The 136792-nt window shown below is 42.8% G+C and overlaps 7 protein-coding genes, 1 long non-coding RNA gene and 2 pseudogenes across 19 annotated transcripts in view; 6 read left to right on the top strand and 4 right to left on the bottom strand.

Annotated features, from left to right (window-relative positions):
* The window catches only part of LOC110529031 (plexin-B1), a 185574-nt gene extending 182767 nt beyond the window's left edge, over window positions 1-2807 (bottom strand). For 3 of the 4 annotated variants that reach the window (XM_036984099.1, XM_036984100.1, XM_036984101.1), the window contains exon 1: window positions 2383-2805. The gene's annotated coding sequence lies outside the window, so the exon portion shown is untranslated. Of the gene's footprint in view, window positions 1-2382 lie in introns of all 4 variants that reach the window. The other variant, XM_036984102.1, reaches the window with a different exon arrangement.
* A 27158-nt stretch (window positions 2808-29965) lies between these two features.
* On the bottom strand, window positions 29966-30795 carry LOC110528518. The gene is made up of 2 exons (XR_002474270.2): window positions 30735-30795; window positions 29966-30248 (listed from the first exon to the last, which is right to left on the bottom strand). It is a non-coding gene; the product is annotated as an uncharacterized LOC110528518 (long non-coding RNA).
* A 1306-nt stretch (window positions 30796-32101) lies between these two features.
* Window positions 32102-40270, top strand: LOC110528519 (ubiquitin-conjugating enzyme E2 variant 1). Of its 5 annotated transcripts, none has more exons than XR_005052673.1 (5): window positions 32761-32917; window positions 34507-34655; window positions 37165-37290; window positions 38762-38968; window positions 38999-40270. XR_005052673.1 is itself a non-coding variant. In XM_036984104.1 (4 exons), the coding sequence occupies exons 2-4, from the start codon at window positions 34614-34616 to the stop codon at window positions 38906-38908; spliced, it is 315 nt and encodes a 104-aa protein (XP_036839999.1). In that variant the 5' UTR covers window positions 32102-32244; window positions 34507-34613; the 3' UTR covers window positions 38909-40270. The 5 variants fall into 5 exon arrangements, 3 of the variants coding, with proteins under 3 accessions (XP_036839999.1, XP_021466304.1, XP_036839998.1); XR_005052672.1 differs by having other exon boundaries at window positions 38762-38963; window positions 38994-40270; XM_036984104.1 differs by lacking the exon at window positions 32761-32917 and adding an exon at window positions 32102-32244 and having other exon boundaries at window positions 38762-40270.
* A 23919-nt stretch (window positions 40271-64189) lies between these two features.
* LOC110528520 (transcriptional repressor scratch 2-like) lies at window positions 64190-68664 on the top strand. Its single transcript, XM_021610630.2, has 2 exons — window positions 64190-64693; window positions 66864-68664. Exons 1-2 carry the CDS (start codon window positions 64543-64545, stop codon window positions 67697-67699), a joined length of 987 nt encoding a protein of 328 aa, XP_021466305.2. The 5' UTR covers window positions 64190-64542; the 3' UTR covers window positions 67700-68664.
* Window positions 68665-74719: 6055 nt separating this feature from the next.
* LOC110528521 (transcription factor 15) lies at window positions 74720-76368 on the top strand. The gene is made up of 2 exons (XM_021610631.1): window positions 74720-75382; window positions 76028-76368. The coding sequence occupies exons 1-2, from the start codon at window positions 74885-74887 to the stop codon at window positions 76091-76093; spliced, it is 564 nt and encodes a 187-aa protein (XP_021466306.1). The 5' UTR covers window positions 74720-74884; the 3' UTR covers window positions 76094-76368.
* A 20100-nt stretch (window positions 76369-96468) lies between these two features.
* On the top strand, window positions 96469-110563 carry LOC110528522 (casein kinase II subunit alpha). 4 transcript variants are annotated; one of them, XM_021610636.2, is made up of 13 exons: window positions 96469-96626; window positions 99006-99142; window positions 99319-99430; window positions 99570-99671; window positions 99769-99819; window positions 101911-101970; window positions 102258-102341; window positions 102662-102772; window positions 103057-103158; window positions 104025-104125; window positions 104246-104394; window positions 107126-107215; window positions 109093-110563. In XM_021610636.2, the coding sequence occupies exons 2-13, from the start codon at window positions 99042-99044 to the stop codon at window positions 109209-109211; spliced, it is 1182 nt and encodes a 393-aa protein (XP_021466311.1). In that variant the 5' UTR covers window positions 96469-96626; window positions 99006-99041; the 3' UTR covers window positions 109212-110563. The 4 variants fall into 4 exon arrangements, with proteins under 4 accessions (XP_021466311.1, XP_021466307.1, XP_021466308.1 ...); XM_021610632.2 differs by having other exon boundaries at window positions 96499-96651; window positions 98866-99142; XM_021610633.2 differs by having other exon boundaries at window positions 96500-96651.
* Window positions 110564-112459: 1896 nt separating this feature from the next.
* LOC118965366 lies at window positions 112460-114025 on the bottom strand (annotated as a pseudogene).
* A 1665-nt stretch (window positions 114026-115690) lies between these two features.
* On the top strand, window positions 115691-120488 carry LOC110528525 (EKC/KEOPS complex subunit TP53RK). 2 transcript variants are annotated; one of them, XM_036984105.1, is made up of 2 exons: window positions 115691-115897; window positions 119675-120488. In XM_036984105.1, the coding sequence occupies exons 1-2, from the start codon at window positions 115879-115881 to the stop codon at window positions 120166-120168; spliced, it is 513 nt and encodes a 170-aa protein (XP_036840000.1). In that variant the 5' UTR covers window positions 115691-115878; the 3' UTR covers window positions 120169-120488. The 2 variants fall into 2 exon arrangements, with proteins under 2 accessions (XP_036840000.1, XP_021466313.2); XM_021610638.2 differs by lacking the exon at window positions 115691-115897 and adding an exon at window positions 116414-116690 and having other exon boundaries at window positions 119675-120482.
* Window positions 120489-120526: 38 nt separating this feature from the next.
* On the top strand, window positions 120527-128384 carry LOC110528524 (Ig mu chain C region). The gene is made up of 7 exons (XM_021610637.2): window positions 120527-121230; window positions 122010-122351; window positions 122790-123134; window positions 123444-123554; window positions 125305-125646; window positions 125897-126214; window positions 126726-128384. Exons 1-7 carry the CDS (start codon window positions 121167-121169, stop codon window positions 127043-127045), a joined length of 1842 nt encoding a protein of 613 aa, XP_021466312.2. The 5' UTR covers window positions 120527-121166; the 3' UTR covers window positions 127046-128384.
* A 1408-nt stretch (window positions 128385-129792) lies between these two features.
* Window positions 129793-135579, bottom strand: LOC110528526 (annotated as a pseudogene).
* Window positions 135580-136792: the final 1213 nt, after the last annotated feature.

The raw sequence follows: 136792 nt of genomic DNA on the forward strand, positions 1-136792 counted from the left end.
TACCACTGTTGGGTCGTCTGTAAACTTAATGATGGTGTTGGAGTCGTGCCTGGCCATGCAGTTGTGAGGATCAGCGTGGCAGATGTGTTGCTACCTACCCTCACTACCTGGGGGCAGCCCGTCAGGAAGTCCAGGATCCAGTTGCAGAGGGAGGTGTTTAGTCCCAGGATCATTAGCTTAGTGATGAGCAGACTAAACTAAAATCAAGAAAATAACTAGTTCCTTTAAGTTGTGATAGAGTTGCATTTTTAAAAGAATGATCTAGTTATTACAGTGCATTTGGAAAGTATTCAGACCCCTTGATTTTTTCCACATTTAGTTACATTACAGCCTTATTCTAAAATGTATTCAATTGTCCCCCTCATCTACACACAATAGCTCATAATTAAAGAAAAACTGGTTTAGATATTTTAGCAAATCTATAAAAAATAAAACATAAATACTTTATTTACAAAAGTATTCAGAACCTTTGCCATGAGACTCAGAATTGAGCTCAGGTGCATCCTGTTTCCATTGATCATCCCACACAGCACACCTGTCTATATAAAAGGTCCCACAGTTGACAGTGCATATCAGAGCACAAACCAGGCCCTGGGGTCAAAGGAATTGTCAGTAGTGCTCCGAGACAGGGTTGTGTCAAGTCACAGATCTGGGGAACAAACCACTTTAGAATAAGTCGAACGTAACAAATGTGAAAAAAGTCAAGGGGTCTGAATACTTTCCGAATGCACTGTACATGCCGGGTCGACCAAGAAGTTCAATGGGCAATCAATATCAAGATAGGACATTCCATGTGGTTTCTGGGTTTATGGCGCTGTCATAACTTAATCTGTCACTTCAGTTATGAGGGCAGCTATGAGCTTAAAAGAACAGATGGCCATCATTTGAGGAATGATAGGTTACTGAGGCAGAGTCTGTTAACCCTGAGGGATGCAAGAGATCAGGCATTCACTCTCACGGACTGCTCTTCTGTCTACATTTGCCATGGATGTTGTTGGATAAATGAATATCAAAACACACACACATTTAGAAAGAAAAATGAAGTGGTAGAAAACATCATGGCCTGGACTTGAACCTTCTAACAAACTGTCCCAGACTAATTCTATACACAACACTTAAAATAATCACTGCTTACCTTTAGACTAAATACCAAGGTCGAGCCTTTCACATGCCTTTCTCCTTGTCATTTTGTGACACGTATTACTTAACAAGGATCGTTATCCCATCTAAAGTACCGTCTAACAATCGGTCAAATACTTATCTTTAACAAAACAGCCAATCTAAATCTACTGAATTCCATCAAAGCATGTTATTTATCCCGCATTTGTTTGAGTGGATTGCCTGTGTGTGGAGGGAGGGTGTGCATGACTGACATCTTCCATAGAATTGCTTCTGTCAAGCCACATACTGGGACACAAACGGTGTAACAGATCAAACACCGGTGAACATGTTACTTAGGGATCAGTGTGTCAACCAGCTGACCAGATTTGAGTTTGGTTGACGATTCTTGACATCTCTTGAAGAGGAATTCTTTATCACCATTACGCCCTCCCTCCATTTTTGTTTAATCTGCCTCCAAAATCAAAGTTTGATACACTGGTTACATTGCCAGTAAGTTCTTCAACATAGTAAATTACAACTTTCATGGCTATCTGAAAAAAAACCAGACATCAGATAATATTAAGTATGTTCTATACAGAAATGCCACCGGATAAGTATTGTGAAGACTGCAGCGTAGAGCAACGACGCCTGCCGGACACTGAAACGGGCTGTAGAAACAGAACAAGCAGTCCTTCTTCGATGATCCACCGCCTGCTGGGGTTCAATGAACTAAACAGCAGTGAAGTTTCTTTACAACCTTCCATTGGCTTTGACTCTACCTCAAATACTCGTGTGATACTTATACACAGGATACTATGTTGTAATTCTCGAAAATAAATCCAATGTATCACAAGGCAATAAGTAGTTGTTGTTACAACATTTGTTACCCAACAAATAATATTTTGCTAGTGACATTGTAGCCGCCACCTAAAAGTAGTGTGGTCACAATTTGACGCCAGATAGCCTAATGCAAAAGACAACTGGGTTGTAATAGCCTAGTGATAGTACATAGCGTTACCACATAGGTTTATTTACGCACTCAACTTTTACACGAAGACTCATTTTACATAGCAACGTTGTATTCCATATACCGATACACCAAGTATTGGTATCTGCTTTCAACGTTAGCAGGGTGAATGTGACCAACCGCACTAGGTAACCCCTATGTGCAGTAACTATGGAACGTTTCTGAGAAACAGGGTTTTGCCAGGCTCAAAAGTGGGTTTTCACACTTGGCCTGGGGCCATGGAAGTAACACAAGCTCAGAAATCCTTCACTCACCTTCAATTCTTATAAAAGAGGTTTCATTCCACGACCTGCAATTTCGTGCAAGTATTCAATGCCCTTCCCTGGGGTGTTTTATCCAATTTGTCCGCAACTTGTGCTTTTAAATCCAGGCAAATCACAACGGTTGCAGGTTTAAGGAGAACACAAATTCCACTCTCGTTCAGATGAGTTTGGTTGGTATTAGATTGTTTCACGAGACGCGCTTCAAACAACTCAGTTTTAGTAAAAGACCTGCAATGTTCATGTACATTTCCCGGTATAAACCCAACTCATGCGCGCTCGTATTGATTTGATGTTATTCTCAAATTGCACTGTGCGCTTTCTACGATTTCCACATGTACCCGGTGAATAGTGTCGAGAATGGATAGATATCCTCACGACAGCATAGATACGCCAGCCCCCGATATGCGTCATGTTTTAAAGGGGCTTGGCCACACTGAAATATCCCGGTGACTGTCTGACCCCTCCTGATCAACCAACTTGGTTCTCTTAAAGGGGCAAAATATTAGATTTCCAATAAAATGGCACTGTTGTGTGAGTAGTAATGATGTGAGTGCCTGTGCTGCTTTATGAAGAGGGTTCAACAAGCTATATCAGGGCGGCAGGGAGCCTAGTGGTTAGAGCGTTGGGCCAGTAACCGAAAGTGTTGCTATATCGAATCCCGAAGCTGCCAAGGTAAAAGTCTGTTCTGCCCCTGAACAAGCAGTTAACCCACTGTTCCTAAGCCGTGATTGAAAATAAGAATTTGTTTTTAACTGACTTGCCTAGTTAAATAAAATAAAATATCAGAGGTTAGGCCTACATATTTCAATACAGATTTATCCAAAAGAATCTGGAGTTTATGAAATGTAGTTTAGTTATTAACTTAACTTTACAAAAATGTAAATGCAACATGTAACAATTTAAAATATTTGACTGAGCTCATATAAGGAAATCAGTCAATTTAAATATATCCGTTAGGCCCTAATGTATGGATTTCACATTACTGGGCAGGGCCGCAGCCATGGGTGGGCCTGGGAGTGCATAGTTCTCTAAAGCAATGTTGGAGGTGGCTTATGGTAGAGAAATTAACATTATATTCTCTGGCAATATTCTGGTGGACATTCCTGCAGTAAGCATGCTAATTGCATGCTCCCTCAAAACTTGAGACACCTGTGGTATTGTGTTGTGTGACAAAACTGCACATTTTAGAGTGGCCTTTTATTGTCCCCAGCACAAGGTGCACCTCAGTATTGATATTTCTGTTTAATCAGCTTGCCTGGTGGATGGATTATCTTGGCAAAGGAGAAATACTCACTAACAGAGATATAAACACATTTAAGCACAAAATTGTTTAGAAATAAGCTTTTTGTATGGAACGTTTCTGGGATATTTTATTTCAGCTCATGAAACATGGGACAAACACTTTACATGTTACATTTATAATTTTGTTCAGTATAGATAAAATACACTCTTATCCAGATGGCGAATTGCCACTAAGGATTTACTCAACTGTTTTACCAAAAAGGCTCTGATGGGGGCCAAGGCCAGGTCACTGACACCTTTCAGCTGGCATTTGGGCTACATAACAATTCCACCTTCCACTGTTAACACCTCACAAAGCAACTGTGTTGAGGATGCAGAGGTTGTTGATTATGCTCTTTACAATTGTCAGCCCTAGCTGACACAGTTCCCAAAATATAACACCAGAGCTTACATTAACATAATCACTGGAGAATCATTGGTGCTGTATTGGGAAAAACCCTAAAGTGTGAGTGCATTAATATAAGGATGCTGAAAAAACACATTAAACTGACCTTTTTTGTGAAACACTTGCACAGCGCTACTGTAAAAGGACATGTAAGAATACAGTAAACTCAAGTTGTCACATTCTCAAAAATGTACATTTATCTGCTAAATGTTTTATTACCATGTCAGTGTGACGCTATGTTACAATACTGTGTTATTTGGTCAGTATGAAGTGATGTCATTTGCTCCATCGTGTTTGAATACAGAAAGGTCTAAACTTACAGACCCACACCATACATATCAATGGAGACCACACAGAGAACATAAAAACACCAACACACACTCATCATCCTGAAGCAGGGTTTTTTCTCTGTCTCTCTATCGCCCTCTCCTGGAGAAAATTACTTTTTGTGTCCCCTCACACTTCCCCTTTAATGAAGGTTAAATATACAAACACTGTAGTGTGATCTCAGCTAGGATTCAAAGGCCCTCTTCTCCGCCTCAATTCCCACACCCCACGCCACTCCCCAAAAGCCACTATTTAACTACACGCAAACAAGAGGATAGAAATAGGCTAATGAGGAAATGAGGCAAAAAAGAGGGAGGTATTGAGAAATTAAACAACAACTTGATGAAAATAGATTAAAAAGAACAAATAAACACAGAAGGGGAGAGAGAGAAAGTGTGAGTGGGTGAGAGAGAGAAAGTGTGAGTGAGAGAGAGAAAGTGGAACTGAGTAGTATTTTCTTAATCCCCACTAGTCAGTCAGTCAATCAGTCAGTCAGTCAGTCAGTCAGTCAGTCAGTCTGTCAGTCTGTCAGTCTTATCTGTCTGTCTGTCTGTCTGTCTGTCTGTCTGTCTGTCTGTCTGTCTGTCTGTCTGTCTGTCTGTCTGTCTGTCTGTCTGTCTGCCTGTCTGTCTGTCTGTAAGCACAGGCTAGTATTCATGGCAGGGGGACAGAGTGAGGTGTGGTGAAAGGGGAAAACTGGGTATGTGAATGAATATGCCTGTCTGTCAGGGGCTACACTCTGCATTCATGCCCCCTGAAACACTGAGCCATTCATCCAGCTCTCAGACTACCCCTCTGAATACCAACTCTGCCTTTCTGCAGAGTGGGAGGAGCTGAGTAAACTCAGACCGGGGTGAGAGGAGGGGACAGACTTGGTGGGGGGATTCACACATTTGTTCAGGAGAAAGTCTTCAGTCACTGGGTTGTTTCACACTTGTGTGACCCGCAGGAATACATACTTATGAAAGCCCAACACCATTCTGGCTCAGGGCGTTATCACCCCTTGTGATGTAACGGATTCATGCCATCAAATTGTGAGGATTTTAAAAATCATTAATATGACGTTCATACAGAGGTGTGTGTATCTGTCTATGCTCCAAAGTCAAAACTCGATTGTCAGCTACTTTCTTTCTACATTAAAAGCTGCTTTTTTTTAATTAAAAGCTGCTATTTGTCTACATTAAAAGCTGCTATATTTCTACATTCAAAACTGCTGTTTTTCTACATTAAAAGCTGTTGTATTTATACATTAAAAGCTGCTGTATTTCTACATTAAAAGCTGCTGTATTTCTGCATTAAAAGCTCCTGTTTTTCTGCATTAAAAGCTGCTGTATTTCTACGTTAAAAGCTGCTGTTTTTCTGCATTAAAAGCTGCTATATTTCTACGTTAAAAGCTCCTGTTTTTCTAGGTTAAAATCTGCTGTATTTCTACGTTAAAAGCTGCAGTATTTCTGCATTAAATGCTGCTGTATTTCTACATTAAAAGCTGCTGTATTTCTACATTAAAAGCTGCTGTATTTCTACGTTAAAAGCTCCTGTTTTTCTAGGTTAAAATCTGCTGTATTTCTACGTTAAAAGCTGCAGTATTTCTGCATTAAATGCTGCTGTATTTCTACATTAAAAGCTGCTGTATTTCTGCATTAAATGCTGCTGTATTTCTACATTAAAAGCTGCTGTTTTTCTACATTAAAAGCTGCAGTATTTCTACATTAAATGCTGCTGTATTTCTACATTAAATGCTGCTGTTTTTCTACATTAAAAGCTGCTGTATTTCTACATTAAAAGCTGCTGTATTTCTACATTAAATGCTGCTGTATTTCTACATTAAAAGCTGCTGTATTTCTGCATTAAAATCTGCTGTTTTTCTACATTAAAAGCTGCTGTATTTCTACATTAAATGCTGCTGTATTTCTACATTAAATGCTGCTGTTTTTCTACATTAAAAGCTGCTGTATTTCTACATTAAAAGCTGCTGTATTTCTACATTAAATGCTGCTGTATTTCTACATTAAAAGCTGCTGTATTTCTGCATTAAAAGCTGCTGTATTTCTACATTAAAAGCTGCTGTATTTCTACATTAAAAGCTGCTGTATTTCTGCATTAAAATCTGCTGTTTTTCTACATTAAAAGCTGCAGTATTTCTACATTAAATGCTGCTGTATTTCTACATTAAATGCTGCTGTTTTTCTACATTAAAAGCTGCTGTATTTCTACATTAAAAGCTGCTGTATTTCTACATTAAATGCTGCTGTATTTCTACATTAAAAGCTGCTGTATTTCTGCATTAAAATCTGCTGTTTTTCTATATTAAAAGCTTATGGTTTTCTACATTAAAAGCTGCTGTATTTCTACATTAAAAGCTGCTGTTTTTCTACATTAAAAGCTTATGGTTTTCTACATTAAAAGCTGCTGTATTTCTACATTAAAAGCTTCTGTTTTTCGACATTAAAAGCTGCTGTTTTTCTACGTTAAAAGCTGCTGTATTTGTACGTTAAAAGCTGCTGTTTTTCTGAATTATTAGCTGCTATATTTCTACGTTAAAAGTTCCTATATTTCTAAAGTACATTAAAAGCTGCTGTTTTTCTGCATTAAAAGCTGCTATATTTCTACGTTAAAAGTTCCTATATTTCTAAAGTACATTAAAAGCTGCTGTTTTTCTGAATTATTAGCTGCTATATTTCTACGTTAAAAGTTCCTATATTTCTAAAGTACGTTAAAAGCTGCTGTTTTTCTGCATTAAAAGCTGCTATATTTCTACGTTAAAAGTTCCTATATTTCTAAAGTACATTAAAAGCTGCTGTTTTTCTGAATTATTAGCTGCTATATTTCTACGTTAAAAGTTCCTATATTTCTAAAGTACATTAAAAGCTGCTGTTTTTCTGCAATAAAAGCTGCTATATTTCTACGTTAAAAGTTCCTGTTTTTCTAAAGTACATTAAAAGCTGCTGTTTTTATACATTAAAAGCTGCTGTTTTTCTGCAATAAAAGCTGCTATATTTCTACGTTAAAAGCTCCTGTTTTTCTAGGTTAAAATCTGCTGTATTTCAACGTTAAAAGCTGCAGTATTTCTGCATTAAATGCTGCTGTATTTCTACATTAAAAGCTGCTGTATTTCTACATTAAAAGCTGCTGTTTTTCTACGTTAAAAGCTGCTGTATTTCTACATTAAAAGCTGCTATATTTCTACATTAAAAGCTTATGGTTTTCTACATTAAAAGCTGCTGTATTTCTACGTTAAAAGCTCCTGTTTTTCTAGGTTAAAATCTGCTGTATTTCTACGTTAAAAGCTGCAGTATTTCTGCATTAAATGCTGCTGTATTTCTACATTAAAAGCTGCTGTATTTCTACATTAAAAGCTTATGTTTTTCTACATTAAAAGCTGCTGTATTTCTACATTAAAAGCTGCAGTATTTCTGCATTAAAAGCTGCTGTTTTTCTACATTAAAAGCTGCTGTATTTCTACGTTAAAAGCTTCTGTTTTTCTACATTAAAAGCTGCTGTATTTCTACATTAAAAGCTGCTGTATTTCTACATTAAAAGCTTCTGTTTTTCTACATTAAAAGCTGCTGTATTTCTACATTAAAAGCTTATGTTTTTCTACATTGAAAGCTTCTGTTTTTCTACATTAAAAGCTTCTGTTTTTCTACGTTAAAAGCTGCTGTTTTTCTACATTAAAAGCTGCTGTATTTCTACATTAAAAGCTGCAGTATTTCTGCATTAAAAGCTGCTGTATTTCTACATTAAAAGCTGCTGTATTTCTACGTTAAAAGCTTCTGTTTTTCTAAGTTAAAAGCTGCTGTATTTCTACATTAAAAGCTGCTGTATTTCTACATTAAAAGCTTCTGTTTTTCTACATTAAAAGCTGCTGTATTTCTACATTAAAAGCTTATGTTTTTCTACATTGAAAGCTTCTGTTTTTCTACATTAAAAGCTTCTGTTTTTCTACGTTAAAAGCTGCTGTTTTTCTACGTTAAAAGCTGCTGTATTTCTACATTAAAAGCTGCTGTTTTTCTGCATTAAAAGCTGCTGTATTTCTACATTAAAAGCTGCTGTATTTCTACATTAAAAGCGTCTGTTTTTCTGCATTAAAAGCTGCTGTATTTCTACATTAAAAGCTTCTGTTTTTCTATATTAAAAGCTTCTGTTTTTCTACATTAAAAGCTTCTGTTTTTCTACGTTAAAAGCTGCTGTTTTTCTACGTTAAAAGCTGCTGTATTTCTACGTTAAAAGCTGCTGTTTTTCTGCATTAAAAGCTGCTATATTTCTACATTAAAAGCTCCTGTTTTTCTAGGTTAAAATCTGCCTTATTTCTACGTTAAAAGCTGCAGTATTTCTGCATTAAATGCTGCTGTATTTCTACATTAAAAGCTACTGTATTTCTACGTTAAAAGTTCCTATATTTCTACAGTACATTAAATGCTGCTGTTTTTCTACATTAAAAGCTGCTGTATTTCTACATTGAAAGCTGCTGTATATCTACATAAAAAGCTCATGTTTTTCTACATTAAAATCAATGAATCAATCAAATGTGTTTATATAGCCCTTCGTACATCAGCTGATGTCGCAAAGTGCTATACAGGAACCCAGCCTAAAACCCCAAACAGCAAATAATGCAGATGTAGATGGCTAGGAAAAACTCCCTAGAAAGGCGTCTAGGAAGAAACCTAGAGAGGAACCAGGCTGTAAGGGGTGGCCAGTCCTCTTCTGGATGTGCCAGGTGGAGATTATGACAGAACAGGACCAAGATGTTCAAACGTTCATAAATTACCAGCAGGGTCAGATAAGAATAATCACAGTGGTTGTAGAGGGTGCAACAGATCAGCACCTCAGGAGTAAATGTCAGTTGGCTTTTCATAGCCGATCATTCAAAGTTTAGAGACAGCAGGCGCGGTAGAGTGAGAGTCCAAAACAGCAGGCATTAGAAGCTCCTGTTCTGTTTTTCTACATTAAAAGCTGCTGTATTTATACATTAAAAGCTGCTGTTTTTCTGTACATTGAGATTGGACTTGTTAATGTAAAGCATCTGAACTGGACAGACAGTCGTGTGTATGCATGCGTGTGTAAATAAAACTACAGCTTATTTTGTATCCACGGTACATGAAACACTGAGTGTGTCCTGGCATGGCTTGTGTCTTTGTACATCTGGCAACCCAGAGGTTGTTTTGGACGGTTAATACCATCCAGACGAATGTGTCATAAACTAATCCCCCTCATCCTAATCTCCATAAATTTAGGCTAGAAAGCCAGAATATTTGATGAACAATCCATGATCCTTTCATTAAGGGGGAATTAACCTCGTGCCCCTAGATAAAACAAGTTTTCATTATATTTTATCAAACAATGCAAAGAAAGGATTGAAATGTATAGGTAAATGGGCTAAATCTCCCATAGAAGTTACACAAAGAAGCGAACCAACATAGTAGGACACATTACATGATATGGTACAATTTCCTCTTCCTGCAAATTCAAGTGGAGAGGAGATTCAACAACACCTGGAGGACAATGGAATTCAAAAAATATATTATTTATTGCAAAAAGTAGAAAGGTAAAAGCAATAAATATGTTTTTTACTTAATTCTGTAGTCCTCCAAGTGTTGCTGAATCTCCTCTCCACTTCAGTTTACTCCTCTATTCATGCACCTTGTTTGGGTCATGGCAATGATCCCTTCCTTTTGGGCCATGCAAATTGAAAAATAATCCATTTGTTTTTACACTGCAAAAAATGTTCTGAGACCGTCATATTAAAAGTGATATCTGTTGAGAACACATGTTTGAGAAAGAAACATAATATTTTAAAGCTATAGCCATAACACAATGTGGGTTGTTCATGGAGCAAGGAATCAAATCAAATCAAATTTTATTTGTCACGTGCGCCGAATACAACAGGTGTAGACCTTACAGTGAAATGCTTACTTACAGGTTCTGCAAAAAAGGTATTAGGTGAACAATAGGTAAGTAAAGAAATAAAACAACAGTAAAAAGACAGGCTATATACAGAGCGAGGCTATAAAAGTAGCGAGGCTCATACAGACACCGGTTGGTCGGCCCAATTGAGGTAGTATGTACATGAATGTATAGTCAAAGTGACTATGCATATATGATAAACAGAGAGTAGCAGCAGCGTAAAAGAGGGGTTGGATACAAATAGTCCGGGGAACCATTTGGTTACCTGTTCAGGAGTCTTATGGCTTGGGGGTAAAAACTGTTGAGAAGCCTTTTTGTCTTAGACTTGGCACTCCAGTACCACTTGCCATGAGATAGTAGAGAGAACAGTCTATGACCGGGGTGGCTGGGGTCTTTGACAATTTTTAGGGCCTTCCTCTGACACCGCCTGGTGTAGAGGTCCTGGATAGCAGGCAGCTTAGCCCCAGTGATGTACTGGGCCATACACACTACGCTCTGTAGTGCCTTGCGGTCAGAGGCCGAGCAATTGCCGTACCAGGCAGTGATGCAACTAGTCAGGATGCTATCGATGTTGCAGCTGTCGAACCTTTTGAGGATCTCAGGACCCATGCCAAATCTTTTTCGTTTCCTGAGGGGAAATAGGCTTTGTCGTGCCCTCTTCACGACTGTCTTGGTGTGCTTGGACCATTCTAGTTTGTTGTTGATGTGGACACCAAGGAACTTGAAGCTCTCAACTTGCTCCACTACAGCACCGTCGATGAGAATGTGGGCGTGCTCAGTCCTCCTTTTCCTGTAGTCCACAATCATCTCCTTAGTCTTGGTTACGTTGAGGGATAGGCTGTTATTCTGGCACCACCCGGCCAGGTCTCTGACCTCCTCCCTATAGGATGTCTCGTCGTTGTCGGTGATCAGGCCTACCACTGTTGTGTCGTCTGCAAACTTAATGATAGTGTTGGAGTCGTGCCTGGCCATGCAGTCGTGGGTGAACAGGGAGTACAGGAGGGGACTAAGCACGCACTCCTGGGGAGCTCTAGTGTTGAGGATCAGCGAGGCAGATGTGTTGCTACCTACCCTTACCACCTGGGGATGGCCTGTCAGGAAGTCCAGGATCCAGTTGCAGAGGGAGGTGTTTAGTCCCAGGGTCCTTAGCTTAGTGATGAGTTTTGAGGGCACTATGGTGTTGAACGCTGAGCTGTAGTCAATGAATAGCATTCTCACATGTGTTCCTTTTGTCCTGGTGGGAAAGGGCAGTGTGGAGTGCAATAGAGATTGCATCATCTGTGGGTCTGTTTGGGCGGTATGCAAATTTGTGTGGGTCTAGGGTTTCTAGGATAATGGTGTTGATGTGAGCCATACCCCTGTTGGATTGAGTTGGAAGATGTAGCATTCTCCTAGCCATTTGTGAGGACATCATACCCCTTACAAGATGTCAGGTGGATGGTTGACCACATCTGTGATCTGGTTGACCTCATCTGGAGGTGGACAAGGACACACTGTTTCTGTGTTGTTGTCTGGTGAAGACGCATTAAATGTATTTGGAAATCAAATCCATTCATGATGTGGACACATTTGAGAGATGATCTCTGGAAAAAAGCACAGGCACAGGACACATTTTGATACCAGGTGTGGACGCAAAGCTTGTGATCGGATTACTGTATGGATCATTTATTGATGTCATCCAGGTTTGGCCGGGTTAGGTTATTATTGTAAATAAGAACTTGGTCTTAACTGACTTCCCTAGTTAAATAAACGTTAAATAAAAAATATAATAATAAAAAATAAAACAATTGGAATTTGAAAAGTGATTTCTAATCTAATACCATCTACAGCCCTGAATCTGAGGACTATCCATCTCCACTAGTTGTAGTTCCCTTTTCCTGTGGTTAATTAGTCCTCGGAGCAGGCTATTGGCCCAGCTTAGGCCCAACTATTACATCTGGCCAGTGCCATTCATTCTCAAGGTCATTGAGGAGAGAAAAACAATCGACTCGGTCACGTGGCACAGCAGACTGATTATTGGATTGTGCTCTGTTTGCTATCCGATCATACATCGCTTGTCATATTGGGTGTTCGCTGTGTTTCATAAATGGATCATATTTGAGAGGAAATGGTGGTAAAGTTTATCCTGTTGTAATGTAAGGAGGCTCAGATTGGCTTGTCCTTCAATGCTGTGCAAAGAGCTGACCTGAATGGCTATTTTGGTGGAATTTGGACTCTCATTTCTTGGGTTAGGCTAGGATAGTATCGTCACAGTGTTTGTTCTACTAATTAACTAATTAACCCTGTGGTGCCTGCAGTGCCAGTCGACAAGGTCGAGTAGGAAGTGTGTGTGTGGGAGGGAGACTAACAGATTCATGTTGAAATTAATATTTCTGATGTACTGTAGTGTCCGATGTGATGGTAGTCAATGATACTGTATGTTAAGCTGTGCACTGTGCAGGGACTAATTGATCAACAGTCAGACAGATAGATAGATAGATAGATAGATAGATAGATAGATAGATATATAGATAGATAGATAGATAGATAGATAGATAGATAGATAGATAGATAGATAGATAGATAGATAGATAGATAGATAGATAGATAGATAGATAGATAGATAGATAGATAGATAGATAGATAGATAGATATGCCCACTGACTGACTTCCTGAACAATATGTTTTTATTCATATTCAAAATGTAGCATTTCAACTGATGATGCAGTACAACTGAGAACAGGGCTATGAGTCTGTCTGATATGTTGTATGTTGCATGTATTTTATTCAGGTGGAATCAAATATTACATGAAGACCAAAATATAACTGTTCATTTGGAATAAGAAGCAAAGATAAACAGTCTTTAGCTGCTTAGTTTTCTGTATTGTATTACCCTTTAAAAATAGCAGCACAATTGGCATTAGTAAAATATGTCTTTCCCAGCATTGTAATCTATGCAAAACCAAAATACACTGATGGAGGTCATTATTCAGCCTGTTCTCATAGACTAGACGTAACACAGTAAATGTGAATCCAGGACACTCAAATTAGTACGATATGTTACGTTTGGTATGGTAACATAAGACAGATGGTTATTTAAGGCAAAAATGAAAATAGTGTGGTTGGTCGGGTGTATAACTCAAACATCTTGCAACCAAAGGTCACAAGTTCAAATCTTATCAGGTACAACTTCGGAATTTTAGAAACTTTTCAGAAAACCCTTCCCCTAACTCCTAAACTGAACTGTGGTAATATATGGCATTCAGCAGATGTTTTTATCAAAGAGAAGTAAAGTCATTTGTGCATACATTTCACATACGGGTTGTAGCAGGAACCAAACACACTAACCTGGCATTACACACGCCATGCTCTACCCACTGAGCTACAAAGCACCTGTAACCTTCAACCTAACTCCTAGTCTAGCTAACGTTAGCCAGTTACTTAACGTTAGCCAGTTAGCTCAAATTCGTAATATATCATACATTTAGAAAATGTGTAACATATAATACCTTAACAAATTCATAACATATTGTACGTTTTGTAAATTCATAACATACAATACAAATTACATTTCGTAACATATCATACATCGACAAATGAATACATACCATACTAAACGTAACATATCATACTAAATTAAATGTCTCAGATTTACGTACAGAATAATATGACATGCTCCGACACCAGGATGCACTATTTGAACACTTTTACTACCTCCGGCCTATTATTACCAGTACAGTAGGGTGAGGGGTGAAAACAGGTTTCGGTCTCAGCTTATGACAAGACCTTAGGTAAGGTGATCACTGATACACTTGACAAAGTTCATACATTGGTTTAACAAATATATTGTTTATCATCTGACAGTGCGTCATGTCACAATCTGAATGGTACCGCCAGTGGTAGGACGGCAGAGCCAGGAGCGCTGCTTGTTTGAGAAGAGGTAGAAGAAAATGTGCTTTTTAGAGGGGTCCTTACGGAAATTGAATTCAATACCTTAATTGTAATTTGCCATATCCTCAAGGATGTTGCACACTTACACATTTCATCTATGCCTTTACGAGTAGATGCATACAAAAAGCAAATATCAACCACCAAAGTTTTGTTTTGAACAGTAACACAGCCAAACCACCCAAGATCATTGGCAGCTTCATCATTGACACTCTGATAATCAGGTGGGGGCTTAAAGGAGGAGGTGACATGACATACGGTGAACCAATAACTTAGCCTCTCTTTGTATCTGTCCATATAAGGTAATAACGAAAGACCCTTGGTTATAAAACTCAAGTGTCTCTTTCACCACAGTTAACATCTGTAAATATGGAGAACATTCGTATTGTCCTGATTGTCCTACATTGTAAGTACCTGCCTATCTACTAAGTTCTAAATAAATTATATTTATTTACGTCAACTCATATGTCTATCAAGACCAATCTAGGTAACTTTAAGTAAAGTGCTTTGTTACTTGTAACCAGCATGCATGAGCCCTTACGACTTCTAAGGCTTATCTTATGTGTAATGCATTTCTATGTTGCAATTATCCAATGCTGTTATTTAGTCAGGATCATGACAAGATAATATTACATTACAGATACTTATAATAAATCGTACAAGGTTATGTGACCATAGTAGGCCTGTCTGCATTAATAAGTCAATTGTTACGAAATGTGTTACTGTGTGTGACTAACCTAAAACAATGATAGGAAAGTCAGTAGGCTCTATGGTCATGTCTGTTTCTCCACTGGTCTCTCCAGTGTTCTCCAGTCCACTGGCTCTCTCTGACCAAACTGTGACCAGAGTCGTCAGACCTGGGGACAAGGTCACTCTGTTCTGCAGTGTAGAACACAAACAGCAAACAGTGTGGTATGGACAAACAGAGCAACAAGCTTCCCTTCGTCATCATCTCAGCCAAACAGTCTATTGTTAGCCCGAAGGAAGTTCTAAATCAATTCTACAAAGGCTTTAACAACCGCTCCCCCACAACGGTGGAATACAACCGCTCCCCCACATTGGTGGAATACAACCGCTCCCCCACAACGGTGGAATACAACCGCTCCCCCACAACGGTGGAATACAACCGCTCCCCCACAACGGTGGAATACAACCGCTCCATCAGTCTGACCATCGACAACATGACTGAGTCTTTTCTAGCGCTTTATTATTGTACCTCAGGAGTTGGTGGCAAAACTGTTGTTGGATCAGGTCACATTATTGCATTTGATGGTACAGTATGTTCTCTTCAGCATCCCATTATGGTTTCATATTTGCTTCTCTCAACTATTGACAATTTTGTGTTGCAATTTTGTGTTGAGTCTTCAATATGTCTTCCTGAGTCTTCTGGGCAGTCCTGGGTGCTGACGGCCATTTTGTGTTCTCTCAGTGCTGCTGTCGCTGCTCTGCTCGCCTTTTTTGGACCTGGATGTTTGAGAGAAAAGGCTAAAGTTCATTCTCAAAACTTCAAACACCCTTTATGTATTATGAACATATTTTTTTATCAAATATGTTACAATGTTATTTTTTTTAAACTGGTCAATCAATAACACAATAAGTTTACTGCTATAACCCTAACACCCTAATTAATAATATATGCATAACACTTTTTGAATCACATGATGACAACAGTTTCTTTGTACCCACAGGAAAAAAATGAACTTGAGCGCCCGAAAATAGATCAGAGACCCAACGACGGTGTGCAGGTATGTAGGTATTTACTTTTACTTTATAAAATGTTGTTTTACAGGGACAGTGCACATTAATCAAAATTACTGTAAAAGTGCTCGTTTTACTGTAATCCCTGGGAAGGTTATTAAAAACATACAAACAGACAATGAGCACCAGCAGAGCAGCACAGAATACAACTGATAAAATAATGTATATGTTGAAAGATAATGATAAAATAATTGCACTCTGATACCTCTGAATTGTATGAAATTGATTATAACCATGAAATTATAATCTGATGATGTGTGTAGTTTTAGTCAGAATTAGGTTAAACAATGTATCTGTATAGTGGAAAAACACAGACTGTCTGAGCAAGGCGTAGCTCAGGATTTGAACTTGTATGTAGGGGCCTAGGAAAATACTGAAGAACTGTAAGGGTTTTCCTCTTGTGGTGAAGGAGAAGCGGACCAAAACGCAGCATGGTGATGATTCATGTTTGTTTAATAAAGAAAAAAACTATACATGAATAAACTACAAAATAAGAAAAGTGAAAACCTAAACAGTCCTATCTGGTGCAAACACAGAGACAGGAACAATCACCCACAAAACGCAACACCAAACAGGCTACCTAAATATGGTTCCCAATCAGAGACAATGACTAACACCTGCCTCCGATTGAGAACCATATCAGGCCAAACATAGAAATAGACAAACCAGACACACAACATAGAATGCCCACCCAGCTCACATCCTGACCAACACTAAAACAAGGAAAACACACACGAACGATGGTTAGAACGTGACAAGGACAATTAAAACTGTGTTTGGACCGACCTGGCTAGGCCTCTGAGGAACCTATGAGAGCATAGGGAGTACTTCTCAAGGTCTCCCTAATCTCGGGGGAATGGAACTGTCGGCTGGGCAGTGATACACAGTGGTGAGAACTATGGAGAAGGATAAAACTCATCTACTGTTTGTGTGGAAGTATGTGCGTAGGATACCTACTGTTTGTGTGGAAGTATGTGCGTTGGATACCTACTGTTTGTGTGGAAGTATGTGCGTAGGATACCTACTGTTTGTGTGGAAGTATGTGCGTAGGATACCCACTGTTTGTGTGGAAGTATGTGCGTAGGATACCCACTGTTTGTGTGGAAGTATGTGCGTAGGATATCTACTGTTTGTGTGGAAGTATGTGTGTAGGATACCCACTGTTTGTGTGGAAGTATGTGCGTAGGATACCCACTGTTTGTGTGGAAGTATGTGCGTAGGATACCTACTGTTTGTGTGGAAGTATGTGCGTAGGATACCCACTGTTTGTGTGGAAGTATGTGCGTAGGATACCCACTGTTTGTGTGGAAGTATGTGCGTAGGATACCCACTGTTTGTGTGGATGTATGTGCGTAGGATACCCACTGTTTGTGTGGAAGTATGTGCGTAGGATACCCACTGTTTGTGTGGAAGTATGTGCGTAGGATACCTACTGTTTGTGTGGATGTATGTGCGTAGGATACCCACTGTTTGTGTGGAAGTATGTGCGTAGGATACCCACTGTTTGTGTGGATGTATGTGCGTAGGATACCCACTGTTTGTGTGGAAGTATGTGCGTAGGATACCCACTGTTTGTGTGGAAGTATGTGCGTAGGATACCTACTGTTTGTGTGGATGTATGTGCGTAGGATACCCACTGTTTGTGTGGAAGTATGTGAGTAGGATACCTACTGTTTGTGTGGAAGTATGTGAGTAGGATACCTACTGTTTGTGTGGAAGTATGTGCGTAGGATACCTACTGTTTGTGTGGAAGTATGTGAGTAGGATACCCACTGTTTGTGTGGAAGTATGTGAGTAGGATACCTACTGTTTGTGTGGAAGTATGTGCGTAGGATACCTACTGTTTGTGTGGAAGTATGTGCGTAGGATACCCACTGTTTGTGTGGAAGTATGTGCGTAGGATACCCACTGTTTGTGTGGAAGTATGTGAGTAGGATACCTACTGTTTGTGTGGAAGTATGTGCGTAGGATACCCACTGTTTGTGTGGAAGTATGTGCGTAGGATATCTAATGTTTGTGTGGAAGTATGTGTTTAGGATACCTACTGTTTGTGTGGAAGTATGTGCGTAGGATACCTACTGTTTGTGTGGAAGTATGTGATTAGGATACCCACTGTTTGTGTGGAAGTATGTGCGTAGGATACCCACTGTTTGTGTGGAAGTATGTGCGTAGGATACCCACTGTTTGTGTGGAAGTATGTGCGTAGGATACCTACTGTTTGTGTGGAAGTATGTGAGTAGGATACCTACTGTTTGTGTGGAAGTATGTGATTAGGATACCTACTGTTTGTGTGGAAGTATGTGCGTAGGATACCCACTGTTTGTGTGGAAGTATGTGAGTAGGATACCTACTGTTTGTGTGGAAGTATGTGTTTAGGATACCTACTGTTTGTGTGGAAGTATGTGAGTAGGATACCTACTGTTTGTGTGGAAGTATGTGATTAGGATACCTACTGTTTGTGTGGAAGTATGTGATTAGGATACCTACTGTTTGTGTGGAAGTATGTGATTAGGATACCTACTGTTTGTGTGGAAGTATGTGCGTAGGATACCCACTGTTTGTGTGGAAGTATGTGATTAGGATACCTACTGTTTGTGTGGAAGTATGTGATTAGGATACCTACTGTTTGTGTGGAAGTATGTGATTAGGATACCTACTGTTTGTGTGGAAGTATGTGATTAGGATACCTACTGTTTGTGTGGAAGTATGTGATTAGGATACCTACTGTTTGTGTGGAAGTATGTGAGTAGGATACCTACTGTTTGTGTGGAAGTATGTGATTAGGATACCTACTGTTTGTGTGGAAGTATGTGAGTAGGATACCTACTGTTTGTGTGGAAGTATGTGAGTAGGATACCTACTGTTTGTGTGGAAGTATGTGAGTAGGATACCTACTGTTTGTGTGGAAGTATGTGATTAGGATACCTACTGTTTGTGTGGAAGTATGTGATTAGGATACCTACTGTTTGTGTGGAAGTATGTGATTAGGATACCTACTGTTTGTGTGGAAGTATGTGCGTAGGATACCCACTGTTTGTGTGGAAGTATGTGATTAGGATACCTACTGTTTGTGTGGAAGTATGTGATTAGGATACCTACTGTTTGTGTGGAAGTATGTGATTAGGATACCTACTGTTTGTGTGGAAGTATGTGATTAGGATACCTACTGTTTGTGTGGAAGTATGTGATTAGGATACCTACTGTTTGTGTGGAAGTATGTGATTAGGATACCTACTGTTTGTGTGGAAGTATGTGATTAGGATACCTACTGTTTGTGTGGAAGTATGTGATTAGGATACCCACTGTTTGTGTGGAAGTATGTGAGTAGGATACCTACTGTTTGTGTGGAAGTATGTGAGTAGGATACCTACTGTTTGTGTGGAAGTATGTGATTAGGATACCTACTGTTTGTGTGGAAGTATGTGATTAGGATACCTACTGTTTGTGTGGAAGTATGTGATTAGGATACCCACTGTTTGTGTGGAAGTATGTGAGTAGGATACCTACTGTTTGTGTGGAAGTATGTGAGTAGGATACCTACTGTTTGTGTGGAAGTATGTGAGTAGGATACCTACTGTTTGTGTGGAAGTATGTGAGTAGGATACCCACTGTTTGTGTGGAAGTATGTGAGTAGGATACCCACTGTTTGTGCACAGCAATTGGTCAAATTGGTCAAAGCTATTGATTGATTGATAGTTATTATCATTGGGATTGAAAATTCTCGTGACAACAACAGGACACAATAAGATAATAGCTTCATCATCCCCATATGGAAATGTTCATTGTCGTACTATGCATATATATATACTGTATATAAAAACTATTTAGACAAGAACATACACTGACAATTAAGGAAGAAGATGTATAATTCATGAGGGCACTCTTAGTCAACTACAATGTCACACTTGTAGGCCACCCCATGGTAATTGACTCATATACATGCTTCTACACCTGCATTGCTTGCTGTTTGGGGTTTTAGGCTGGGTTTCTGAGATATCAGCTGATGTAAGAAGGGCTATATAAATAAATTTGATTTGATCTTCGGCTGACCCCATAGGAAACCCCTTTGAATAACCCTTTTTGGTTTCAGGTAGAATCCTTTCCACAATGTTTCAAAATGGAACTGAAAAGGAGTCTACTTTGAACCAAAAGGATTCTCCTATGGGGACAGTCCGATTAACCGTTTTTTCTAAGAGTAGTTTTTTTTTTAAACATTCAGAAGCTTTATTGTCTCTGGGACAAAGGATTGCCTGGCTCTATTCCTTTTGTACCCTGGTGCAAGGTCTCCCCGAGGGGAGTAGCTCAAACTCCTGGTAAAGAGGATGTCTGGGGTGCATCAGTACCTTGTGGGTCGTAGTGAGGGCTCTTTTGTCATAAATTACCTCCAGACCTGTCTGCTTGAACCCCAGCACCTTACTTGTTACAGAGATAACAATTTTCCTTAGCATATTTCTCTGAGAAATGTCCATACCAGCAGATGAAACAAAAAAAAGGAAACAAACTTGTGGTTAATTAAGAACACGCATAACTAGTGCGATCCTATGTATTTGTTTATTAGCTGCAGTTGTAGATGGAACATGCTGATATGATATTTCTTAATGTTAGTACAGCTACTGGTATAGATATTGTTTATCTGGTACTGTATTGTTGTAGTTAAAATTCCTCCTGTAAAATGTATATCGTTCTTTTGCTATGAAGCCCTTATATGTCTCACAATGTACTGGTTGTCTACGGTATTCAGCAAGGCCCTGTGTTTGTACCACTATACTTCTGCATATCATTAGTCATAGCATATTTAGATTTTACTATAATGTCACCACACTGTTGTATTGATTTGATGATGCATTTGATCATTTATTTTATATCTCTCTATATATATATATATATATATACACTACAGGTCAAAACTACAGGTTAAAACACCAAGAGAATGCCAGGAGTGTGCAAAGTTGTCATCAAGGCAAATGGTGGCTATTTGAAGAATGTTGTTGTTTAACACTTTTTTGGTTACGACATGATTCCACATCTGTTATTTCATAGTTTTGATGTCTTCACTATTATTCTACATTGTAGAAAATAGAACAAATAAAGAAAAAACATTGAATGACTTGTTGTTATAAAACATTTGACCGGAAGTATATATATATATATATACACTACTATACACTACTTGGAACATATTTGTTACAGATTGGTAATAGCAAAAATAGATAAATAATGATACTAAATGGATGACAAACCCAAGTCTATTTTACTGGTCATCGGTTGTTGAATGTGTTCCTGTAGAAAAGGTGTGAACCCACAAACTGAAACATACTTTGCAACCAGCCAGGAGAGTATCACCAGTAACAGGAAGTCTGCTCACATACTAAACTACTATCAAATGTTTCTCAAAGATTTTACACTTTGTCTGAATTTTGTCTTAATGTAAAACTTTATTATTAAAGATTGCATTTACTTGCCATTATTGTCATTATTACAGGTCTAGAACATGGTCCCAGCAATGATAAAGTAAAGCCCCGCCTTATCTCAGCTCACGGGTCACCATAGCAGCACCCACCCGTAGCACGCACTCCAGCAGGTATATCTCACTGGTCATCCCCAAAGCCAATTTTTCATTTGGCTGCCTTTCCTTCCAGTTCTCTGCTGCCAATGACTGGAACGAAATGCAAAAATCACTGAAGCTGAAGACTCATATCTCCCTCACTAGCTTTAAGCACCAGCTGTCAGAGCAGCTCACAGATCACTGCACCTGTACATAGCCCATCTGTAAATAGCCCATCCAACTACCTCATCCCCATACTGTATTTATTTATTTATCTTGCTCCTTTGCACCCCAGTATCTCTACTTGCACATTTATCTTCTGCACATCTACCATTCCAGTGTTTAATTGCTATATTGTAATTACTTTGCCACCATGGCCTATTTATTGCCTTACCTCCCTTATCTTACCTCATTTGCACATGCTGTATATTGATTTTTCTACCATATTATTGACTGTATTTTTGTTTTACTCCATGTGTAACTCTGTGTCGTTGTATGTGTCGAACTGCTTTGCTTTATCTTGGCCAGGTTGCAGTTGCAAATGCGAACCTGTTCTCAACTAGTCTACCTAGTTAAATAAAAGGGGAAATAAAATAAAAATTATGTCAGTTTAATCAAAGGTTTCAGTGAAGATTTTAAGACATGGCTTTCCAAAACTAGTGTCTCTCAATTTTCTCTCTTTCTTTTTCCATTATAACATCTTAAGGAATAATGTTCTGATGTTGTCTCAGTGCTGCCCTCAAAATGGTATGCAGCTTGCTGTTGGTCAGAGGGACACGGGAGGGCGCCAGAACCTTACTTGTGCTACAACAGTGAGCTTCAGACCAGGGGAGGTATGTACTATGTCAAGTATCTCAGAGTAATGCTGTATTCATAACCAAGTGGAAAGGTAGTAATTACTAGTTGGGAAGTCATAAATACCAGTTGGATGCATTCACGTGGTTCAAATTAATTGACAATGCAGATTGGTCAATGACCAAAGAGCTGCGTCAACCAAAAATGTTGTGCTTTGTTGTTGTATTTAACTGCCCAAAAATGCTGTTTTAGAGGTCATTTCGTTAGTAGGTGATGTCAAAGCTCAGGGATGATAGATGAGTTTCCCACTAGTAATTACCAATCAGAGGGGTGTTCAAGTGGATTCTTCCAAGTCGTATGTGGTAAATACCCACTTGGTTATGAACGCAGCTTAAGAGTGTGTAACGGCTGTTGGAAGGAGTGGAGGACCAAGGTGCAGCGTGGTATATGTTCATCTTTATTATTTGAACTGAACACTGATTAACAAAAAAAACGAACGAAACAGTTCTGTCTGGTGCAGAAAGACACAAAACAGAAAACAACTACCCACACCACACAGGTGGGAAAATGCTACCTAAGTATGGTTCTCAATCAGAGACAACGATAGACAGCTGCCTCTGATTGAGAACCACACCCGGCCAAACACACAGAAATAGAAAACATAGAACCCACAACATAGAATGCCCACCCCTACCGGGTTTGGCCGGTAGGGAAATCCTTGTCTCATCGTGCACCAGCGACTCCTGTGGCGGGCAGTGCGCGCTAACCAAGGTTGCCAGGTGCACAGTGTTTCCTCCCACACATTGGTGCCACTGGCTTCCGGGTTGGATGGCACTGTGTTAAGAAGCAGTGCGACTTGCTTGGGTTGTGTATTGGAGGACCTTTGTCTCTCCCGAGCCTGTACGGGAGTTGTAGCGATGAGACAAGATAGTAGCTACTAAACAATTGGATACCATGAAATTGGGGAGAAAAAGGGGTAAAACTTTTAAAAATGAAAAATTAAATAAAAGGATCTCTAATCTAATTAATATGATTACATGGACAAGGGGAACTGATCAGTACACCTACTCTACTCCTGCGACTATGAAAAAGTAAACCATTTGATATTCTATGGTATACATTCCTCAAATTCAAATCTGGACCTCAAAGCCAGTTTCACTGCTTCTTTTTCTACTTCCTCTAATCAGGGACTAAATCAAGTAGAATAGAAAACCAGCAGTAGTCTCTGGACCTTGTAGGCCAAGGTAAGATGTGAATACCCCTGGTTTACATGATACTGCACTGCACTTTAGAGAAAGGTGATTTAAATCAAACTTATCACCAGTCACTACCAAAGCAGTCCGATGTTTTATTAGTCACAATTTCATTTTAGACCATTAGTTAAATTCAATTTTTTAAGTTGTATGACCCCAAATATAACAGGTATTAGGTGCATAATGGTATAAATGTGCACTTTTTATGCAGTGTATAAGAGCCACTTAATTGAAAGTAAATCACTTTTATCATACATGGATAAATATCAGCATCGTGTTTGCACACATTTCTTGTGAAATGAAACAACGAGTCCCTCTGAATGGTTGTTAGCTGTCACATGGTTGCTTTATACGGAAGCGTTAGCATTAGTCGCTAACTTTAGCTAACGTTAGCTAACGTCGCTAACGTTAGCTAGCAGTTTACTTTTGTTTCTGTCTAAAGTATTTGTATTTGTATTTATTAAGGATCCGCATTAGTTGCTGCCAAGGCAGCAGCTACTCCCACAATATATGATCTGCAGATTGCGTAGTAGTTTTGTTGCCTGTAATATGGACAGTGGTGGAAAAATTACCCAATTTTCTGGTTACCCAAGTAATTGGTTTTAAATATACTTAAGTTTCAAAAGTAAACGTAATTGCTAAAATATACTTAAGTATTTAAAGTAAAAGTATAAATAATTTTTAAAAATCCTTATATTAACCAAAACAAGCGGCGACTGTTTTCTTGTTTTTTAAATTTACGGAGAGTCAGGGCCACACTCCAACACTCAGACATCCTTTACAAACAAAGCATTTGTGTTTAGTGAGTCCGCCAGATCAGATGCTACAGGGATGTCCAGGAATTGTCTCTTTAAGAGCGTAAATTAGACCATTTTCCTGTCCTGTTAAGCATTCAAAATGTACTTTTGGGTGTCAGGGAAATTGTATTATTGCATTATTTTCTTTAGGAATATAGTGGAGTAAAAGTAAAAGCAATCAAAAATATGAATAGTAAAGTAAAGTACAGATATATATTTTTACTTAATAAGTACTTTACACCACTGACTATGGAGGGGTAGAAACTGATAGTGTTGGCCCATACCTTGGGACTGTTTTATGCATCCGTTTTTGCACCCTGTGATAACCTATTGTACAGAGGTCATTGTGGTGCTAATGACTCAAACTAAAAATAAACGGAATAGGTTGTGAGTCTGTTTAGCTCTTTTTTTCTGTTTCATTAAGCGTTTGGTGTGAGTCGAAGTGTGCTGCTGACATATCTTTGACGTGGTTGAAACTGACTGTGGAACCACATACTCAAACCAAAGAAGGCACCACTGCTATACTGCAGAAAGGCTAGCTTCCCCTGCTAGCCAACCCTTCACTCTGACCACACTGCAATTCTCAGTAATTCTATTTTTGGTTGATGATGCTTAAGACATTTGATTTTGATAAATCAGACTTATAACATCTGGTCACTTCTATTGCACCCCAAACGGACAAATCTCCACCCTACAAGTGTGAGACCTGTATGAAATGTAATGCTGTTCGGAACTCAGGAAATGTGAAAGTCAGAGATATTCATTGGTAAACTCGGGGTTCATTGATGCTACGATTTCCCACTGGCAAGCTCATTATGAACGGTTTTGGACGTGGAATGCTTAGAGTTATGATGTTTCCGGATGCTTTACACTGGTTTATTAGTCCAGAGTTTGAGAACTTTACAATCGCAGATGAATAAAGCACCAGTGTTACAATGGTCAAAAATCATGGCTGTATGTCACACAGTATAGTCCGGACTTTATTTCTCTGCAAAATCAAATTTTGCTATTCAATTCAAATGTATTTATATAGCCCTTCGTACATCAGCTGATATCTCAAAGTGCTGTACAGAAACCCAGCCTAAAACCCCAAACAGCAAGCAATGCAGGTGTAGAAGCACGGTGGCTAGGAAAAACTCCCTAGAAAGGCCAAAACCTAGGAAGAAACCTAGAGAGGAACCAGGCTATGTGGGGTGGCCAGTCCTCTTCTAGCTGTGCCGGGTGGAGATTATAACAGAACATGGCCAAGATGTTCAAAGGTTCATAAATGACCAGCATGGTCCAATAATAATAAGGCAGAACAGTTGAAACTGGAGCAGCAGCACAGCCAGGTGGACTGGGGACAGCAAGGAGTCATCATGTCAGGTAGTCCTGAGGCATGGTCCTAGGGCTCAGGTTCTCCGAGAGAGAGAAAGAAAGAGAGAATTAGAGAGAGCACACTTAAATTCACACAGGACACCGAATAGGACAGGAGAAGTACTCCAGATATAACAAACTGACCCTAGCCCCCCGACATATAAACTACTGCAGCATAAATATTGGAGGCTGAGACAGGAGGGGTCAGGAGACACTGTGGCCCCATCCGAGGACACCCCCGGACAGGGCCAAACAGGAAGGATATAACCCCACCCACTTTGCCAAAGCACAGCCCCCACACCACTAGAGGGATATCTTCAACCACCAACTTACCATCCTGAGACAAGGCCGAGTATAGCCCACAAAGAACTCCGCCACGGCACAACCCAAGGGGGGGCGCCAACCCAGACAGGAAGATCACATCAGTGACTCAACCCACTCAAGTGACACACCCCTCCTAGGGACGGTATGAAAGAGCCCCAGTAAGCCAGTGACTCAGCCCCTGTAATAGGGTTAGAGGCAGAGAATCCCAGTGGAAAGAGGGGAACCGGCCAGGCAGAGACAGCAAGGGCGTGGTTGAGACCGAGTTTGCGTCTCTTACATGGGTAGGCAGACCATTCCATAAATATGGAGCTCTATAGGAAAAAGCCCTGCCTCCAGCTGTTTTCTTAGAAATTCTAGGGACAATTAGGAGGCCTGCGTCTAGTGACCATAGCGTACGTGTAGATATGTACGTAGATATGTAATGCTTTGTAGGTTAGCAGTAAAACCTTGAAATCAGCCCTTGCCTTGACAGAAAGCCAGTGTAGGGAGACTAGCACTGGAGTAATATGATCAAATGTTTTGGTTCTAGTCAGGATTCTAGCAGCCGTATTTAGCACTAACTGAAGTTTATTTAGAGCTTTATCCGGGTAGCCGGAAAGTAGAGCATTGCAGTAGTCTAACCTAGAAGTGACAATAGCATGGATTAATTTTTCTGCATCATTTTTGGACAGAAAGTTTCTGATTTTTGCAATGTTATGTAGATGGAAAAAAGCTGTCCTTGAAATGGTCTTGATATGTTCTTCAAAAGAGAAATCAGGGTCCAGAGTAACGCCGAGGTCCTTCACAGTTTTATTTGAGACGACTGTACAACCATTAAGATTAATTGTCAGATTCAACAGAAGATCTCTTTGTTTCTTGGGACCTAGAACAAGCATCTCTGTTTTGTCCGAGTATAAAAGTAGAAAGTTTGCAGCCATCAACTTCCTTATGTCTGAAACACATGCTTCTAGCGAGGGCAATTTTGGGGCTTCACCATGTTTCTTTGAAATGTACAGCTGTGCTAGAAGTTTCAGACCTCTAAAGTGGAGTAATGTTGAGATTAGTCCAGATCCCACACCGCCTGTAGTGTACACTGGATAAAATTTGGAAATTAGACAGTGCCTGTCTCTCCCATTCATTTGGGATTGAGGCATATAGCTGGATTTACACAACAGATGACGTGAGACATCTCCACATTTCGTAGTGAAATATCCTTGTAAGTATATCGACTAAAGTCTAGTTCTCTAACCCTCCTATGACATCTTCTTTAATTGCAGTGTGGACACTACATCTCACATTGATCCTGTGGGATGTCTGGGTCCCAGAGTTTAACAGATGTAAATTGTACTCTCCTCGCGTTGTGTTTTCTCTAAATAAATCACATCAGCCAGTGGTCCCAGTTGAGCATAATTTATTTCTGTTGCTTTTGTTAAATGGGAAACAGCAACAGCAATGTAACAGTATAGCTTCCGTCCCTCTCCTCACCCCTACCTGGGCTCGAACCAGGGACCCTCTGCACACATCAACAACTGACACCCATGAAGCATCGTTACCCATCACGCCACAAAAGCCGCAGCCCTTGCAGTGCAAGGGGAACAACTACTTCAGGTCTCAGAGCGAGTAATGTCACCCATTTGAAACACTACCGCTAACTAGCTAGCGCACCACCGCTAACTAGCTTGCCATTTCACATTGGTTACACATGTTGTTCACTCTCAAGTTCAAGGTTTAAAGTCGTCCCTAACTATATATTTAGGATCAGATGACCTAACCCTGACTCGTAACCTTAACCTTTAGGATGGTTAAAAAGGTCTGAATTTGGCCCAAATGTGAAGGTAAGTAAGGTAAGGTAAGTTTGGGGTCACTTAGAAATGTCCAAGTTTTTTAAAGAAAATACAATTTTTTGTCCATTAAAATAACATCAAATTGATCAGAAATACAACGTAGACATTGTTAATGTTGTAAATGGCAATTGTAGCTGGAAACGGCTGATTTTAATGAAATATCTATATCGGCGTACAGAGGCCCATTATCAGCAACCATCACTCCTGTGTTCCTATGGCACGTTGTGTTAGCTAATCCAAGTTTATCATTTTAAAAGGATAATTTATCATTAGAAAACCCTTTTGCAATGATGTTAGCACAGCTGAAAAATGTTGTTCTGATTAAAGAAGCAATAAATCTGAACCTTCTTTAGACTAGTTGAGTATCTGGAGCATCAGCATTTGTGGGTTTGATTAGCTCAAATTAGGCTCAAAATGTCCAGAAACAAATAACTTTCTTCTGAAACTCGTCAGTCTATTCTTGTTCTGAGAAATGAAGGGTATTCCATGCGAGAAATTGCCAAGAAACTGAAGATCTCATACAACGCTGTGTACTGCTCCCTTCACAGAACAGCACCAACTGGCTCTATCCAGAATAGAAAGAGGAGTGGGAGGCCCCGTTGCACAACTGAGCAAGAGGACAAGCACATTAGAGTGTCTAGTTTGAGAAACAGACACCTCACAAGTCCTCAACTGGCAGCTTCATTAAATAGTACCCGCAAAACAAGAGTCTCAACGTTATCAGTGAAGAGGCGACTCCGGGATGTTAGCCTTCTAGGCAGAGTTGCAAAGAAAAAGCCATATCTCAGACTGGCCAATAAAAAGTAAAGATTAAGATGAGCAAAAGAACACAGACACTGGACAGGGGAACTCTGTACGCCTATGTAGATATTCCCTAAAAAATCATAAAAAATCATCAGTTTCCAGCTACAATAGTCATTTACAACATTATCAATGTCTAGGACATTTCTATCATCCTGTTGTCACAAAAATAAGTATGTTAAACAGAATAAAAATCACATCAGACATTTACAATACCATTGCATCTGATGAAGTTTCCCCCCTGACAGTAATATAATAGAGGCAGTGAGGGTAGGGGCATGTCAACATGAACCAATTATTTTGTTCCTGACCATTTAAGGTCAATGAGGTAAGATCCTTTCTCTAGAAAACATTTACAAGCTTTCCCCATCATTGATATGTCAACATCATGGGGAGAATCCTCGTTGCTGTCCTAATCTTATGTTGTAAGTCATTTTTCATTCTTTGTCAGACATTCACTATTTTGTTACAGATTATTTTTTGTGATGCCTATGTTACTTGTGTGTCAGTTGTATACTAACTAGATCTAATTCAATATTATTTTCTCATTAGGTTTAATGTGGATTTCTGCTTCTCTGGAGACCTCAAAACAAAACTTGTCACCAGAGTTGTCAGAGCTGGTGTCAACGTGACTCTGTGCTGCAGCGTAGAACACTCTGAAGAAACCCTTTGGTATTAACATTATTAATGTTATCTACTTCGAATGATGGAGAAATGACTCCTCAAATCAAAGTCCTTACAGGCTTTGGAATGAATGTTTCTACTGAACGTCTCAAAAGCAACAACTCCCTCAATCTCACCATTAACAGCATCACTAAATATATTCTTAGGCTCTACTATTGTACCTCTAAAGGAAACTTGAAAGGTGGGTCTTGCTACATCCTTAGGTAAAATGGTGACGGTACACACCTAATAACAGGGGCGCAACTTTCACTGGGGACGGGGAGGACAGGTCCACGCCACATTCTTAAATTCCATTTTTGTCCCCCCCAAGTTTTATCATTGGAATGTGATACAAACGAGGCAACGGTGTGCTTTAGGACCCTGCAGACGCCTCCGAGCGGTCAGGTAGGCTGTTTGGAGTGTTTATCTGACCAATTTTGGTGGGTTAAATAAAAATAATTATGTCCCCCCCACTTCTAAAACCAAAGATGTGCCCCTGCCTAATAGCATCCTTGACAACTCCATGAGTCTAATCATCAACGTCACTAAATATATTATTGGGCTCTACTGTTGTACCTCTAAAAAAAACATGATTGTTGGGTCTGGCTACATCCTTACATTTGACCGTGATGGTATGTATTTAATAGCATCCTTCAACTTTCACACTATTTCCATGTTTAGTTCCATGAGGCAAAACTATCAATGGAAATGTGTATTTCCTTGAAACAGATCAGACCAGTGGGTCAAAGACACCATCTCCTTCTCAATCTACTGATGCTCTCTGTCTTCAGCAACTCCATCCTCTGATCAGTGCTGGATGCTGGTGGCCATCTTGTCTCCTTTCTGTGTCATCTTTGCTATGGCTGCTCTGCTCTCCTCTGTCGGTGCCTGGTGGATCTACAAAGAAAGGGTCTGGATTTATTAATAATATAGATTGTGGTACTCATTAATGTGTTGTATTGGATTTGCCCCAAATATATTACTTTGTATTCAGGACAAAAAGTTAATTGCGTTGCCACATTTTTGGCAGTATTACTTTAGTGCCTTGTTGCAAACAGGATGCATGTTTTTGAATATTTTTTATTCTTTACAGGCTTCGTTCTTTTCACTCTGTCATTTAAGTTAGTATTGTGGAGTAATTACAAAGTTGTTGATCCATTCTCAGTTTTCTCATAACACAGCCATTACTATGTGACTTGTTAAGGACATTTTTACTCCTGAACTTATTTAGGCTTGTCATAACAAACGGGTTGAATACTTATTGACTAAAGAAATTTCAGTTTTCATTTTTATTTAATTTGTAGAATGTAGGAAAAACACCATTGACATTATGGGTATTGTGTGTAGGTCAGTAACCAAAAATCTAAATGTAAGATTACCAACCATTTCGAATCTCACCACACCGTCTCTGCTATGCAGTCTGGTTTCAGAGCTGGTCATGGGTGCACCTCAGCCACGCTCAAGGTCCTAAACGATATCTTAACCGCCATCGATAAGAAACATTACTGTGCAGCCGTATTCAATGATCTGGCCAAGGCTTTCGACTCTGTCAATCACCACATCCTCATCGGCAGACTCGACAGCCTTGGTTTCTCAAATGATTGCCTCGCCTGGTTCACCAACTACTTGTTGTGTCAAATCGGAGGGTCTGCTGTCCAGACCTCTGGCAGTCTCTATGGGGGTGCCACGGGGTTCAATTCTTGGACCGACTCTCTTCTCTGTATATATCAATGATGTCGCTCTTGCTGCTGGTGAGTCTCTGATCCACCTCTACGCAGACGACACCATTCTGTATACTTCTGGCCCTTCTTTGGACACTGTGTTAACAACCCTCCAGGCAAGCTTCAATGCCATACAACTCTCCTTCCGTGGCCTCCAATTGCTCTTAAATACAAGTAAAATTAAATGCATGCTCTTCAACCGATCGCTGCCTGCATCTGCCCGCCTGTCCAACATTACTACTCTGACATGCATCGTCACAACTGTGGGACCTTATATAGAGGTGTATGCCTTTCCAAATCATGTCCAATCAATTGAATTTACCACAGGTGGACTCCAATTAAGTTGTAGAAATAGGAGGCACTGAGCTCAATTTCGAGTTGTATAGCAAAGGGTCTGAATACTTAAGTAAATAAGGTATTTAAAAAAATAAATAATACATTTTCAAACATTTCTAAAAGCCTGTGTTCGCTTTGTCATTATGGGCTATTGTGTGTAGATGGCTGTGGATTTGTCCATTTTAGAATAAGGCTGTAACATAACAAATTGTGGAAAAAGTCAAAGTGTCTGAATACTTTCCAAAGACACTGTATCTGTGACCAACAGATGCTTATCTGTATTACCAGTAATGTGAAATCCATAGATTAAGGCCTAATACATATATTTAAATTGAATTATTTCCTTATATGAACTGTGACTTAGTAAAATTGTTGCATGTTGCGTTTATATTGAGGACAAGTGAAGTTTTCCATAAACTTTTAATTAATAACTTAGGATTTTATCACTTGACATATCAATCCTATAGTGGGAAGGATCCTATAAATCGAGACTGAATGCCTGCAACACTCCGAATAAATTAATAATGTGCATTTGAAGATTTGTCTCTGGTCATGCAACTACAATACAGGCTGGATGTCTAAACAAAGTCAATTCTGAATGTCAATAGATTTTTAGATTAATTCTCATCAATGACAACGGTCTAGAACTGATTTACCACTCAAATGACTAGTATCCGGGTTAATGATTATATAATTGACTAAGTGTCTCTTTCCTTGTAGAATGTTGACAGCTGAAAAGAAAACATTGTATTGCTATGATGCTCAAACTTAACTTAGAAGCTACATTCACCGACACAGGATAAACTTTAACCCTCATGCTGGCCCTGACCAAACAGGTAAGGTGCCTCTCACTTTAGCTGCATTTCTCCACATGGCCAGACAAACAAAACTTCGGGAAAACAATACCCAACAGGCCGGGGCGAAGGACACTGTCTACCAGCCGCCCCCCGCGGACTAGCTAGGTTGCTAGTTGGCTAGCACACGGTGTCACCCCATCCTGCTCTGTACCGGAGAAAACCGTGGCTGACAGATGGGGGCGAGGACACTGTGTACTAGCTAGTTTGAGTTAACGACATCGTGTGCTAGCTAGCTTAATAGCTAACCTACGGTTGCGCCCCCGTCTGCTGTGAGTCCTCCTTGCTAGCTAGCTGGAGCGACAGTGCTCAACAAGCGGGGCAAAGGAACCCCGTCTACCGTGTATGTCTAGCATGCTACCATTATCGCCCCATACCGTTCGTCTGTGGTTTATCTAACGCCACCTACTGTACTGGAGGCCCCCCCATGCCTGTACTAAATTTATATTTGACCAAATGAAGTATAAAGAGGGGTTCCTACAGATGCAGGAATGCCCCGAATGCGGGCCGCAATTGCACCCTTCTCGAAAATGTTGTTTATCTTGACCTTCGGGTCCAATAACTGCTCAAACAGACCAGTCGATTTGCACTGACGTGCTCGAACGTGCGCGTCCTCGCTATTCAGTGACAAAGATGGCGGCCGCCGCCGGATCAGGTAATCTAATTTCCCGTTCACACATATGTGATATTAATTTGAGGAGCATGTATTTTACGTTTAATTTAATAGCTATATTACATTCCGTTATGAAACATTAATCTCAAAGACATTCCACAATTTCCCGAGACATGTTTACTAGATGAATGTGGGTGAGTTAGCTCATCCAGTATTGCTAGTTACTAACCAGCTAACGTTAGCGCAGTTTGCTCTTCCCCGACTATTTGTAACTCTCGACCAACTCACTTGGTGTATTTAAAAGATTAATTGATTCTGCCATAATTTGTATATAAAATATTGCATTTGTGCTTCTAGTGTGGTTTAGCCATCGTCTGTGTATTCGTCTAACTAACTAGCTAGCCTATTCAACTGCAGCGTCATGTTTCTGCGCAGCTAACGACGCTAACATTACTAGTAACGTTAGCTGGTACCAGTGGCAGCTGAACCGGAGACAACTTACAAATCGAGCTTGGCGGAACTAGTATACATGTTTCGAATAACTGAAATAGCTAACTATAGCTGGCATCTGTCAAAATGCATTTCTCCAACTGTTTATTAGCGGTTAGTTAAGTCAAAAGGGGTGGGTATAATTTGTGGAACGTTCCAACAGGAATCTGTTCCAAAAACGTAATAAAGTACAAAGTTGCCAACAAACAACACATACAAACTAACTTAGCACGATTAATTCACCTAGCTAACTAGCTGCCGCATAGGCATCAACTCTAAACTTAATGAAATAGCCCAGGCCCTACCCGGTATCTTATTCGGCCGCTATACAACTTTGGATGCGTTGTTGGCAACCTTGTTATTTACTTAGTTTTTGGAACAGATTCATGTTGGAACGTTCCACAAATTATACCCACCCAGTAAAATGAAAAGTAATGAGAACTAGCTAGTTATCTATTATAGATAACAATGTAAAACTACTCTTAACTAGGTAACCCCGCACCTCTGATTCAGAGGGGTTGGGTGAAATGCGGAAGATGCATTCAGTTGCACAACTGACTAGGTATCCCCCTTTCCTTTTCGATACCTAACTAGCAAGTGCACTTTGGCCATCGGCTACACACCCACAACTTGAGAAAGTGATGGCAATGGCAATTGCATGTGTCAGATTCAGAGGTGCGTGAATAATATAGGACAGCTTGTTACTTGGTTCCTACTAATAGTATTTGATTAGCTAACATACAATTAGCTGAGGAGGGTTGTGTTAAACGAATCGCTATCAAAATTCAGAGAATTAGGCCTAGCTACATGTTTGCCTAACATTTTGATGAAAGGAATGGAACGATCTAACAGAGTACTGCAGTTTTGCTCCACACATTATAGATCCTAAGTGACTTAAAACCTCTCAAGCATCATCCGGTTTTTACCTTTCATGTCTTCCTGTATAAACTGTATTACAATGAACAGTATTTTAAACCTTGCTCCACACTTTGCATTTTTTATGAATAATTCAACAGAACCCATTGAGTCAACTTGGCACCCTGGTCTGTGTGCAGAGCAGTGAATTTTCAGTTTACGTTGTAGTAACTACTAGATATGAGTGGTTGAAAAATGTCTGCTTTGAACCTTGTATGTTTTAAAAGTCATCAAAGTTCCCCGTAACTTCCGGCTACTGGAGGAGCTGGAAGAGGGCCAGAAGGGTGTTGGAGACGGGACAGTGAGCTGGGGACTGGAGGACGACGAGGACATAATGCTGACTCGCTGGACAGGCATGATCATAGGGCCTCCCAGGGTAATGGAAAACCAACGATGCACACACACAAATGCCGTAAGGCCTCTCAGGGTGACAGACCAAACACTGTCACGCCACAGAAATCCTTGCTTTCTCAGTCCTGGTTTCCTCAATTCTTCTGAAGTGCATTGTATTTCCTTCTCTAAATTATAAGCATTGAGGAAGTGAGAAAACAAGGACGTCGCAAATGAATTTGGCAGCTAATGCCATTTTCTGACACAGCAACTGTCGCTTTTCACATCTATATCCACAGTTGACGATCAATATGGAGTCACCTCTATTTTAACCCCAATTGAGGAATGGAAACATGGAACATTTTGATTTTAGAGGATGAGCTGCTGCTCAATCATAGCCAAGAACACTGCTTCAGCTAAACCATGCACACCGCAGGTCAGCTCTAAACCATGCTCAAGTAGCAGGTGAAAGGTAGCAGGTGAAATCGCTAGCTAGTTAGTTGGCTGTTTGCACTAATAGCAGCCATCACGGTGTGATGTCACCCTCCCTGAGACCTAAAGTAGTGTTGCCCTCGCCCAACCTGAACCATGATTTTGTCAGTTTATGAAGTACATATGTTTTTGTTGTTGATGCTTGTGAGCATGAACAAAGAGGATAAACATAGCATAAATCACCTTTCTCCCAGTGGAGGAACCAATAATTTACAGTGCCATCGGAAAGTATTCAGACCCCTTGACTTTTTCCACATTTTGTTACATTTACGTCCGTATTCTAAAATGGATAAAAAAATAATAATCCTAAATCTGCCCACAATTACCCCATAATGACAAAGCGAAAATAAGTATTCAGACCCTGAGCTATGTGACTCGATATTGAGCACAGGTGAATCCTGTTTCTGTTGATCATCCTTGAGATGTTTCTACAACTTGATTGTAGTCCACCTGTGGTGAATTGATTGGACATTTGGAATCATGCCAGTCTATATAAGGTCCCACAGTTGACAGTGCATGTCTGAGCAAAAACCAAGCCATGAGGTCGAAATAATTGTTCGTAGAATTCCAAGATAGGATTGTGTCGATGCACAGATCTGGGGAAGGGTATCAAAACATTTCTGCAGCATTGAAGGTCCCCCAAGAACACAGTGGCCTCATTCATTCTTAATTGGAAGAAGTTTGGAACCACCAAGACTCTTCTTAGAGCTGTCCGCCCGGCCAAACTGAGCAATTTGGGGAGAAGGGCCTTGGTCAGGACAGAGTTCCTCTGTGGGGATGGGAGAACCTTCCAGAAGGACAACCATCTCTGCAGCACTCCACGAATCAGGCCTTTATGGTAGAGTGGCCAGACAGAAGCCACTCCTCAGTAAAAGGAACCTGTTAGCCAGCTTGGAGTTTGCAAAAAGGCACCTAAAGGACTCCGACCATGAGAAACCAGATTCTCTGGTATGATGAAACCAAGATTGAACTCTTTGGCCTGAATGCCAAGTGTCACGTCTGGAGGAAACCTGGCACCACCCCTACGGTGAAGCATGGTGGTGGCAGCATCATGCTGTGGGGCTGTTTTTCAGGGACTGAGAGACTAGTCGGGATCGAGGGAAAGATGAATGGAGCAAAGTACAGAGAGATCCTTGATGAAAATTTGCTCCAGAGCGCTCAGGACCTCATACTGGGGAGAAGGTTCACCTTCCAACAAGACAATGACCCTAAGCACACAGCCAAGACAATGCCGGGTTGGCTTCGGGACAAGTCTCTGAATGTCCTTGAGTGGCCCAGCCAGAGCGCAGACTTGAACTCGATCTAACATCTCTGGAGAGACCTGAAAATAGCTGTGCAGAGATGAATTTTTAGAAACAACCCAAATACAGGTGTGCCAGGCTTGTAGTGTCATACCCACGAATACTTGATGCTATAATCGCTGCCAAAGGCGCTTCAACAGAGTACTGAGTAAAGGGTCTGAATACTTATGTAAATGTGATATTTCAGTTTTTATTTTTATAAATTAACTGAAAATTCTAAACCTGTTTTTACTTTGTCATCGGGTGTTGATTGATGATGGAAAAAAGCTATTTAATACATTTTAGAATAAAGCTGTAACATAACAATGTGAAAAGTCAAGTGGTCTGAATGCTTTCCGAAGGCGCTGTGTGTATCTCACTCACACACAACATTGGGAGGAACATACCATGAGCGCGACAGCAATATAATTGAAATAGAAAAATTCTAAATCTATTGGGACAGCCACAGGCGTTCTGCAAACAAAGGAAGAAACATCCATGAGTCAAAGAACCACACGCTTTCTGTCCCAGATGCACCTCTGTTTTGCAGGCTCCTTTTAATTAACAACATAGGCCAATACTAAACTGGAGCCAGCAGGCCAATCATAGGCCTGCAACAAGCTTACTTACTGTCATGGCTCACCGCTCATGATGATAACCAAGACAGCTACCCACTACCACGTGACAAATAAACTTTGACAAAACTACCATGCAGGCTTTATCTTGAACCAAAACTTGTTTCAGGAATGAAATCTTTCCTTCTTTCTGATGTCTTTCTTCCAGACAATCTACGAGAACAGGATGTACAGTCTAAAGGTAGAATGTGGACCCAGATATCCTGAGTCTCCCCCTTTTGTCCGATTTGTGACCAAGATCAATCTGAATGGCGTGCACAACTCAAACGGTGTGGTAAGTCTCAGGTCATACATGTCCTGTTGTTCGGGTTGGATTCAGCACCTTTTTTGTATTTTGGAGTATGTGGCCTGAAGGCCTACAGCTTGCAAAGCACAGCGGATTCATTACCTACAGACGCAGGACTGGTTTTCCAGACCCAGATGAAGTCCTAGACTAAAAAGCACTTGAAACTCAACTGAACATGGGTTTTAGTCCAGGAATCTGTGTTTGTTTGTTTGAGGGTACTTTTGTCCTTGTCTGAGCTGAAGGCACCAATGAGCATTAAAAAATATAATAAATTAGCCAAGGTTTGAAACCCAATTTTCTTCTACAGAGGCCATAGCGGTCTTAGAATACTCATACTAACCATACTATTTGCGATGTAAATTGTGTAAAGTAAGCTTATTGGTCATAATATGGGTATAGTTAGTATACCAATAACTACATTCGCCAAAGTATACAAGGAGTGGACACTATTTCTGTGCTCTTAGGGCCCATAATGCAATGCTTCACAACGGTCTCAAATTTCAAGAAATGCTGGAAAATATTCAGCCGAAGTCCGAGAGCGGATACAAATTCATTGCTTTAACTAATTATGACAAGTGTTAAGAAAATGTTGAGCAATGTAATACAGTACTTTTTAAATAAGTTTCCTTACACGTTATGTTGACTGAGAATTTGTTAGCTACTCCATCCTTGCAACCCACATATCATTACAGCAGTATGTGCCAGTAAGTTAGCTAGCTACCTAACGTTAGTTGGCTACTAATACATAGAACTTGCCAGCATATTAACTATATGCTATCTAACTACCCAATATTTATTGACTTGATTATTCCCATTTTTAGTTTTGCTAAGGGTTAGAGTTAGAGTCAATAGGGCTATAGTCATGCGTTCTCAATGGACATTCGGGTGCGTTCGTACATTCGCTCTGGCTTTCTACTCTGATTTCAGAGCACTCACGTCCGAGTGTGCCAGAGCACAGAATGACTGATGGATTTACGAACACTCAACACCAGTTGAATATGGCCGGTGTCAGTAAACGTTGGCAAAAAGGCGTAATTAAATTGTTGCCAGCAACAGTTTGTCACCAAAGCTCTAGATAACATGAAAACAGTCTAACCAGCTCTGCTAGATTGAGTAAAATGGTCAGAGTGAGGTATTCTCTCACTTGAGTCTGGAAGTAGCTAGCAAGTTAGCTTGGGTGCTTGACTGACGTTGAGGTCAGAACGCTCGGATCAACCTTACTCCTCGGCCCTAGCAAGAGGTTGCATAGCAACAGCATCAACTTCTAGTAGACAGGCGAAGCGCTAGTACGCTTAACTGAAAGTATACCGTTCGTTTACACTATACCAAAATTAGCTGTGTGTGTGTATATATCTCGCACTCATTAAGTTTGTAGTATGTTAGAATGAGTATTCGAGCACAGCTTATGTCTTTTCCAAGTTGTGTACGAGTCTCTTACATGGCTGTAACCTCCCCTCAGGTGGACACGCGGGCGGTGGCGGCACTGGCTAAGTGGCAGAACTCGTACAGCATCCGTGTGGTGCTGCAGGAGCTCCGGAGGCTCATGATGTGTAAAGAGAACATGAAGCTCCCCCAGCCGCCCGAAGGCCAGGTCTTCAGCAACTGAGCCCCCTGGCCCTGACAAGCCCTGCTATCCCTACTCTCCCTCACTATCTCCATCGACACACACACACACACACACACACACACACACACACACACACACACACACACACACGTAAACCTACACATACAGTACATGCACTCGCACTGATTTAATGCTTCCTCACATCTGCACACTCGCACGAACCCCCCCCCCCACACACACATACAGCGTTACGTACCCCTTATTTTTCTGAGACTCTTGAATACTCTGTTCACGTAAGCTCTCTTTTGCCAGGCCCCTCTCACCTTCTGTCCTAAATGCCATGCCCACTTTCTCTCGCTCTCTCTCTCATTAGACAGAGATGGTTGCACAGGTGAACTCCACCCCCCATCATCTACCCAACTGTGCAGACCAGACATTACAATACAAATTACTGTACATCTTACTAATCTTTTTTTTTCTTATTATTTGTGTTCTACATCCAGATTGTAAAATAACATAAATTATCTTATTGAGTGTACCTATCTTATGTGTGTGCTGGATTCTTCAACCCAAGGGTGGTGGCATTTGCTCTGTAGTTTGTAGCAGGGGTGGAAATCAAGATGACTTGCTGCACCGCAAAAGAAAAGTAGATCCTGTGGCCCCACTGAAATGTGGACAGTAAAGTTGTAACTGTTCTGCTCTTAATGTCGCTGCAAGACTCTAGTTTTTATCTGATTCTGCTTACCCTGCTAAACTATGCAGTGGCTTAGGATACACTGCATAGTCTTGCCAGGGTCTGTTTCTGAAATCAAAAATTGAAAACCCCCCCCACCCTTATGTTTTATTTTTTGAACCACTCTTGGTGAAACGGCAAGGGAGGGAATTAAAACATTTATTGGTGTTTTTCAGGCTAGCATTGGTCTCAAACTGAGTAACCAGCTTCTCAATCCCGATTATGTGAATTTCTGGGCCTTGGCACATGTACGGTACATGGGATTAGGCATTCAACACTGTGTGTATCAACTGGGCACTCTCGGTTCATCGCCCACTCCTATTTTAAACCTCTGGCCTCTCTGCCATGTGGATTGTTACGCTTTGTGATTGAATGGGGAGGAAGTACATTTTGAGGGGAGGGGTTAAATTACATTGGGTTTCAAATACTTATCTTATGTGCTTGGCACCTTTTTCAGGTTCACATTACTAGGTGGAGAATGAGTTAGTTTTTTGTCTCATCTTTAGGGCTGACTTGTGTATGTTCGTTGAGGTTATCTCATACAGTGGGCCCACTGAATGCAATGTATGGCTTTAGATGTTTATTTTTTAACCGGTGTGATTCTGTAGTCTGGGTGATGGTGACCTGTGCATGGTTTTATTTGAATTAAACATAATTACTTTTGCATGTGTTTGTCTCCTTGTGATTCTCAATCTATTTCGGCATGGGCGGCATTCCGTCGCACAGTGGAATGATGACATTGTATTTGAAATATCTAAAACGTGTATGTGTTATCACATGTCTTAGAATGTGTATTTTTATTGTACAGGAACAATGTTGAGACGCTAAAGAAGTATCATTATGATTTTTTTTTAAAGTATAGTTAATTTAATATATTTACCCTAATCTTAAATTTGCATCAGCATATTCTAAATATTTTTCATAGAGATAATTAAGGTGTAAACTTCCAAACTTGAGGGTTCTGTTTTTCACTATCAAATTATATACAATGCATTCGGGAAAGTATTCAGACCCCTTCTATTTTTTCACATTTTATGTTATAGCCTTATTCCACAATGGATTAAATAAAATAAAAAATCCTCATCAATCTACACACTACCCCATAATGACAACGCAAAAACAGGTTTTAGTAAATTTTCACAAATTTACAAAACTTATTTACGTAAGGTATTTTTATTTTCCATGAGAGGTGCATCAGGTGCATCCTGTTTCAATTGTTGATCCTTGATGTTTCTAAACTCAGCAAAAAAAGAAATGTCCCTTTTTGAGGACCCTGTCTTTCAAAGATAGATCGTAAAAATCCAAATAACTTCACAGATCTTCATTGTAAAGTGTTTAAATACTGTTTCCTGTGCTTGTTCAATGAACCATAAACTAATGCACCTGTGGAATGGTTAAGACACTAACAGCTTACAGACGGTAGGCAATTAAGGTCACGGTTATGAAAGCAGGACACTAAAGAGGCCTCTCTACTGACTGAAAAACACCAAAAGAAAGATGCCCAGGGTCCCTGCTCATCTGTGTGAACGTGCCTTAGGCATGCTGCAAGGAGGCATGAGGACTGCAGATGTGGACAGGGTGATAAATTGTTATGTCCGTACTGTGAGACGCCTAAGACAGCGAGACAGGACAGACAGCTGATCGTCCTCGCAGTGGCAGACCACGTGAACAACACCTGCACAGGATCTGTACATCTGAACATCACACCTGCGGGACAGGTACAGGATGGCAACAACAACTGCCCGAGTTACACCAGGAACGCCTATGGGCACAAACCCACCGTCGCTGGTCCAGACAGGACTGTCAAAAAGTGCCAGTTGCGGTTTTGTCTTACCAGGGGTGATGGTCGTATTCACGTTTATCGTCGAAGGAATGAGCTTTACACCGAGGCCTGTACTCTGGAGTAGAGGTCGACCAATTATGATTTTTCAATACCGATACAGATTATTGGAGGACCAAAAAAAGCAGATACCGATTAAACGGCCAATTATTATTATTATTTTTTAAAAGCTAACGTTTAAGTTCCTTGCTCAGAACATGAGAACATATGAAAGCTGGTGGTTCCTTTTAACATGTCTTCAATATTCCCAGGTAAGAAGGTTTAGGTTGTAGTTATTATAGGAATTATAGGACTATTTCTCTCTTTACCATTTGTATTTCATTAACTTTTGACTATTGGATGTTCTTATAGGCCCTTTAGTATTGCCAGTGTAACAGTATAGCTTCCGTACCTCTCCTCGCTCCTACCTGGGCTCGAACCAGGAACACAACGACAACAGCCACGAAGCAGCGTTACCCATGCAGAGCAAGGGGAACAACCACTTCAAGTCTCAGAGCGAGTGACGTTTGAAACGCTATTAGCGTGCACCCCGCTAACTAGCTAGCCATTTCACATCGGTTACACCAGCCTAATCTCTGGAGTTGATAGGCTTGAAGTCATAAACAGCGCAATGCTTGAAGCACAGCAAAGAGCTGCTGGCAAAATGCACAAAAGTGCTGTTTGAATGAATGCTTATGAGCCTGCTGGTGCCTACCACTGCTCAGTCAGACTGCTCTATCAAATCACAGACTTAGTTATAACACACAGAAATACGAGCCTTAGGTTATTAATATGGTTGGATCCGGAAACTATCATCTCAAAAACACAACGTTTATTCTTTCAGAGAAATACGGAACCGTTCCGTATTTTATCTTAACGGGTGGCATCCATAAGTCTAAATATTCCTGTTACATTGCACAACCTTCAATGTTATGTCATAATTAAGTAAAATTCTGGCAAATTAGGCGGCTCAAACTGTTGCATATACACTGGCTCTGCGTGCAATGAACGCAAGAGAAGTGACACAATTTCACCTGGTTAATATTGCCTGCTAACCTGGATTTATTTTAGCTGAATATGCAGGTTTAAAAATATATACTTCTGTGTATTGATTTAGGTACACATTGGAGCAACGACAGTCCTTTTTCACGAATACGCACTGCATCGATTATATGCAACGCAGGACATGCTAGATAAACTAGTAATATCATCAACCATGTGTAGTTAACTAGTGATTATGATTGATTGATTGTTTTTTGTAAGATACGTTTAATGCTAGCTAGCAACTTACCTTGGCTTACTGCATTCGCGTAACAGGCAGTCTCCTCGTGGAGTGCAATGTAATCAGGTGGTTAGAGCGTTGGACTAGTTAACTGTAAGGTTGCAAGATTGAATCCCCGAGTTGACAGGGTAAAAATCTGTCGTTCTGCCCCTGAACAAGGCAGTTAACCCACTGTTCCTAGGCCGTCATTGAAAATAAGAACGTGTTCTTAACTGACTTGCCTAGTTAAATAAAGATGAAATAAAGGTGTAAAAATATATATTTTTAAATAAATACAATTTAAAAATTTGGCCAAATTGCTGTCCAAAAATACAGATTTCCGATTGTTATGAAAACGTGAAATCGGCCCTAATTAATCGGCCATTCGATTAATCGGTCGACCTCTACTCTGGAGCGGGATCGATTTCGAGGTGGAGGGTCCGTCATGGCTGAGGTGGTGTGTCACAGCAAAATCGGACTGAGCTTGTTGTCATTGCAGGCAATCTCAACGCATGTGGTACCCTTCCTGCAGGCTCATCCTGACATGACTCTCCAGCATGACAACGCCACCAGCCATACTGCTCGTTCTGTGCGTGATTTCCTGCAAGACAGGAATGTCAGTGTTCTGCCATGGCCAGCAAAGAGCCCGGATCGCAATCCCATCACCCTCCGACTGTTGGATCGGAGGGTGAGGGCTAAGGCCATTCCCCCCCCAGAAATGTCCGGGAACTTGCAGGTGCCTTGGTGGAAGAGTGGGGTAACATCTCACAGCAAGAACTGACAAATCTGGTGTAGTCCATGAGTAGGAGATGCACTGCAGTACTCAATGCAGCTGGTGGCCACACCAGATACTGACTGTTACTTTTGATTTTGATCCCCCCCTTTTCTTCAGGGACACATTATTCAATTTCTGTTAGTCACATGTCTGTGGAACTTGTTCAGTTTGTTCAGTCTCAGTTGTTGAATCTTATGTTCATGCAAATATTTACACGTTAAGTTTGCTGAAAATAAACGCAGTTGACAGTGAGAGTTTCTTTTTTTTGTTGCTGAGTTTACAACTTGGAATCCACCTGTGGTAAATTCAATTGATTGGACATGATTTGGAAAGGCACACACCTGTCTATATAAGGTCCCACAGTTGAGAGTGCATGTCAGAGCGAAAAACCAAGTCATGAGGTCAAAGGAATTGTTCTTCGACCTCATGAGACAGGATTGTGTCGAGGCACAGCTCTGGAGAAGGGTACCAAAATATTTTCTGCAGCATGGAAGGTCCTCAAGAACATGGTGTCCTCCATCATTCTTAAATGGACGAAGTTTGTAACCACCAACATTCTTCCTAGAGCTGGCCACCCTCACAAACTGAGCAATTGGGGTAGAAGTGCCTTGGTCAGGGAGGTGACCAAGAACCCGATGGTCACTTTGACAGAGCTACATAGTTCCTCTGTGGAGATGGGAGAACCTTCCAGAAGGACATCCATCTCTGCTGCACTCCACCAATCAGGCCTTTATGGTAGAGAGGCCAGACGGAAGCCAGTCCTCAGTAAAAGGCACATGACAGCCTGCTTAGAGTTCGCAAAAAGGTACCTAAAGACTCTCAGACCATGAGAAACAAGATTCTCTGGTCTGATGAAACCAAGATTGAACTCTTTGGCCTGAATGCCAAGCATCATGTCTGGAGGAAACCTGGCACCATTCCCACGGTGGATCATGTTGGTGGCAGCATCATGCTGTGGGGCTGTTTTTAAGAGGCAGGGACCGGGAGACTAGTCAGGATCGAGGGAAAGATGAATGGAGCAAAGTACAGAGAGATCCTAGATTGAAACCTGCTCCAGAGCACTCAGGACCTCAGACTGTTGTGAAAGTTCCCCTTCCAACAGGACAACGACCCGAAGCACACAGCCAAGACAACGCAGGAGTGGCTTCGGAACAAGTCTCTGAACGTTCTTGAGTGGCCCAGCCACAGCCCGGACTTGAAACCGATCGAAAATCTCTGAAGAGACCTGAAAATAGCTGTGCAGCGACGCTCCCCATCCAACCTGACAGAGCTTGAGAGGATCTGCAGAGAAGAATGGTAGAAACTTCCCAAACACAGGTGTGCCAAGCTTGTATCGTCATACCCAAGAAGACTTGAGGCTGTAATCGCTGTCAAAGGAGCTTCAACAAAGTACTGAGCAAAGGGTCTACATACTTATGTAAATGTTTAATTTCAGTTTTTTTTATAAACTTGTTTTTGCTTTGCCATCATGTGGTATTGTGTGTAGATTAATTAGGGAGAAACCCAACTTAATACATTTTTGAATAAGGCTGTAATGTAATAAAATGTGAAAAAGTACAGTGGTCTGAATACTTTTCCGAATGCACTGTAAAATACATTTAACAACAATATAACAAATGCTATAGGGACACATATTAGCTTACATCTTCATTGGGTTTTTGTAACCATTTATAATTGAACCATAAGGCCAGAGGAGGTGTGGTATATGGCCAATACACCACTACAAAGGGTTGTTCCTTTTTTTTCTCTCTCTCCTTTATTAAACAGGTTTTTCTCATTGAGATAACATCTCTTTTCCAAGAGAGACCTGGTCCAATAGCAGCAGGGGAAACATTGTTTCAGACAAAACAACTTACATACACTAACACAACATTAAACAAAACTATAAACACACATACAGTACAACAAAAACATTTTACGTTAAAAACACGAAAGTCTTGATTAAAACAGCTGTCCTAAAGACAATTGCACTCTTCTATGATATAACACATCAAGTGTTTAAACTCCACCGACGATACTAGATCATCAAATTTTCAAATGTTCAGGAGAGAATTCCAGGACCACAGAGCTAAGTAACAAAAACTATTTCTACCATGACCTGTTCTAATTTTTGGTGCTGTTAGAAGCAAATGAGAATGGGACCTTAATTGATATTTATTTATTGACCTGGCTAAAAAAGAACAGAGATAAAATTGCATTTTTACCCAATATGGCCTTATAAATCAGTGTATACCAGTGTTTAAGCCTACGCAAGGTCAATGACGATCAGCCAACAGCGCTGTAAAGATCACAATAATGTGTTAGACGTTTTTGATTGGTAATGAACCTGAGAGCTGCATGATACACTGAATCAAGTGCTCTCAGGGTAGTGGCTGAGACCTGCATATACAGTGCCTTGCGAAAGTATACGGCCCCATTGAACTTTGCGACCTTTTGCCACATTTCAGGCTTCAAACATAAATATATAAAACTGTATTTTTTTGTGAAGAATCAACAACAAGTGGGACACAATCATGAAGTGGAAAGACATTTATTGGATATTTCAAACTTTTTTAACAAATCAAAAACTTAAAAATTGGGCGTGCAAAATTATTCAGCCCCCTTAAGTTAATACTTTGTAGCGCCACCTTTTGCTGCGATTACAGCTGTAAGTCGCTTGGGGTATGTCTCTATCAGTTTTGCACATCGAGAGACTGAAATTTTTTCCCATTCCTCCTTGCAAAACAGCTCGAGCTCAGTGAGGTTGGATGGAGAGCATTTGTGAACAGCAGTTTTCAGTTCTTTCCACAGATTCTCAATTGGATTCAGGTCTGGACTTTGACTTGGCCATTCTAACACCTGGATATGTTTATTTTTGAACCATTCCATTGTAGATTTTGCTTTATGTTTTGGATCATTGTCTTGTTGGAAGACAAATCTCCGTCCCAGTCTCAGGTCTTTTGCAGACTCCATCAGGTTTTCTTCCAGAATGGTCCTGTATTTGGCTCCATCCATCTTCCCATCAATTTTAACCATCTTCCCTGTCCCTGCTGAAGAAAAGCAGGCCCAAACCATGATGCTGCCACCACCATGTTTGACAGTGGGGATGGTGTGTTCAGCTGTGTTGCTTTTACGCCAAACATAACGTTTTGCATTGTTGCCAAAAAGTTCCATTTTGGTTTCATCTGACCAGAGCACCTTCTTCCACATTTGGTGTGTCTCCCAGGTGGCTTGTGGCAAACTTTAAACAACACTTTTTATGGATATCTTTAAGAAATGGCTTTCTTCTTGCCACTCTTCCATAAAGGCCAGATTTGTGCAATATACGACTGATTGTTGTCCTATGGACAGAGTCTCCCACCTCAGCTGTAGATCTCTGCAGTTCATCCAGAGTGATCATGGGCCTCTTGGCTGCATCTCTGATCAGTCTTCTCCTTGTATGAGCTGAAAGTTTAGAGGGACGGCCAGGTCTTGGTAGATTTGCAGTGGTCTGATACTCCTTCCATTTCAATATTATCGCTTGCACAGTGCTCCTTGGGATGTTTAAAGCTTGGGAAATCTTTTTGTATCCAAATCCGGCTTTAAACTTCTTCACAACAGTATCTCGGACCTGCCTGGTGTGTTCCTTGTTCTTCATGATGCTCTCTGCGCTTTTAACGGACCTCTGAGACTATCACAGTGCAGGTGCATTTATACGGAGACTTGATTACACACAGGTGGATTGTATTTATCATCATTAGTCATTTAGGTCAACATTGGATCATTCAGAGATCCTCACTGAACTTCTAGAGAGAGTTTGCTGCACTGAAAGTAAAGGGGCTGAATAATTTTGCACGCCCAATTTTTCAGTTTTTGATTTGTTAAAAAAGTTTGAATTATCCAATAAATGTCTTTCCACTTCATGATTGTGTCCCACTTGTTGTTGATTCTTCACAAAAAAATACAGTTTTATATCTTTATGTTTGAAGCCTGAAATGTGGCAAAAGGTCGCAAAGTTCAAGGGGGCCGAATACTTTCGCAAGGCACTGTATATAACATCACTAAAATCTAAAACCGCCAGTAATGTACATCGTACCAGCTCCTTCCTGGCCTCAAAAGAAAAACAAGCCTTATGCCGGTAAAAAAACCTATTCTCAGCTTGAGCTTCCTTATCAAGTTCTCTACATGCACAGTGAAGCTCAGCTTGTCATCAACCCACACACCCAAATATTTGTACACTTTAACTTGCTCTATAGTATGTCCAGCCAATGTAGCAATGACATTATTAGTAACATGCCTGGCATTTGAAGATACCATGCATTTTGTTTTACCCGAATTTAGAACCAGCTTTAAATCATACAGATTCTGTTGTATGATGTTACATGCTCTTTGGGCATTTTCAAAAGCTAAAGATAAAATACTACGACTTGAATAAAGAACAGTATCATCTGCATAAAAATGAACATCTGCTGTTTCAATAAGATCCCCAATGAATGAACAACAGTGGGCCCAAATTAGAACCTTGCGGAACACCTAAGCACACCTCTACGGTGTCATGTATTGTCATGTTGTGTCTTTCTGTCCTTTCCTTTCACCCTGTCTCCCTCTGCTGGTCGTACTAGGTTACCGTTTCTGTCCCTCTTTCCCCCAGCTGTTCCTTGTCTTCTCTGACTACCTCATTCACCCCTTTTCCCACCTGTTCCCTTTTTCCCTCTGATTAGGTCCCTATATCTCTCTCTGTTTCTGCTCCTGTCTTTGTCGGATTCTTGTTTGTGTGTCTCATGCCTGAACCAGACTATCATCGTGTTTGCTGCAACCTTGTCCTGTCCTGTCGGAATCTACCTGTCCATCTGAGCCCACGTGTGTTCATCATTAAAGAAACTCTGTTTGTTAATTCGCTTTTGGGTCCTCATTCACGCACCTGACAGAAGAATCCGACCAAGAATGGACCCAGCGACTTCGGATCCTCTCCACTCAGCCGTCGAGATCCAGGGAGCGATGCTAGGCAGACACGAGCAGGAATTGTCTGCTGCTCGACATGCCGTTGAGACCCTGGCCACCCAAGTCTCCAACCTCACAGAACAGGTTCACCATCTCCGCCTCGATCCACCGGCCACTTCCAGGGCTTTCGAATCTCCGGAGCCCAGAATCAATAACCCGCCGTGTTACTCTGGGGAGCCCACTGAATGCCGCTCGTTCCTCACCCAGTGTGATATTGTGTTTTCTCTCCAGCCCAACACTTACGCCAGGAGCACTGCTCGTGTCGCCTACGTCATATCTCTCCTTACTGGACGGGCTCGTGAGTGGGGCACGGCAATCTGGGAGGCAAGGGCTGAGTGTACTAACCAGTATCAGGACTTTAAGGAGGAGATGATACGGGTTTTTGATCGATCTGTTTTTGGGGAGGAGGCTTCCAGGGCCCTGTCTTCCCTATGTCAAGGCAATCGATCCATAACAGACTACTCTATTGAGTTTCGCACTCTTGCTGCCTCCAGTGGCTGGAACGAGCCGGCTTTGCTCGCTCGTCTTCTGGAGGGTCTCCGCGCAGAGGTAAAGGATGAGATTCTCTCCCGGGAGGTTCCTTCCAGCGTGGATTCCTTGATTGAACTCGCTATTCGCATTGAGCGACGGGTTGATCTTCGTCACCGAGCTCGTGGAAAGGAGCTCGCGTTCTCCGTTGCCCCCCTCTCCGCATCACTACCATCTTCCTCTGCCGGCTCGGGAGCTGAGCCTATGCAGCTGGGAGGTATCCGCATCTCGACTAAGGAGAGGGAACGGAGAATCACCAACCGCCTCTGTCTCTATTGCGGTTCTGCTGGTCATTTTGTCACTTCATGTCCAGTAAAAGCCAGAGCTCATCAGTAAGCGGAGGGCTACTGGTGAGCGCTACTACTCCTGTCTCTCCTTCAAGATCCTGCACTACCTTGTCGGTCCATCTACGCTGGACCGGTTCGTCAGCTTCCTGCAGTGCCTTAATAGACTCTGGGGCGGAGGGCTGTTTTATGGACGAGACCTGGGCTCGGGAACATGACATTCCTCTCAGACAGTTAAGGGAGTCCACGGCCTTATTCGCCCTGGATGGTAGTCCTCTCCCCAGGATTCAGCGTGAGACGCTACCTTTAACCCTCACTGTTTCTGGTAATCATAGCGAAACCATTTCTTTTTTAATTTTTCGTTCACCTTTTACACCTGTTGTTTTGGGCCATCCCTGGCTAGTTTGTCATAATCCTTCCATTAATTGGTCTAGTAATTCTATCCTCTCCTGGAACGTCTCTTGTCATGTGAAATGTTTAATGTCTGCTATCCCTCCTGTTTCCTCTGTCTCTTCTTCACAGGAGGAGCCTGGTGATTTGACAGGGGTGCCGGAGGAATATCACGATCTGCGCACGGTGTTCAGTCGGTCCAGGGCCACCTCTCTTCCTCCACACCGGTCGTATGATTGTAGTATTGATCTCCTTCCGGGAACCACTCCCCCCCGGGGTAGACTATACTCTCTGTCGGCTCCCGAACGTAAGGCTCTCGAGGATTATTTGTCTGTAGCTCTTGACGCCGGTACCATAGTCCCCTCCTCCTCTCCCGCCGGAGCGGGGGTTTTTTTTGTCAAGAAGAAGGACGGGTCTCTGCGCCCCTGCATAGATTATCGAGGGCTGAATGACATAACAGTGAAGAATCGTTATCCGCTTCCTCTTATGTCTTCAGCCTTCGAGATCCTGCAGGGAGCCAGGTTTTTCACTAAGTTGGACCTTCGTAACGCTTACCATCTCGTGCGCATCAGGGAGGGGGACGAGTGGAAGACGGCGTTTAACACTCCGTTAGGGCACTTTGAATACCGGGTTCTTCCTTTCGGCCTCGCTAACGCTCCAGCTGTCTTTCAGGCATTAGTCAATGATGTCCTGAGAGACATGCTGAACATCTTTGTTTTCGTTTACCTTGACGATATCCTGATTTTTTCACCGTCACTCCAGATTCATGTTCAGCACGTTCGACGTGTCCTCCAGCGCCTTTTAGAGAATTGTCTTTTTGTGAAGGCTGAGAAGTGCACTTTTCATGCCTCCTCCGTCACATTTCTCGGTTCTGTTATTTCCGCTGAAGGCATTAAGATGGATCCCGCTAAGGTCCAAGCTGTCATTGATTGGCCCGCCCCTAAGTCACGCGTCGAGCTGCAGCGCTTTCTCGGCTTCGCAAACTTCTATCGTCGTTTCATCCGTAATTTCGGTCAGGTGGCAGCTCCTCTCACAGCCCTTACTTCTGTCAAGACGTGCTTTAAGTGGTCCGTTTCCGCCCAGGGAGCTTTTGATCTCCTCAAGAATCGTTTTACATCCGCTCCTATCCTTGTTACACCTGACGTCTCTAGACAGTTCGTTGTCGAGGTTGACGCATCAGAGGTGGGCGTGGGAGCCATTCTTTCTCAGCGCTCCCTCTCTGACGACAAGGTCCACCCATGAGCGTATTTTTCTCATCGCCTGTCGCCGTCGGAACGTAACTATGATGTGGGAAACCGCGAACTGCTCGCCATCCGGTTAGCCCTAGGCGAATGGCGACAGTGGTTGGAGGGGGCGACCGTTCCTTTTGTCGTTTGGACTGACCATAGGAACCTTGAGTACATCCGTTCTGCCAAACGACTTAATGCGCGTCAGGCGCGTTGGGCGCTGTTTTTCGCTCGTTTCGAGTTCGTGATTTCTTATCGTCCGGGCTCTAAGAACACCAAGCCTGATGCTTTATCTCGTCTCTTCAGTTCTTCAGTAGCCTCCACTGACCCCGAGGGGATTCTCCCTGAGGGGCGTGTTGTCGGGTTGACTGTCTGGGGAATTGAGAGGCAGGTAAAGCAAGCGCTCACTCACACTCCGTCGCCGCGCGCTTGTCCTAGGAACCTTCTTTTCGTTCCCGTTCCTACTCGTCTGGCCGTTCTTCAGTGGGCTCACTCTGCCAAGTTAGCCGGCCACCCTGGCGTTCGGGGTACGCTTGCTTCCATTCGCCAGCGTTTTTGGTGGCCCACCCGGGAGCATGACACGCGTCGTTTCGTGGCTGCTTGTTCGGTCTGCGCGCAGACTAAGTCCGGTAACTCCCCTCCTGCCGGCCGTCTCAGGCCGCTTCCCATTCCCTCTCGACCGTGGTCTCACATCGCCTTAGATTTTGTCACCGGACTGCCTTCGTCAGCGGGGAAGACTGTTATTCTTACGGTTGTCGATAGGTTCTCTAAGGCGGCTCATTTCATTCCCCTTGCTAAGCTTCCTTCTGCTAAAGAGACGGCACAAATCATCATCGAGAATGTTTTCAGAATTCATGGCCTTCCGTCAGACGTCGTTTCGGACAGAGGTCCGCAATTCACGTCTCAATTTTGGAGGGAGTTTTGCCGTTTGATTGGGGCTTCCGTCAGTCTCTCTTCCGGCTTTCACCCCCAGTCTAACGGTCAAGCAGAACGGGCCAATCAGACTATTGGTCGCATCTTACGCAGTCTTTCTTTTCGCAACCCTGCGTCTTGGTCAGAACAGCTCCCCTGGGCAGAATACGCCCACAACTCGCTTCCTTCGTCTGCGACCGGGCTATCTCCTTTTCAGAGTAGCCTCGGGTACCAGCCTCCGCTGTTCTCATCTCAGTTCGCCGAGTCCAGCGTCCCCTCCGCTCAGGCTTTTGTCCAACGTTGCGAGCGCACCTGGAAGAGGGTCAGGTCTGCACTTTGCCGTTATAGGACGCAGACTGTGAGGGCTGCTAATAAGCGTAGAACTAAGAGTCCTAGATATTGTCGCGGTCAGAGAGTTTGGCTCTCCACTCAGAACCTTCCCCTTAAGACGGCTTCTCGCAAGTTGACCCCGCGGTTCATTGGTCCGTTCCGTATTTCTCGGGTCATTAATCCTGTCGCAGTTCGACTTCTTCTTCCGCGATACCTTCGTCGCGTCCACCCGGTCTTCCATGTCTCCTGTATCAAGCCCGTTCTTCGCGCCCCCGCTCGTCTTCCCCCCCCCCCCCCATCCTTGTCGAGGGCGCACCCATCTACAGGGTCCGTAGGATTTTGGACATGCGTCCTCGGGGCCGTGGTCACCAGTACCTCGTAGATTGGGAGGGGTACGGTCCTGAGGAGAGGAGTTGGGTTCCCTCTCGGGACGTGCTGGACCGTGCGCTGATCGAGGATTTCCTCCGTTGCCGCCAGGTTTCCTCCTCGAGTGCGCCAGGAGGCGCTCGGTGAGTGGGGGGGTACTGTCATGTATTGTCATGTTGTGTCTTTCTGTCCTTTCCTTTCACCCTGTCTCCCTCTGCTGGTCGTACTAGGTTACCGTTTCTGTCCCTCTTTCCCCCAGCTGTTCCTTGTCTTCTCTGACTACCTCATTCACCCCTTTTCCCACCTGTTCCCTTTTTCCCTCTGATTAGGTCCCTATATCTCTCTCTGTTTCTGCTCCTGTCTTTGTCGGATTCTTGTTTGTGTGTCTCATGCCTGAACCAGACTATCATCGTGTTTGCTGCAACCTTGTCCTGTCCTGTCGGAATCTACCTGTCCATCTGAGCCCACGTGTGTTCATCATTAAAGAAACTCTGTTTGTTAATTCGCTTTTGGGTCCTCATTCACGCACCTGACATACGGACTCAGATTTACAACCATCCGCCATTACACATTATGTGTGATTTGATAGGTAATTTATAAACCAATCTAGACCATGACCAGTAATTGCACAACATTTTAACCTTTGCACTAACACAGCATGGTCCACAGTGTCAAAAGCCTTCGACAAATCAATAAAGACAGACACACAATGTAGCTTCTTATCAACAGCACAGTGGATGTCATTTAAAACCTTCAATGTTGTTGAAACAGTTCTGTGGCCAGACCTAAAACCTTATGCACAACGTGGAGTTCCTGGGCAGCCCTTAGCCATGGTATATTGGCCATATCACAAACCCCAGAGGTGCCTTACTGGTATTATAAACTGGTTACCCAATGTAATTAGAGCAGTAAAAATAAATGTTTTGTTATACCCATGGTAAACACAGCAAATGTGGCCCAATATGTAATCCCTATGCTAATTTTACGAAAAAGATTGCAGACATCTGCAAACTGAAATCTCAGGATGTCCAACAAGTTCCCCTGGGTCTTTCTGTGGCAAATGTCAAATGTGACACTAGGCTTTGACAGAAAGACTTCTGTAGTGTCATGCAGATTTTCATGATACTGGAAGGATGGACCTCCTGATTTGACACTGGTCTTTCTCATTTGTCAAAGCCGGAGAGGGTGAAGTAGCCACCCACCAAGAGAGAAGATTTGGGGAAGACCAATTGGGGGAGAAAAGTCCTTTGTGAAGTAAGCGGTCATCCGCTGAGTAGGAAACATGTCTGCTCAGAAAATGGGGATTGTTCTCGTCCATCTTGGTACAGTGACTTGCAAGGTGCAGCATCTCTATGGGAAGCAGACCACTGGTCCTCATTCAACAGCTGTTCCCCTTTGGCTGCCGGGCTCAGCCACCGCTCCTCTCCTGCGAGGCCAACGTAGAGATGGAACAAAGAGTTACGTGACCTGGGTGGTTTTTAGGGGAAAGCAGCACAAATTAATCACAATGAGAGACACAGCTGGGGGTGCCCCAGTCTCCTATAGGCTACGTCACACAATATGGAGAACTCTGTGAACTCAAAGGAGTGCCAAAATTAGAGTACACCTCATTATATCAGGGCCTGTATTTATAAAGTTCTTCATAGTAGAAGTGCTGAATAGGATCAGGTCCCTCTTGTCCATGAAGTCTCATTCTTTATGATCTAAAAGGCTAAACTGATTCTAGATCAGCAGTCCTATTCTGCAATGGTTTATGAATATGGCCCCAGCAATATATAGGTTTTTAGGCAATAATTCACATCAACAGCAAATACCTAGAATCACACAATTTGATATCAGCTAGGCTTATGTGATTTTCCATCAGAACATCTCATAGTAAAAATTCTAAGGAAAGTGGACTGTTCTTTTTCAGTGAACCATTGGGTAACACTTTACTTAAAGCCTGAATGAATAATGCATTATGATGCAGGTATTATGCATTGTAAGACCTGTTATGAGCATGTATGACCCCTGTATAATGTCTTATAATGTATTATCTTATAATGATCCTCTTGGTTAACCCAGAACTAAAATGTCACGTCAGCTGCATGATTAAGTTCGAGAGCCACTTGGGTGGGGCTCCCGAGTGGCGCAGCAGTCTAAGGCACTGCATGTCAGTGGTTGAGGGCTAATTGCTCAATTGCTCAATATTAGGATAGGAATTCTCAATAATCGGAACCCATCTCTTGCTGCTGGATCAAATGGGTCCAACTGGCAAGCAGGACACAGGTGTTTGTAGGATGCCGTTAGGAACTACTGGCAACCTCATGGGTACACTCACAAATACAAAGGAAAGCACAGCCGAGAGCTGCCCAGTGACACGAGCCTACCAGACGAGTTAAACTACTTATATGCTCGCTTTGAGGCAAATAACACTGAAACATGCATGAAAGCACCAGCTGTCTGTAAGACTGTGTGATCACGCTCTCCACAACCGATGTGAGTAAGGCCACTGGGCCAGAAGGATTACCAGGATGTGTACTGTGAGCATGCACTGACCAACTGGTAAGTGTCTTCACTGACATTTCAACCTCTCCCTGTCCGAGTCTGTAATTCCAACATGTTTTAAGCAGACCACCATAGTGCCTGTGCGCAAGACCATTAAGGTAACCTGCCTAAAGACTACCGACTCGTAGCACTCACGTCTGTTGCTATGAAGTGCTTTGAAAGGCTGGTCATGGCTCACATCAACACCATTATCCCAGAAACCATAGACCCACTCCAATTTGCATACCGCACTTACAGATCCACAGATGATGCATACTCTATTGCACTCCACACTGCCCTTTTCCACCTGGACAGAAGGAACACCTATGTGAGAACTACAGCTCAGCGTTCAACACCATAGTGCCCTCAAAGCTCATCAATAAGCTAAGGACCCTGGGACAAAACACCTTCCTCTGCAACTGGATCCCGGACTTTCTGACGGGCCACCCCAATCTGGTGGGGCGGCAGCGTAGCCTAGTGGTTAGAGCGTTGGACTAGTAACCGGAAGGTTGCAAGTTCAAATCCCTGAGCTAACAAGGTACAAATCTGTCATTCTGCCACTGAACAAGGTAGTTAACCCACTGTTCCTAGGCTGTCATTGAAAATAATAATTTGTTTTTAACTGACTTGCCTGGTTAAATAAAGGTAAAAAAAACAAAAAACAAGCTGTGCATTGGGTCATTGTCCTGTTGTAGGAGGAAATTGGCTCCAATTAAGCATTGTCCACAGGGTATGGCACGGCGTTGCAAAACGGAGTGATAGCCTCCTTCTTCAAGATCCCCTTTACCCTGTACAAATCTCAAATTTTACCACCACCAAAGAACCCCCAGACCATCACATTGCCTCCACCATGCTTGACAGATGGCGTCAAGTACTCTTCCAGGATCTTTTCATTTTTTCTGTATCTCACGAATGTTCATTGTGATCCGAACATCTCAAACTTAGATTCGTCTGTCCATAACACTTTTTTCCAATCTTCCTCTGTCTGTGTTCTTTTGACCGTCTTAATCTTTTCTTTTTATTGGCCAGTCTGAGATATGGCTTTTTCTTTGCAACTCTGCCTAGAAGGTCAGCATCCTGGAGTCGCCTCTTCACAGTTGACGTTGGTGTTTTGCAGGTACTATTTAATGAAGCTGCCAGTTGAGGACTTGTGAGGAATCTGTCCTCTTGCTCAGTTGTGCACCGGGGCCTCCCACTCCTCGTTCATTTCTGGTTAGGGCCAGTTTGCGCTGTTCTGTGAAGGGAGAAGTACACAGCGTTGTACGAGACATTCCGTTTCTTGGCAATTTCTCACATGGAATAGATTTCATTTCCCAGAACAAGAATAGACTGATGAGTTTCAGAAGATAGTTCTTTGTTTCTGGCCATTTTGAGCCTGTAATCGAACCCACAAATGCTGATGCTCCAGATACTCAACTAGTCTAAAGAAGGCTAGTTGTATTGCTTCTTTAATCAGAACAACAGATTTCAGCTGTGCTAACATAATTGCAAAACGGTTTTCTAATGATCCTTTTAAAATTAAAAACTTGGATTAGCTAAAACAACATGCCATTGGAACACAGGAGTGATGGTTGCTGATAATGGGCCTCTGTACACCTATGTAGATATTCCATTTAAAAAGTCAGCCGTTTCCAGCTGCAATAGTCATTTACAACATTAACAATGTCTACACTAATATCTAATCAATTTGATGTTATTTTAATGGACAATTATTTTTAAGTGACCTCAAACTTTTGAACGGTAGTGTATATCTGATGTTTATTCATTTAATGTCGTAAACTTGTGTTCATTAGACCAACTGCCTGATCATCAAATGACGTATCTGTAGTCACACACATCTTCATGATTGACTCCATTCTCTGATTGCACTCCATTTGTTGCGTTCAGATGTCAAACACAGACAGAGAGAAGACCAGTTGTGGGAGGAGTCACATGATCCACTGACACACATAGTCCCACACCATTCTCCAGCATGACCCGATGTGTATGGGGCTGCACCGAGCAGTTTTGAGAGGCCCATCTGCTCGTGTGGTCAATACCACACACACACACACACACACACACACACACACACACACACACACACACACACACACACACACACACACACACACACACACACACACACACACACACACACACACACACACACACTCTCTCTCGCTCAAAGAGAGTGAGACCCACAACTAGAGTGCCAATTAGCTAAATGAGACAGGTTGTTTGCTTTGTGTTGAGTTTCATTTCGAAGGACGGCGCACATACAGTACATGTATCATTTTGGGTTTGCTTTGAGATTTGTCCCGTTGATTGAAACAGCTATTGATTAAGTTGATCATACTCTGTCATATGTCCTTTTGGACTTTCTCATTAAATAAACAAACGTGTTGATTTTGTTTAGATTCTTGGACATTGGAGAAAAGTGAAAGGTGAGTTTTCCCTCCCTTGATAATAATGACAAATAAACAGATGGAAACTGAGGGCTAGTTCAGCTTACTTGGGGGCTGCAGAGGAGCTGTTGACAAGGTTGTCAGTCTTCTATCTAGCATATCTCATTTATTATAAAAAAAATACTTACCAAAGGCACCCATTCTAAGAAAATAAAGTAATATGTTATATGTTAGTAATCCTGACTTCCCGTCAGGTTTGACTGGAGCCAACTGCTTTGTCAGTGCCGTCATGACACAGGTGTCGAACCCAGATACTTCCCCCCTTTATTCTGCAAAAAAAATTAAAACGACTGATAAACCAATGCAACTGATAAGGGAAATGGAGAGTCATTTCGGCAAGGTCACTTGGGCACTGTACATCTTCATCTCTGTGTCACGGCGGCAGGTTTTGGCCCCAATAGCCTGGTCCCAAGGGGAGCAGCTGAGTTGCTGGCTGTCGCATGGCTTTAAGGTGACGGAATGTAGCCCTCTACCAATATCCCACCCCTTACACCCTCTCACACTACTGCACGCCCCATTACGAAACCCTGAGCAGATGGCCCCGGGACAAAGAGTGTGAGAGGGTGAGAATTCCCTCCCCCCTGAACACACCCACACCACTTCCCCCCTTAGACCCCCTCCCCTCTAACACACAGCTCGTGGTCTCAGCACTACAGCTGGCCCCTATCACACCCATTGTAACCTCTCCTCGAACACCCCCCGCCCCCAACACACACACACTTTCCTGCACGTGCCACGTGCCCCTCAATTAGGCAGAATTGATGATGCGTTCTCCCAACATTCCTTTTTCAGCTCATATACAGATACAGTGATTATTCTAGTGGTACTTCATTTTGTGAAAAATAGCTTTTTTAATGCGGACCATAGCCAAATGGTATGTTGTTTCCTTTCAGATAAGGGTCCCCATTGGGGTCCTCTGCAGGTAATTCTCCCTTAATACTACTACTAATAATTAATAATACTCCCTTTGACAGTGCAATTGAACCGCGAGTGCTGAAGGGCTATCTGACAAAGAGCCATTTAGTGTAAGTGCTCTCAAGGCCACCGAATGACACTTGTATAGACAATGTCACCCCAAGTGGCACCATCAGTTGATTGCATATTGAATAGGGACAAGGGAAGTGATATATGCTATATATGATATATGGTTAGAAATATGCAGTATTATTGGCAAGCATGAAGTCCCAAGGCCAAGTGTCCGCCTACGAAAGTTAATTCACTCTGGATGTGTCCCAAATGACACCCTACTCTCCACATAGTGCACTTCTTTTGACCAGAGCCCTATGGGTCCAGGTAAAAAAGTAGTGCACTATATAGGGAATAGGGTGACATTTGAGGCGCAAGCCCCTTTATCAATATCAGGAGCCAAGGACAACGGGATGCTATTGGGACATTTAGCCAATAAAATCGGGTTATTTCAGTAATGCGATAGACATAAATGGTACGACATAATCTTTTTTTTTATGGCTTATCCGTGTAGTGGACACCTGTTATTTTTCTGAGACACAATAGAATGCACCAAACAGGCACTCGTCAGCATTTTAAACATTGTGTAATGTCATTGATCTACTGTCTGGAGCTGACCTTTGCATGTTGTTTCTATATTTATTTTGTATTTTTATGCGGGGGGTTGTTTGAGCGAAAATGGCCACAGTCCACGTTTTAGCGCTATAAAAAAATAATCACGTTCTTGTGTCCTGTGTTCCTGGGTTGTAATGTATCATTATTGGTCAATAAGAGTACTATTGAAATGAATGTCTCATGCAGTACAGTACATTTCTCCTATTGTCTGCACTAGCATCCATCTAGATCAGGCATCATGTCACAGCTTTCTCCTCCTAATGCACCTTATTCTCTCTTCTTCTGCCTTCTGTAGGTCCCAGTTCCCAGGAGACCTGGTCCTCCTCACACCACCACAACGGATGGACGTCGTGGACAAAGACCGTTGGGAGGGAGGGAGTGACACGTTTGATTGATGACCACCAAAATGGAGAGGAGAGAGACGGACAGAATCCTTTTATCAGGATTGAGGCCTGACTAGATTAAAATGTAGTTGTACAACCCCCGTTGTGCCCCCCAACAGCTCTCCACCCTACTCCATCTCTCCCCCCTTATCACAACACCTAATGGGTTGATGTTTTTCTCGTATCTCTTTCCGTGACCTCTCATCAGAGCTTCTTGTTAAGGTCTTTCTGTGGGATAGGGATGGTGAGGATTGAGTTGGTTGTACATGCCTTTTCAAGTCACCTCAAAATTCAAGTGGAGGTTTTGTCATGTGTTTGTCCTATGCAGAATCCCTGTGGTCCTTGTGTAACAGTACAAATTTAGACCGTCCCTCGCCCATACCCGGGCGTGAACCAGGGACCTTCTGCACACATCAACAGTCACCCTCGAAGCATCGTTACCCATCGCTCCACAAAAGCCACGGCCCTTGCAGAGCAAGGGGAACTACTACTTCAAGGTCTCAGAGCAAGTGACGTCACTGATTGAAACGCTATTTAGCGCCCACGCTAACTAAGCTAGCCGTTTCACATCTGTTACACTCACCCCCCTTTTGACCTTCCTCCTTTTTCCGCAGCAACCAGTAATCCGGGTCAACAGCATCAATGTAACAGTACAAATTTAGACCGTCCCCTCGCCCATACCCGGGCGCGAACTAGGGACCTTCTGCACACATCAACAGTCACCCTCGAAGCATCGTTACCCATCGCTCCACAAAAGCCGCGGCCCTTGCAGAGCAAGGGGAACTACTACTTCAAGGTCTCAGAGCAAGTGACGTCACTGATTGAAACGCTATTTAGCGCCCACGCTAACTAAGCTAGCCGTTTCACATCCGTTACACTTGTAGCATTGTTTTCCCAAGCAGAAATATAAGTTATGGGTACAGTGGGGCAAAAAAGTATTTAGTCAGCCACCAATTGTGCAAGTTCTCCCACTTAAAAATATGAGAGAGGCCTGTAATTTTCATCATAGGTACACTTCAACTATGACAGACAAAATGAGAAAAAAAATCCAGAAAATCACATTGTAGGATTTTTTATGAATTTATTTGCAAATTATGGTGGAAAAAAAGTAGTTGGTCAATAACAAAAGTTTATCTCAACACCTTGTTATATACCCTTTGTTGGCACTGACAGAGGTCAAACGTCTTCACAAGGTTTTCACACACTGTTGCTGGTATTTTGGCCCATTCCTCCATGCAGATCTCCTCTAGAGCAGTGATGTTTTGGGGCTGTTGCTGGGCAACACAGACTTTCAACTCCCTCCAAAGATTTTCTATGGGGTTGAGATCTGGAGACTGGCTAGGCCACTCCAGGACCTTGAAATGCTTCTTACGAAGCCACTCCTTTGTTGCCCGGGGCGGTGTGTTTGGGATCATTGTCATGCTGAAAGACCCAGCCACGTTTCATCTTCAATGCTCTTGCTGATGGAAGGAGGTTTTCACTCAAAATCTCACGATACATGGCCCCATTCATTTTTTCCTTTACACGGATCAGTCGTCCTGGTCCCTTTGTCCTCCAAACACGACGAGTTGAGTTTTTACCAAAAAGTTCTATTTTGGTTTCATCTGACCATATGACATTCTCCCAATCTTCTTCTGCATCATCCAAATGCTCTCTAGCAAACTTCACACGGGCCTGGACATGTACTGGCTTAAGCAGGGGGACACGTCTGGCACTGCAGGATTTGAGTCCCTGGCGGCGTAGTGTGTTACTGATGGTAGGCTTTGTTACTTTGGTCCCAGCTCTCTGCAGGTCATTCACTAGGTCCCCCAGTGTGGTTCTGGGATTTTTGCTCACCCGTTCTTGTGATAATTTTGACACCACAGGGTGACATCTTGCGTGGAGCCCCAGATCGAGGGAGATTATCAGTGGTCTTGTATGTAATCCATTTCCTAATAATTGCTCCCACAGTGGATTTCTTCAAACCAAGCTGCTTACCTATTGTAGATTCAGTCTTCCCAGCCTGGTGCAGGTCTACAATTTTGTTTCTGGTGTCCTTTGACAGCTCTTTGGTCTTGGCCATAGTGGAGTTTGGAGTGTGACTGTTTGAGGTGTCTTTTATACTGATAACAAGTTCAAACAGGTGCCATTAATACAGGTAACAAGTGGAGGACAGAGGAGCCTCTTAAAGAAGAAGTTACAGGTCTGTGAGAGCCAGAAATCTTGCTTGTTTGTAGGTGACCAAATACTTATTTTCCACCATAATTTGCAAATAAATTCATTAAAAATCCTACAATGAAAATTACAGGCCTCTCTCATCTTTTTAAGTGGGAGAACTTGCACAATTGATGGCTGACTAAATACTTTTATTGCCCCACTGTATGTATAAGACTACACAAAAAGTATTTTTTTTTAAGAATAATTCTTCATTTTCAACTCGGTACATACTCAGAAATAAGTGAGTGAAGGTGAACCCAAGTTAATTCCTTTCTTTTCTCAGATTCACTCACTGGTTACTGCAGATTAATGGACAAGACAATCAGGCTCATTCATTGGCTTGCAGCTGTCTCATTGTCAGGTGCTGAAGAAAGCAACTTTAGCGAAGCGCTGAAAATACGTTCTTTGTGAAAAGGACCTGCATTTGTTTTGCAGAGGGCCCTCCACCAATGACTGGATGCGATTAGCACAAATTATCTCAATTATCTCTACTAAAACAGACAACAATAGCCACTCCCAACTAACACACTGTATGGCCTATTTACTATGCTGTTAGCTCGTCACATAGTGCAGAGTGGCACACAAAATTAATTCATGTTGTGTATGGAACACACGTGTTGTACTTTATGTGTAAGTATCTTTACAGATTTGCAGGATTGCACATTTTCTACCATTACCTCGTTCCTTGTATGAGTGAAACACTTGTTTCCCCCAAAAGAAATGAAACACAAAAGGAATGGAATTAGGCATATCGCTTTTCTTGTTGTTGGAGAGAGGGTTTTCCTTCTGTTCGGGCATTAGCAAAAATACATCCAAAGACTTTTCAGGGCCCACGATTTAGTCCAACTGTACCTTTAGAATCTATAAACCCACCTGTGTGTGTGTGAGTGTGTGTATCCTCACTGTCCAGGCCTTGGTAAAGCTGAGTACCAGCCGCCAGACCAAAAGTCACGCCCGGTTGACGTTGGGGTTAAGATATTCTTAAGAGGACATAAAACTACCAGAAATGCCCTCCGTTCATTACATCCAATTCAATATGTACGGCTGATGGCTACATTCACATTTTACAGCCTCTGCCACATATATGTACATGTAACTACCAAAATAAAGGAAGCTTCAACATAAAGTGCATTAATAAGGCGTTGGGCCACCACGAGCCGCCAGAACAGCTTCAATGCACATTGGCATAGATTCTACAACTGTCTGGAATTTGGTGTTTTGTTGTGGTGGAAAACGCTGTCTCAGGCGCCGCTCCAGAATATCCCATAAGTGTTCAATTGGGTTGAGATCTGGTGACTGAGACACACAAACCCTTTACACCCTCTATGCTCCCTCTTTCAAAGTCACTGAGATCTCTTCTTCTAGTCATGGTAGCCGAAATAATGGGCTGCCCAGCATTTTTTATACATGACCCTAAGCATGATGGGATGTTTTAATTTCTTAATTAACTTAGGAACCACACCTGTGTGGAAGCACCTGTTTTCAATTTACTTCACTATACTACCTCATTTAAATGTGTCCTTTATTTTGGCAGTTGCCAATATATTGCCTTTTGTTAAAATCCATATCCCCATTTACAGGAGGTTGGTGGCACCTTAATTGGGGAGGACGGGCTCGTGGTATTCAAATCAAATCAAAATCAAATCAAATGTATTTATATAGCCCTTCGTACATCAGCTGATATCTCAAAGTGCTGTACAGAAACCCAGCCTAAAACCACAAACAGCAAGCAATGCAGGTGTTGAAGCATGTTGGCTAGGAAAAACTCCCTAGAAAGGCCAAAACCTAGGAAGAAACCTAGAGAGGAACCAGGCTATGAGGGGTGGCCAGTCCTCTTCTGGCTGTGCCGGGTGGAGATTCTAACAGAATATGGCCAAGATGTTCAAATGTTCATAAATGACCAGCATGGTCAAATAATAGGTCTGGGACAGGTAGCACGTCCGGTGAACAGGTCAGGATTCCATAGCCGCAGGCAGAACAGTTGAAACTGGAGCAGCAGCACGGCCAGGTGGACTGGGGACAGCAAGGAGTCATCATGCCAGGTAGTCCAGTATTGGCTGGAGCAGAATAAGTGGAATGGTATCAAACACATGGTTTATATGTGTTTGATGCCATTCCATTTGCTCAGTTACAGCCATTACCATGAGCTGTCCTCCCCTCAGCAGCCTCCACTGCTACTTACAAATACTTATAAAAGAAGATTATCATTATGAAATCAAATTCCATTAATCAGCATTTTGCTGTTAAATATTCTAATATCTGCAGACAATAGGAGACAAGATGTTGTGTGTAGTGTCACCCACGTGTTTCAGCCATGCTATTGTCTGCTCTCTCTCTCTCTCTCACTCTGTGTGAGCGGAGTGATGAAGGGGTAAAAGAGTGGGGGTGGGAGGGGAGGAGGGGGAGATGGCTGCAATGTGCATGTGCACTCGTGTGTGTGTGTGTGTGTGTGTGTGTGTGTGTGTGTGTGCGCGCTGGCATGCACAGACGGCTTGTGGTAATTTGATGTGTGTCCCCGGGGATGTTTGATGGATTAATGCTAAGCAGGCTCCCTTTTCCAAAGGCACCACCTGATCTTAGGGGACTCGTGTTCCATATAAAAGCCTGTGCGAGTGCTGAGCTCAGCTAGTCTAGCCATCTCCTCTTCTCTCGCCCTCTATCTCTCTACACTTTATTTCTTTCTCTGTGTTCTTTCTCCTATCCTTTGTCTTTCACTTTTTCCTTTCTCTTCTGTCCTTTCTGTTTCTCTTCCTTCTGGCATTCAGACTGAGGCTTTTCAGGCTATTCAGGCCTGGGAGTTTTAGCAGTGAGGGAAATCTCAGAGCATCTTTTAGTATCGTCCACCACCATTTTGGTTTTCTTTGACTTGAGGCCTTTTCTAAAGGGTGCAGGTCTTTGACTTTTTCCTGTGCAGTTTTGTTCTTCATATGTGGCATTAGGAACAGCCCGTCAAGAAAATGCCACGTTCCTTTTTGGTGAAGCAACTGAAGGTCCACGATTTCTCCTCCTCCAATCATCCTCATCAGCATCACAACGACGGATCGTACACACTCACTCGTGCCATCACTGAGTCCACCACCAACTTGGCGGTCCATTTGAGTGAAAATGGTGGGTCAAGATTACTTAAAAATTCTGTCTACACATTGAAAACAAAAAGTGCATTGTCATCATTAATTTGCTTGCTGTATATTTATTTAATATTTTATTTAACCTTTATTTAACTAAGCAAGTCAGTTAAGAACAAATTCTTATTTCCAATGACGGCCTACCCCAAGCAAACCCTAACGACGCTGGACCAATTCTGCGCCGCCATATGGGACTCCCAATCACGGCCGGTTGTGATACAGCCTGGAATCAAACCAGGGTCTGTAGTGATGCCTCTAGCACTGAGATGCAGTGCCTTAGACCGCAGCGCCACTCAGGAGTATATAGATTAGAGTTGTAGGTTTTAGATAATTATTTTGTTGCAATACTGTATTTGTTCAGGAATGGAAAAATCACAAAAGCATTTGTTTTAAAAATGACTTTTATTTAGAAAAATATTCAGTAAACGGATCAACCTCTTGGTCCATGTCTTCTACCATGAAGCCTGTGATGTTGTGTTTTCAATTCAATCCTTTTGTTTTCTAACTCCAGTGATGCTAAATAGAATTCAGGTCACACTGGACCAATCAATTTAATACTGAGCAGATCACACAACAGGCTTTAATACTATTGTGTACATACATAATGGTATACATGGATGTATACATTAGGCTTGAAATCCCATCCAAGCCTTTGTGAGGTCCAAACCTCTCCATCACCACCAGAAAGCAGATATCCACATGGGACTGGTTTGTCCTTAGCTGTTATTCTTGAGCGTTTCCCCTTATCATCACCAACCCCCCTCCATATCTCCATCTCCTCATCCTCCTCCATTCCATCTGATCTTACAGGATGCTAGATACCCACAGGGGGTCAAATTGCAGAAATGAAATCCCTCTCTCTCCCCCTCTAAAATCCATTGACAAAATATGTTTCTCTGATGAATTGACAAAACTCAATGTTAAATGGTGAAAAAGAGCATACATTAGAACATATTACCTTATATGGAAAAGGGCAACATGCTTTATGTGACATCATTTGTTTATGATGTCACAAAATGGATTCAAAACAATGAGAGGGGAGTACAACCAACTTCAGATGTACAGGTTTTGTCAACTCATACTGTGATTTCAGGGCAAAACACTTCCATCGAAATTTGTGGTGTGTTTTGTTTTTGTTGTTGGTGGAATGCCCTTGAAAACCACAGAGCTTTGGCTCGCCGGATCATCTGTTCCCAGATTTAGGATGCCAGCTGTCTGAATCCCTTTGTGTTGCAGGGGGAGCACAATATAGTGTGCACTGTTGTCAAGATCAGACTATAACTCCTCCTTTCCATCCCCATCCTCAAATGACACTGCACCTGTCATTCAATCTCTATTACCATACTCACAGGCACTTTCAGCACACCACAGATGGAGAATGATCTGATTAAAATGAATTAGTGCTTTGGGGAATTTATCTTCTTAGACATTCTGTTTTGGCCCAGATTTATATATGGTGGCATTGGATGGGAAGGTGACAGGTGGATCGGTTGTGGAGAACTAACAAGTGTGTTTAATTTTATGACTGTTGTGTCAGTGCATAGAACTTGTGTTTCGTATGTGATGGTGTTTTTGATGTAGCTAGCAATGATTGTCCTTAGATGCGTCCCAAATGGCACCCTATTCCCTATGGGCCCTGGTCAAAAGCAGTGCATTATATAGGGAATATGGTGCCATTTGGGATACAACCCTTGTTCTGAGCCGGATGAGTTATTGATCGCTGAAAAACGGTGCACTGAAGAGTCATTCATATTTAATTCGCAAATCTTGCTGAACCAAGTACTTGCTTTTGGTTTCTTGTATAGTTTCATATTGACTCGCAACGCATGGAAGATCCAGCTCACTGGACACACACTGGTTGAATCAACGTCGTTTCCATGTAATTTCAATGAAATTATGTTGAACTAACGTTGAACAGACGTTGAATCGACGTCTGTGCCCAGTGAGAGGTTTTTACTCAATGGCTCAACAAAAAACTAAAAAACAACAAGATGCTTTCAACTGGCATCAGAAAGAGTGCTGGAATCATAAAACCATAACATCCTCGACCCCAAAACGTATTTTGTAACAAATTATTTAGTAAAAATGTGTATACATTTTCATAAATGTATGCCCTTATTTATTCAAATTCTCTCTCTTCCAACCCGCTACAGGCTACATCCAGGATTATGTGATCCCCTCAATATGCCAGAGCACAAAGGAGCTGGGTTCGAAGTGGCAGACCGGGCTCTCTGTGGGGCCCCTGTACTCTCCGGGGAGCACGGGGAGCAGTGGGGGGGAGGACTACTCTGACCATGACATGGAGCAGCCCGACAGCCCCCACTCGAGCGTCACCACCGAGTCGGATAGCAGCATCTACTACCCAGTGGACGCCGTCCTCATCTCTGACGGCCGCTCTCGAACAAGGGCCAACCACAGGCACCAACACAAGGAAGGTGAGGAGAGAGATGGCAGTACAGAAGAAAGCTCCACAGGAGCCACAGCGGCTAAGGCTGCCAAAGGGAAGTCTGGGAAATCCAAGGGACCGGGCCGCCACACGTGTGGCGAATGTGGCAAGACCTACGCCACCTCATCCAACCTGAGCCGCCACAAGCAGACGCACCGCAGCCTGGACGGCCAGCAGGCCAGGACGTGCCCCACGTGCCACAAGGCCTATGTGTCCATGCCGGCGCTGGCCATGCACATGCTCACCCACGACCTGCGGCACGAGTGCAGCGTGTGCAGCAAGGCGTTCAGCCGGCCATGGCTGCTGCAGGGTCACATGCGCTCGCACACGGGCGAAAAACCATTTGCCTGTGCCCACTGCGGCAAAGCGTTTGCGGACCGCTCCAACCTGCGTGCCCACATGCAGACGCACTCAGCCTTCAAGCACTATGAGTGCAAGCACTGCGGCAAGAGCTTTGTACTCAAGTCCTACCTGAACAAGCACTACGAGTCGGCCTGCTTCAAGGGCTCTGGAGACGAAGAGGACTGCTGCTCTGAGGACTGATCAGGGATCAGTTTATTTTCTATTTCAGCTTATTTATCCAGGTCGGTTTCACTGAGATAACATCTTCTTACAAGAGAGACCAGGATTGTGTTCATTAGGGCATATAACAGAAAATATTTTAAAATGCTTCGTAACTGAAAGCGAAAATGAGGGTTTCTTCTTGGACAAATCCAGGTAGTCCCTCTCCTTGTTTCAGTCCGATTTCTTCCATTCGGTGCCTAATAAACACATCCCTTGTCAAAGAGAGCACTCCTCAACACTCGTCTTCCTCTTCCTGCCTTTTGGTAGAGAGCAATAATAATGGCATTGAGGGTTGTTCAAGAACATAGAAGATAACTGATGATGAGGACTGAATAACTTATTAAAATGTCAATATTTTTTTTTCAATATTTATTTTATGAATTCTTATTTATTTACTTGCAATAATTTACATTCCAGTATTATTTTATATGCCAATTAGCTCTTAATTCCCTTTAAACATGTCTTCCACAAGAGACATATTTGTTTATTTATAAAATTTTTCATTTATGTATTTATTTATTTATCAAATGATGAATTGATTGGTTATGTTGTGAATTGATTTGATTTATAAATTGAACATCTTATAAAATGCTGTAATATATTTATGAGACTAAGTAGTGCTATATCTGATCTCATTCACAATAATTGTTGATATATTTGTGTTCTACGTAGGAAATTATTAATATGCCCCTTTGTTTTTGAATCTATGCAAAGGATGTAATTGTAAGCTACAATGTGATAGTCAGACATGTAAAGACATGTAAAGTCAAATTTTTATACCATTATTAAGTATTGGTACCATTAATTATTTGCCCTATGTAGGTCTACAATACAGCTGTTGAATTTGAATTGTACTCAACTTTGTATGTGATCATGAAAAGCCTTGAAAAAATGCCTTGAACTTTTACCAAGTAATATTAATTATTAAAATATCCTATTTTCACTAAGTTGTTCTCTGTGCCGTGTTCCATTTTCAAGGGGTCAACCATCATCAACTTAACACACATGTTCACTCGAGGTAACATTACCTGACACATAAACCATTAAGAAAACAAAAGTATCAACGAATTCAGAATACATTTTGTTCGAATCCTTCTTGCTTCACACAACAACTTTGAGGTAATTCAACTAACAAATAACAGACAACCAACCATCAGTTATTTAATTTAACTGTAGCTCTTCTCTTGACCAGCAGAGGGGGCTACCACTTTTATGAAAAAGGATCCATCAAACAAACAAGGTTTGTACGACCAACCAGTCAGTCCTTAATACACAGTACATAAGGAAAACCACCATGTAGGGTGTGACAGCAGTGTGTTTCCCCCATGCTTGTGCCTCCAGAGAGACAGTCAGAGACCCAGTCAGAGTGCCATCCGGATCTAGTTTGGGTCAGAGGCTCTCCACTGGCCCGGCTCGGCCCCCTAACCACACCACGCTGTGGGGCTGAGGACAGGATGTGGACTGGGTCAGGTGTCATGAGAACCAGGCCCCTTTCCCCCCTCTGGCCCAGACAGGGGCCCAGAAACTTCTCTTTTCGGCCCCCGGCCACTGGGTCCCCCATGGGAAAGTACAGCTATGTGTCTCAGTGCACTCCAGACTACTATTTTTAGACACAATGCGGTCCGTACACACAAACACCCATCCCACATACACACGCTATTCTAAACCACAGTCCATGAAAAGGATGTACCTAGCTATTAAAAACAGCCAAACCCCACACACTATACATAAAAAAACATCAAAACAATTAACAAAAGAATCCGTATCCCCACTCCAGGTCCACTCTCAGCCAATCGCGACTGAGGATACAAGCGGCCCAAATCAAGAGCACGTTACGTCAGAGGGATATAGCGGAAGAGGCCTTTTATAGCCTACCTTTATTAAATCTGATCAAATCTTCAACCTTGGAAGTAGGATCATAAAAGAGGAGCTTTCATGGCCCGCCTTGTAGGTTCTTGTAGATTCTCCAGCCTGATAAACTAGCCGGCCCGTGAACACCATGGAGTTGAGACAAGGGTCCCGAGGTCCCATGCGGTCCAAGAGGATGCTGTCTAATGTGGGTCAGAGGAACCGCAGGCCCGGCCAGGCGACCATTAAGGCCTGTTAGCAAGCTTCTCCAAAGAATCGTCGCGTGTGAGAAAACTTCCTGTTGTGATCGAGGGGTGGACCTCCAAACTGTCTGGGAGAGATGAGGGTCTCAGAGGAGATGATGATGACATGATAGTTAGTTCATCAAACCTCGGCACCTACTCCGTTTGGATATCCGTCCGTCCCACCAAAAATACCACCCAAATGTCCCCAGGTCAATACTTGACCCAGCAAGTGTAACCTTGAGAGACTGTCACCTATAATAGGACATGTTTGCTGTTTTTTTATCTATCTAGCAATGTAACAAAATGCATTGTTATTATATAGGAAACATATCTAAGTACTATCTCAAACCAGAAAATCTGCTGTTCTGGGAAAATCTGCTGTTCTGCCCCTGAGCAAGGCAGTTAACCCCCACAACAACTGCTCCCCAGGCCCCGATGACCTCGATAAAGGCACCTCTCTGATTCAGAGGGGTTGATATTAGCCACTTTCAATGCAACATACCGAAATAAAACTAACTATGCAAGACTTAGTATGCAAAACCTATGCAAGAGATTTTGCAAAGAGCATCACATTAGGATTCTATTGCATTAACAGGCACCAGCAGACGTGAGTAGATGTGCTTGTTTTGAGATCAACGCGAGAGCTGCATGTAGCCATGTGTACACTTACTGTATGTTCATATTCATTACTAGTTGTATGGAGTTATTGGCCCTGTTCTCTTTCATTTCTGGTCAACATTGGGAGAGTGATTGCTTCCTACAAGAACACAAAACATGTACATTTCTAGCCATCTTTTAAAAACAGGTCAGGTGAAGAGCGTTTATGTCTTAAAGGGGCAGTGTTGTATTTTGAGATAGCTAAGTAGCTAATAGGCAGAGGGTAACATTTTCATCTGACTCTCTGGGAATAATAATTTATTTTATTTTGTAAAGTGTTTTCTTGCATCAAACACAATACAACATTTTCACTCACCTCCATTTCCACTCACCTCCATTTCCACTCACCTCCATTTCCAGTCACCTCTGAAGGACAAGTGGATAAACAGGTTAATGTCAAGCCCTGCATGTTTTTTCAAAAGTCTCATGGAATGTAGGCCTACATTGAACACCAAACATTGGCTGCTACTGTAGGCTGAATGATAGAACAGCTGTTTCCATGTTAAAATGTTATGGGATGCATTTTCTCCATTGTTTTGGATGGTCGGCCACTCTGGTAGGCCTACATTGTGATTTTAAAAATAATGTTTTAAGGGAACATTGGACCTATCTCAAACATGTACATTTTTCATAATTTGTTCATGTAATCCTCAAATCAAGTGAAACTAGAGTAAATAGATTGTGGTGTAGTCAGACTACTGAAGTATAGGGCCATTTAGTGCTGATTTTAACTGACACTCCCACCTGTCCAGATAACTCAGCATGTCGAAAGCTGTGTAAGACGATCAGTATCTTTGGAAGGGCGGGAGAGAGGGAGGCAAAGAGAAAAAAAGAGGGGGGAGGGTTAGATTGAAAGCCTCATCTTTAGGTCACATTTAAGGGGTCAAAAAAGTATAGTATTGCTACTTTATAGTCCTACCAAGTTGCATGAACTGAGGGACAAACTGGAAATAATGGTATTGATAGACATTAAAGTAGAATAAAAAGTGTAATGTTCTTATATTTAATACGTTATATAATAACAATGACAACTGATGTGTTTCAGCATTAAATAGTCCCAGTCAGTATTCCCATAATAATAAGGAATTTCCCTCGACCACGCCCACAAATTGGGGGAAAATAATATTTCCCATGTAGGGAACAGAGCCTGCGAGAAAAGCCTTGTGGTTTCAGGCTTTTCGGGGTGGGAGAGTGGGAAAGGTGGGACCCGGTGCCCAAGTAGACTACACGTAGCTATGTGTGTGGGAAACATTACATCACAGGTAAGACTTGTTTAGTATAGTCCGTTTGTAACTCCACTCATTATTTCTAGCTAAACTGTATAGTCCATTTGTTTGTGTTATTGGTCTTGGCTAGCTTAATGTTCCAGTCAGTAGCTAGCTAGCACTCACACACGTGGCTGCTAGTGTAACAGTATGGCTTCCGTCCCTCTCCTTGCCCCTACCTGGGCTCGAACCAGGGACCCTCTGCACACATCAACAGTCACCCTCGAAGCACTACTTCAAGGTCTCAGAGCGAGTGACGTCACCGATTAAAACGCTTTTAGCGCGCACCACCGCTAACTAGCTAGCCATTTCACATCGGTTACACTAGCACCGTCATGACAAGGGGCATGAGAGAAGCTACAATATTAGGTTTTTCTAAATAGTGAAAATGCTCGGGAGAAGGCAATGTTGAAAAGTCATCTTTAGACATGTACTTTTCTGAAATGTAGTTTTGTCATTGATTTAAACAAGCAGACAACATGAAAATTGTGTTTGAAAAATGTCATGTTTTTACTGTGGGCCAATGGAGTAACCTAGTTAACCTTGTTTTCCCCACAGACATCATGATGCACCTCCTCCACAAAAACGGTGTGATGTTTGCAGCAATAACCACTTCTATTGGAGCAGTCTCTCTAAATGAGTGATATAGGCATCTGAAATGTTATTCAGACCTCATATCCTTCCACTGCATTTACTTTTCTGTACAAAAACCTCATGCTGGAAGTATTGTCAATATTAAAATCTATTGTATGCCCCCAATATTCTAGGAGAGCTGCAGCTGGCAGGGTGATATTTGGTGTAGCTACTCTAGCCTGGTTCTATATCTGTTTGTGTTGTCTTGCCAACTCCTACACTCTTAGAAAAAAGGGTTCCAAAAGGGTTCTTCAGCTGTCCACATTGGAGAATCCTACATAGAACCCAAAATGGTTCTACCTGGAACTAAAAAGTTTTCTTCAAAGGGTTCTCCTACGAGGACAGTCGAAAAGCCCTTTAAGGTTCTAGATATAACCTTTTTATCTAAGAGTGTGTGATGACTTCATGACCACAGGTGTTGGCAAGACAGCACAAACAGATCTGGGACCAGGCTAGAGCTGCTCTGGGTCAGGGTTTTATCGGTTTTCTCCGAAGCATCCATGAGTCAACACGCCTGACTACAGAGAGTATCTAACCCTAGCGGGTCATCATGGCAGCGCTCTGCTGGCTCTATTACAATATTGGGTCTGACTCACGATGTGGTCACCATAACATCACTCAAAACAGTGCAGGAGTTGTCCAAGAGAGAAAACAGTCAGGAGGAGTTGGTGTATTGTCCTAAAGGGGGCTATTTGTCAGGCCTGTTGTGACACACTGTTCAGCTGCCTGCCTATACAGACATCACTTAAAAACGTTATCTTGTTTTTCCACTTTCTTTTGTCATGTAATGGTCACAACTCGTGGTTTCTTGCAAATGTCGTTTTTTATTTCTTATATTTCTGTCCTAAAAAATGACCAATTACTTTTTGCACCATAGTCTATAAATTGCACTTAAATACCACCTTCTCATTGTACACCTACAAACACTACTTTGGAGCACACTGACTGCAAACTAAATATCCCTTAGTTAATCACATCAACAAGTTTTAAGTGGTATTCCTTGGTGCGGGGGGCAAAGTATTTACGGTTCCAAACTGTGAGCTGGGGGAAAGTGAGTAAGGGGTCGTGTTGCTGGCCGGCTGAGGAGCAGTAAAAATAACCTTGGCTTGTGGTGTCCCAGTTTATGAGTGGGCACCGGGTCTTCTGCAGGTCACCATTGTTGGTGCAGCTGAGCTAGTGCCAGAGCCAGCAGGGTCTGCCGGTGGTTCGATGTGTCAGAGGTTGTTTGTAAAGCAAGCCAAACAGGCCTTTTGATGGCACACACCAGAGAATCTGGAAGCCATTTGCTTTTCCGCACTCTGTGTGAGCATCCCAAACAGCACCCTATTCCCTTAATAGTGCACTACTTTTTATCAGGGTCCATCAAAAGTAGTGCACTATGTAGGGAATAGGGTGCCATTTGGGGCCGCAACCAGAGAAAGTGGAGGGCTTGATCACCTCCAGCATCTGCTGCCTGTTTATTTACCCAGCTCACTTAACCCTTTAAACAAACTAACCAGGGCTCACCGTTGTGCCACTCTTAGATTGGTCTCTGAGGACAGAATCTGTCACAGGGGCTTTAGACTAATACCTATAGAGAGACATAACATATACCTTGTTATAAGACATTGTAATGTTGTGAAGTTATACATAACTTATAAAGCATCATACCTGGATGCTTTAAGTAAAGTGTTATTATTTTTAAGAGGAGATGGAGTTTAGAACCTCCTTGTCAATGATCCTAGGCCTACTTTAGTTTGATTACATGATATTAAACTGTAATATGTATACTTGTGCCTACATAATAAACTATTTGTTGTGGTTTAAGATTGCTTGCTTTCTATCAGTTTTGGTAAGTGCACCTTTCTATATCTTATGTAGGTCTGTGTTGACCAAAACCTAACATTTTTATATAAAGGATTTGATTTGAGTGCCACACCTCACATTCTTTCTGCATAATCACACTCATTACATATTTTGAATATCCAACAATGGTAGTAGGCCAATTTAAATTAGTGCAATGTGGGACAAAAGGTTTTTCTCATAATAATAGCTTCTTCTTTTTTTATTGTGGTGCATAATTAAATGGCAAAAGCAGCCTCCAGTGTCAAACAGTGTTTAAGGGGAATTCAATAAATAATTGAAACTCCACCATCTCATGTAAATTATGCTTCATTTTCTGAAAATGATACTGACCTATTAAAATTACAAAAGTTGTTTATAGTCTATGATATAATTTCGGAGGGAAATGGTTTCTTTTGGACAGTTAATGGTCATTTTGGACAGATTGGTTTGCCTGAACAACCCCTCCCCTTCTGCTGAAGAGCTACAGTAGGCTATAAGAGCTCACTCAAGCACGTTTACACACACTCACTGTTGACCATCCGGGCCACACCATCCTACGGGGATATGTCAAAACATTTTTTTCTTATTCGAGGGGGAATTCTTATGCACGTTCTGGTCTCCACGGCTGTCCATGCCCACAAATTAAACTGTATGCTTCTCTAGGGAATAGTTTCATTATACTTTAGTTTATCATGGCCTTTACCATGCTTCGGCCGGTGGCAACTTACCCCTTCTCCTCATATCCTCCTGACTTCAACATGATGTCGGACGACGAGGGGAACCGCAGCGAGAGCGACGGCAGCTCGGACCAGAGCTATGGATGCTGTGCCTCTTCAGAGAAGACTTGTCGGCAGATTTCCCGCGTGGTGGGAGTCGGTGGGGTTGTTGTGGTCAAACAGCGCAACACAGCCAACGCCAGGGAGCGAGACCGGACCCAAAGCGTCAACACCGCCTTCACCGCGCTCCGGACACTCATACCCACGGAGCCGGTGGACAGAAAGCTCTCCAAAATTGAAACGCTCCGGTTGGCGTCCAGCTACATCTCGCACTTGGCCAACATTCTTGTCCTTGGGGACGGGTGCGAGGATGGGCAGCCGTGCTTGAGTGCAGTGTATCGCGTGCAAGGAGATGGCGAGGGGAAGCAACCCAGAACAATCTGCACCTTTTGCTTGAGCAACCAGCGGAAAGGGGTAAGCGTGCATGACAGTGCTATGTCAAGTATGAATTTCAAATATATTTAACTTATTTTACGTAGTAGACAGGCAGTAGTAGCCTATGGTTCTGAAGTGGGCGAGTGGCACATTTGACAGCTAGTATTGCACCATGTTATTATAATCTACTGTTTCTGTGCATTCAATGTCATTTACAAAAATAGTCATTTCACAATGATAGTATGGCATCAAAACAATACTAGGCCTATTTAGTTAAATACTTTCTTACCATGTCACTTAAGATTCATCATAATGGGCATCCATCAGTTAAGGGAAATTTGTCAAACATGCTATAAAATCTGTCAAACAGCTTCTTGAGAGAGAACACACACATGGAAAATGATCCCTGTTGGGACATCGTGCATTTATTAATATCATTTTCAGTCTGCATAGATATCCTTTAAAGGAAAAACCGAGGAAGGGTTTGTTGATATCAATGACATTAGATTTCACTAAACTATTTGTATTATCCACAAGGGAGAATGAGCATGGATTTAAGCCAAAGACAAAGATGCATGTAGTATTCATATGTTGGTCGCAGATGGTTCCCGCTTCAGAATTTTCCAGAAATCAATTCTGATGTTAATGAATAACACTGACCGAACATGACATTTATTTTTGCAGGGGAAAGATGGTCGGGGTTGTCTGAAAATGCATGCAACCCGTGCACTACGAATGAGCCGAAGATAGACAACTCTCAAATTCCAAGGATGGTTTAGTTCAAGTCCGCACCTCAGGGAAAAACTCCAGCTATCACACCTACTCCTACACAGACCGACACATAGGCCAGAATGCCTTCGAACTGCGGAAACAGACTAAAAAATATGACTGTCAAAAAAAGAATGTTCCTCTCATAATGCTGGTTTGGTGAAATGTGATTTTGGAGGAACAAATGAGACTATTTGGTTGCCTTTTCAACACCATTTTGTATTTTGCGTTGAAATTAAATATATTTTTACATAGTTGTTGTTGTCCCTAGTCTAATTTCAGCCCCTCATACCAACACATTTGTGGTGATGTTTTCATATGGTTAACCCCTTACACTTGTGGAAATTGGTCCATATTGAAATGTTTCTAACATAATAACAATAAAAAGTGTATGCATGACCATGAAAGAATTGAAAGAAGACACTGGAGATTATGGGGAAATGAACACACCAAAGGTTAAGACAACAGTTTACCTGACACAAGACTGAATCCAAACATTACACTGTTGATTTTATGTTCATTTTACATTTACTGTACTTTTCACAGCATTTGGCAAAAACTAAATCTAAAAATACTCTGTATACATTCAGTAACATAAAAATAATATTTATTGACATTTTGGAGTAGGTGCAAGATGAGAAAAAAACGATTACAAGAGTTTGACTGAGATGTCTAACTTGTGTCTCCAATTGGCCACACACCTCACCAAACTGCACAGTTCTTAACTCCTTTCAATGTATTTACAGTGGGGCAAACAAGTATTTAGTCAGCCACCAATTGTGCAAGTTCTCCCACTTAAAAAGATGAGAGAGGCCTGTAATTTTCATCATAGGTACTCTTCAACTATGACAGACAAAATGAGAAGGAAAAAAATCCAGAAAATCACATTGTAGGATTTTTAATGAATTTATTTGCAAATGATGGTGGAAAATAAGTATTTGGTCAATAACAAAAGTTTATCTCAATACTTGTTGGCAATGACAGAGGTCAAATATTTTCTGTAAGTCTTCACAAGATTTTCACACACTGTTTCTGGTATTTTGGCCCATTCCTCCATGCAGATCTCCTCTAGAGCAGTGATGTTTTGGGGATGTTGCTGGGCAACACAGACTTTCAACTTTCAACCCAAGATTTTCTATGGGGTTGAGAACTGGAGACTGGCTAGGCCACTCCAGGACCTTGAAATGCTTCTTACAAAGCCACTCCTTCATTGCCCGGGCGGTGTGTTTGGGATCATTGTCATGCTGAAAGACCCAGCCACGTTTCATCTTCAATGCCCTTACTGATTGAAGGAGGTTTTCACTCAAAATCTCACGATACATGGCCCCATTAATTTTTTCCTTTACACGGATCAGTCGTCCTGGTCCCTTTGCAGAAAAACAGCCCCAAAGCATGATGTTTCCACCCCCATGATTCACAGTAGGTATGGTGTTCTTTGGATGCAACTCAGCATTCTTTGTCCTCCAAACACGACGAGTTGAGTTTTTACCAAAAAGTTATATTTTGGTTTCATCTGACCATATGACATTCTCCCAATCTTCTTCTGGATCATCCAAATGCTCTCTAGCAAACTTCAGACAGGCCTGGACATGTACTGGCTTAAGCAGGGGGATACGTCTGGCACTGCAGGATTTGAGTCCCTGGCGTCGTAGCGTGTTACTGATGGTAGGCTTTGTTACTTTGGTCCCAGCTCTCTGCAGGTCATTCACTAGGTCCCCCCGTGTGGTTTTGGGATTTTTGCTCACCGTTCTTGTGATCATTTTGACCCCACGGGGTGAGATCTTGCGTGGAGCCCCAGATCCAGGGAGATTATCAGTGGTCTTGTATGTCTTCCATTTCCTAATAATTGCTCCCACAGTTGATTGTTTGTAGGTGACCAAATACTTATTTTCCACCATCATTTGCAAATAAATTAATAAAAAATCCTACAATGTGATTTTCTGGATTTTTTTCTCTCATTTTGTCTGTCATAGTTGAAGTGTACCTATGATGAAAATTACAGGCCTCTCTCATTTTTTTAATTGGGAGAACTTGAATAATTGGTGGCTGACTATAAACTTTTTTTCCCCACTGTACATGACTCAAGGAAAGAGCCTTCAACTATAAGGTGATTTTTTTAAACTCTCCTAGCTTTGATAGGAACACAGCCCGGATCCACACAATTACTGTTTTTCTTTACGCAATCCAAAAACGTTCCATTATAAATTGCATACTTGGTCAGGTGGGAATCATTTGAAAGCGTCTTCTCTTGCCAATATGGTTATAAAGTTGGTTAACAAGTTATAAAATATGATCTTACAGTGTTAGGCTTTCAAACGGCACTTCAGACAAACATATTGTAATTTTGGGGCTCATAGAATGGAGTCATGACATGAGTGCATTCAAGTGTGTGTTCCGCTGCATGCAACACGACAAACATAGGCTCATTCTGTTCAGGACAACCCAGGCAGGGTATAACACATGGCAGTCATCCTTTTAACTGTGGATCAAACATAGGCTCATTCTGTTCAGGACAACCCAGGCAGGGTATAACACATGGCAGTCATCCTTTTAACTGTGGATCAAACATAGGCTCATTCTGTTCAGGACAACCCAGGCAGGGTATAACACATGGCAGTCATCCTTTTAACTGTGGATCAAACATAGGCTCATTCTGTTCAGGACAACCCAGGCAGGGTATAACACATGGCAGTCATCCTTTTAACTGTGGATCAAACATAGGCTCATTCTGTTCAGGACAACCCAGGCAGGGTATAACACATGGCAGTCATCCTTTTAACTGTGGATCAAACATAGCGATCATAAACGTTGATACTGTAAATGACATTATTTTTTAAATATGGAAATGTGATGTGCACATTTGGACTCACGGGTGTGTGGTTTGCTTGTATGACATCAACGCTGTATTTATTATAATCCTCAATGTCTCATCTTTCAGAACACATCGACTTCTCAATTTACAGCATTTCCCTCACTCAGAGAACAACAAATGTGCAAAAGTAGCACAATTAGTGGGAGCGAAGGGGGGAGGGGGGCTGCTCAAATGTATATTGTTTGTTCGTCAAAAACCATACAGAACAGTGAAGCGGAAAACCGTAACTCTGACGTCATGTATAGCATGTTACTGTAGAGCGACTGCATTCCAATTTAGGCGTTTAACAATGACAAGATCTGCCATTTTTAACCCGTTTGTTTACGTGATGTCAGGAGTGGAAAGGGCTACCGAAATCTCCACCAACAAGGTGATGTAGTGAATTCTTTGAAGATAAAGTATACATGGGAATTTTAAGTACATACTTGAGCAATGCTAAGGAATCTCTGAAAGGAAGTGTGAGATGGGGCCTTTCCAAAATAGCTGAGCTGGTCGATTCTAAAGTGGCCAACCAAGGGCCCTTTGAGCCTAGTAAGGATAGGACATAGCAAAGTGTGCGAGGAAAACATTATTCACTCCGAATCATCATTCTCTGAATTTGCTGTACAAAGTTAAAGGGGAAAACAGGAAAGGCAACATGAGTAGATCTATTGTCAAGACTAATGATTACTCATGGAAACCATCAAAACGTGTGGCACATTGCTGAACCGATGCCCAATATCAGGAAATAATGGTTAAAGGTAGTGAGCTGAACAATTGGTAGCACTTTAGTTAAAGCCTCAACCAACTCAGGGGCTTCTGGTTATAGTGTCCACCCTGAGATTGGAAGGCCAAGTCATACAAAGACTACAAATGGGGCATGATGCATTTTGCCGGGCGCTCAGCATTAAGGAGATTGGGGGTAAGGCCCTGCGATAGACTAGCGTCCTATCAAATCAAACTTTATTTGTCACATGCGCCGAATACAACAAGTGTAGACCTTACTGTGAAATGCTTACTTACAAGCCCTTAACCAACAGTGCTGTTCAAGAAGAGTTAAGAAAATATTTACCAAATAAACTAAAGTAAAAAAATTATAAAAAAATTAACACAATAACATAACAATAACAAGGCTATATACAGGGGTACCGGTACCGAGTCAGTATGCAGGGGTACAGGTTAGAATTAATTTGTAAATGTAGGTAGGGGTGAAGTGACTACGCATAAACAGCGAGTAGCAGCAGTGTACTAAACAAATGGAGGGGGGGGGGGGGTCAAATTAATACTCCGGTGGCCATTTAATTAATTGTTCAGCAGTCTTATGGCTTGGGGGTAGAAGTTGTTAAGGAGCGTTTTGGATTTGGCGCTCCGGTTACGGTAGCAGAGAAAACATGGCTTGGGTGACTGGAGTCTCTGACAATATTTGGGCTTTCCTCTGACACCGCCTATTATACAGGTCCTGGATTGCAGGAAGCTTGGCCCCAGTGATGTACTGTGCCGTATGCACTACCTTCTGTAACGCCTTATGGTCAGATGCCGAGCAGTTGCCATACCAGGCGGTGATGCAACCAGTCTGCCCTCGACGGTGCAGCTGTAGAACTTTTTGAGGATCGGGAGACCCATGCCAAATGTTTTCAGTCTCCTGAGGGAGAAAATGTTTTGTGCCCTCTTCACGACTGTCTTGGTGTGCTTGGACCATGATAGATCATTGGTGATGTGGACACCAAGGAACTTGAAACTCTCGACCCGCTCCACTACAGCCCTGTTGATGTTAATGGGGGCCTGTTCGGCCTGCCTTTTCCTGTAGTCCACGATCAGCTCCGTTGTCTTGCTCACATTGAGGAAGAGGTTGTTGTCCTGGCACCACACTGCCAGTTCTCTGACCTCCTCCCTATAGGCTGTCTCATTGTTGTCGGTGATCAGGCCTACCACTGTTGTGTCATCAGCAAACTAAATGATGGTGTTGGAATCGTGTTTGGCCATGCAGTCGTGGATGAACAGGGAGTACAGAAGGGGACTAAGTACACACCCCTGAGGGGCCCCAGTGTTGAGGATCAGCGTTGCAGACATGTTGTTACCTACCCTTACCACCTGGGGGCAGCCCGTCAGGAAGCCCAGGATCCAGTTGCTGAGGGAGGTGTTTAGTCCCCGGGTCCTTAGCTTAGTGATGAGCTTCGTGGGCACTATGGTGTTGAACGCTCAGAGCGTTCCCCCTGTATATACCCCCTGTATATAGCCCCGCTTTGTTATTTACTGCTGCTTCTTAATTATTTGTTTTTCTTATCTCTTTCTTTTTTTTAGGTATTTTCTTAAAACTGCATTGTTGGTTAAGGGCTTGTAAGTAAGCATTTCACTATAAGATCTACACCTGTTATATTCGGCGCATTTGACAAATAACATTTGATTTGATTTAACATCGGCTGCTGAGAGCGATATCACACAGTCATCCAGAACAGCTGGTGCTCTCGTGATTTCTTCAGTGTTGCTTGCTTCGAAGCGAGCATTAAAGGCATTTAGCTCGTCTGGTAGGTTCGCATCACTGGGCAGCTCGCGTCTGGGTTTCCCTTTGTAGTCCGTAATAGTTTTCAAGAACTGCCACATCCGATGAGCGTCAGGTCCTGTATAGTAGGATTCAATCTTAATCCTATATTGACTCTTTGCTTGTTTGATGGTTCATCTGAGGGCATCTCAGGATTTCTTATAGGCGTCTGGATTAGTGTCATGCTCCTTGAAAGCGGCAGCTCTAGCTTTTAGCTCGATGCGGATGTTGCCTGTAATCCATGGCTTCTGGTTGGGATATGTACGTATGGTCACTGTGGGGACGACGTCGTCGATGCACTTATTGATGAAGCCGATGATTGAGGTGGTATACTCCTCAATGCCATTGGATGAATCCCGGAGCATATTTCAGTCTGTGCTAGCAAAACAGTCCTGTAGCGTAGCATCCGCGCCATCTGACCACTTCTGTATTGAGCAAGTTTTTGCTTGTAAGCAGGAATCAGGAGGATAAAATTATGGTCGGATCTGTCAAATGCAGGGCGGGGGAGAGCTTTGTATGCATCTCTAAAGGTGGTCTAGAGTTTTTTGAGTCTGGTTGCATACTGTATGTGACATGCTGGTAAAAATGTGGTAAAACTGATTTAAGTTTGCCTGCATTAAAGTCCCTGCCACTAGGAGTGCCGCTTCTGGATGAGAATTTTCTTGTTTGCTTATGGCCTTACAGAGTTGGTTGAGTGCGCTCTTAGTGCCAACATCGGTCTGTGGTGGTAAATAGACGACTACAAATAATATAGATGAGAACTCTCTTGGTAGAGAGTGTGGTCTACAGCTTATCATAAGGCACTCTACCTCAGACGAGCAATACCTCGAGACTTTAATATTAGACATTGCGCACCAGCTGTTATTGACAACAAGACAAACACCACCACCCCTCGTCTTACCAGACATAGCTTCTCTGTTCTGCCGGTGCATTTAATATCCCTCCAGCTCCATATTCTCCATGTCGTCGTTCAGCCACGACTCTGTGAAACATAGGATATTACACTTCTTAATGTCCTGTTGGTAGGATAATAGTAGGTCATCCATTTTATTTTCCAATGATTGCATGTTAGCAAGTAGGGGTTCATTTACCCCCACCCCCCTTTCTTTTTACACTGTTACTACTCGCTATTTATTATCTATCCATAGTCACTTTACCCCTACCTACATGTACAAATTACCTCGACTAACCTGTACCCCCACACATTGACTCTGTACCGGTACCCCCTGTATATAGCCTCATTATTGTTATGTTATTGTGTTACTTTTTATTATTTTTTACTTTAGTTTATTTAGTAAATATTTTCTTAACTCTATTTTCTTAAAACTGCATTGTTGATTAAGGGCGTGTAAGTAAGCATTTCACGGTAAGGTCTACACCTGTTCTACACATGTGACAAATAAAAGGTGATTTGATTTGATTACTTGTACATCAAGCTGCCACATGCTACAGAAACAGGAGAGGCTCGTGCTCCTATCAGCCATTCCAGCTCACTCGTGCAAGGCTACTTACTTAGTTAAAGCATGGAGGTATAATTAAACAATAAGGCCCAAGGAGGTGTAGTATATGGCCAATATACCACGGCTAAGGGCTGTTCTTATGCATGATGCAACGCAGAGTATATGTTGGCCATATACCACAAATCCCTGAGGTGCCTTACTGCTTTTATAAACTGGGTATGACCAAAACTACTTGTTTACTGTTCTATTTATGGTTAGAGTTTGGCCACTAAGCAAAAGCTTGTCGGTTTGAAAACCCAAGCCGACAAGGTGACATTTTTAAAATCTTAATGCAAGATGGCACCTCAAGGGTATGTGGTATAATAACTCAGTTTCGCATTGTGCATAAGAACAACCCTTAGGGGTGATATAGTCCCAGTCGGTAGATAGAACACCCGCCTGTGGGGAAAACAACCTGTGGTTACCTAGGTTACTCCATTGCCTTTTTCAAGGTCAGGTTATATGAATACGGGCCTTGACCTTTTTTTTGTTGTATGCTTGTTTTAGCCAATTACAAAACTACATTTTAAAAAAGTACAATATGTCTAAAGATGACTTTTCAACTTTGCCTTCTGCAGAGCATTCTCACTACTTAGAAAAAACATAATATTGTAGCTTCTCTCATGCCCATTTTCATGATGTTGCTAGCAGCCATGTGAGGCCTTGCTAGCTACCGCCAGAACATTAAGCTAGACAAGACCAACAACACAAACAAACGGACTATACAACTACAAGTTGTGAGTGGAGTTACAAACGGACTATACTAAACAAGTTAAACGTCTTACCTGTGATGAAATGTTTCCCACACACACGTGTAGACTACTTGGGCACTGGGTCCCTACATTTCCCACTCTCCCACCCCGAATAGCCTGAAGCCACAAGGCTCTTCTTGCAGGCTCTGTTTCCCTACATCTGAGCATTGCGAACCAAAGGTCGGAATTTTTGACCTGGTTACATGTATACCACGGTTTTCAGCCAATCGGCATCCAGGGCTCGAATGGCCCGGTTTATGATGGCCATTATAAAACGGGTTGGTTGAATCCTGGATGCTGATTGGTTGATAGCATCCATTCCTGAAAAATGTCATAATGCCATAATTCCATTTCAAGTATCAATGCACATCCACTGTTACTTCCCCATGCTTCTTCCATAGCATTGTGCCTTTCTGTATTTTGAAAGTCCTATATCTTGGAAACTTGATTGGTGACATGCAACATTTGTTGGGACTATATCAACAGTGGACTAATGAAACAAATACCAAAATATAGTTTTTGAGTGGAAGTTTCCTTTAAGTAAAGTGTTATTAACTGAACAAATTACATGTTTGAGTTACAGATCCACAAGTCGATCAATTCTCAGGTCTGCAGCACAGTGTACAGAGTAGAAAACCATTCAATGATTTTAGCTTAGAATGTATTGAAGCTGCATTTCAAGAGCTGCAAAGGATCCAAGTAAGCAGTAAGTTGCATGGTGTTCTTTGGCACTGGTGTGTTTCAGTGAATCTCATGGGCTTTTCATGCACATGTGCTATTGATCAGTCACAACCAAATATCACCTAGCAGCCTGTGTCGAGCAAAACACAGCTGCTGATATATTAATGGTGTAAATCACAACTCTAGTCCCCGGAGCTGGAGCGGTATGAGGGGATGGGGTGGAGTGGGGGGGGGGGGGGGGGGGGGGGGGGGGGGGTGCTTTGTAAGCACTTCTAAACTGGTGCAAGTTGTGATTTAGCCCCTTTTTTTATAATCATCTGTCATAAAGACAACTTATTGCTGTCATATTGACTTATATGTATTTTCTCCATAACACACATGAGGTCATCTTGTTTGAATAGTTGGTTACCTCAACTCTGAAAATATAAGGACAAAAAAAATAAAAATCGATATTTGCAGTTAGTTACCGTTATCAGATTTGGAATGTTGTCATGTCACCAAAATGACTACATTACTGTAAATGACAGGTGTCACAAAGTGGCATTGCAGTGGTGCGTTATGTTACAGCCGTAACCCATGAAGAACGTCCAAATAATTGCGCACTTGCATAAAAACACTCCCAGTCCCACTCCCCTCTCTGCCTGCTGTCCAACAGACGTGAGTTCAAACACATTTCTAATACTGTAGCCGGGCTCAAGTGAGCTTGCCTGGTTGCAATGGGACCAATGGAAGAGTCCTAAACCACGCCCACCTGGCACACTAAAGCAAACGCTCAAATACATGAACAATTTCAAATACTATTTGAACCTGATATGCTGTCAAAACAAATCTAAATAGAAGCTGCTGCCTGAGCTTATCCTGAAAGTCTGGGTCTTGGGCCCACAAGGGCCCCTTCAAATGGCTCCCAGAGGGCCCCAAGGCAGGAAGATGTCACGGAGGAACAGGAAGGAAAAGCCGGAGCAGCCAACACTGCAGAGGCCCTCCCTGTGGGGCCAGCAAGTGCTGGGTCAGTGCCAGTACTGACATCAGCCTGCCGAGCTGGGGTCCAGATGTCCAGCTTCTAATTTTAATTCCTGGGTGGGAAAACCTGGCATTCCATCATGTATTATACAAGTCTAGAGGGATAAACTGTAACACCAAGTCCCTAACAGCTGATAAGGTTACAGGAGAGAATATGTTACACTGTAACAGTATGGCAACCTGTACTGTAATACCGCCAGACATGGAGGCTGTTGTTTTTATTGTTACTTACTTTTATTTTACAGAGTAAGTTGACTAAGAGCAGATATTTACAGCAGCAACCTGTACGTCGTTGAGAACAGAACATTTAACTGCCATGGGGTTAAGACGGAATAAAAGGAACTGTAACGGAATTCCTCTTCTTCAGAGGAGGAGTAGCAATGATCAGACCAATATGCAGCGTGGTAAGTGTCCATAATGATATATTTAATAAATCAACAGAACAAAATAACAAAAGTACAAACAAACAACCGAAACAGTCCCATATGGTGAAAACACTAACACAGGATACAACCACCCATAAACCACAATAGAAATGAAGCTACCTAAATATGGCCCCCAATCAGAGACAACGACTGACACCTGCCTCTGATTGAGAACCATACCAGGCCAAACGCATAGAAATATAACAGAACAAAACATAGGAAAACAACATAGAATGCCCACCCCAACTCACGCCCTGACCAACTAAAATAAATACATAAAAAAGGAACTACGGTCAGAACATGACAGTACCCCCCCCCCCCCCCCCCCCCCCCCCCCCCCCCAAATGTGCGGACTCTGGCCGCAAAACCTGAACCTATAGGGGAGGGTCTGGGTGGGCATTTACCGCGGTGGCGGCTCTGGAGCGGGACGTGGACCCCACTCCACCGTAGTCTCGGCCCACTTATGTGGCACCTTAGGAGTGGCAACCCTCGCCACGACCCCGGATTGGAAACCTTAGCAACGGGTCCCGAATGGACGGGAGATTCTGGCAGCACCGGACAGGCGGGAGACTCCGGCAGCTCCGGAGTGAAAGGCGATTCCGGCAGCTCCTGACCGACGGCTCCGGCAGCTCAGGACAGGAGGGAGACTCCGGCAGCTCAGGACAGGAGGGAGACTCCGGCAGCTCAGGACAGGAGGGAGACTCTGGCAGCTCAGGACAGGAGGGAGACTCTGGCAGCTCAGGACAGGAGGGAGACTCTGGCAGCTCAGGACAGGAGGGAGACTCTGGCAGCTCAGGACAGGAGGGAGACTCTGGCAGCTCAGGACAGGAGGGAGACTCTGGCAGCTCAGGACAGGAGGGAGACTCTGGCAGCTCAGGACAGGAGGGAGACTCCGGCAGCGCTGGACAGAAGGGAGACTCCGGCAGCGCTGGACAGGAGGGAGCACCTGTAGGGAAGAGACTGAGAGACAGCCTGGTGCGGGGGGCTGCCACCGGAGGCCTGGTGCGTGGAGGAGGCACCTGATAGACCGGACCGTCGAGGCGCACTGGAGGTCTCGAGCTACCGAGCCTGCACAACCCTACCTGGTTGAATACTCCCCGTAGCCAGGCCAGTGCGGCGAGGTGGAACAGACCGCACTGGGCTGTGCTGGTGAACGGGGGACACCATGCGTAGGGCTGGTGCCATGTCCACCGGCCCGAGGAGACTCACTGGAGACCAGATGCGCTGAGCCGGCTTCATGGCACCTGGCTCGATGCCCACTCTAGCCTGGCCGATACGAGGCGCTGCGATGTAACCCTCGGTACGACCCCGGATTGGGGACCCTAGCAACGGGTCCCGAATGGACGGGAGATTCCGGCAGCACCGGACAGGAGGGAGACTCCGGCAGCTCCGGAGTGAAAGGTGATTCCGGCAGCTCAGGACAGGAGGGAGACTCCGGCAGCGCTGGACAGGAGGGAGACTCCGGCAGCGCTGGACAGGAGGGAGCACCTGTAGGGAGGAGACGGATAGACAGCCTGGTGCGGGGGGCTGCCACCGGAGGCCTGGTGCTGGAGGAGGCAACAGATAGACCGGACCGTGGAGGCGCACTGGAGGTCTCGAGCTACCGAGCCTGCACAACCCTACCTGGCTGAATGCTCCCTGTAGCCAGGCCAGTGTGGTGAGGTGGAATAGACCGCACTGGGCTGTGCTGGTGAACGGGGGACACCATGCGTAGGGCTGGTGCCATGTTCCCCAGCCCGAGGAGACGCACTGGAGACCAGATGCGCTGAGCCAGCATCACGGCACCTGGCTCGATGCCCGGCCGATATGAGGCGCTGCGATGTAACGCACTGGGCTATGCCTGCGCACCTTGGACACAGTTCGTCTCACGGCATAACACGGTGCCTGCCCGGTCCACCTCTCTCCACGGTAAGCACGGGGAGTTGGCTCAGGTCTCCTACCTGATTTAGCCACATTTGTGTAGTCACATTTGTGACCCTCCCAATAAATTTTTGGGGCTGCCTCTCGTCCCAGCCGCGCTGCCGTGCTGCCTCCTCATACCACCGCCTCTTGGCTTTCGCTGCCTCCAGCTCTGCCTTGGGGTGGCGATATTCCCCAGCCTGTGCCCAGGGTCCCTTGCCGTCCAGAATCTCCTCCCATGTCCATGTGTCCCGAGGTTTCTGCTGCTGCCCGATACCACGCTGCTTGGTCCTTTGGCGGTGGGTGGTTCTGTAACGGAATTCCTCTTCAGAGGAGGAGTAGCAAGGATCAGACCAATGTGCAGCGTAGTAAGTATCCATAATGATATATTTAATAAATCAACAGAACACTGAACAAAATTACAACAGTACAAACAAACAACAGAAACAGTCCCGTATGGTGAAAACACTAACACAGGATACAACCACCCACAAAACACAATAGAAAACAGGCTACCTAAATATGGCTCCCAATCAGAGACAACGACTGACACCTGCCTCTGATTGAGAACCATGCTAGGCCAAACACATATATAATATAATATAACCACAGAACAAAATATAGAAAAACATAGAAAAACAACATAGAAAAACAACATAGAATGCCCACCCCAACTCACGCCCTGACCAACTAAAATAAAGACATAGAAATATAAGAACAGAACAAAACATAGAAAAACAACATAGAATGCCCACCCCAACTCACGCCCTGACCAACTAAAATAAAGACATAGAAATATAAGAACAGAACAAAACATAGAAAAACAACATAGAATGCCCACCCCAACTCACACCCTGACCAACTAAAATAAGTACATAAAAAAGGAACTAAGGTCAGAACGTGACAGGAACATATACATTTAGAAGTAAATTGTCTTGTCAACAAGTCCCAATGCATCAATTCCCATCTGCTAGACATTTGCTAAGGAAACCATGGGACAAATACATGGGCTAATATTGTGATTCAGTGCCCTCCACCATACTTCGACCAAAGCAAACACTTATGCTGCTGTATCTCAGACAATCGAGCAGGGAGCTTCCCCCGCCCCACCTCCCCCATTCAACTTAAAGCTTCCTGGCCAACTTGCATGTCAGGAGAGCTAATTGCCATCAGACACGGCCCTGCGGCCCTTTCATGAGACATGGCTTTGGATACTCTGCTTCCGAGTTTTTATGATCCTTTTTCCATGGTAGGAGGGTGGGGAGCCACCCAATCCAGCCAAGCAGTCCCAACCAGAGCCAGACAGAGGGAGGGATACAATGTGTGCGTGCATGTGTGTGTGTGCGTGGCTGTGTGTGTGCGCGTACCGTAGAAGCGATACTGTTGACACACTCTCCACCCGACAGACACCCTGTGGGCTATTGTTTCTCTACAGTGTGAGGAAGGGAATGAATGCTCTGAGACATTAGCCCAGAGACAATGTCATTCTACCGGGGCCGGGCCCTGATTGCCATGTGTCCCTGGCTCCCGCTTCTGCCGCTGGGCCTCAGACCCAGGGTGGGGTCCTTAATGCAGAGGTGAAAAGGCAGCTAATTTCTAGCCTGATTTCTTCCCTGTCAAATTATTTAAAAAATATAAGTGCACAAGCAGCCCTTCAGGAGGAAGTTCTTTTATTTTATTTTTAATTTCACCTTTATTTAACCAGGTAGGCTAGTTGAGAACAAGTTCTAATTTACAACTGCGACCTGGCCAAGATAAAGCAAAGCAGTGTGAACAGACAACAACACAGAGTTACACATGGAGTAAACAATAAACAAGTCAATAACACAGTAGAGAAAAAAAAGAGTCTATATACATTGTGTGCAAAAGGCATGAGGAGGTAGGCAATAAATATACCATAGGAGCGAATAATTACAATTTAGCAGATTAACACTGGAGTGATAAATGATCAGACGATCATGTGCAAGTAGAGATACTGGTGTGCAAAAGAGCAGAAAAGTAAATAAATAAAAACAGAATGGGGATGAGGTAGGTCAATTGGGTGGGCTATTTGCAGATGGACTATGTACAGCTGCAGCGATCGGTTAGCTGCTCAGATAGCAGATGTTTAAAGTTGGTGAGGGAAATGTAAGTCTCCAACTTCAGCGATTTTTGCAATTCGTTCCAGTCACAGGCAGCAGAGAACTGGACGGAAAGGCGGCCAAATGAGGTGTTGGCTTTAGGGATGATCAGTGAGATACATCTGCTGGAGCGCGTGCTACGGGTGGGTGTTGCCATCGTGACCAGTGAACTGAGATAAGGCGTAGCTTTACCTAGCATGGACTTGTAGACGACCTGGAGCCAGTAGGTCTGGCGACGAATATGTAGCGAGGGCCAGCCGACTAGAGCATACAGGTCACAGTGGTGGGTGGTATAAGGTGCTTTAGTAACAAAACGGATGGCACTGTGATAAACTGCATCTAGTTTGCTGAGTAGCGTATTGGAAGCTATTTTGTAGATGACATCGCCGAAGTCGAGGATCGGTAGGATAGTCAGTTTTACTAGGGTAAGTTTGGCGGCGTGAGTGAAGGAGGCTTTGTTGCGAAATAGAAAGCCGGCTCTAGATTTGATTTTGGATTGGAGATGTTTGATATGAGTCTGGAAGGAGAGTTTACAGTCTAGCCAGACACCTAGGTACTTATAGATGTCCACATATTTTTTAAAAAGAGTCGTAACCATCCAGGGTGGTGATGCAGGCAGCGAACAGTTGAAAAGCATGCATTTGGTTTTACTAGCGTTTAAGAGCAGTTGGAGGCCACGGAAGGAGTGTTGTATGGCATTGAAGCTCGTTTGGAGGTTAGATTGCACAGTGTACAAGGAAGGGCCAGAAGTATACAGAATGGTGTCGTCTGCGTAGAGGTGGATCAGGGAATCGCCCGCAGCAAGAGCAACATCATTGATATATACAGAGAAAAGAGTCGGCCCGAGAATTGAACCCTGTGGTACCCCCATAGAGATTGCCAGAGGACCGGACAACATGCCCTCCGATTTGACACACTGAACTCTGTCTGCAAAGTAGTTGGTGTACCAGGCAAGGCAATCATTAGAGTAACCATCCATCACGGCGTAGTCATTCATCGTTGTCTTGCGTATGAGCACGGGCTCACCGGGGGGTCTAGTGGAGCTGCCCAACCATCAGGCCTGCTTGTATAATACCAGACACTAGGCACAAAACCTCTCAGAGTAGGAGTGCTGGGACAGGAGGATCAGGTCCCTCCTTTCCATGCCATCTTATTCATTACGATCTAAAATATTTGTTTTAATCCTAGATCAGCACTCTGAGGCGCTTTATGAATACGGGCCTTGACCTCCATCTACCATGAACTTAATGTTATGAGTCTTCTATACATCTCAATGTCAGAATGAATAAATCAGGAAATGGAATGCGGATCATGTTATTCAGCGTACTTTTCCTCTCTTGTAAACTTTAAGTGTATCTAATGGTTGCATCACCACAAAAGTGTAACTCTGTGCCGTACACTCATTGACCAACTATTTTCTGTATATCCTAACCTCGACATTAGATGGTGTGAATGACTTAAATGTGTAAAATGAGGTCTAAGAGCCTATAAATCTGATATTTTTGTTGTCACTCAGGACAGCGATGGCTGACTCTTTCCCACCAGTTCCAATGTGTGTGTGAGAATGTGTGTGTTTTATTTTTGTTTTTACAGTAGCTTGGAAACTCTTCTGGCTGGGTAGTTGACTAGACATCTAAAACGTAAAGTAAGGTGGGACACATTTCATTTTAACACCAGGAGCAATTGTTAGGAGGATATCCTCAATCAAAGACCCCAAGGACCCAAAGACCGCAATGAATAGCCTCACTTACAGAAACAAAATAAAACCCTACATAATGTGGGATAATTGCTGTGAGGGTGCTTATTGTTGTTCTTAAGAATTGTCCGGCCAAACGTCTAGACGTATATCTGAAACCTCTGCAAGCAGCATGATGACATTTCACATGGATCCAGTCTAACCTAACCATTTTGAAGTGGGAAGTGGCCATCATAACCAAAAGGGGACAGCAACACAACACACATTTACAACTGTGTGTGGGCACAGCTAGGTTCAGTAGGCCGACTGTAGCCTACTTATAACTCACTGGCAGAGCATTCACAGATGCAAGTTACATATTGCCCCCTTGTGGTGTAGCCTAAATAAAGTTTCTGCAGTGTTATATATAACATCTATCTATACTCTGGAGTGTGGTGTAAAGAAAATTGCACGTTTGTTTAATGCAACTATATTAGAATGATGTTTTTATTCCTTGCTCTTTGAATGAATTACCATTTGACTGTTGTCTGTTAGTTGATGATACATGTCCAGCTGCCTCTTTTTATTTACATGTTTTATTTCTCCTTTATTTAACCAGGTTGGCCAGTTGAGAACAAGTTCTCATTTACAACTGTGACCTGGCCAAGATAAAGCAAAGCAGTGCGACAAAAACAACAACACAGAGTTACACGTAAACACACGTACAGTCAATAACACAAAAGAAAAGAAAAATAGAAAAATTGATGTACAGTGTGTGCAAATGTAGAAGAGTAGGGAAGTAGGCAATAAATAGGCCTTAGAGGCAAAAATAATTACAATTAGGCATTAATACTGGAGTGACAGATGTGCAGATGATGATGTGCAAGTAGAGATACTGGGGTGCAAAAGAGCAAGAGGGTAAGTAATAATATGGGGATGAGGTAGTCGGGTGTGCTATTTACAGATTGGCTGTGTACAGGTACAGTGATTGGTAGACTGCTCTGACAGCTGATGCTTAAAGTTAAAGAGGGAGATATAAGACTCCTGCTTCAGAGATTTTTGCAATTCGTTCCAGTCATTGGCAGCAGAGAACTGGAAGGAAAGGCGGCCAAAGGAAGTGTTGGCTTTGGGGATGACCAGTGCAATATACCTGCTGGAGCACGTGCTACGGGTGTGTGTTGCTATGGTGACCAGTGAGCTGAGATAAGGCGGGGCTTTACCTAGCAAAGACTTATAGATGCCCTGGAGCCAGTGGGTTTGGTGACGGGTATGTAGTGAGGGCCAGCCAACGAGAGCATACAGGTCGCAGTGGTGGGTAGTATATGGGGCTTTGGTGACAAAATGGATAGCACTGTGATAGACTACATCCAGTTTGCTGAGTAGGATGTTGGAGGCTATTTTGTAAATGACATCGCCAAAGTCAAGGATCTGTAGGATAGTCAGTTTTACGAGGGTATGTTTGGCGGGATGAGTGAAGGAGGCTTTGTTTGCGAAATGGGAAGCCGATTCTAGATTTAATTTTGGATTGGAGATGCTTAATGTGAGTCTGGAAGGAGAGTTTACAGTCTAACCAGACACCTATTTGTAGTTGTCCACATATTCTAAGTCAGAACCGTCCAGAGTAGTGATGCTAGTCGGGTGGGCGGGTGCGGGTCCTCTGATTTAGTTAAACTCAAAAGGGAATTGGAGTTTCCTTCATTAAACAGTCCAAAATCACATTACACAATTTTACAAACAGTATCATACTCACTCATTCATCTTATACAACAATTAGATGTAAACCTCATATCTGAGGCTATTATATAAACAGCATTATGGTAATGTGGCCACACCGTCTCCCATGAGCTTCCCCAAGTTGTAACAAACAGACCAGTCCGTAGCTGGATTCTTCACCTATCTTTTATACCTTCTCCGGAACATAAATGTTGTTCGGACCTCAGGTTCTGTGAGGTGGAAGAAATTCCTTTGTTCTCTATGAAACTTCACTCTATCTCTATACTGCGTGGCCATGAGGATATCCTCTCCTCAGGAATTTATGACCACAGCAGCCTAGTTGAAGGAGGCAAGGGGGAGGCAGGGAGAGGGGGATGGGGCTTGCTGTACCCAAAAAGGGCAACGTCATGACAAACCTGGTGGTTTGGATCTTGTTTGTCCTGCAAGTTACAAATCAACATAAAATCATGAACATGTGATGTCCTGTTTGTAGATCATCGTTGCAGTCCCCTCTGGTGGTTGAACTTGGTAGGCTTCTCTGAAAGCGGAGCAGTCCACCACAAGGATGGCAGTTGATGTCCGGTTAGTGATCGCCGTTGCGGTCCCCTCTAGTGATGTACCTTGGTAGGTTCCCTGGAAGCTGCAAAGTATCCTAGGGAGGGCCAGGGGATGTCCTGGTTGGTTGATCGCAGTTTTGGTCCTCCCCTTCTGGTGGTTTACCTTGGTAGGTTCCCTGGAAACTGCAAAGTACCACAGGGAGTGCCAGGGGATGTCCTGGTTGGTGATCGCCGTTGCGGTCCTCCCCCTCTGGTGGTTTACCTTGGTAGGCTCTCTGACAGTGGGGCATGCCGCCACAAGGATGGGCCGTGGGTGTCCGGATTTGGGGTCGCCGTTCCGGACCCGTCGTCTGGTCGTCGTCCAGACTGGAAGATCTGGGCAGTAACTTAGGCAGATGTTAACAACGCACACACACACACTCATGAAATATATATAATTACATTCATTCCCCAATGAGTGGCGTTGTGGCACTAAGTGATGGTTGTATGGGGACTTTGTTTATGGCTCACTTCCTAAGTGTCAAAGGAACTGAACCGAAAAGGAATGAAAGCATAAACAAAAGATACAAAATATAGTTCTCACACAAAAATAATCTAATTGGACTGTATTCTATATACGTCCAATGTTCTGGCAAAATGACTATCATGGCATTGTCTCTAATGCCATATCTAGGGTTTTCCTCCTTGGTTTGTTGCTTAGGCACTATCCTAAGTTGATAACTATATGATAAGTTTACAGCTGTAAGGCACTAGTTTTGGGCAGTCTACAGGGATGACCTATGGACTTCTGGGAAGAAAACTGGTGAGTGCTGAAGAGTCAAAGGCCTAGAAGTAAATGTTCAACTTTACTAAGGCTGGTATTTTGCTTGGACCCTTAAGTGATCCTAGCATAAATCCTAATTGGATGTTCCGTTGTGCATGTGCGTTTATGCTTACACAAGCGCGCATGTCAAGGGAAGAAAACCAAGTATCCTGGCAGATTACAACTTGTTCAGAATGAGTCTGGTCATTTTCAGGTCAATGCCTGGAGGTCAGTCAGAATTGGTGTCGAGGGAGTCTGTAGTAGTTTTTACTACAAGTCACTGTGTCTTCCACTATTGTAGTGGTGATAGGTATGAAGTCTATTTCATAGCTATGCTATCCACGGAGGAGCTAACCTCACGACGGAAGTACTCTTTACGTATTGGACCAGTCGTACGAGGTGTAATCATGGTTAATGATTCTAATAAATTTCCTCCTGAATGGAGGATTCTATTTATTAGTGACATGTGTGTTAACCATTGGAAGAGTGCACTGGAGATTCCCTTCCACGTGTTGCACTCTGAGTGACTCCTATGTCGCTATTGTCAAGGGTAATTTGATTGGTTAGGTCTCTAACCATCTCATTGACACTGCAATGGGGAAAATATTGGGCCTTTACAATAAGGTGTGACAGGAAGTGAAACTGCCTGGAAGTTGGAAGCAGGTGGTAGTGGTGTCAACACGGAGACCAGGGAAAGACCCTACTAGTCCTTTAAGCTATAGGCTGATAGCTTTGACCTCTCACGTATGTAAACTATGAAAAGGATGATAACGGAAAGACTGACGTACTTTCTGGAGAGTAGAGGACTAATGTCACCTGATCAAAGTGGGTTCAGGAAAGGCAGGGGAACAATGGATCCTGTACTGTGCCTTGAGTCAGTCATACGGAAGGCACAGGCAAATAAGGATGTGGTGGTAGCCGTTTTCTTTGATGTGGAAGGAAGGCCTATTTATCAAGCTGGATAACATGGGGTAGGAGGAAGGGTTTTTAACTAGATAAAGGATTCATTTTTGGGTGCAATCAATACAAGTGAGGGTGGAGAGCTCTATGTCAGAAAGCTATGAGGTACCCCCCAGAGAAGTGTCATTAGTCCTTTTTTGTTCTCTTTTATGATTGACGATGTGTTCTTAGGTGAGACCTGACATAGTGAGGTCATTGTTTGCGGATGATGGAGCGATGTGGAAGAGAGGTAGAAATATTACCCATACAGCCAGAAGAGTTCAAGAATCGATTAGTGAAGTAGAGCAGTGGTCCCTCAGGTGGGGCTTCAAGCTTTAATAAGAACAGTGGTTAAAAATAATTGGCAAGAGTTGTGGAACATGGAGAGAGAGGGAAGACACCTATATAAGATCCAGGAAAAGGTGGGGGCAGGGAGGTCCTCAGGCCGAGAGAGAAGGGAGGAAAGTGTAGTCACAAGGCTGAGACTGGGACACACAAGTACATTGAAATTGCTGGGGAAACATCCAATTGGGAGGTGTGATCATTGTCAAGAGGAGATGGAGGAATATGTTCTATTTCAGTGCCAGAAATATGTGAGAGAAAGGGAGTGATTATTATTTGATGTGAGGAGTAATGTGATTGAAGAGCCCGGATTAAGTGAACTGCTGGGGAAATCTTCAGGGGATGTAGTATTTAATTATGTATTTTGTTTCCTTAGGGAGATGAGATTATTGGGTTGGATTTAGACCATCGCTGTCTCTGGTCCACATTCCAGTCCAGTTGGTGGCGGTTATGCACCTTAAAGTTGGTTGCCAACTGCCATATAAAATCCACAGAATAAGGAGGATACCAGCCTCACACTCCAGTACAGTAGATGGCGGCATATGCACCTTTAAATTGGTTGCGATCCGCCAAAAGAAGAAGAACAGCCGTGAGTGGCGGTAGTCGGCCATATTGTCCCTGAGACAGCAAAAATCATACGCAAGTACACCGGCGAGAGGAAAGGAAGGGATCCTGCCTTCACTCCGCTCCTAAAAGAGGAGGTGGGTCACAGATTTGATCAAAGAGGTAACTAACTATACAATGGAAGTTTGGACTCTGGTTCAAATTATTTTATGAAACAGGCAGTCAGTTAGCTATCTAGCTAGTTTTCAAGCTTGCCATTGGGACTGGTGACTAACGCGTTAGCTCGCTGGGCTAGATGAGACTACCGGTAGCTAGCTACTGTAGTTGGATAACACAACTGTCCAATGTAGTTATTGCTGCCAAACTGCGCAAACCAGCCATGCGTTAGCTAGCTAGATATGTGAAAGTGCTAACGTTAGCTAGTATAGCTAATCTTTGAAGCAACCCCTCAGCGTTTCCTAATCTTGGTCTTGGGGACCCCAAGGGGTGCACCTATTGGTTTTTGCCCTAGTAGCACCACACAGCTGATCCAAATAATAAACTGATCGTTGAGCTTTGATCATTTGAATCTGCTGTGTAGTGTTCAAAACGTGCATCCCTTAGGATCGCCAGGAACGAGTTTGGGGATACGCTGCAACCTACAGTTGTTACATTGATTTCGTTAACGTTTTTATTTTAATGTTTTTATTTAACTAGGCAAGTCAGTTAAGAACAAATTATTATTTACAATGAAAGCCTACTTGTAAAGCCCCTCCGGCCAAACCCTCCCCTAACCCGTACGACGCTGGGTCAATTGTGCACCGCCCTATGGGACTCCCGATCACGGCCGGTTATTGATACGGCCCGGGATGGAACCCGGGTCTGTAGTGGCGCCTCTAGCAGTGCCTTAGACCGCCACTCGGGAGACGTTAGTCTAGTTAACTATCGTAACTACTTATGAGGCACTGAGCAAACAAACATTTCTTATTCCTCAAAAGCTAGATACACGTTTGTTGTCAAACATGGCATTAGCTACTGTTACCTACCGTTAGTTAGCTATATCTTAGCCAGAGGGCAGCAACACCACTTCTCCCCAAAGGTGTCTTGCATCCATTGCAGAGAAGATTATTTATTGCTACATCTTTTTCGAATTAAACTATGCTAACTTTAGAATGATGTGGAACTCGCCTGTAGCATGTTGGTTAATATTAAATTGAAATCTAAAGGCAACTGTCACTCAGTGGTTGCTAGTTGCTCGAAGCAGAACAAATGCACTCTGTTACAATGGTGTCGTGACCCGGATCCACAGTTGGGCTCTGCCCGGCTGCTGAGGTAACTTCAAGGAGTAGGAGGTTGGTCTTTATGATGGGTGGGAGTTTGAGACAAAATATCTAAAGGATCATATTATTAAACATACTTTCCAAATGTGCGTCTGTTGTAGACCCACTGCCTCTGCATACCTCGTGTCACTTCATAATGACCAACCATCCTGCCCACCAGCACAATAAGTTGAAATGGAATTGTATATGAGTTTTGGCTTCCCACGGATAGTTGCTAAAAGCACTTACTTTAAGCCTAGGTCAGCTACATACTATATCACATCTGGCCGCATTTGGGATTCCTATAGGGCGGTACACAATTTGCCCAGTGTCATCCTGGGTTGGCCATCATTATAAATAAGAATTTGTTCGTAACTGACTTGCCTAGTTAAATAAAGGTTTAAATAAATGAAAAAGCATACCTATGCCAACCTCCATACAGAGCTAGAGGATATATTTGACAGGCACCAGAGTTATGACCGTTTGTTGTTGGCAAAGATAAGCGAAGGCTTGACTATTGCAGGGGAAATGGTCTATTGGCATGACATATGGATAGATCTCATCATTTATCAATAGAAGCCTATATATGAGTATGTATGAACATTTTTCTGAACAAATGGGACCTTCTGTTAGAGTATAAAAAGTCAAATGTGATAGTATTTTCACCCCTTTTTTTGTGTGTGTGGTGGTAATGATGAATTCCATCAAACTTTGATGATCAGGGCAGTAAGAGAATGGATTTTGTATTTTAAACTAAATCAATAGTTGCATAGCTTATCCCCACCAGCTTTAGTAATTAAACATTGTCAATACTTTATGGGCGATGCAGTGACACATTTTAAAACAGCCTGCTGGTAATCAGGCCTTTAATTTAGTTTGCAACAACAAATGCAGTGTTGTAACAGTGCATCAAATTGCATTACACACACACCTGTAGAGACTTTGATTGTCTGCACTGGTCATCAGTTCTGCAGGGAGTTTTTACACCCATGTCAATGATACATATTTGATCTGGCCTAGGTGATGGTCTCAAATATAACTGACATTGTCCCCCCCCCCCATCCCCCTGTTGTCTCAGCTGTCCTCCCCTGGTGCCCCCCCACCCTATAGCCAAAGCCCCCCCTTACCCCCTGCCCTGCCAGGAAGAGGCCCCTGACCTGTTACCCCACCTTCCCTCTTCTCCCGCCTACTCTCTTCCCTCCTCATCCTTCTCTGCAGTAAGTGCACCCCCACTCCTCTGCCAAGCTGTCGGACATGTCAGGACCCGTGCCGAGTCGGGCCCGCGTGTACACCGATGTCAACACACAACGGCCCAGGGAGTACTGGGACTATGAGTCCCATGTGGTGGAATGGGGGTATGCAGCGACCACACACACACACACAAACTCCCAGTCTCTAAATTAAGTCCGAAAATGTTGGTTGGTGCTTGCTAAACAAACGGATTACTTTCTCTTCTTTGCACATTGAAACTCTGCGGTTTAATTCCAATTTCCTTGAATTGTGTAATTGACAAAAACAATTCTGACCTCAGAAATCAAGATGACTTCCAGTTGGTGCGGAAGCTGGGACGTGGAAAGTACAGTGAAGTGTTTGAAGCAATCAACATCACCAACAATGAGAAGGTTGTGGTGAAAATACTCAAGGTAAGGCCACGATGAGAAATCAATATCATTGAGATCATAGATTTGCCATTTGATACAGACTCACATTGGCTTGTTGGAATCATATTGAAGTAAAACCACCCCGACAATCAATACAATTGGTCTTTAATTGTGTCCATAGCCTGTCAAGAAGAAGAAAATCAAGCGTGAAATTAAGATCCTGGAGAACCTCCGCGGAGGCCCCAACGTCATCTCCCTTGTAGACATCGTCAAAGACCCAGTGGTGAGGAGGAATGGTGGGGAAAGAGATGTGAAAACTGTATTACACTTTTAGAGGGGCTCCCATGACTTTAATGCAACAACCCCTTCTTTTCTTTCAGTCTCGGACTCCGGCCTTGGTCTTTGAACATGTCAACAACACAGACTTCAAGGTAAGATGGAGCATCCGTTTTAACCCCGGAGTCGTATTCATTAGACCACACCGCATCAAAACGTTTTGCGTTTCTTACAAGTTCAGGTAGTCCGTCCTCGTTGCAGTCTGTTTTCTTCTGTTTCTTGACAGTGTACATCTCTATTCAGAAACAAAGCCCTATGAAACCTTTTTTGGCGTGCATGTTGTTTCCCCGTACTCCAGTGTGTACATTTGAAGTCTGAGGTTTACATACACCTTAGCCAAATACATTTAAACTCAGTTGTTCACAATTCCTGACATTTAATCCTAGTAAAAATGCCCTGTCTTAGGTTAGTTAGGATCACCACTTCATTTTAAGAATGTGAAATGTCATAATAGTTGAGAATGATTTATTTCAGCTTTTATTTCTTTCATCACATTCCCAGTGGGTCAGAAGTTTACATACACTGAATTAATATTTGGTATCATTGCCTTTAAATAGTTTTAACTATGGTCAAACGTTTCGGGTAGCCTTCCACAAGCTTCCCACAATAAGTTGGGTGAATTTTGGCCCATTCCTCCTGACAGAGCTGGTGTAACTGAGTCAGGTTTGTAGGCCTCGTTGCTCAAACACGCTTTTTCAGTTCTGCACACACATTTTCTATAGGATTGAGGTCAGGACTTTGATGGCCACTCTAATACCTTGACTTTGTTGTCCTTAAGCCATTTTGCCACAACTTTGGAAGTATGCTTGAGGTCATTGTCCATTTGGAAGACCTGACTTCCTGACTGATGTTGCTTCAATATATCCACATATTTTCCATCCTTATGATGCTATCTATTTTGTGAAGCGCACCAGTCCCTCCTGCAGGAAAGCACCCCCACCACATGATGCTGCCACCCCTGTTCTACACGGTTGGGATGGTGTTCTTCGGCTTGCAAGCATCCTCCTATTTCCTCCAAACATAACGGTGGTCATTATGGCCGAACAGTTCTTTTTTTGCTTCATCAGACCAGAGGTCAGTTCTCCAAAAAGTACGATCTTTGTCCCCATGTGCAGTTGCAACCGTAGTCTGGCTTTTTATGGCGATTTTGGAGCATTGGCTTCTTCCTTGGTGAGCGGCCTTTCAGGTTATGTCGATATAGGACTCGTTTTTCTGTGGATATAGATACTTTTGTACCGGTTTCCTCCAACATTTTCACAAGGTCCTTTGCAGCCGTTCTGAGATTGATTTGCACTTTTTGCACCGAAGTACGTTCATCTCTAAGAGACAGAGCGCGTCGCCTTCCTGAGCGATATGACGGCTGCGTGGTCCCATGGTGTTTATACTTGCGTAGTATTGTTTGTACAGATGAACGTGGTACCTTCAGGCGTTAGGAAATTGCTCCCAAGGATGAACTAGACTTGTGGAGGTCTACAATTGTTTGGGGGGGGGGGGGGGGGGGGGGGGGGGGGGGGGGGGGGGTCTTGGTGGATTTCTTTTGATTTTCCCATGATGTCAAGGTAGGCCTTGAAATACATCCACAGGTACACCTCCAATTGACCTCCACCTCCAATTGACCCAAATGGTGTCAATTAGCCTATCGGAAGCTTCTAAAGCCATGACATAATTTACTGGAATTTTCCAAGCTGTTTAAAGGCACAGTCAACTTAGTGTATGTAAACTTCTGACCCACTGGAATTATGATACAGTGAAGTAATCTGTCTGTAAACAATTGTTTGAGAAATTACTTGTCATGCACAAAGTAGATGTCCTAACCTACTTGCCAAAACTATAGTTTGTTAACAAGGCATTTGTGGAGTGGTTGAAAAGCAAGTTTTAATGACTCCAACATCAGTGTATGTAAACAGGTTCAGTGCTGTCTTCGGGGGCTAGGATGTTTCATGTCTTGTGGTTCTATCCTCAATCACTGGTACACGATGATCCATTGGAATGGTTGCGTCAAGTTTGGTGTTCTGTAATAGGCCTAAGTGTTACCAGTCAGATGCCCAAGTTGATAGCTTGTGATTTGAATAATATGTGAACTCTTTGTATTAGATGATGGGTTCAGGTTGGTTAGACAGATCTATGCATGGACTCTTCACGGTTTGGTTAAATCACGGTATTGATTCATCCGTTTTTACTTGCAGCAATTGTACCAGACCCTAACGGACTATGACATCCGGTTCTACATGTTCGAGATCCTCAAGGTGGGTCTCGTAATGTTGTAATTTGGGTGTACTACCCCATTTCATTTGTGCTCTTAAAATGTATTGGAAGGCCCAGAGACTGCTAGACATAAGTCAGCATTTTCCTCTCCCAAAACAAGACTATTCGGGTGCTTAGAGTATACGCCCGTTGTTTGTCTGACGGTTACATATTAACCGTCTATTTGCCCATCAACATGTTTGTGCGCCCACACAGGAAGAAAACATAACTTAATTAAATCCCCAGCCTCCTTGTTGTTAACATGCAGCCATTTTGGCTCTGTCCGCAGGCCCTGGACTACTCCCACAGCATGGGAATCATGCACAGGGACGTAAAACCCCACAACGTGATGATTGATCACGAACACCGCAAGGTGAGTGTTTATGACCAATGCGGCAGAGGCACGGTTATTTTCCCTCCATCCGATTTGCCCGTAGACAAGACCTTTGTCATTTTAACATTTTATGTGACAAAAAAAAAAATACGCTAGTTTAAATGGAAATATTTTAACTCTTGATGAATCAGCTTATGATGTATTATTGGAGCTGTAATACAAGCAGATATTGCACAACAACATTACAATGCCCAAGTAGTCCCTCCCCGTTTGTCTCTTTAATTATGTTTGTTGTCCTAATGAACACAACCCTGTTCTGCTCCTCTCAGTATCGACTTTCTGTGTTTGTGTTCTTCCAGCTGCGCCTTATTGACTGGGGTCTGGCTGAGTTCTACCACCCGGGACAGGAGTATAATGTCCGAGTGGCTTCTCGCTACTTCAAAGGACCTGAGCTTCTGGTCGATTATCAGGTATGTTGTCCAGCTACTGTTCTTAATTGTCAAGCTCAGTCTATATTATTTTCTGTTGTGTAGATCACAGCTACATGCACACATACCCTTTTCACACCGTAGTTACTGGAACCATGCTCAACAAGGCAATGTGAAAACTAAACAGGCAAATCTCCCATTGGTCATTCAAATCCATTTCATTAGATGGTCCCAATATTTCCCTAAGGGTCTGTTGCAAGCATCTCTTAAATTCTGACATCTTGGCTTTTCTCTAACTCACTGATTTGACTGTCTTCTTCTTCCAGATGTATGACTACAGTCTGGACATGTGGAGCTTGGGCTGCATGTTGGCCAGCATGGTCTTCAGGAAGGAGCCTTTCTTCCACGGCCACGACAACTACGACCAGGTAAACACTATCCAATACGTTGTACACCATGTTTCAATGGTCTACTACGACCAGGTAAACACTATCCAATACGTTGTACACCATGTTTCAATGGTCTACTACGACCAGGTAAACACTATCCAATACGTTGTACACCATGTTTCAATGGTCTACTATGACCAGGTAAACACTATCCAATACGTTGTACACCATGTTTCAATGGTCTACTACGACCAGGTAAACACTATCCAATACGTTGTACACCATGTTTCAATGGTCTACTACGACCAGGTAAACACTATCCAATATGTTGTACACCATGTTTCAATGGTCTACTACGACCAGGTAAACACTATCCAATACGTTGTACACCATGTTTCAATGGTCTACTACGACCAGGTAAACACTATCCAATACGTTGTACACCATGTTTCAATGGTCTACTACGACCAGGTAAACACTATCCAATACGTTGTACACCATGTTTCAATGGTCTACTACGACCAGGTAAACACTATCCAATATGTTGTACACCATGTTTCAATGGTCTACTACGACCAGGTAAACACTATCCAATACGTTGTACACCATGTTTCAATGGTCTACTACGACCAGGTAAACACTATCCAATACGTTGTACACCATGTTTCAATGGTCTACTACGACCAGGTAAACACTCCAAAACGTTGTCCGCCATGTCGCAAGGGCCCCATTCATTACAAGTGACGAGAATAACCTTGTGCCTGTTCAGGAGGGTGAAAGGTTCCAGAACATTCCGATGGAAATGGATTGTATACAACAGATTTGATTATGTCAGGTACTATAGGGAATCCTGTCAGTTCTATTCATAAATTATATTTCCCCATTTTCCCCCCCCCCTTTGTCAGTTGGTGAGAATAGCCAAGGTGTTGGGAACGGAAGACCTGTACGACTACATTGACAAGTACAACATAGAGTTGGAGCCTCGGTTCAATGACATTCTGGGAAGGTAGTTGGTTGTCTGTCTTTTACTAATGTGTGGTTTTCTGCACTTGTTTTGGGCACTTAGTAAAACCAACTCCTGAATCTAAACGCACACAGCTGCTCTTAACCAGCTCTCCCCTTCCAGACACTCTCGTAAGCGGTGGGAGCGCTTCGTCCACAGTGAGAACCAGCAACTGATCAGTCCTGAGGGTCTGGACTTTCTGGACAAGCTGCTGCGCTATGACCATCAGGCCCGGTTGACTGCCCGCGAGGCCATGGATCACCCCTACTTCTGTGAGTGTGGATGTTGAAGGTTTTTAAAGGTAGACTCAGCGATGCATGAAGTAAACAGCAATATCGGGTTGATTTCCGCAACAACTAAGAGTGTTGAAGTGCAAGGCTAAATTCCTTCGCTGTTCTGGTCCCGTAGATACCACGTTGTAATGACGTGAAGCGTACATGGCCAGATAACATGTCTGGCTGTATGAGATCACAGTTTCGCATCACGCTCATTTGAATGTCTACGGTGCTGTTCATGACAATGTCATAATGCTGAGTCTCGGAAAGTTGATTTATTTAAAAAAAAAAAATCTCACATTCTGTGAGATGAATTTCTAGGTTGGTGATGATCTTAGAATATTCTCTGAAAGTTGCCCACATAATAATGATTGGAATGGAACTGCTGTGGGTTTGTTGATTAGATGAGAAAATGATTTAGTTGTGGCTGCTGCTGACAGGAAAGATGGTCCGAACTGTAACCCTGTGTGCTTTGTTCTGTGGTGTTTTTATTATGTCTTTGAACCTGTGGTCCTCTATATGGCTCTATAGGCCAAGCTGCAGTTACAACAGCAAATAAAAGGCTTGTTATAACTGGGGTTACTTCGCATTGCAACAAGGTTTCTCTTTAAAAGCAACTCACAGCTTAAACAGTTTTTTTAAGGGAGACTGATGTTCTGGTCTCTTCACATTTAGTTGGCTTTGCTATCGTTTGTTTGTGCTAATCATGGTCGTGTTCATTAGGGCACATAAGCAAAACGTTTTGTAGTGGCAAAGAAAAACAAATGTTTCTTCTACCGCTTTTTACTCAGTTTTCATCCATTTTGTATTTAATGAACATGGCCCAGTTCAAGGTGGTCATTAGTAGTTGCTTATGACTATCTACTTGCAGTAGCTGGAGACTAGGGACTCGACTGTTGTCGTGACTTGACTAATATTAATCTGATTACTTATCTAATCAACTAACTGTTTAATTGTTACCCGATTTTAAAATAACAATTAACTCATTAGGATTTGAGGCACCATGAGAGAAGTTCTTTTAGAGTTACCATCTCCTGAATTAAACTCTAAAAGGTCTTTACCTATCACATCTATAAACTGTCAACTTATTAATCATAACCTTGTATCATATCATCATTCTGAACAGTCGTAACCTCCTTGCATCTGCAAAATCTAGAGCCTTGTGATTCAGTACTACACAAATTGGTTTATTTATTTACTAGTTAATTAAATGTTAACACAGAATAAACATACACACTTAATATGTTAAACAGGTCCCTAGTGGAATGACAACAATATGGCTGCTTGTTACAAAAGATGGGATGGGGGGGCAGAGAGGGACAGACGCACTTAACTTTGATACATTTAGGCTGTATCACAACCGGCTGTGATCGGGAGTCCCATAGGGCAGCACACAATTGCCCCAGCGTCATCCGGTTAGGGAAGGGTTTGGCCGGGGTAGGCCGTCATTGTAAAATAACTGACTTGTAACCTTTAGTTAACTAGACATCTTTTTTTAATTACAGTAATCATATACTTTTCACACAATTGCCTCCCTCTTCGAGTAAGAAGTCATGAATGTGTTTACGTGAAATGCCTTGGTTCGTCGAGTATCTCTCTCGGAACCGGGCCGCCTTGGAAAGGGGGTTGGGCCTATTCACGGCACGCTTGTAAGGAAGGCACTGATTGTCCCAAAAAAAGTATTCTACTGTTCTTCTCTGTAGTTGTCCGGTATCTGGTGACTTGTCGTGTAGTACTGAACAGAACTACACTTTATTTTCCTTCCATTCGCTTCTGAAGATGATACGTAGAAGATGGGCTAGCCAGCCGGGTCCATGGTTCCCAGTGGGGGGGTGAGAGTAGCGTAATACGATGGTTTATTTTCCTTCCATTCGCTCCTGAAGATGATACGTAGAAGATGGGCTAGCCGGCCGGGTCCATGGTTCCCAGTGGGGGGGTGAGAGTAACGTAATACGATGGTTTGAGCAGAGAGTAGGATTGTCCTACTTAAATTAGCTTTCAAAGATAATTTTACTTAGGACAGCTAATCAGCCGTACCAGTGATTGTCCGGGAGTTGAGTTTATCGTCTCTACCTCGTGTTGAGATTGAGTTCAGACCACTTTAAAAGTGCGGCTTCACGCTTTTCTGGTCTAGTAGGTTCATTCTTAGCTCATAATTCTATACAGTTTGTTCAAAAGAGCTGTTCCGTCTGGTTGACATGCTCTCTGACCTTACTCGGGCGTGACTTGTTGCTGTGCAAAGTTTGTAAAACAATTTCTTATGGCTCCTAAAATCACATCCCTCTCTGAACAAAAACACATGTTTTATGCACAACACATAGGATGGACACTTCACACATGTAGTGGGTAATCTTTCCAAGTTACAGTATTCCCTTTAACATTTTTAATGACATCACAAAATAACAAACGAAATGGCATTAGTGTTCTATAGATCGCCTCTGACATTCCCTACGTTCTATTTTAGAAATATTGTTCCAGTATTTGCTTTTGAACATGTTAGTTTCAGTGGGAAAAGGTCTGTTGAAACAAAGAATGTTCCTTTGGTGAACATTGAAGGAGACCTGAATCTTCTACCTTGATGTACAACAGAGTTAAGGGCGTGAGTTGTTGGGAGGGGGGGGGTCTGGTTGAAGTTATTCATTGCAAACCTGATCTGACCTATTTGGATCCTCACAGGACAGTCATGACACTAGAGGTTTGTTCAATATGTGTTTTCTTGTCCACACAGATCCCATTGTGAAAGAGCAGGGTCGCATGCCAGGGTCGGCTAACCTACCCTGTGGAAATACAGCCGTGAGCACAGCCAACATGATCACTGGTGAGCGCACACACACCAACCAGCCTGAATGCCTTCCCGGCTTCTCGTCTGATCTCCCAGTACTCAGTGTTGAGGAGGATGTTTTGTCAGTGGTAGGCCGAGCTCTGAAATTTAATGGATTCAAGAAGCGAACTTGGTCTGTGTAAAGATTCGATGAAGCTTGGTCACCTGCTATATTTTTCCAGGCAAATGTCCTCAGTATGCCGTCATTGATGTTAGTCATTCCTCTAAAGGCCTTTGTAGACTGTACGTCAGATTCTATTTTTTACGATTATAACGTCACACTGTGCAACGTTACCAAATTAATATCTTTATCAACCTGGCCAGATTGTACGATTTGATCTAGTTCTGTCGTCACATTATGCAATTGGCTTGAGAGGCTAGGTCAACTGCTGCTGTGTGTTTGATCTGTGCATCTGCCAGCAGAGCAAGCCTCTCTTTGCTTATGCACGAGTCAAGTGAGTTCGGGAAAAACTGAAGTATGCATCTTAGAAATAGTTTTCACATACAAACTTTATATGTCCAAGTTCAGAAGCAGCTTCCCCAAAATAACATGGTCGCTGTGGTAGAATGTTTATTTTGATTGGTGAGTTTTTCAAAATCCAATCAGGTAACCTGATTTCAGATGTTATGCAAGCAAGATTATTAGGGAAATCGTTCTTCTTGCACAGCATGGAAACGTTTCAATTAATCGGACTATTCACAATGATCGTATTATTGTGTGCCGGCTGTGTTCCTATTGGTCAGTTACTGGGATCGGCTCAACACCGGCCACACATGACTACGACTGCACGTAGTGTTACTTACAGGCTGACTCCACTGCTCCTGTGGCGTGCGCTGCAAAATAAATTTAAATATCTATATTATTCAATTATTGCACCCACTCTGCTCGCGTGCGCCAATTAGCGTCTTGTTGCCAAGGGCTAAAATAGTCAATTCCATTTCCGACGCAGATCGCGCTGCAAGTCCTGCCTCTCCCATCTCCTCATTGGTTTATAGAAGCAGGTACCCATGTGCCATCTCATTGGTTATACCCACGTGGGTGACCGAAAGATGAACGAGGTCAGCGGCGGTAATGCACCTAATTTATGAAAGTTGCCAATCGCAATATAAAGTCAAGAGAATAAAAAGCCTGGAAGGAGGAGAGATGATTAGAAATGATGCGGTTGACCGTTTTATGTGTGGATTAATTGGCAGAGTAGAGGACCTTGTGCATTTCAGGTAAAATAACAACTCAATGTTTATATCCTAGGAGAAATTAGCTAGCAACAGCAAGCTAGAAAAATAGGACAAATTAGCCAGCAAGTGCAAGCTGGCTAGCTAAATTGCCATAAAGGTTTAATGCTTTTTGACCTGTCCCCAAATTAATGTAATTGGTTCTGAATTTGTTTTGATATTTTAACCTGCGTGTCATGATCGCGTTTGGTGTGGGGGGACAAAATAAATGTATGCACGATGGCGCACGCGCGCAGTTTGGGTTCTGGGTTTGGGTTCTGTGTTACTTAATCGGCAGACATAGACCCTGTCACACTGTTCAAGCCAAGACACCCGACTGTTGTTTATGACCTAAGAATTTGCTCGCGGCGTGCAAATTTTTTCCGGGGTGGCATAAGATGGCTAAAATTGTATTTTCTGCAAAGGCCTTTAAAGATGGGTAGTAAAATAATGACTATCACATTGTCATAATTGACATACTGTAATTTAATGGAATACATTTCAGAAGAGCTCAACTCTCACCATATTTGAGTGCATCCATTGTTATCTTTCCTATGTAACCCATTGGTTAATGTAGTCACTGCATCATCAGAACTCCCTTGGAGTGTTTTCTAAGTAACCCGCATGCTTAGTTAAGCTAAATTCCCTGTCTTTCTCTCTAGGCATCTCTGCCTTGCCAGTCGCTACTGCCCTGGTCACCCTCACCGGCTCGCCCGTTCTCTCTGCTGCCACCAACGCCCTGAGCGTCCCCGTGCCCGCCGCTGCTGGTCCCCCCCAGTGATTGCAACCAACAGGAGCCACTCACTCTGCCGGCCCGCACCACCACCTCTACTCACTCACACAGTCCAACTGCCCTGAGATCCAGGAATGCCAACCTCTGAAGGCAGTCTCATCTGAACAATGTTAGTTTGTATCTCCTTTAATGAACTTGAGGTAAACAGAATGTTCTGTGTAATTGACACATACAGGTATTCCTTTCATATTGAAGTGACGGTGTGGCTGTGTGTGTGTGGCTGTGTCTTATGTTCACAAGCCAAGAATAAGTTACGAATCCACTGGTGATGGGGGTCCCTCCCCTTGCAACACGTTTTGTTTGTACATCACTGACAATGGTCACGCGAAGTAGTTAGCGGAAGGCAACAGGAAAGGACGGTAACATTCATACCAAATGGAGCAGAATCTGTAGTTTACTAATGCAATGTTGTCAAACAAGACTTGGCTAGAACACCTTAAGCAATCCCCTGTGTTTAGGTCAATCCAGAACTCCATACCACCATTATAAAGACTCTTCCCCACGGCATTTGAAAGTGTTTGGTGCTGTTCTGTGCTCCAGTCGTGTGTTGAAACACTGAAGCCGCCTCACTCCACCTATACTAATGACACTTTAGTCTGAATAGTATGTCTTGCCTTTCTACCGAACTGGATACCTAGTCTTTTTGATGTAAGGGTTCCCTGACCGATTTCTTTTTTTGTACCGAAATGCTATGGTGCTGGATGGGTTTAATTTGCTGTGGAAACGGTTTGATGTCAGTATTGTCATCCAAACCATTCGAAATCCAGACAAAGCCATCCGTTTGGTTAATTTGAAACGTTTCTCTCAAACTTGCTGCTTTACAGTTCCTTGAATTAATTCAAGTTGTAAAAAACCAAAGTTTACTCAATCGTTTGGAAAAAGAGGAGACTGACCAAACCTTAGTTTTCTTGGAGTTACACTGAGTTATGTGGAGATAATATGGGGGAGAAAATATTTGTTAGATCACAACAGAATACGAAAGCAAGTTGGCTTGAAATTTTTTCTCTTCTGTTCGAACCTGAGGAATTGTTTTTTTTTGTATTTAGTTTGTTTCGAGGCTAAGTTTCTTGATCGATCATCTGTTTGGCTAGACATGGAAGGATGTATTGAACTTGAACGGTTGAGTTTTTCCTGTGTTAGTGCCAGAAATGGGAATGTTGTTTGAGTATAGCTGTACATATGCATCCTTTTTTCATTTGCAATCTCACAACGTATGAAATACATGCATACATCGACATAATGAAGTTGTATGAGTCCTTACATCACTGTATATATTTTTGTCCGTATGTAGACTAGTATTTGAAAATATTTGTGTAAATAAACACATTTTATCAAGTATATCTGATTGAGTTGGTATGTTCACACAGATTTGTCTCCTGATTGTAAGGTTTTACAAAAATCTATTTCCTTAATTATTGTATTATTTTGACGTCACTTCTACAGTATGCGTTTTTGCTATGTTTTTAAATTAATTGTAACGGTGATAAGAACTGGTTGTTTGGATGCTGATTGGGGTCTAAGGCACTGCATCTCAGTGCTAGATGCGTCACTACAGACCCTGGTTCAATGCTGGGCTGTATCACAACCGGCCATGATTGGGAGTCCCATAGGGCGGCGCACAATTGGCTCAGCGTCGTCCGTGCTAGGGTATGGTAGGTCGTCTTTGTTCTTAACTGACTTGCCTAGTTTAAATAAATTGGACGAGCAGCGTGTTGGCCGTCACCCACCTTTGCTTGCTAACAGTTTCATCTGAATGACCACTGCCCCTCCATAAGAATATCATGTTTATGTTGCTGTCTGAATCATCTCCTGTATTTCGCTGAACTAGAATATCATGTTGCTGTCTGAATCATCTCCTATATTTAGCTCAACTCGCACATTTCCCCCTGCTTCCAGCCTAGCATTTATACTGAACAAAAATAAACGCAACATGAAACCATTTCAAAGATTTTACTGAGTTACAGTTCAAATAAGGAATCATTCAATTGTAATAAATGAATATTGGCCATAATCTATGGATTTCACATGACTGGGGAAATGGATATGAATCTGATCACAGAAACCTTTAAAATAAAATGGGGCTGTGGATCAGAACCAGTCAGTATCTGGTGTGACCATTTGCCTCATGCAGCGCATATAATTGATCAGGCTGTTGATTATGGCCTATGGAATGTTGTCTTACTCTTCAAAAGCTGCGTGAAGTTGCTGGATATTGGCGGGAACTGGAACACGCTGTCGTACACTTCGATCCAGAGCATTCCACACGTGCTCAATGAGTGACATGTCTGGTGAGTATGTAGGCGGTGGAAGAAATCTGATATGTTCAGCTTCCAGGAATTGTGTACAGATCCTTGCGACAACGGGGCTGTGCATTATCGTGGTGAAACATGAGGTGATGGCGGCGGATAAATGGCATGACAATGGGCCTCAGGATCTCATGGTAGCTGTGCATTCAAATTGCCATCGACAAAATGCAATTGTGTTTGTTGTCCGTACCATAAACCAACCGCCACCATGGAGCCCTCTGTTCACAACGTTGACATCTGCAAACCGCTTGCCCGCATGACACCATACATGCGGTCTGCCATCTGCCCGGTACAGTTGAAACTGGGATTTATCTGTGAAGAGCACACTTCTCCAACGTGCAAGTGGCAATCGAAGGTAAGCATTTGTTACTGAAGTCGGTTACGACGCCAAACTGCAGTAGTCCATTAGCTGCTGCAGATGAGCATCCCTGAGACGATTTCTGACAGTTTTTGCAGAGATTCTTTGGTTGCGGAAACCCACAGTTTCATCAGCTGTCTGGGTGGTTGGTCTCAGACGATCCCGCAGGTGAAGAAGCCAGATGTAGAGGTCCTGGGCTGCGGTTGAGAGGCCGGTTGGACGTACTGCCAAATTCTCTAAAATGACATGTTAGAGAAATGAACGATTAATTATCTGGCAACAGCTGTTTGACATTTCTGCAGTCAGCATGCTAATTGCATGCTCCCTCAACTTGAGACATCTGTGGCATTGTGTTGTGTGAGAACATTTTAGTGGCTTTTTATTGTCCCCAGCACAAGGTGTATTGTGTATTGATCATGCTGTTTATTAGCCTCTTGATATGCCACACCTGTCAGGTGGATGGATTATATTGGCAAAGGAGAAATGCTCACTAACATGGATGTAAACAAATTTGCTCATGAAACATGGGACCAACACTTTACATGTTGCGCTTATATTTTTGTTCAGTGTAGATAACGACAATTTCAGAGTTTTATAATGTAGTGCAGAATGTGCCCTGTTTAGAATTCTAGTGAATGTGCAAGTTTAACAACATTGAATGACTGATTAACTGAGATTGCCAAGAATGAGTATTTAAACCCCATCTGCTCAGGAGCTTCAGCTTCCTGACCCCTGTGTACGATGTCTCTTGGATTAAATAGAAAACGCTAATTATTTTTCATGCAGATTTGAAAGTTAGTAGGATGGCTGTATACCTTTTAAAAACGTTTGTGCTTTATTAGCATTTTCATCTGTGAAAACATTATCCCCAGCACTACAGGGTGTCTTGGTGTTGACCACCAAACGCCTGCTCAGAAGTCCTATGGTGATCAAACACACAGACATTACTGTACATCCACCGATGAGCAGAGAGGCCTCCTGCCAACCCTATTGGCAAACACCATGGAGACCAAGGTGGCGATCACTTTGACTACCTCCATGCCCACGGATGCCAGCACTGCTGAGGCATTACTCTCAAAGCCCACTGAATGAAAGACGGTTGAGCTGTAGAAGAGCACGTTGGGCAGACCGGTGAACTGATGAAAGATGACCAAGCCCAGCCCTATCATAGTCATGATCCTCATGTTATCCAGCCGTTGTAAGAGGTGCACAATGCTGTACCGTGCGTTATCAAGTCTGTTGGAAACGGTTGCTGAATTCTCTACTTCGTGATCCTCAATGAAGCGAATAAGGCCTCTTTGGCTTTGAGCGCCTGCCCTTTGGCATTCTGCATGTGCTCCAGCATTGGACGGGAGGAACCAAATGGAGACAAACTGAGCCAAAGTCAGCACGATGGCTGACCCAAACAGATATTTCCATCCATGTCTGGTATCAGACAGGATATAGTTCATGGCATAAGCTCCCAGAATGCCCACGGTGATACCGACTTCGTTGGGTCCCAAAAAAAAAACATATGCTTGTCGGTGACCATCTCCAACACAAAGACACAGCAGGACATGGAGGAGATGCATATGGCGAAGCCCACTGTGATTCTTCCCACCACCAGCGCTAAGTAAGAGGTGCTAACCAGGACCAGACTCCCTGCCAGGATAAGGACGTTGCTGAGGATGATGGAATTCCTTCGGCCATAGCGGTCAATCAGCCACCCGCCGACCAGGGAAGCCTGCAAGGCCCCAATCAGAAGGGTACTGACCACCGCCTCCTGCTGGACACAGGTGAGCTGGAACTAGGCCTGGAGCAATGCATTTCACTGTACTTGTGCACATGACAATTAAACTTAACCTTGGGAAGAAGAAAAACATTGAGTATATGAGTTTAACATGCTTTGTGTGAGCATAGGATTAATTTAGTCTACATTTGAATGATCCTTGGATGATGTGACACAATTGATCATGGTTTTGACCTAAGGTAACATTTTCAAGGTGCAACAGAATGTACTAATTTGTGTATATTTTCATATGTGTGCCTATATGGAGGAAATGTATATAGTAAAGCAGCTAAAATAATATGCTAATTTGTTTATCATAAATATATTCAATGTCCCATATAAAACATTAGCTGTTAAAAACTACATTCATGTTTGGAGAGAGGTCATAAACAATATATATTCTTCATGTACATATATACATGTTTGATATGCAATATATTGCTAATGAATCTGGCAAAAATCCAGGATAATGTGTAAACCCTATGTGGTATCTTTAATGATTATTCAGGCTTTTTTACAGTTCTGCAGATGGCAGACAAACATTGAATAAGTATTGCATATTATTTTAGGCCTACTGTACATCAGTGGAGGCTCCTCAGAGGAGGAAGGAGGACCATCCTCAGTGAAATTCATAAAATTAAAAGGGAAAAATTGATCCTTTATAGATAAAACTATACTAAATATATTCACATGTCAATTCTGTCCGTCTCTGGGTACTTTGACTTCAATACAAAACCTAGGAGACTCATTGTTCTCACCTTCTTCCATAGACTTACACAGTTATAATGACAACTTCCGGAGGATGTCCTCCAATCTATCAGAGCTCTAAATTGTGTTAGAGTTGTTAGTGGTCATCTATTTAGGCAAACTTATTTGTATGTACAGTGCATTTGGAAAGTATTCAGGCCCCTTGATTTTTTTCCACATTTTGTTACGTTACAGCCTTATTTTAAATTTGATTAAATTGTCGTCCCCCCCCTCAATCCACACACAATACCCTATATTGACAAAGCAAAAATATTTTTTCAGAAATGTTTGCAAATATATATATTTATCACATTTACATAGGTATTCAGATTAATAGCCTCGAGTCTTCTTGGGTATGACGCTACAAGCTTGGTACACCTGTATTTGGGCCACTCAAGGACATTCAGAGACTTGTCCCAAAGTCACTCCTGCATTGTCTCGGCTGTGTGCTTAGGTTCGTTCTCTCTGCACTTTGCTCCGTTCATCTTTCCATTGATCCTGATTAGTCTCCCAGTCCCTGCCGCTGGAAAACATCCCCACAGCATGTTGCTGCCACCACGTTTCACCGTAGGGATGGTGTCAGGTTTCCTCCAGACGTGACGCTTGGTTTTCAGGCCAAAAAATGTAATCTTGGTTTCATCAGACAAGATAATCTTGTTTCTCATGGTCTGAGTCTTTCGGTGCCTTTTGGCAAACTCCAAGTGGGCTGTCATGTGCCTTTTTAATGAGTGGCTTCTGTCTGGCCACTCTACCATAAAGGCCTGATTGGTGGAGTGCAGCAGAGATGGATGTCCTTCTGGAAGGTTCTCCCATCTACACAGAGGAACTCTAGAGCTCTGTCAGAGTGCCCATCGTGTTCTTGGTCACCTCCCTGACCAAGGCCCTTCTACCCCGATTGCTCCTTTCTCTGAGCTCTACAGACAATTCCTTTGACCTTATGGCTTGGTTTTTGCTCTGACATGTACTGGCAACGGTGGGACCTTATATGGACAGGTGTGTGCCTTTTCCGAACAATGTCCAATCAATTGAATTTACCACAGGTGGACTCTAATCAAGTTGTAGAAACATCTCAAGGATCATCAATGGAAACAGGATGCACCTGAGCTCAATTTTGAGTCTCATAAATAATATATTTTAAGATAAGATATCTTTGATATTTTTATTCATAATACATTTTCAGAAATGTCTAAAAACCTGTTTTTGCATTTTCATTAGGGGGTAGTTTGCTGAGGATTTTTTTTTTATTTTTTTAAATAAGTACATTTTAGAATAAGGCTGTAACGTAACAAACTGTGGAAAAAGTTGAGGGGTCTGAATACTTTCCCGAAGGCAATGTATCCATGTTACAGTGCTTGTTTACAGAAGTCAGATGGAAGCAACCACCTGTGCTAATTAGCTATCTATGGTGCTCAAACACCTGTGAGTAAGTGTAACTAGGGAGGAAGTGTAGTTCGTCGACTGGAGGCACACAGCCGTATGGATCTGACCTTTTACAGTAAGTGTATCTTTTTTATTTGAAATACTATTTTTGCTAATATGAAAGATGAGTTCCATATGTTTCAAAAACCGTATTGCAAGCGATGGTTATTGATGATCTGTTTTAACATTTAGAAACGTCAGGATTGTAGTTCACATGGACCCCACTGTATGCAGTGCTTAGCTGAGAACCCTTGGGATAAGAATTCTTTCTTAATGCCTTGGGATCTTGAGAGCAACAAGCAGGCTAAATAAAAAACCCTCACAGTAGTATATGTAAATAAATTATTGGCTGCAAAGCCCATATAAATGACAGAAGTAGGGGAAAACACGTATTGTGTGACATAAAAATGTTCAGTCTAATAACTAACCTCACAGTAGGCAGTATGGGCTATCATTTCCAGTTGTGAATTACATGTTTGATGTGACCTGGCTTGCGTTATCTCCAATCTTTTTACAGATTTCGACTGATGGCATGAACTTGATCAATTATGATCCTCGTCAGTTTTACGCCGAAACAGAAGGTGGCAGCAGTTTTAAATATGTAATTGTGCCAACTGGCAGGAAGATACAGCGATTTGTAAACATGGCTGTTGAGGGGAACAGCGTGGCCCTACCGCAGTTTCTTAAGAAAATAGAACTGATAAAACAGGGTGCAGAAGCTCGTGTATATCGAGGGTCATTTTTGGGCAAGCCAACCATTGTAAAAGAAAGGTTTCCGAAATTGTATAGACACCCGTTATTGGATGAAAAACTCACACATCGCAGAACCGTGCAAGAGGTGCGCTCAATACTTCGCTGTCGAAAAGCTGGTGAGTAGCGTTAGCCCAAGATGTAGCTGAGGAAAGCTCAACTCAGTTCTCTTATATCAAGGCGGAGTCGAGTATTGATAACTGGTCGCGCGAAATTCATACTTTTATTTAAAAAACGTACCAAATACGTTTTTGGAGACGTAGCGGCCTTGACCAACGCCTCATGTCCACCAGATGTATTGCGTTCCGTCGGAAATCATTCATTGTCAATGGAGCAGTCCGCAACTCTACGTTATGGGGTACTGCAGTGCGTTCTGTATTTTCAACTCGTGCGTTGCTTTACCTTGCTGTGGTACAAACGGAAGTACGCAGACTCCACCTTGCTAGCTTTTAGCCAACGATTTCAAAAAAATAACTTACCCAAGAAAGACCTAGACGATAGGATGACGTGTCAAATGGTAGCATATTAATCATAGTGGGCAGAAGAAGCAAGGAGTTGGGCAGAGCCATGCACGAGTTTGTGAGATCCTATTGGCGCATTCTAGCATTCAGTTGCATATTTCCGTTATGGAATGTCTGAAGTTCATGTGTGCATTAACGTAATTCGATCTTGCACTCCTAAACGTAATTTTTTGAAAACTTTCGCGAAGGGTAAATAAAGTCTTGGAGATTGTAGTTTTGGAAACAAAACTGTATCGAAATCAAATGTTTAATAATTTAGAAAATGTGTCTTCCAAAATCCATCTCGTTCCATCTTCTCCCACTGCCTGCCACTAAGCTTTCTCTCATCACCTTATTTTGTAGTGAGTGGAAATGCCAAGTGGATGCTTCACATTTAGCCTATACAGTGCATTTGGAAAGTATTCAGACACCTTACCTTTTTCCACATTTTGTTACATTACAGCCTTATTCTAAAATTGATATTTTTTTAAATTCCCCCTCAAATCTACACACAATACCCCATAATGACAAAGCGAGAACATGTTTTCATAAATATTTGCACATTTATTACAAATATTTACCAAGTATTCAGACCCTTTGTTATGAGACTTGAAATTGAGCTCAGAGTGGCCTGGAGGAACTCATTTCATAATCTGTCAACTTTATTTTCAGGCACTTTAACAGATAAACATTTAGCCTATGCACTAATATTTAGCTAATGAAAGAACTAACTTAACTTCTTACTTCAGTTACACATCACTATTCTCTCCCAGCTGTTTCCGTCCGCAATAGTCTATAGGCCTATGCACGCCTCTCCGCAGTAGGCAATTCCTCACCTCATGACATCCCAGCAAAAGCTATAGGACATTTATTTTTCTACTAGACCTAATAGTTTATTCGGGGAGAGAAGCAGGCTTGCTCTTGCTAATTGCTGAATGTAAAACAGGCCTACAGCATAGGCCAAATTAACTGTTGTATGCAGTCCGCACTGCCATGAATGATTCAACTGAAAATCAGAGGGAGCAATCTTTGGACAAGAGTGAGTGACTACAGGGGTTCTATGCAATCATTTTTAATCTTGAAATATATGTTAGTTACAGAGCTGCTTCTCACTGCACAGGTGTCCAGAACTGGACAGCTGTCAAATCTTTCCAATACAGGATGTTGATGATTGCTAGGCCTATACTGTTCTAGCGCAGATCATATACTATATATGCAAAAAATGTGGACACCCCTTTTTAAATGAGTGGATTCGGCTAATTCAGCCACACCCGTTGCTGACAAGTCTATAAAATTGAGCACACCGCCATGCAATCTCTATAGACAAACATTGGCAGTAGAATGGCCTTACTGAAGAACTCAGAGACTTTCAACGTGGCACCGTCATAGGATGCCACCTTTCCAACAAGTCAGTTCGTCAAATTTCTGCCCTGCTTGAGCTGCCCGGATCAACTGTAAGTGCTGTAAGTGCTGTTACTGTTATTGTGAAGTGGAAACGTCTAGGAGCGACAACTGCTCAGCCACGAACTGGTAGGCCACACAAGCTCACAGAACGGGACTGCCGAGTGCTGAAGCGCGTAGAGCGTAAAAATCATCTTCTGTTCCAACGCTCACTAGCATTTCGCTACACTCGCATTATCTGCTAACCATGTGTATGTGACAAATAAAATTTGATTTGATTTCACTACCAAGTTCCAACCTGCCTCTGAAAAGGTCAGCGCAAGAACTGTTCATCGGGAGCTTCATGAAATGGGTTTCCATGGCCAAACAGCCACACACAAGCCTAAGATCACCATGTGCAATACCAAGCGTTGGATGGAGTGGTGTAAAGCTCACCGCCATTTGACTCTGGAGCAGTGGAAACACATTCTCTGGAGTTGTGAATCGTGCTTGACCATCTGACAGTCCGACGGACGAATCCGGGTTTGGTGGATGCCAGGAGAACGCTACCTGCTTGAATGCATATTGCCAACTGTAAAGTTTGATGGAGAAGGAATAATGGTCTGGGGCTGTTTTTCATGGGTCGAGCTAGGCCCCCAAGTTCCAGTGAGGGGGAATCTTAACTCTACAGCATACAATGACATTCTAGAATATTCTGTGCTTGCAACAGTTTGGGAAGGCCCTTTCCTGTTTTAGCATGACAATGGCCCTATGCACAATGCGAGGTCCATACAGAAATGGTTTGTTGGTATTCGGTGTGGAAGAACTTGACTGGCCTGCATAGAGCCCTGACCTCTACCCCATTTAACATCTTTGGGATGACTTGGAACACCGACTCTGAGCCAGGCCTAATCGCCCAACACCAATGCCTGACCTCACTAATGCTCTTGTGGCTGAATGGAATTGCCCGCAGCAATGTTCCAACATCTAGTAGAAAGCCTTCCCAGAAGAGTGGAGGCTATTATAGCAACAAAGGGGGGACCAACTCCATATTAATGCCCATGATTTAGGAAGATGGTCGAGCACGTGTCCACATACTTTTGGCCATGTAGTGTACATATCAGATAAGATACAAGCCTGTATATCCCTGATCTGTATTAGTGTCTAATTATACCCCCCCTTCTCTCTCATCCCCACCAATATATCACTCTCTCTCTCTTCAGGCATATCTGCACCAGTCGTCTACTTTGTAGACTACACCTCCCACTGCATCTTCCTGGAAGACATCGTCGGCTCCATCACCGTACGAGACCACATCGCCTCCACCCCGCTCTCCTCTGCCCAGAAAATCCCAGAGGAACGCCTGGACCAGCTCGCTAAGAAGATGGGTCAGATTCTGGCCAAAATGCACGATGAGGACGTTGTCCATGGAGACTTGACCACTTCCAACATGCTGTTGAAGGCGGGCACTGAGAGCGGAGAGACGGAGCTGGTCCTCATTGACTTTGGCCTGAGCTACATATCGGCGCTGCCCGAGGACAAGGGAGTGGATATGTACGTGCTGGAGAAAGCTTTCCTCAGCACCCACCCCAACACTGAGGCTCTGTTCGAGAAGCTGCTGAAGGCCTACGCAGCCTCATCCAAGAAGTCCCACGCTGTCATCAAAAAGCTTGACGAAGTTCGGTTGAGAGGGCGAAAGAGGTCGATGGTCGGTTGAGAGGGAGAAAGAGGTCGATGGTCGGTTGAGGGGGAGAAAGAGGTCGATGGTCGGTTGAGGGGGAGAAAGAGGTCGGTTGAGGGGGAGAAAGAGGTCGGTTGAGGGGGAGAAAGAGGTCGGTTGAGGGGGAGAAAGAGGTCGGCTGAGAGGGAGAAAGAGGCCGTGGGTCGGGTGAGAATAGAAAGGTCGATGGTAGGTTGAGAGGGAGAAAGAGGTCGATGGTCGGTTGAGGGGGAGAAAGAGGTCGATGGTCGGTTGAGGGGGAGAAAGAGGTCGGTTGAGGGGGAGAAAGAGGTCGGTTGAGGGGGAGAAAGAGGTCGGCTGAGGGGGAGAAAGAGGCCGTGGGTCGGCTGAGAGGGAGAAAGAGGCCGTGGGTCGGTTGAGAGGGAGAAAGAGGCCGTGGGTCGGTTGAGAGGGAGAAAGAGGCCGTGGGTCGGTTGAGAGGGAGAAAGAGGCCGTGGGTCGGTTGAGAGGGAGAAAGAGGCCGTGGGTCGGGTGAGAATAGAAAGGTCGATGGTAGGTTAAAGGGAACCTACGAGATAATCTGTGCATATGCATTTATAATGACATGCCCTGTTTGGCACTGATTTGTTAAGTTCTATTTGATATTTGTATAGAAGCATAGAGACTGTCAGTGCCACAATTTTATGTTACTAGAAATATTTGTTTTTGAAATAAAAGACTGCTCGCTTTATTGGTTTGTGTTCTTTCAGTTTAGTTTAGTATTCTGAGAATCTAGAATGTGGTTCCTCAGTCAGCCCCACACAGTATGCAGGCAATGATTTCTCAATACTATTTCTATTGCGCCTTTCTGACACCCACAATCACAATATCCACTGTTACGTAACGAAGTCCATATTTGGTAACTTATGAGCTTTCCTGTGACTCAATTGGAGCATGGGAACGCACTTGACTGAGATCTGTGTCAAAGTTTACTTTCAGAATTGCTCTCCAGTCTCAATGCACCTGTCACAGTAAAAAAAACAAAGTGATTACCAATGAATAGTAGCTGGGATATTAAAAATGTCACTACGATTCTGCTCATTATTTTGCATTGTAAAGGTAAGAGGAAAAACTGACCAGTGTTTTGATTGTCTTTGTATTCTAACTACAGGTTTCTTAGGAGTAGTGGGACAAAGGTCAAAGTCAGTCCTAGTAGAGAGCAATAGTATTTGCCTTGGCTACGAAACAAGTTCTTAAATATTTGTTCACGTCTAATCTTTAACGTTGCATTACTACATTTATGGGAAGATATCTTACAGTAGCTGTTTCTGCTATGCATGTTTTTTATGTAACAGACTGTAACAGGCTGTTTCATATCCGGCCATGATTGGGAGTCCCATAGGGCGGCGCACAATTGGCCCAGCGTCGTCCGGGATAGTAAATAAGAATTTGTTCTTAACTGACTTGCCTAGTTAAATAAATACATAAAATAAAAAATGTCAATTTTAATTATGGGGCAGTGGTCGAACCCCCAAGCTGCCTGTGGGGAAATCTGCAAGGAGTGATCTGGTTATTGGCTCTTATATCCCTGTATACTACCTACCCCTTGAGCAAGGCACTTTACCCCTAAGTGCTACCAGGGGCGCTGCTCCCAATGTGTCCGGTTGGGTACGGTGACAGCAAAAAAAATATAAGCATATCTGTGAAAATTGACCAAAAACATATTGTATCCTACGCTCGTGAGTCAGGGTGATATCATAAAATACCTGCCAGTTACATGCTGCAGTCTCATGTGATCATTTTTAATATTCAAATACTGCAGCAAGGCACTCAACCCCAAACTCTCATGACTGGCATAAAAAGATATTACCCAAACTGGTTTGTGTTTTGGACTGTAGGTGCAAAGGCCCAGTCTACAAAGAAGATCGCCATCTTAGCTGGCACGGATGTTACCTTAAACTGCTCTTTCAAGAAGCCTGAACATGTACCGCTGAAGAAAATCACGGTTGAGTGGGGGATGATGGTGGATAAAGAGACCATAAAGCACCTAGTGTACACGTTCCAGAACGAGAGTGCCAAGGTGCATCGTGAAGGGTCTCGAGTCGACCAAACGGGGTTGCTTCAGGGCAATGCATCCCTTCGTTTGTTCAACATGACCGTGGCTGATGAGGGACTCTACCGCTGCAGAGTGATCATCACTCCCAACACATACAAAGTTTCCTCACAGCTGGAAGTATCAGGTGCTGTCTGACATTCTGTTTGCCCCTTTTGTACATTTTATCACCAGAACATTTTAGCCCAGCAGAAAATGAAGCAATGATAGGCAGTGGAGGCTGTTGACAAGAGACCGGCTCATAGTAATGAGTGGAATGGAATGTGTTTGTTACTGTTCCAGTCATTACAATTTCCAGTCCTCCAATTTTACTGACACCATCCTCCACTGATGCTATAATCGTATTTGTTATTGCTGTGAAAGTAAGTGGAATTGTTGAGAATAGGCCTCCAGTAGATCCTAATGGATGTATCTTATTATTTACATAATGACATGGCTTTACCTTACACACACAGGCCTAGTTCACAACTTCACACTCTGTGTGTACAATGTATTTAATTGTGTGTGAACTAGGCCACAGTGAGAGAAATAAATTCACACTCTTTACTCCATCTTTTCCCTACAGCCAGACCCTCAGTGTCCCTCCCAGAGACCGCCATGGTGATGGAGGGGGAGGAACGGACATTGATGTGTGACATCACGGGATTCTACCCAGAGAATCTGGCCGTGACCTGGCTGATCCAAAATGGCTCCCGGGTGGCCCGTGGGAGCATGGCTCGCGGGGCCATCTCGCGTGATGTGTGCACAGGAATGGCTGTGCCCAATCCAGACGGCACCTACAGTGTCAGCAGTCACATTACTGTCCAGGCTTCAGCCGTAGGGAGCGGAGGAGCCATGTACATCTGTCACATTGAACATAGGTCCTACCCTGATGGAAAATACAGCAAAAGCATCTTGTTGACCGTGCAAGGTGGGAAGCCAACACACCACTCTATCAGCTTTATATTGGGATTCATAACAAATTATACTGGATTTTCCCCATGGGGAAATGTAGCTTGCGGCTCTGAGCATAAATGAAAATATTTCATTAAGCATACAAAAGACATAAAAACAAATACAGATAAATACAATGAGAATTTTAAAAAAAATGCAATTGGGTGTTTTAATAAGGATTCAACTGAACACTACTATACACATAGTGTATTTCAATGGACTGAAAGTCCATTTCAGTGTATTTCTAGTGTATTTTAACATGTACTTCTAACCCCTCTCTCATCAGATCCAGGGTTTAATGCTGTAACGCTGATGGTAGTTACTAGTCTTGTTAGTGTTCTTCTGGTCTTCTCTGTCATCGGTGGTGCAATGGTCTTCTACAGGTATTTTTACACAGGTACGTTTACATCCAAGAAGTGATTATTAGATTCAGGTGTGTTCTGTTGTGCTGGAACAAAAGCCTGCACACCTTGTAGAATGGTGAATACCGAAGTCGCATGGTGACTACTGACAGCATGGTGAATACTAATGTAGCATGGTGACTACTGACAGCATGGTGAATACTAATGTAGCATGGTGAATACTGGTGTAGCATGGTGACTACTGACAGCATGGTGAATACTGATGTAGCATGGTGAATACTGATGTAGGATGGTGAATACTGATGTAGCATGGTGAATACTGATGTAGCATGGTGACTACTGATGTAGCATGGTGACTACTGATGTAGCATGGTTTCTACTGATGTAGCATGGTGACTACTGATGTAGCATGGTGACTACTGATGTAGGATGGTGAATACTGATGTAGCATGGTGACTCCTGACAGCATGGTCAATACTGATGTAGCATGGTGACTCCTGACAGCATGGTCAATACTGATGTAGCATGGTGACTCCTGACAGCATGGTGACTCCTGACAGCATGGTGACTCCTGACAGCATGGTGAATACTGATGTAGCATGGTGACTCCTGACAGCATGGTGAATACTGACGTAGCATGGTGACTCCTGACAGCATGGTGAATACTGATGTAGCATGGTGACTCCTGACAGCATGGTGACTCCTGACAGCATGGTGAATACTGATGTAGCATGGTGACTCCTGACAGCATGGTGAATACTGATGTAGCATGGTGACTCCTGACAGCATGGTGAATACTGATGTAGCATGGTGACTCCTGACAGCATGGTGAATACTGACGTAGCATGGTGACTCCTGAAAGCATGGTGAATACTGACGTAGCATGGTGACTCCTGACAGCATGGTGACTCCTGACAGCATGGTGAATACTGACGTAGCATGGTGACTCCTGACAGCATGGTGACTCCTGACAGCATGGTGAATACTGACGTAGCATGGTGACTCCTGACAGCATGGTGAATACTGACAAAGCATGGTGACTCCTGACAGCATGGTGAATACTGATGTAGCATGGTGACTCCTGACAGCATGGTGAATACTGACGTAGCATGGTGACTCCTGACAGCATGGTGAATACTGACGTAGCATGGTGACTCCTGACAGCATGGTGAATACTGACAAAGCATGGTGACTCCTGACAGCATGGTGAATACTGATGTAGCATGGTGACTACTGATGTAGGATGGTGAATACTGATGTAGCATGGTGACTCCTGACAGCATGGTCAATACTGATGTAGCATGGTGACTCCTGACAGCATGGTGAATACTGATGTAGCATGGCTGTTATGGTGACTCCTGACAGCATGGTCAATACTGATGTAGCATGGTGACTCCTGACAGCATGGTGACTCCTGACAGCATGGTGAATACTGACGTAGCATGGTGACTCCTGACAGCATGGTGAATACTGATGTAGCATGGTGACTCCTGACAGCATGGTGAATACTGACGTAGCATGGTGACTCCTGACAGCATGGTGACTCCTGACAGCATGGTGAATACTGACGTAGCATGGTGACTCCTGACAGCATGGTGAATACTGATGTAGCATGGTGACTCCTGACAGCATGGTCAATACTGATGTAGCATGGTCAATACTGATGTAGCATGGTGACTCCTGACAGCATGGTGAATACTGATGTAGCATGGTGACTACCGACGTAGCACGGTGACTACCGACGTTGCATGATCATTGTCATAATATTTGTGTATTTTTCCTCAGTTCCTCCCAGCATCTCTGACATCATCAAACCCACCATCGTTTATGCTATGAAGCCGACCAACTTAAAATGCACCATTAAAAGAGTACGACTGAGAGAGCTCAAAGTGAAATGGTACAAGATAACAGCCAATAGCGACTGTAACGCAGATTCCAATAGCCAATCAAAGGCACTGTTGAGCCACAAGGACCTGAGTGACCAGGCTAACATCCACTCTGAGAGCACGCATCACGTGTCCACCCTGTCCGTCTGTCTGTCAGTTAGGGAGGACCAGGCTAAGTACCTGTGTGTTGTGCTGTACAGAGGCAGGAGGATCACCAGAGAGACCACTGTGAGTGTAAAAGGTAATGTAATAATGTCATGGAATAACTATAATAATGTAATAACGTAATGTAACCAGTACGTCATGCTGAACTGTTCTGTGTTCTTGAGAGCAATACAAATAAGTGGACATATTAACATTATATATAATATTTTATATACACTGTCATTCATAAAACACAACCAAAAAAGTCCATCCAACTGAATCTGTACCAATATATAGAAATGTACCACTTTTGACTTAACACACTGTTCCCTTTTCATTTCCCCCAGTGACTCCATCGCTCTTTCACATCTCCAGCATGCCTCAGATCCCAGAGGTGAAGAGGTTGCTGGTGCTCTGCTGTCGGGTCGAGAGGTTCTACCCGGACGACCTCCATCTCGAGTGGTCGAGAAATGACGGGGAGCAGGTGAGGACAGCCACTAACTATGGACCGTTCTCTGACCACGAGCGGATGTACAGCATGTGGAGTAAGATCGAACTGACAATAGCTCAGGAAGACGAGAAGGCGGTCTACACATGCCGCTTGTATCACTCCAGTTTCCCCGGGCCAGGATACAAAGACGTTCTCTATCATATTAACACACAAGGTAACTAATCAAAGACATGCTGTTCTTTTTAGCACAGGGGTCACAAACTTTTTTTTCAAACTGGGTGGGGCCTCTAACTCTATTTTAGTTACGTTTCTACATTTATCTCACAAATGTATTCAGACAATCAAAGCTAGGCTATATGGTGGTAATTGTCATAATGTGTAGATGAAATATGAGTTAGAGGGCAAGTTTACATCCTGGAAATTGAATCCTATTTGTTGGTTGTCCTAATTTTGCTCAGAAGGCATCAACAGATATAACTGATGGAGCTGTTATTCAAGATAGTCTTCCTCTGATAAGTTGATAGTGTCTTCTGATAACTTTTTTGCGCAAACGTGATGTGTGTCAGCAGTTATGTTAATTTGGGCTTATCATAGCAAAACTATTTTTGCAACTGAAAATGATCATTTATTTTCAGACAAGTTCAAGTACTCCCTCCCTGTTTCAGGCAATTTATTCCATTTGATGCCTACTGTAATGAATAGGACCCATGTGTCTTCTTCACCAGGTACTCCTCCAAGTGTGATGTTCATCAAGTGTGAGCCACTACTCCCTCTGCCGGATGAGGAGTGCACGCTCAACCTCTGTGTCAAAGACTTCTGTCCTGAACAAGTGTCTGTCACATGGTTTAAGGACGGACAGACGGTCCCCAACAGCCAGTTCTTCAACTCCCCACCCAGCCTCAACATCAATGGCCTCTACTCTATGTGGAGCTTCCTCAAACTGAGCCCCACCTCGGAGGACTACGGCTCAGAGTTCAGGTGCCGGGTGGTCCACAGTGCCCAGAAGGAACCGGAGGAGAGGGTGTTCACACATCAGATCTCATAGTCACCTAGTCAAGGGAAGTCAGACCTTTGATCAAATACTGTGTTTGCACTTTTGGGACTTTTCTATTGGTTCCATTACAACAGGAAAGCTCAATAAAGGACGGCTCAAGTATTTGAAATGATTTCAAGTAGTATTTGAACCCAGGTCTGGGATGTATATAAGGATATTACCGCCAGTATACCTAAGGTTATTTTTGTAAATTAATTTGATGCATTTATACTTGTTTTGTTAATTCTGTTCACTTTATCTTCTGATAGAATGTAAATATTGAACTGAAAAAGGTGCTTGCCCTGAACTGTCGTAGCATACTAGATATGCTCATGAAATGTGGGGCCTAAACTAGGAAAAGTGTCAGTACTACACCTTTTATATTGAGGTAAATTAATCTAACAAACACAGGTTCGTAACCCTATATACTTACATCCTGCATACGGTATGAAAATGGCAGATTGATCACTATAAACACTTCAATTGGGGCGGCAGGTAGCTTAGTGGTTAGAGCATTGGGTCAGTAACCAAAAGGGTGTTAATCGAATCACTGAGCTGACAAGGTAAAAAAAAATCTGTCTTTCTGCCCCTGAACAAGGCAGTTAAACCCACTGTTCCTAGGCCGTCATTGTAAATAAGAATTTGTTCTTAACTGACTTGCCTAGTTAAATAAAGGTTAAATATGATTATTATTATTTTAATAATAATACATTTTTTAATAGTAACATACATTAAGTCAGAGCTCTGCATCTTCAGTTTATGTATTAGGGACAGACAAATTAAACCATCAATCAGTACCTAGATGGGTTTTAAAATGGTTTAAAAAAAGACAAGAACTAATCAAAACCAACTGCCAAAGCAGCAGCTACTCTTCCTGGGGTCCAGCAAAATGAATGCAGTTTATACCATTTTAAAACCTTTACAATACAGTCATAATTTTCACAACACACTGTGTGCTCTCAGGCCCCTTCACCACATATTTCCACCACTAAATCCATGTGCATGTATAGTGCGTATGTTATCGTATGTGTTTGTGCCAATGTTTGTGTTGCTTCACAGACCCAGCTGTTCCATAAGGTGTTTTTTAATCTGTTTTTAAAATCTAATTTTACTGCTTTACATCTATTGATGTGGAATAGAGTTCCATGTAGTCATGGCTCTAAAAGTCTGTCCTGGACTTGGACTGTGAAGAGACCTCGTGGCATGTCTTGTGGGGTATGCATGGGTGTCCGAGATGTGTGCCAGTAGTTTAGACAGACAGCTCAGTGAAGTGGTTATTTCCTTAATTTACTTAAACAGTTTTTTCACTTTCTGTGTGTAACATTAATACCCACAGACATGACTGCTCAAGGCTAGGGTTGCAAAACGACCAGTAATTTATGTAATTAAACAGGTAATTTATACTTGAATACATTTTTTTTTTTTTTTAAATCATTTAAAATTTGTCTTAATCGGGCCTCCTGGGTGGCGCAGTGGTCTAGGGCAGTGCTAGCTGTGCCACCAGAGACTCTGGGTTTGAGCCCAGGCTCTGTCGAAGCCGGCCGTGACCGGGAGGTCCATGGGGCAACGTGTCGTCTGGGTTAGGGAGGGTTTGGCCGGCAGGGATATCCTTGTCTCATCGCGCACTAGCGACTCCTGTGGCGGGCCGGGCGCAGTGCACGCTGACCAGGTCGCTAGGTGTACGGTGTTTCCTCCGACACATTGGTGCGGCTGGCTTCCGGGTTGGATGCGCGCTGTGTTAAGAAGCAGTGCGGCTTGGTTGGGTTGTGTTTCGGAGGACGCATGACTCTCGACCTTGGCTCTCCCGAGCCTGTACGGGAGTTGTAGCGATGAGACAAGACAGTAACTACTAACAATTGGATACCACGAAAAAGGGGGTTAAAAAATACATTTAAAAAATGGTCTTAATCTTTACATGTTGTCCATGGGTTTGTAGTGGATAGACCATATGGTTCAAGAGGAAATACCCTTCCTAATGAAAAAAGCAAATCAACCATGACATTTTCAATGAACTCTGCAGTGTTTGTTTTTTTCATAACTGCCACCAGTTCGGCCCCAAAACAAAGTCATAGTAAAATAAATAAAACCCTGATCATGTTTTTCAGCGTTGTAATTCTATTTTTTTTATTTAAAACATATTATTTTATATATTTTACATGGACCTAAAATCCTTGAAAGTTTAGACATTTCTGGTTGTACAGTTGCCAGAAAATGAGTCTTTCCAATTGATTCTAACACACTGAATTCTGTCAGATAAATATGAATCCATACATGTTAAGGCATTGGGAGAGAAATTAAACTTTGAATGTTTTGAAAGAAGAACACTGATTTACAGTATAAAATACTTTTTGCAAATCTAAAAACACAGGTCCTACCACTCCGCCTTTGTTAAGTTAATATTTTATCTTAAAAATAATGTAAAATATCTTGCACATTTGCCCCTATCAGCTAGATTTTGTAGTGGCTTTTTCCCAGCAAGAAAACCAAATAATGTCACTCAAACAGAAGGGGGAACTACCAAAAAGTCACCGACCACAGCCAAAATGAAACAAGTGGGATTTTAGCAGTGGTGTTAAGTACCTAAGTAAAAATACGAAGGAATTTTAAATTATTTGTACTTTTACTTTTGATACTTAAGTATATTTAAAACCAAATATTTTTAGACTTTTACTGAAGTAGTATTTTACTGAGTGACTTTCACTTGAGTCATTTTCTATTAAGGTATCTTTACTTTTACTTAAGTATGACCATTGGGTACTTTTCCACCACTATTTTAGGAGGGGTTCTGAAAGACTCATGGGGGTGTCCACTGAAAGTTGACTAGCAACAACAACTGGAACCTAAGACACCCACCATGAGCACCCACTAAATTTGCAGAAGAGGCAATCAAAAGAAAAACCTACACCAAACTGAAAGACAGGAAGCAGACCAGAAAGTGGAGCAAAATTAAAATGGGGAAGATCAGACAAAGGAATGTTTTTCTAGAAATCCAATAGGGAGATATTTAGCCAAATTAAGCAAAATGAGAACCAATGTTGATCAACCTAATCACAATGGTTATAAACTAAACATAAAAAATATCATTTTCTTGCTCAATACATTTTGGATAGATTGTATAAATGTTAAGAAAATGTCAGATTACCAGAACTATCCTCTGCATGGACCCCTGTACTACATTCTAGTCAGAATACTTCTTACTGTTTGGCGGAAGCCACTTCATACTGTCAGCTTTCCTGATTGATGCAGATTGTTCCAGACCCCTGTATTTTCCTCTGGATATTGAGCTGGTCTCAGTCTCAGTTATGAAACTCATAGAATTATTTTGACAGCTTCCCAGAGACTGTCTACGAGATCTGTCATCTTCATTCACTGTGGAACAACACAACAAGATGGGGAGTTGGACACCGGAAGTCAGAGTAAGATAATATAATTTAAGTTACCAGCTTATAGCTTACTGTTAGGAAGAAGCCACTGATAGTTCTCTGGTTGTCAGCATCATCAGTCATCCATTTCCTCCAGTGGATCCTGAGCTTATCTCGGATTCAGCTATGGAGCTCAGGGAGCCATATGCAGAGGTTCTCTGAGTTCTCTGATCTCTGTTCTCTGATCTGTCATCTCCACTCACTGTGGAATAAAACAAGAACATTAATTAGAACCGGTGTTGATCAACCTAATCACAATGGTTATAAAGTAAACAAAATGACAATGTTCATGCTGGAAAAATTGTGTTATTTGAATTTTGGATAGATTCTACATGTTTTTATCAAATGTCAGATTCGCAGAAATATACTCTGCATAGACCCCTGTACATCTTAGTCAGAATTATTCTTACTGTTTGGAGGAAGCCACGTCATACTGTCAGCTTTCCTGATTGGTGCAGATTGTTTGATCTGATCAGGAAACACATCTCCACTGTTTCCTGCCACCATCTCTTCTATCATCTCCAGCAGCTCTGTGACCTGAGTGCTATCATCCTCGTTGACATTGTTTAGAACATGATGCCCGTTTCTACATTTCTCAACAAGCCACTGGAGGGCCTTCCCCTCACTTTCAATGTGCTGTTCAATGGCTGTGTTTCCCAGACAGTCCCATAGGTGAACAGCACTATAGTGTGACTCCAGACTGTCTCACTGAGAAGCTCCAGGTGTTCCTCTATTGTCTTTCTTTCTTTCTTTCTCAGTGAATTAAACATCCCCCCCGTATGACCAGGAGGAGAGTGTGGGGTCCTGGGACACACTGACCCACACTGTGCATAATCTCCTGTTGAACCATTCTAGGAGTGAACTCTATGTGGAGATTTCCCCACCAGCCTGGAGTGTCGACCACTGCTCGGTGCTACTTTTGAGCACCGAGCAGCTACCCTCAGGCACTCCTTTCTGCCCAGGATGGTGTTACCTGCTGAACTCTTCCCAGATAATCTAGCCCCGAGCAGCACAATCCTCAGCACTGAGAGATGGACGGAGTCACCTGGCAGAGAGATAGAACACAGACTTTTTTAGGTGATGACATACATGACTATAGGAATGAAATGGCCGTTGTTCGGAATAAACTGCTAAATTGATATTCCATTGACTGTTGCCATGTACATGAGACATACAGTATGTTGTAAGGCATATGCCTTAGCTCTGTGACAGAAATTATAGTATATTGTGACACAGAGCAAAATAGGTAAGTTTTTCAGCTAAATAACTATAAAATGTGCAAAAATTGACAAATGTCATTAATTTCAGATAAACATCCCCATTAGTATCACAATGATCTCTCTCTGTTGCTGCACCGTCATCAGTCTTCGTTTCACTCCCTCATCCTCTGCTTTCCTTCTGTCTTCAATCTTTTCTACTATCCCTCTCTTTAGCTTATAAAGGCCTCTGTTTACTGTCACCATCTTCTCTATCTTCTCCAGCAGCGCTGTGACATCTCCCCTGTTCTTAGTGTTAAGGACATGATACCTGTTATCACATTTCTCAACAAGCCCCTGAAGGGCCTTCCCTTCTCTCTGAATATGCTGCTCAATGGTCGTTTGTCCCAGTCTTTTCCCATATGTGAAAGGCGCTATAGTGTGACTCCAGACTCTCTCACCGAGAAGCTCCAGGTGGTCCTCTACTGCTTCTCTGTGTTCCTCTGTGAATTAATCATCCCCCCCGTATGACCGGGAGGAGAGTGTGTGGTCATGGGGGACACTGACACACTGAGCACAATCTCCTGTTTAACCAGCTCAGGAGTGGACACTACAGGGTAATTTCCCCACCAGCCTGGAGTGTCGACCACAGTGACCTGCCTCCCTGCAACGTCTCTCCGTCTCTTCACACACTGAGCAGCTCTCCTCAGGTCAAACTCATCTCTGCCGAGGATGGTGTTTCCTGCTGAACTCTTCCCAGCTAATCTAGATCCCAGCAGGAAAATCTGCAGTTCTGAGAGATGGGGAAAGTTACCTGGCAGCATGAATTTATTTTATTTATTTTTTATCATGTTAGCATTCATTTTTCCATTTATTTGTTCAGGGCAGCAGTGCATTTACATTTATCTGGGAACTAATTTCTAGAAATGTGTCATTTAATTCGTAACTCAGTTCTTTAAAAATACTGTATGTTTATTTTTTTTTATATTTTCATGCAAAATCCAACGTGAATAATACGTTTCACATGAAGTCCCAGGCATATAAATCACAACACTTTTTGATTTCAATGTATCGGTATGCACAATTTATGATCAAATCAGGCCCCTGATATTTATGATATAATTGCTGTCAGTAGATTTTTCTGTCAACTTACTATTTTCAATGTAGTTGGGTATCGTTATACATTACATTTTGCATATCTGGTCATTTATATTAATAACAGCATTTTGGCAGTCAATATCTATAATATCTATATTATTCCATGTTCAGTACTTACAATATAAACACCTACAACAAGGCAACAGTAAACATGTCTCCCCTCCACCTTGGGCCAATTACTGAAAAAATTCAAACTAGACTATAGAGCCCCACAGTGGAGGTGTCATAATATCCTAGTGGTCAAACAGGGAAAAGGTTCCAATCATTTTTCCACTATTCTTTTTTTTAAACACTTCAAATAAGGTCTGTTTTGTGTACGTTTACCCTGGCATGACATTTTGATAACCATGTAAATCTCTCTCAGACAAGGTGGCTTTGATCAATATAGTCGGCTTTATTTACTCTCAGATTTGAAAATGCTAATTGGCATCAAAGTAGACATCATGCAAAACTACAAATCCCTGCAAGCTCCTTCCTGCACGTCATCTCCATCTGACACCTTTGCTAGCAGGTATTGTGTCAATTTAAAATTTGCACAAGACAGTTCACAGAATTGTCCATTGAAAGAAATGTAGACAATTTATTCATTACTACATTTAACTAACATTAAATAGTTAATCCAGAGATTTTTTTCCTTTGCCTTGATTCGGCAGTCTCGTGCAGTTCATCATGGCATTTGAAGTTCTTTATGATAGACACATTAGCAGCTAAATATTATTTCATTTATGGGGGTAAATACAGGCGATAAAAAGTTACCTTGTCCTAGAGAGATTTACATGGTTAGCAAAATGTCACGCCAGGGACATGAAACACAGCCTTTATTTTAAGTGTTTCTATAATGAATGGTGGAAAAATGATTGTTTGACTGCTAGGTTTTATGGGTATTATGACATTTATGGGTATTATGATACTGTGGCACGCTATACTGATAGTAACAAAACGTGCCCGTTATAGCGCCACCGTGTGGTCGAAAATGAATGTTGCATATGTTGAGTCTGAACAGTGTTTGCAACATGTGTACCAACTTTTGTTACAATACGAATATCCGTGACTTATTTATGTGCCAGACCACACCGACATTAATGTATATTGGTCAATAGCGGCCATGCTGTTTTAGGTAATAATCTGGAAAATATTGCTTGAGACTTTTGGCCATAGATGCCACATATCAAGTTTTGTGCAGCGTTTCACACAAAATGTAAAATGGCGGAAAATCTATCATCCCCATACCTTTTGGGTCAAATGTGTTCCTTGTGAGGAGAAGGACCTATGTTCCGAATTTCATGACTTTAAGGCCTTTTCTCTATTAGATTTGCTCACCTTCTGCGTCCTCTCTCGCCTCCTTTTGAAAAAGGTCCAAGTTAATCGAGGAGAGTAGGCGAGGAAAGTGAATGTGTATGGAAATGCGCTTGCTTGAAATTAGATGGTCCTTCTCCACTCGCGCATCATTAGGCAAATTATGTTTACTGGGGTGGATCCTAAAATAAGTGTAAAGTGCTCAAAACAAATGTTAGTTGTGCAAGACATTTATAGATAAAATGATAAGTACCATATTGTTTCTAAACGTATGCATGGTTTTCTGCTCCGACAATACAACAGCTGATTCAAAGGGGGTGTGGCAGATATCAAAACTCTTCCGTCGTAGGATACACTTGTGCTTGCTCTCCAAAAGGAGGCTATTGAGGGGAGGTCCCTACTCCGTTCGCCAACTAACAAATTGACACACTCCTAGATCATTTGACCACATAACGGTTTACGGAGGAGAAAGGAAGGAGGAGAGTGGACGAAGGACGAACTTTTACCCAAACGGGGTGTGACCTTTTAAAATGTGCATTTTCAATCGCTTGTTAAAGCGCCACCATCTGGCCAATCGGTATCATTTTGTAAAGGCCGAGCCCGGATCTCTATGGCAAGTCCATAGAGAATGATAGAGAAAAGATTCCTATATAGTTCCTATTATGGCGTCTGAACGCATGGGCAGCACCATTGATGAAATCGCCATCTTGAAGTTGTCAATTTTCTTCTTCAAGATTGGCTGATCCCTCCTGATGATCCGGTTGGACAGTACTCCAAAGAGGGTCGTCAAGAAGGATCAGCCAAAAAAGTTGAAAGAGTCCAACCCAGCTGACAACATGTTAAAACAGAATTTTGGCGACTAGCAGCCTCTATCATTCTCTATGGGCAAGACGCATCATTCATCGAAGTTCAGTTAAAATCGGGCCAGAGCTGTCAGATATTGTGTGTGAAGACTGACGGACATCATATTCATCAGTAATAAGGTCCTCTATCAGCTGTCTGAATTACCCAAGAAGCACCAGAACATCACATTCATCAGTAATAAGGTCCTCAATCAGCTGTCTGAATTACCCTAGAGGCACCAGAACATCACATTCATCAGTAATAAGGTCCTCAATCAGCTGTCTGAATTACCCAAGAAGCACCAGAACATCACATTGAAGAACATTTTGAAGATTGTTCCACAAAGAAGCTGTTCCCAAGAGCTCCAATGTAACATAAATAAATGACTATCGCCCTGTAGCACTCACATCTGTAATGATGAAGTGCTTCGAAAGGCTGGTCATGAAACCATCAACACCATCTTCCTAGACCCACTCCAATTCGCATACCACCCCAACAGATCCACAGACGATGCAATCGCAATCACACTGCACACTGCCCTATCCCATCTGAACAAGAGGAATACCTTCGTAAGAATGCTGTTCATTGACTACAGCTCAGCATTCAACACCATAGTACCCTCCAAGCTCATCATCGAGCTGGAGGCCCTGCGTCTCAACCCCTGTGCAATTGGATCCTGGACTTTCTGACGGGCCTCCCCCATGTGGTGAAGGTAGGAAACAACATCTCCACTTTGCTGACCCTCAACACTGGGGCCCCACAAGGGTGCGTGCTCAGCCCCCTCCTGTACTCCCTGTTCACCCACGACTGCGTGGCCATGCACGCCTCCAACTCAATCATCAAGTTTGCAGACGACACAACAGTAGTAGGCCTGATTAACAACAATGACCAGACAGTCGACAGGGAGGAGGTGAGGGCACATGTAGTGTGGTGTCAGGAAAATAACCTCTCACTCAACGTCAACAAAGGAGATGATCGTGGACTTCAGGAAACAGCAGAGGGAGCACCACCCATCCAAATCGAAGGGACAGCAGTGGAGAAGGTGGAAAGTTTTAAGCATACACATCACAGGCAAACTGAAATGGTCCACCCACACAGACAGTGTGGTGCTTCAACCTCAGGAGGCTAAAGAGATTTGGCTTGTCACCTAAAACCCTAACAAACTTTTACAGTTGCACAATTGAGAGAATCCTGTCAGGCTGTATCACAGCCTGGTACAACAACTGCACCGGCCTCAACTGCAAGGCTCTCCAGAGGGTGGTGCCGTCTGCACAACGCATCACTAGGGGCAAACTACATGCCCTCCATGACACCGACAGATCCCAAACACACTGCCCGGGCTTCGTAAGAAGCATTTCAATGTCCTGGAGTGGCCTAGCCAGTCTCCAGATTTCAACCCCATAGAAAATCTTTGGAGGGAGTTGAAAGTCCGTGTTGCCCAGCAACAGCCCCAAAACATCACTGCTCTAGAGGTGATCTGCATGGAGGAATGGGCCAAAATACCAGCAACAGTGTGTGAAAACCTTTCGAAGACTTACAGAAAATGTTTCACCTCTGTCATTGCCAACAAAGGGTATATAACAAAGTATTGAGATAAACTTTTGTTATTGACCAAATACTTATTTTCCACCATAATTTGCAAATAAATTCATTAAAAAAAGTTTTTTTCTCTCATTTTGTCTGTCATAGTTGAAGTGTACCTATGATGAAAATTACAGGCCTCTCTCATCTTTTTACGTGGGAGAACTTGCACAATTGGTGGCTGACTAAATACTTTTTTGCCCCACTGTACCTGCAAGGAAACACGTGCTGTCATCATTGCTTTGAACAAAAGGGGTTTACAG

Source organism: Oncorhynchus mykiss, chromosome 7, assembly GCF_013265735.2.
Source record: "Oncorhynchus mykiss isolate Arlee chromosome 7, USDA_OmykA_1.1, whole genome shotgun sequence".
Taxonomy (NCBI): Eukaryota; Metazoa; Chordata; class Actinopteri; order Salmoniformes; family Salmonidae; genus Oncorhynchus; species Oncorhynchus mykiss.

What these genes read in the sequence shown, in the direction of transcription:
- LOC110528519 (XM_021610629.2), top strand. Translation starts at nt 32,896, where the DNA reads ATGGCGGCCGCCGCCGGATCAG. An exon ending in TGATCATAGGGCCTCCCAGG is followed by an intron (nt 34,656 to 37,164) that starts GTAATGGAAAAC and finishes TCTTTCTTCCAG; the next exon opens with ACAATCTACGAGAACAGGAT. An exon ending in TGCACAACTCAAACGGTGTG is followed by an intron (nt 37,291 to 38,761) that starts GTAAGTCTCAGG and finishes ACCTCCCCTCAG; the next exon opens with GTGGACACGCGGGCGGTGGC.
- LOC110528520 (XM_021610630.2), top strand. Translation starts at nt 64,543, where the DNA reads ATGCCACGTTCCTTTTTGGTGAAGCAACTGAAGGTCCACGATTTCTCC. An exon ending in GGTCCATTTGAGTGAAAATG is followed by an intron (nt 64,694 to 66,863) that starts GTGGGTCAAGAT and finishes AACCCGCTACAG; the next exon opens with GCTACATCCAGGATTATGTG.
- LOC110528521 (XM_021610631.1), top strand. Translation starts at nt 74,885, where the DNA reads ATGGCCTTTACCATGCTTCGGCCGGTGGCAACTTACCCCTTCTCCTCA. An exon ending in TGAGCAACCAGCGGAAAGGG is followed by an intron (nt 75,383 to 76,027) that starts GTAAGCGTGCAT and finishes TTATTTTTGCAG; the next exon opens with GGGAAAGATGGTCGGGGTTG.
- LOC110528522 (XM_021610636.2), top strand. Translation starts at nt 99,042, where the DNA reads ATGTCAGGACCCGTGCCGAGTCGGGCCCGCGTGTACACCGATGTCAAC. An exon ending in TCCCATGTGGTGGAATGGGG is followed by an intron (nt 99,143 to 99,318) that starts GTATGCAGCGAC and finishes TTCTGACCTCAG; the next exon opens with AAATCAAGATGACTTCCAGT. An exon ending in GCCACGACAACTACGACCAG is followed by an intron (nt 103,159 to 104,024) that starts GTAAACACTATC and finishes CCCCTTTGTCAG; the next exon opens with TTGGTGAGAATAGCCAAGGT.
- LOC110528525 (XM_021610638.2), top strand. Translation starts at nt 116,465, where the DNA reads ATGGCTGTTGAGGGGAACAGCGTGGCCCTACCGCAGTTTCTTAAGAAA. An exon ending in ACTTCGCTGTCGAAAAGCTG is followed by an intron (nt 116,691 to 119,674) that starts GTGAGTAGCGTT and finishes CTCTCTCTTCAG; the next exon opens with GCATATCTGCACCAGTCGTC.
- LOC110528524 (XM_021610637.2), top strand. Translation starts at nt 121,167, where the DNA reads ATGAATAGTAGCTGGGATATTAAAAATGTCACTACGATTCTGCTCATT. An exon ending in CATCTTGTTGACCGTGCAAG is followed by an intron (nt 123,135 to 123,443) that starts GTGGGAAGCCAA and finishes CTCTCTCATCAG; the next exon opens with ATCCAGGGTTTAATGCTGTA. An exon ending in GACCACTGTGAGTGTAAAAG is followed by an intron (nt 125,647 to 125,896) that starts GTAATGTAATAA and finishes CATTTCCCCCAG; the next exon opens with TGACTCCATCGCTCTTTCAC.